At 36.3% G+C, this 110978-nt stretch overlaps 4 protein-coding genes across 4 annotated transcripts in view; 1 reads left to right on the top strand and 3 right to left on the bottom strand.

Annotated features, from left to right (window-relative positions):
- Positions 1–10817, bottom strand: part of LOC100376676 (N(6)-adenosine-methyltransferase non-catalytic subunit METTL14-like) — a 21697-nt gene extending 10880 nt beyond the window's left edge. The window contains exons 1-8 of the mRNA XM_002736345.4: positions 10587–10817; positions 8025–8125; positions 6593–6689; positions 5700–5762; positions 5308–5395; positions 4497–4587; positions 1306–1447; positions 79–171 (exon numbers count right to left, since the gene is read on the bottom strand). Coding sequence (XP_002736391.1) covers positions 79–171; positions 1306–1447; positions 4497–4587; positions 5308–5395; positions 5700–5762; positions 6593–6689; positions 8025–8125; positions 10587–10649 — 738 coding nt within the window. The 5' untranslated portion in view covers positions 10650–10817. The remainder of the gene's footprint in view (positions 1–78; positions 172–1305; positions 1448–4496; positions 4588–5307; positions 5396–5699; positions 5763–6592; positions 6690–8024; positions 8126–10586) is intronic.
- A 9217-nt stretch (positions 10818–20034) lies between these two features.
- On the bottom strand, positions 20035–53421 carry LOC100376976 (WD repeat and HMG-box DNA-binding protein 1-like). The gene is made up of 23 exons (XM_006818495.3): positions 53322–53421; positions 51771–51963; positions 43515–43666; positions 42815–42974; positions 41270–41316; positions 40940–40988; positions 40137–40336; positions 37737–37875; positions 37316–37562; positions 36771–36922; positions 35255–35442; positions 34485–34566; positions 33836–34001; positions 32775–32892; positions 32060–32165; positions 31033–31209; positions 29196–29327; positions 26630–26835; positions 25313–25476; positions 24955–25113; positions 24077–24224; positions 23350–23488; positions 20035–20465 (listed from the first exon to the last, which is right to left on the bottom strand). The coding sequence occupies exons 2-23, from the start codon at positions 51951–51953 to the stop codon at positions 20253–20255; spliced, it is 3327 nt and encodes a 1108-aa protein (XP_006818558.1). The 5' UTR covers positions 51954–51963; positions 53322–53421; the 3' UTR covers positions 20035–20252.
- Positions 53422–53648: 227 nt separating this feature from the next.
- On the top strand, positions 53649–58457 carry LOC100376826 (suppressor of cytokine signaling 5-like). The gene has a single exon (XM_006818494.3). It carries the CDS (start codon positions 54062–54064, stop codon positions 55511–55513), a length of 1452 nt encoding a protein of 483 aa, XP_006818557.1. The 5' UTR covers positions 53649–54061; the 3' UTR covers positions 55514–58457.
- A 23352-nt stretch (positions 58458–81809) lies between these two features.
- Positions 81810–109287, bottom strand: LOC100368627 (WD repeat-containing protein 43-like). Its single transcript, XM_006816242.3, has 16 exons — positions 109052–109287; positions 108367–108519; positions 106440–106561; positions 105956–106076; positions 104524–104681; positions 101521–101623; positions 100938–101002; positions 100622–100793; positions 100042–100131; positions 99241–99366; positions 93247–93381; positions 92681–92799; positions 91880–92057; positions 86704–86770; positions 84859–84917; positions 81810–84076 (listed from the first exon to the last, which is right to left on the bottom strand). The coding sequence occupies exons 1-16, from the start codon at positions 109229–109231 to the stop codon at positions 83987–83989; spliced, it is 1938 nt and encodes a 645-aa protein (XP_006816305.2). The 5' UTR covers positions 109232–109287; the 3' UTR covers positions 81810–83986.
- Positions 109288–110978: the final 1691 nt, after the last annotated feature.

Raw genomic sequence — 110978 nt, 5'->3', positions numbered from 1 at the left:
CTTTATTGAGTAGGGGTTCCCAACTGTTAAATTTTGGATAAACAATACAAAGTTCTTTATTTATGGGTGTCAGCTTACCCTTCTGCCTTCATCTAAACCATCGGATGATCCACACCATAAAAATATAAATGATCTATGTGCTGCTACAGAGGGAATATCTAACTTGGAAATCTGAAATTTAAAAAAAAAAAAACATTGTTGAAACATTGAGGAACATAATCTGACAAATCGTGTGGAGTGACATCTGTAATCATGAGGAGTGACATCTGTAATCATGTGGAGTGATGTCTGTAATCATGTGGAGAGACATCTGTAATCATGTGGAGTGACATCTGTTCTGTGATCATGTGGAGTGACATCCGTAATTATGTGGAGTGACATCTGTTACCATGTGGAGTGACATCTGAAATCGTGTGGAGTGATGTCTGTAATTATGTGAAGTTACATCTGTTACCATGTGGAGTGACATCCATTATCATAAATGTGACTTCTGTAATCATGAATGTGACATCTGTTACCAAGTGGAGTGACACCTGTAATCATGAATGTGACATCTGCAATCATGTGGAGTGACATGTGTAATCATGTGGAGTGACAGCTCTAGTCATGAATGTGACATGTGTAATCATGTGGAGTGACATCTGTTATGTGGAGTGACATCTGTTATCATGAATGTGACATCTGTAATCATGTAGAGTGACATCCGTAATTATGTGGAGTGACATTTTTAATCATGTGGAGTGACATCTGTAATCATGAATGTGACATCCATAATTATGTAGAGTGACATCTGTTATCATGAATGTGACATCTGTAATCATGTGGAGTGACATCCATAATTATGTGGACTGACATCTGTAATATGACTTTTTTGTAAATATCCGGTGGAGCACACATACCTGCTAACATTAACCATGTTTCTAACCCAGTCTCATCTTGCAACTAAAGGAAATTACACCAGATACAATGTAGTTTGTGTGTTCAGTTTGTCAAATACACTAAAATTAAACCCAGGGATTATTTTTCTTTTACAGTAATTAAGTTGGCTGCATTAGACCCCTCAGTTTTGAGTGCCAATCTTTGATTTGATGACACCCTAAGATTCTGAAAATTTGCTCACAGCCAAATCTAAATGCTCAACGACCTAGATAACTCACCCCAATCATTACATTTGGCGGCTTAATTTAGGTCTAATTTGATATTCCTCTAATGGTGTCTCCACTTACCTCCTCCCAATTCCAGAACTTCTGATTGGCTATGACACCAGGTCTAATTTGATATTTCTCTAATGTCGGCACAACTTACCTCTTCCCAATTCCAGAACTTCTGATTGGACATGACGCCTGGTCTAATTTGATATTCCTCCAATGGCGGCTCAACAAGCACAACATCAAATTTGCATTCCAAATCTCTCAAATCGAATGTTTCTAGATCACATGCCAGGTACCTGAAAATAAGTAATAATGGTACAGCTACATTATCTGACAAAATAAAAATAGGCCAATGGCCTGTTGCTCAATGGCTATTGTACAAAAGATTAGTGCTGTATATGACAAATACCCCAAAAGGCAGTGAGTGAGACAACAAAACATAATGCTAAAAGTGGAATTTTTTACAAAAATAACAGAAATATTCAATAAAATTAGAATCAAAGAGAGCTTAAAAAGAACTCTAGCGTGTTGAGAGAATAACATAACAAGATATTTGCAATTATCTGAATTCGTAATACATGTATAGACCAAGTTTTGTTGAAATATGTTGAATGGTTTTTGAAATAGCACCCAAATAGCTTGAAGTTCACTAGCTATAAATTTCCACCAAAAACTAAATATATCTGGAAACTGCCCCAACACATCTATGCACCAAGTTTTATTAAAACATATTAAATGGTTCTCAAGATATCACAAAAATAGCCTATTGGTATGTAAATTAGGCAATTTGCATAATTTTCCACCCAAATCAATCATGTCTATACACATTTAAATATGTTGAGTGGTTATGTTTTCATTACAATCACAATAGACCAATCAAAGAAAATTTAGAACTCCCACGTGCTATGTGAGAATGAGAAACAGTTGACAGAACAAATGGGAAACATTACATCACTCCCTGTGAGCATATAATTTCAATATGGCATCATTGTATAATCTTCCCAAGTTTTGTTCATTTTCCGACAACTGTAGTGCATTAAGAAGAAGGTAATAATCAAAGAAAGCTTAGAAAGAACTCCCGTGTGCTGAGAGTATTGAAGACACATTAAAAATTAATTCAAAATTACTTGTACATGAGATATTGATGGAAAAGCTGAAAACTAATTATGTAAATCAGGTAACTAATATGAACAGAACAGAACAGAACACAAAAATTATGAATTATTATGCTAATTAGAGAATTAATATTAATCAAAATTAATCAGGCCTGTCTATTGTCCTAGAGCATTTATGTACCAAATTTTATTCAAATGTGATGATCAGTAATTGAGATATCAGTGTTAATTAATTATGTTAATTAGGTGATTAATAAGCATAAATATTTACCAAAAACTAATTGGGTTGTCGCAGTTGCAGTGTCCTATGACATCTATGTATAAAGTGTCATTGAAATGTGATGATTACTGCTTGAAATATCAAAAGCTGAAAATAATTAATTATGCAAATTAGCTAATTAATATATACTGATATTACCCTAAAAACTATCAGGTCTGTGCAGTGTCCTATGACATCTATGTACCAAATTTCATTGAAATGTGATTACTACTTGAAATATCAAAAGCTGAAAATTAATTAATTATGCAAATTAGGCAATTAATATGTACTCATATTACCCTAAAAACTATGAGGTCTTTGCAGTGTCCTATGACATCTATGTACCAAATTTCATTGAAATGTGATGATTACTACTTGAAATATCAAAAGCTGAAAATTAATTAATTATGCTAATTAGGTAATTAATATGTACTCATATTACCCTAAAAACTATCAGGTCTGTGCAGTGTCCTATGACATCTATGTACCAAGTGTCATTGAAATGTGATGATTACTACTTGAAATATCAAAAGCTGAAAATTAATTAATTAGGCAAATTAGCTAATTAATATATACTGATATTACCCTAAAAACTATCAGGTTTGTGCAGTGTCCTATGACATCTATGTACCAAGTTTTATTGAAATGTGATGATTAGTACTTGAGATATCAGTGGAAAAGCCGAAAATTGATTAATCATTATGCAAATTAGGTAATTAATATTACACAGCTTTTTACCCAAAACTAATCAAATCTGCGCATTAGTTTGGAGCATCTGTGTGCCAAGTTTCATCAAAATCCAATGAGTGGTTCTTTACATATCAGTGGAACAGTCATGGAACAGCTAAAAATCAGCTAATTATTATGCAAATTAGGTAATTAATATGCATGAATTTTTACCAAAACCTAATCAAATCTGTGCATTAGCCCAAAGCATCTATGCACCAAGTTTCATCAAAAACTGATGTATGGTTCTTGAAATATCAGTGGAACAGACGGACACACATACACACACACACACACACACACACACACACACATACACACACATACAGACACATTAACTGCAAAGACTCCCTTCTTGTGCTTCGCACACGGGAGTCAAAAAAAATCATGAATTTTTGATAAATTTGGCTACTTTTAGTGACTGGGTGAAGTGTCATCCAAGCTACATGTGTACCAAGTATCAAAGAATTTGGACTACTGGTTTTGAAGAACAAGTCAAAAGTACTATTTTTGATGAAAAATATTTGCTAAAAATAGAGAATTGAAGATGTCAACACAAAATGAACAAATCTGATAGAGGTCTACCCAAGGTATATACCACACAAGTTTGAGTGCAATCGGACCATCAGTTTTAGAGAAGAAGTCGAAAATAGCATTTTTGACCTAAAATTACAATTTTAAAATATTCGCCAAAATTAGGAAATTGAAAATTTCCTTACCAAATTAACAAAACTGATAGAGGACAACCCAAGGCACATGCACTATCAATATCAGCACTGTAGACCACTTAGTGTCATAGTAGCATAGAAGAAATTTTAGAGTTTAGGGGGCTAATTTGCATAATTTTTGGCAGATCAACTTCTCATGAACAAATTACCATCTACACTCATCAAGGCATCCGCACACCAAAAATCGAGTCAAACGGTTTGGTGGTTTTTGAGAAGAAGTCGTGCACAGACATTGGTGTTAAATGTGGCAGCAACAGATAAACTCACAACATTGGTTTTTTATTAATCCACTGAATCAACATCATCTTGGTGATTAACTCCTTAATCAAGATTACACAATCAAGTCATATACTCAATGGGAAAATATAAAAAAAAGTATATAAAAGTATGAAGAATTTTGCACCAAGATTTGGCAGGAAAAAATGTGTGAACTATCAATCACTTACTCCAGCTGATATCACCATGACAACAACTGGAACATTGTATGCAAAGTCCAATGAAAACATTCCATACTTACATTGGAGGAGTGTTAGTCTGTGCAATCAGTTCATCTTTTAGTTTAATCAGTTCTTTTAGTTTAGGATACTCTTCAAATCTATCCGCAAGACCTAATGACAACAAGTTATTGTCAATGACATAGTCCCTGTCTTTATGTGAGACATTAGATTTATATATGACCTAATGTGTGATGTATTTGTGAAGTTTAAATTTGATTGGTCCAGGCATGTATGAGATATGGCACTGAGGAATGGCATTCGTTTAAACAAAATGACCACCAGTCAGCCATTTTTGATTTGATGGTTATAAAAACGCATGTGCATTTGCCTGATATAGGTGTGAAATTTGAACTTGATCAGTTCATATATATACATGTATATGCGTTTGGAACCGGGACTAACAATAATACGTGTCACAGAATTGATACAAGTGAGTTGAACACCTTCAAGGTCAGCACATATGACATCATTCAATCCACTTTGATAGAAAGCTCAAAGTGAATCAAGAAAATCAAGCACCCACAGAAGAAATTATGTATGCATTCTTAATATCTAAATTGGGCTATAAACTGGGCTATCGTAATTCTCTTTTATAAAAATATACCACAAGGACAGATTTTAATAATAAGTTCAAATGCTGCAGCCCCCCCCCCCCACAACCTAAAATCACCTGCAATTATATATTTCCAAAAGCTTGCATTGCTTCTGAATTGAGCAATGCATTAGATTCAAGTTATGTAACATTGTTTCTACAATAGCACATGGTAAATGTCCAGATATCTTAAACCCATTGCATTATGTTCTAGAATGTCATTCATATTATATACTCACCAACATCTCGTATAAAATTCTGTGGTCTCTGACCAGTGTCCAGGAAGTGTTGACAATAGTCATTGTGTGGGTTGGCGCTCTGCGTACCCTGCAGACAATATATATTTATATGAATTAATGACAAAAACTGAAAAAGATCTTTCAGAAAGCAAGTGGCATTACATCATCCAAACTGCATGGTTTTACCAAGTGAGGGTTTAATACACGGACAATGCCTGGCATACCACTTACTAAATAGAGTTTTTCCACTGATTTGAATAGTCTCTGATCGTTGTAAGACTACTATGCTACTCAAATGAATCATCAATGATATCTGGTTCACATTTCAGTGAATAAATTCAACACACATACACATATACAAATCATGATATTTTCATGTCAATGTGAGATACCTTTAGGAAAGTACTTGAATCAATGTATTCTTGTTCTGCATGTTCCTCATCAAAATCTTCTTCCTTATGCAATAACAAAAATAACTATTACAATTACAACTGGTTTATGTGAATGGTGGAACAGGTTGACATCGTACAGACAAGAAAGCATCATCTTGTCATTTCACAACACTAATTACCCATCCTACTATGTTCACTGTCAAGGCCTTATTACCAAGTCATGATCAAATGCATAGTCCCTGTTTGTGAGTTCAGTAACTTTATAATTTACATATTATTACAGTATCCTTTGACCGCCATTTTTTTCACACCAAAGATTTGGGTGCAACATTTTATATATATACACCGGTATATATATTTTTTTTACTAAATGAACATAATTTAATTACAACAAGACTTCATCAACATTTTTGAAAAATTAAGAAATAATTGTACAGATTTAATTTGATGAAAAAAAAGTATCAACAAGATTATTATGAAGCGTGCCTTAAAACAGGTTTCAAGACAAATTTGAATACAAAATAAATGAGCATTATTTTGGGGTTGTCCTTAACACACTTTCTAGATTTCCTTTTGAAATTCAACACATTTAATGTTAGGCATCACATGTCAGGTTCGTATCAATTCTTCTCAACACATGTCTAAGAAATTACAATGATGGACAGACAGAACTACAAGAACTTGTCGACCATTTTTAGTAAACTACCAACAGAGTTCAAGCACTCATGATCATCTGATCAGAAACCAGAAAGATGTACACAACAACAAAGATTATGACAATACTGCGTAATAAATATGTCAAATAGATTTCATCTATGTTCAGATATTCACAATGCAATAATAATCCCACATTGCTAATTACAAGTATAGTGTGATAAAAACATTCAACCAACCTTTTTAGTTTTACTACTATCAAGAACGCTACCTTCTCCGGATTCATTAGAGACAGCCCTTCTCTTAGCTGGTGGAGTGTTAGTTGGATCTGGTGAACTGAGCACAATATGATTTACACATTATATAAAACATTATTTGTCATCAAGTGCAATATTCACAATGATATATTTGGTCGATTAAAACGCCTTCTATTTAAAAGTATTAGAATGCTACTCAGGGCTCAATTCGTTACATGAAGTTTTACTTAAAGCTATAAATAAGTTAAACATCACTTCCAAAATATGATATATTAAAAGTATATTCTGTCATCACATTCCCGCTCATTTCCTTTCTTTTGATTAAGTTATTGATTAACATCTTTCTAGGTCACAGGCTTGTATGACTACAACATACATGTATAACAGAGAGAGTACATTAATTTCATGAATTCCAATGCGAGGGCATCCATCCTTATTTGGTTGTATATATATTTTCCAAGGTTTATAAGCACTGTTACAGAGTTTGATGTCATTAAATTTTTTAAATTGTCACGAGTAGGATATGCCAAAAATATTTTGTAATCAATGTGGTTCTTAGCGTGAGATAGGGCACTCGAGAATGAAATGGAATTCACCCTTGACTGCATTTAATGAGCAAATCGCACATGTTCTCTCTTCACTCACTACATCTAAATAACGCCCCTCCTGAATATGTAATCTATGGCATGCACAGCGAATACGAGCAAGTGCATATCAGTGATTAACATTTGTGATTATCAACAAGTATCTTTCTGGCTGTAACATACTTATGAAATTACAATATGTGCGTAGTTTGTCACTAGTGCACATTTCACTGTAGCACTCTTGTTTATAACAATCAATTACCCGCTGTCTGAACTCCGCAATGAATAACTAGACATTTTCCACACCTTGGACGAACCACGAAATGCTGAATCCACACAAAAATTAAATATGTTCCCATTGTACATCGATCTATACACTTGTTTGGCGATTCAGATAAGTGTAACCAATAATACATTTAGCTATAGATTTTACATAAATAGGTGTTCTCCCACACTCCCCCAGCTCTGCTTCATTACATGTTTGCGACCCATAAAACGTGTTTACAATACTTTAATTGTATCTGTACAGCTTGCATGTATTTGTGGAACCCCCCTATGTTTCAGCACCATAGAGTATAATGGGCATGATCATTTCATTTGGAGAGTACTGCAAGCCATGAGACAAATTTACCTACAATGAACTGACTTTCAAGAACAAACAGTGAGTGTCTAAAGTTTACTAACTTAATTTAGGATTAAGTTAATTTCTCATTACCAATCCACAATCTCAATTTGATGGTGAATATATTAGTCAGGAGATGGTACGCCATAGATTTGCAAAGTGCAAATGTAACTTTAAACATATAAACATTACCAGATATAAACATTACCCGATATAGAAGTCCCTGCTTTCATTATCTGATTTATCTTCTTCTTTTTTGTCTTCCTTACCAGGCGTTGATTTCAGACTAGTGGGGTCAATCGCACCAAGCTGTAAATAATATATAAATAATGGTTGTCATTGGATACACAAATAGTGATTCCTATAGTATGGCTTGTTAATGACTACTTCACTTTAAATCTCAAAACTGAAGCATTTACTCAAGAAAACACAAAAGTTCAGGAGGCATTGACGGAAGACATAAATAAGAATTGGCATTCCAAAATGATATATACACCGAAATACACAACTGTATATTCATGTTATACTTATTGGGCATTATTTTGTATTGAGTATATGTGTGTATGAATGTAATTACATCCAGCTGGAGGACAGAAACCCAGTATAAAGTAAAAACTACAAAATGTATTATTATACATCTGTCACTGTAATGCCATAAGTTACAGCGTGTCGTAATTTTGCAGTATTTTACAGGGTATTTTCATCCTACTATATAAAAAAATGTGAATTCCAAATATGGAATGATTATGCACGTAATAATAAATACATGGCTGCCACCAGGGTTTGACCAGACAAAACACAAAGTTCGCTGATTCTTTTTGGATTTCGGCATTGCCATGATGTATCCTTGGTAGGAAAAGATGTATAATAATAAGATTATTACGAGGATACCTCAAAGTATGCACTCAGACAGTACATAGTCGCATCAACCTGCGCTGCGCATAAGTCTTCTTGTAATAACTTCATATTATTATTGGTCATCAAATGCCTCACAGAACACAGAAAACAGTACTATTAAAAGTTTGTACAAAATGTTAAACAATCCTGTGCAATATTCTATATCATTATCAATCATCACCAACCAATCACAAATCACACAAGAGTTCACGATTTATTCCCCCTCATACAAAAACACAGGAGGAAACAGACGAGAGTATGTAGACATTAGTAGACTAGCAATTGTATATGATGAAGAAAATTAAAAAAATAATGATAATAATAAATGATAAACAGAAGCATTAATAAAATTTATCCAGTCAAATTATCGTTTGGCTCACCATATCTTGCGTGAACTCAATAACATGTACTTTTTTAGAACTTAGTTGTTTATTCAAGAATTCGTGCTTTTTCACATAATTTTTTAATCAGGATATCTGCATAAGGTCATATTTTAGCCGGCGAGTAGTTCTTTAATTCATCTATTTTACCAGCAGCGACACATTTTCGCAACAAATTTTCATACCTTTACCCAGATATTTGTCGTTTTTGATTTTGGGGTGATTGAAATGAACTCTATTTTATTTACCATACTTCTCGGCGCGGAACCAATATTTGCCTTCGATTTTGACATTTTATGATCGAAACATATCATTAAAAATTGGTGGGCTGATTTGTTATTTGTCACACCGCATTTTATTAATGTTAAATTGAGCGACTTTTATAGATGCTTTTTAGATCGTAAATGCAAATGGCGACGTTTTGAAATGACAATGTACTTAATTATGTGCTAAAAAAATCATTTATATACAAACATTGAAGCATTGTTATATACTTTTGCGTAGAATAAAGTCATTAGTTGTTGTATAGTTAACTTGAACTGTTATGAACCCCCAAGAATCAGAAATATCACAGGTTTTTCGGTCGACCACGTTAACATGAATGACGCCATTTTAACAAAATTTGTTTATCGATGTCAGCATGTAGGCACGCTAAGTTATTTCCCTATTAAAACTAGAAAATGAACATATTTCCCGATATTAATCTTTACATTGTAGGAACTGGATGTTTATGAGTTGGTAAGCTGGTTTTGATGCGCATCGCTGTTAAAAAAATCCAAATTTCATAGTGATAATTTTGTTTACATGTTTGTTTATGTTGTGGTTGCCCGAATTTGAAATCAAAGTCATACAATGAGGTATCGCGTTGCATGACGGTAAATTTTTCGATTTTAATGAATATTTTGACGGTATTGTAATCTGACTGACTTCCTGACTCCCTCGGCCTGGGTGTGAACGGTTTGTTTACCCGCACTGCGGTTCGAGACAAAAGAACGCTAGTCATTTCTAGACCGGGGATAGAGGGACTGTGATCACACATACTCTTATTTTTCTTTGAAACTAAATTTAAATCAACTGCCGTAACTGATCAAAAGATGGTTTTTTTAATCACATAAATAAATTGTACACTTTTAATTTTCATTCATCTCAAGTTCAATGGTGTCCCAAACCATAGAAGGTAATCATGCCCAAACCTAGTTGTTAATTATAGATTATAAATGATAAATAGGTGTACATGTACATTAAATTACCAACATTTTTCAGTTGTGTAATTTCTATTATGTTTATGTTCTTTACCATACAAAAACCCTCTAAAGTTTTCATTATTATTTTGAACAAGAATAAGGTCCTGTACCGGGACACCCCGGTCGTTCCATCCCATATGCGTCCATGTATTGACCAACAGCAACCAACAACGAATAGATCGTCAGGCCCCTGTAGCCCAAATCACGGGAAACTTAATTTGTACTGTTGAGATACTGTAATGCCTTTACCTTTGCTAACACCTCTCGTCGTTGCTTGGAACGTTCCCTTATTGCTTTCCATCCGTCTGCCATAGTTTATGCAATAATAATATACTACCGATGTTACGATGGAGTCGTCGTTTTCTTCAAATGCGGTAAAATCCAACCAAATGTGATCGTAAACACAGCTGATCAAAGCATGTTTTTTTTTCTCTCACAAAATGGCGTCGTTTGGCTTGCTTCTGTTTTTACTGCTTGGTGGCGTGCTCCTCTAAACTGTGATGTCAATGCGATCAAAAGCGGGGCGGGTGGGTCGACTTTGTTTTGATAGTTTGGAAAGTTTGTATCTTTGAGGCAACGCGATGAAATTCAGTACTCAAGTATTTGAAGTTACCCCCGGAACTAGATAGGAAGGTGTTGTTTCAAAACAAGTGTTTACATGTAAATATTTTTCAAAAGGGCTAGAAAAATTTTATTTTGCATAATTTGTCATTTTCATCTTTTGCTAAGAAATTATCATACATGTTTTTCGATTTCAATGGATAAATTGTTTTTGTTGTTGAAAAAATCAATTGTTTCAATTTATTATAAATGTTATTCCTACGTGATGTTTATTAATTTGTTGACAAGTTATAAGATTAGTTTGATATTTTTACAAATCAGTTGCTGTTAAGATAGAAGCCTAGTCATAATTTTTGACAAAATTGGTCATAAATCGCATAATAATGTTCATTAGTTTAATATTTACAATTATGAAACTATTATCTCATGATACAATGAAATAGCATTGTTTTGTGTGTTACAGTTTTGCTTTTTGAAAAACGCGTCATAATATTTCTTGAAAATTGACATTTTTAGAACAATTCCATAGAACACAATGTTTAAGAAAAATTGCATTTCTTACACTTTTTAAAACCCAGATATTTTAAATAATTCAGAACAACAAAAGGTACTATATCATTAACAATATATGTCACCAGGCTAGATTTTGAGATATTGCATAATATTTCTGCCATAGGAACTTACGGTGAAAGTGTTGTGATAGTGTCAAAATGGCGACTTTCCACTAAAATAAAATCATCAATTTCTGGAAAAAAAGGCTGGTGACCCCCAACTTGTTTTAAGTCAATATCCTTATATTGGCTTGAAGTACAATTTATTGCAAAATGAATAAATTCTGGGTTTTTTAATTTATGAGTAGGCTTCTACCTTAAGGTGATCATGATTTCAAATTCTCAGAATTTATTCATTTTCCAGTAAATCGTACTTCCGAGCAATATAAGAATATTGACTTAAAAAAGTTAAAAATTACGCTGTCATCTGCATAAAAAGACAGTTAGCGTAAGAGTTTATTTATAATTTGTTATCTGGGTATTACTTTTTCGAATAATGGTCGCTGGTTTAGATCCCAAAAAGTGATTGCCGAGCAGGCGAGTAAAGCAATATTTCCTTTAAAAAAGATACTAGCAAAATACAGTGATATTGATGTACAAATGTATTTAAAGATTTTTGACTGTAAAATTTTACCAATATTGATGTATGGCAGTGAAGTTTGGGGTTTTGACAAAGGGGTAAATATTGAGGAAACACATCGCAAGTTTTGTTAATTTATTTTAAATTTGCTTACAACCACAGCAAATCCTGTAATTTATGGAGAATTAGGCAGACTACCACTAATCCATTTGCGTTACATACGTATTATTAAATTTTGGTTGAACATTTTAAAAATGCAAACACAGCGTTATGTTTACCAATGTTACCTTTTCCAGTATAAAGAAGCGGAAAACAACCGTAAATGTTGGGCTTTCCAAGTCAAAGAACTACTATTTTCGCACGGTTTTGGTTTTGTTTGGTTAAACTTTGGTTAAACCAAGGCGTGGAAGATAACTGTTCCTTTTTGTCTGTATTCACCCAAAGAGTTCATGATATGTACAAACAAACTTGGTTTACAGATCTCAACAATTATCCTAAACTCGATAAATACAGAGATTTTAAGATCGATTTTGGATGTGAAAAATATTTGCATTTAATTAAAGACAACAAGTTACGTTCTGCGCTATGTCAGCTTAAAACATCATCCCACAACCTTCGGGTTGAATCTGATCGTAAACTAAACATACCGAGGAATATGAGAATCTGTAAATTATGTAATTTAGGGTTAGTTGAGGATGAATACCATTTTTGCCTTGTATGTCCACGTTATGTAAATCTTAGAAAAAAATATTTACCTATATTTTATCTGTCAAATCAGACTTACGAAAAATTTCTTAGTTTAATGCAGTTTGACAACTTATCTGTACTTCAAATTTCAAAATTTGTATTCTACGCTTCTAAACACAGAGTCAATCTACTTAACCAGTTGTGACTAGTAGATTCAACAATTATTTAAAGGAATCCCTCTGTATGTATTTTTCTATTTTTTTGATTTATTGTACCATAGGCCTGAGGCCATTGTGCTGAATAAAATTCATATTCATTTATAATGGAGGATCAGATTTTTTTGAGTTTAAAATATCTGGGAGGTCGTTAACATAAAGGTTTAAGAGACTGGGTTTTAAAGTTTTTAATCATTTTATACATGTTAGCAGACACCTTAATTCAAGCAATTTAAAATATAGAACATCGTGACATTTACTGCCAATAAAGCAAGCATGTATTTTATTCGCTTGTGTTTTCTTTTATGAATTATTGTGATAAAGATATCTAATATCATTGTTTTAACAGTGAACAAGTTATTGGATGTTTGACTGTTTGTTTTAAAACCAAACTGTTCAGATAGATTATTATATTCTTCAAGGACAGCTATAATTGGAGGAACTTGTTTTGGACCCAGATATATGTAATGACTGTGTTCATTGACTAATTATTGGTATCGCTAAAACATTGGTTATTGACATCATTGACCCTATCATGCAGTATGCCAATAAAATCACCAAGCAAAATTACCACACCGTTTAGAATAAAATTTAGTAATGTCATTTTGCAGTTGTTGAAAATATCATAATTACCAGTTTCCAGTCCAGACATAGATAAACCCGATGTAAATATCACACTATCAGTAACACCATCTCAGACGGTTTGATTTTAAAATTGTTCGTTGAATTATGAAAGCTGTTATTATATAATTCGTCGATGTTTCAAGTACCATTTTCATCAATGGTGACACAACCATTGTATCTAAAAAAAGTTTAACAAGTAGAAGACTAACTAACTCACCTACTGCTTAACTGACTGAGATACAATACCGAACTCACAATCTGCTCAACTACAAAGAATAACATTTAAACACTGACTCACAAATTGTCTTCATAAATTGAAGTTAAAAGAGTAGACCCAAAACAACATAATGCTCCAGACGAAGAAGCATCACTATATGAGTATTTACAATTTTTTTTATATCATATTTCATTCTCTATTATTCAACTTTTTATCAGTATTATTTAGTCCACCATCTTGATTCACTTGCAAAGAATTGTGGGTAAAACATTACATCATAGCCACTGTCTATAACTGAAGAAATACTGATACGAATTAGTTTCAATTTTCAGTTTTTTTTTTTTTTTTTTAAATTATTTTTTGTGCCAGGCGACAGTTCCGGACATTGAGTGTCACTGTTGTCTCTCCTGACTTTTTTTTTGTATGTGCAAATTGCAAGTGCTAGTGACGACACATAGTGCATTTTGCCACAGAAGTCATATTCATGTTTGGGACTACATGACAGGGCTGTGTGGCCATCTCTCTGTCAAATGGCAATTTGTAATGCGCTATCCTGGCGTCAACCAGGCCCGGTCGAACACAAGCACCTGCGGACCTTAACCAAGGTTCCCCCAAAGTCGCATTCGTTAGTGAATGAATCTCGGCCAGTGGAATTGGCCTTCCCATTGAGTCTGTGGCACACTCACCCAGGGTAGGGGTCGACCTTTTTGACGTTCAGCCTATGGCAGGATTTGAACTTGGGTCTACCGATCATGAGTCTGATGCAATAACCACTATGCTACCAGTGACCGATAATTATCAAGCATACTTTGTTTTCAATGATCTATGAAGACGAATGTTTCTATATTTGCTGTCTGGTGACGTCATTCTTGAAACTCGCTTGTACAATTCTAAATCTATCTCAAACAATTAATTACCCAACAAATAGTTTTGCTCATTTTAATTCTGTCAGTTTAGACAATATCAACCTGAATTGTCCACTCTTTGAAGGTACATTGATCAGATTCAATGATAAGACAACTTGTGTACGAAGTATTTTTACGAAGTATTCTTAGAGGAACATTTAACTCACAAAATCATACAGCCCCCCTCCCCCCAAATGGTATTCATTTATTGAAATGTACAGTTTTTGAAACGTACGGCTTTGATATATTTGGGAAATCTTTGCATTTAAAATTCATCAATTTAACTAACTTGAAATACAATTTCAAATAGAAATTTCATTCAGGAAATATTTGATAATGAATCTAAATTAGTACAGATGCATATCAAATTGTGTAAACGAAGTTTTCATAGACAAGAAAGCAACACAGATTCCATGGCAGACCTTGGCAGTTATGTCATTATTCATGTAGGTATAGAAATGTTGAAACCTATCTCAAAATACTTCTACATTATATTCATAAACAAGAAACAGCAGTTTTCATTGCCCTCAGACTTTCTTTCAATGACGAAGGACATAAATATTACAACTATATTTTTCGAATAATGAGAAATCTAATCTAATCGGTAATCACAAAAATAACTGACATCCACATGTGTATTGCTGAAGTAACAATGAAAATCAACTAAAGCGAGGCATGTGTACGTTGAGAAGAATGATATTTAATGCGTTGTCTCCACAAATCGGGATAATAACCAAAGTTACTACTATAGTAAAAACAATAATTTTAAGGTAGAAGCCAACTCATGATTTTTAAAAAATACACAGAATTTATTTGGGTTTATAAAAAGTGGCAAAAAGGCTATTTTTCTTTAACATTGTGCTCTATGGAATTGTTCTAAAAATAACGATTTCTGAAAAATATTAGAAAAAAATTCTCAAAATATGTCACTGTAACTAACATACAAAAGATTGCTATTTCATAGTAACCATGTCACACAGTAAACCAATAAACATTGTCATGCGATTTATAAACAACTTTCTCAAACATTATGGGTAGGATTCTATCATAATGCACATTTTACACAGAAATGATCGTTTCCCCCACAAAACACTCTAGGCATATCATACTGAATGATTTGAAGTTTTAAAAATTAAAACAAGTTTCGTTGTTAGTAGTCTCAATGGCGGGAATATTTGGATAATTTAATGACTATGTCCCAAAATGAAAATTACTATTTACAATTACAAATTGGGCTTACCTAGATCGTGACCAAAATGTGCAAGAATCAAGCCAGCACTACACGTCAAGCAGTTATGACGAATACGTCAAAACGGCCATGTTTGTTTTGAAGTCACAGAAGTACTACATTTGGTACATTGCGTACAATGTAACGAATGGTATATGTAATATTTGCATTAGCCTTCAAATGTTTGTCTCTAAAAGTTGTGGAAACATGTGATGAAATATATATACTAGCACGAAATCCATGATTCCAATTTATCATTCATATCATTTTAAAATCATTTATCATCCATATCATTTTAAAATCATTTAAAAAAAAAACCAAATAACCAAGAATAACACACGGTAACAGATCTACATAACATGTTGTTTTTGTAGCAGTCGCGTTCAATCCGGAATAATGGCTTGTAATTATTCGATCTCACATTAGACGTATGTTAACTGTGGTTTGTTCATGGGATAGGTTCAAACCCGCCGATTGCAAACATATTTAATGGCAACTTTATAAGTGCTTTTAAGTCTGAGTAAAGCCATGAACGGTCACACACAGGTGAGGTATTGCTAAACAAACGTGCCATATGACGGCCTTCGAGTAACGTACGTTTGTGAAGTAATAAAGTCGGCCCACGCATGTTAACCACTGAAAGTTGATGTAACGCGAAAACCATGCACAAACCGACCACCACCCCAACTATAACGGAGACGAATGCTGCAAAACGTGTCTTTTTAGCTAGCATGTTATTTTTTAGCCAATCTGTAATCTCTAATTGAAAATGTAGCTAATTTAACAGAAAGTATACATCACAATCAATCTGATTAAAATCTGATGTAGTGTACGGGCTTTACTTATTTTGGCTATAAACTTATTTTAATTTTATTTTTTATTACTTTTGTTATTAATGCCTTTTTATTTTATTATTTTACTTTGATTTTGATTTTGTGTTTCTTTTTTAAAAATCAAAGTAAAATAATAAAATAAAAAGGCAGTAATAACAAAAGTAATAAAATTAAAAATAAGTTTATAGCCAAAATAATTAAAGCCCGTACACTACATCAGATTTTAATCAGATTGACATCACAATGAGATACTTGACCCTCTAGCTAAATTAAGATTATATAATTTGTGCATTGAGTCTAATTTACTAAATTGCATGAAGCTATTTCAACGTGTTGACAATATCTATGAAGAGTGTTGTTAACAATATCACCTGACATAACATCGGATACTCATAAAAACTCTCAGCAAATGTCCCCAGTACGTACCAGCCTTTGGAGCAATGTCAATATACATATACTTATTCAAGTAATATGCGATACCCGAATATAGTTTGATATTTTAGAGTTGTTGCGATTTTTCGTGCAAATTTAAATGATTCCAAAGAACGACTATTTGCCTAATTTTGTATTTCCGTGGATCATAGTACTTTAGTGGAAGCTGCTTCAGTGCACTACCAGTTGATTTACTGAGGCCATTCACCCAAATTCAGATCACGTGATTGTTGATCATATCCATGATGGCGACCACACCTGACTGGCACGGAGATAAACAAGATTCTCAATGGGAGAACGAAAAATATATGCTTGACCCTTTTAACGCACTTATATACGAGATATCAGAAGATATTACAGACGATGAACTACGTCAGCTAAAAAGAGCGTACGAGGCATTGCCCTCAAAATTGCGGCCCAGTAGGAGATCACTGCAGAAGATTGAACACCCGTATGATTTGATTAAAGGACTACAAAATAGAGGCATCATCGACGAAGGCAACACAGACGTACTGCAAGATTTATTGAGAGTTGTTGGTCTCAGTACACAAGTAAACAGAATCGAACAATATCATCAGGAAATAGTTCTTAGGCGTCTTGGTTTTCGCAATCGTGGTAAGAGTTCTTTGATAAGTTCTTTGCGAGAAAGTCTTCGCCACACGTATATCAACAATATGCACCACCTTGCATTAACCGGTAAATCGACCAGTGTCAGGGAAGATGCTCGAATCTTAGATTGTGGTAACCGACAATCGAACTATATTAACAAGCTACGAACGAAGTTGATGAAGAGGAGACAAGCAGGGCTGACAATCAAAGGCACAAAGTTAGCATATGACTGGGCTACAGGGAAACATGAGAAGTACACATTAGCATTTCACGTGCATGCTAAACTACTAAGTGATGATTGTGATCTAATAGATGCAGTGTATGATCAACTCTTACCGGAGAATATTGGTGTATCAAAAGATGAACTTTTACAGCATATTGCAGACACAGGGAAACCTATACTATACATTATTGATGGAATAGATAATGATGGATGTAAATTAAAAACAGGAAGTACAATCTGTAATGCTATACCAAGTACAATATTACCGTTGTGTGAAGTGCGTGCAACTGAACATAAATTTAACGAAGTTACTATATTTAAGAAGTTTAATGAGGTAAATATAAGGACAGATGTTTTCCCAAACTACCCGTCACAGATAGATGAGATGATAAATGTGCTCAAAGACATATACCTGAAGTTCAAGAAGACCTTCATTGGTAGTGTGTATGCCCAACAATGGGCATATGGCGCTTCCAGTGAATACTTCCTTGTATTCCACATTGACACATATCAGATGGAAGTGTATGATGACTTGATGGATGCTGTATTCCATCAACTCCTTCCCACTTACACAAATATGAAGGATGAACTGTTATGGGGAATACGCCATCAAGACAAACCTGTCTTGTTTATCCTTGATGGATTCGGTGAGGAACTGTCTGCAATTCAGGACGAGTCAAATGTTGTTGGAGTCGCACCGTGTGAAATACTAGAAAAATGCAAATTCCTTGGTGTCACATCTTTTAAGTAATCTCAGAATGTTGAGTAATCATTCTCACCTCTAATAGTATTTTTCTATCTCAACCAAAAAACCACAGATATGCTACAGAAATTTGTTGTCAATAGTTGAACAAACAGTGGTACAGCATATGTACCACCATATTCATATCTTCACCTTAATATTACCATATCTCCTATATTAGTAGCGTATTTGGTTATGGAAATTGCAGTCAAGAAAAGTAATATTTTAACAAATAATTTTTTTTCCAGATCTGCTCCAAATATGTTAATTGTAGATTACTGTGTTGCTTATATTTATTCTTGTAACATTAAATTGTTACCATTTGGTTATTACTGTGTTGTGTGACCTCATTTGACCCTGCCAAGTGTCAAATAATTTGTGATTGGGTTGGGTTGGAGAGCATATATATAAGGGAACATTTATTATGAAAATAAAGCCTCATATCTCAAACTGTTGTATTTGGTTACTTACAGTAAAAAAATGTACATGTAGTTATAAAATTAAGGCTTATGGATATTTTTGAAAATTTTCCCAAAAATGTTCATTTTTAGCAACGCTGTCAACTGGAGCTTATAGTATTACCGATTGTCCAGTCTTCACATTTTCTGTATAGCTGTGAAACTTTCTAGGACGGTACCTTGGGTGGTTCTTTCTCAGATTTGTTCATTTCGTGTGGATAATATCAATTGTCTTATTTATAGCAAATATTTTTGTCAGTTTTGGTCAAAAATGCTATTTTTGACTTCTTGAAAACCGCTAGCCCAAATATGCTTGGTATGTAGGTAGGTACCTTGGTTGAACCTCAGATTTGTCCATTTCGTGATATCTTCATTTCTCTGATTTTGATGAATATTTTTGTCATTTTTGGTAAAAAGTGATATTTTCGACTTCTTGTTAAAAACTGCAAGTCAGATTGCTTTGATATTACATATCTAGCCTAGGTACTACATGTGGACCTCTCTCAGATTTGTTCATTTCGTGATGATATCTTCAATTCTCTAATTTTGATGAATATTTTTGACTTCTTGTTGAAAACAGCAAGTCCCATTGCATTGATACTATGCATATTGTTCATTTTCTAATGATATCTTCAGTTCTTTAATTGAAATGTGCATTGCTAACAGCGGAGCTATCTCAGCCGACTGGCTGCTTGTTTCATATTTAGTATAAATCTAAAGTTGATGACATGTGTCTAAATAATTTCGGAAGTAAAAAATTCTGTAAATACCTTACTTTAAAACACAGATGAGTTAAGACATTGGTCTACTTCACAATTAATGATACAAGAAATAAACGTTTATATAATATTTATTTTAAGTAATAAAAGTTTCATAGATATTTGCAGTGCATAAAAACAATAATATTTATGAAATCTAGATCTGTAGAATACACAAAACCTTCACAGGGTATAAGTTACAAAATGGAGTCTGTGATTAAGCAAAGACATTTGTCAGTTTCTTCTTTCCCTAAGCTTATCACCATCACCATCACAACGATACAGACGTTTTTCAATCTTTGTTGTAAGCAAAACCAGCTAGTTTAGCATTAGTAGAAGTTGACAGAGGTTTTTTGGTTTTACAGTCTAACTCTTTTGGAAAAGTTTTCTTTTTGCTTGGAATTGTTTCTGTTAATTCTTCATTGTTTTCTTCTCGTTTGCGCTTCTTGTCAGACTGCTCAGCAGTTTGAGATCCAGGTTCCTTTTTGGCTTTCTCTCCCCATTCCTGAGAAAATGAAAAGAATGTTATTCTAATAATTTTCAAGTCATTCAAATGACAGTCCCAGGCTTGTATATTAGCAAAACAAATGAAACCATTTAAATCATAGTTTCATTCAATCTGGTTCTGAAATGACGGTTTTAAAATGTATGCCATAAGGGCCATTTTGAATTTTATCACATACGCATGTGTGTGACGTGATGTTGTAAATTTGTTATAGGATTGGTCAAAAAAATTTCTCTGGAACAACATTTGTTGAAAAAAAAATGACCATTTCAAATTCTATTTAAAAAAACAAAATGATGTATGTATCAAGTTCGGAAGAGACAGAAATGTTTGATTTTAGCATTAATTTCTTTAGCTTTGAAATAAATCAATGTATATAACAAATGAACAAAATCCATCCTTCACGACCAAAATCTGTTTCTGGCAACAAATTGTAATTAATCATAGCACTAAACAGTCTATTCAGCCATCTTGAAATGTGCATATCTGTGCCTATACGCATGATGTATGTGTGAAGTTTGAACTTGAGGCATGTGTAAGGTACAAACAGGTGACAGAATGTACAGATGCGAGGTCCCTGTTTGGACAAATATAGTGAAATCTTATTTATACCACTTTTTGAAAAAAACATGTCTATTTAATCAGAGTAAAGTTTGTGGCAACTGTCCCGAATGTATGTCTATTGTGAGCAGTCTTGACTCAACAAGATATGCTATGACAAAAAGCAGATATCAAATCCCTTTGTTTATAACATTTTTTAATTTTCATATCAAAACAATTTGTAATTGTTTAATTCATAAATTGTGTTTGTCACAGTAACATGAATGTCTGTCTAAAAGTGTACAAAGTGTTTGTAAATAAACAATACATTTGACCCACATGCTACCGTGCATAGTATGAAACCCACATTAGTAAATGTTGCCATGCATAGTATGAAACCCACATTGCTAAATGTTGCCATGCATAGTATGGGACCCACATTACTAAATGCTGCCATGCATAGTATGAAACCCACATTGCTAAATGCTGCCATGCATAGTATGGAAACCCACATTACTAAATGCTGCCATGCATAGTATGAAACCCACATTACTAAATGCTGCCATGCATAGTATGAAACCCACATTAGTAAATGATGCCATGCATAGTATGAAACCCACATTGCTAAATGCTGCCATGCATAGTATGGAACCCACATTGCTAAATGCTGCCATGCATAGTATGGGACCCACATTGCTAAATGTTGCCATGCATAGTATGGGACCCACATTACTAAATGTTGCCATGCATAGTATGGGACCCACATTGCTAAATGCTGCCATGCATAGTATGAAACCCACATTGCTAAATGCTGCCATGCATAGTATGAAACCCACATTGCTAAATGCTGCCATGCATAGTATGGGACCCACATTGCTAAATGTTGCTATGCATAGTATGGGACCCACATTACTAAATGCTGCCATGCATAGTATGAAACCCACATTGCTAAATGCTGCCATGCATAGTATGAAACCCACATTACTAAATGCTGCCATGCATAGTATGAAACCCACATTACTAAATGTTGCTATGCATAGTATGGGACCCACATTACTAAATGCTGCCATGCATAGTATGAAACCCACATTGCTAAATGCTGCCATGCATAGTATAAAACCCACATTGCTAAATGTTGCCATGCATAGTATGAAACCCACATTACTAAATGCTGCCATGCATAGTATGAAACCCACATTACTAAATGCTGCCATGCATAGTATGGGACCCACATTACTAAATGTTGCCGTGCATAGTATGAAACCCACATTACTAAATGTTGCCATGCATAGTATGGGACCCACATTGCTAAATGCTGCCATGCATAGTATGGGACCAACATTAGTAAATGCTGCCATGCATAGTATGAAACCCACATTACTAAATGCTGCCATGCATAGTATGGGACCCACATTACTAAATGTTGCCGTGCATAGTATGAAAGCCACATTACTAAATGTTGCCATGCATAGTATGGGACCCACATTGCTAAATGCTGCCATGCATAGTATGGGACCAACATTAGTAAATGCTGCCATGCATAGTATGGGACCAACATTAGTAAATGTTGCCATGCATAGTATGGGACCCACATTACTAAATGTTGCCATGTATAGTATGGGACTCACATTACTAAATGTTGCCAGGCATATGGGACCAACATTAGTAAATGTTGCCACGCATAGTATGGGACCAACATTAGTAAATGTTGCCACGCATAGTATGGGACCCACATTACTAAATGCTACCATGCACAGTATGGGACCCACATTACTAAATGTTGCTATGCATAGTATGGGACCCACATTAGTATATGTTGCTATGCATAGTATGGGACCCACATTACTAAATGTTGCCATGTATAGTATGGGACCAACATTAGTAAATGTTGCCATGCATAGTATGGGACCCACATTAGTAAATGTTGCCATGCATAGTATGGGACCAACATTAGTAAATGCTGCCATGCATAGTATGGAACCAACATTAGTAAATGCTGCCAAGCATAGTATGGAACCAACATTACTAAATACAAATGTACTGCAATGCATAGCATAGAACCCAAATTACTAAATGTTGCCATGCATAGTATGGAACCCACATTAGTACATGTTGCAATGCATAGTGTGGGACCCACATTTGTACATGTTGCTATGCATAGTGTGGGACCCACATTAGTACATGTTGCTATGCATAGTGTGGGACCCACATTAGTACATGTTGCTATGCATAGTGTGGGACCCACATTAGTACATGTTGCTATGCATAGTGTGGGACCCATATCAAACACCACAATTCCAACAACCAGTGCCCTTTAACCAATGTGTTTTATTTGAATAATCACCTTTTTCTCCTCAGTGGTTAGTTTTCTATATGACTGTGTTGCTACTTTCATGATCTCATCTTCATCTAACTCTGGATGATCATCTTGCAATGAAGACTTGTTATGTTTAAACCACATCTGAAATGCTGACATAGTTGGTCTGAAAAACAAAATATTTTATGATGTCAACTTATGGCATTTTGTTGTTACCATACATGAACTGGTTTTAACATATGACCAAAGTGCTTTTGACTGAAGTTAACATTTGACACCATTCTCACCAATTCAGATGGTAGACAAATTGTTCATCACTTTAAAAGATACTCGTACAGTATCTACATAAATGAATGAAACAAATCAATTTGTTTTTTCATGCTTGGTTTACCCCAGAAAGGTACAAAAACAAGATCCCTCAAAAGTTATTAAAATACAAATTATGGTACTTATTTTGCACTGGATGAGTGAAGAAAGCACTAAATGTCATGTACACATCAATTATTGAAGGTAACAGGTTACCATAAATAATACACTGTTTACACATTGCTTCATTGCCTGTGAGTACTGAGAATTGAATATATCATAAACTATGAATCCTCACTAGATGCTAATCTACAAACATTTGTGGAGATTACCAAAGACCAGTTGTTGATCACAAGTAGATAATTACTGCTACAAAATTTGCCCAATTTGTAAAATTTGTGACAATTGTTTTAGAAAATTACAGTGGTACACAGTAGACGCAACTGACTTTTTAGAGACAGGTCTGTCGTCACTGTTAGTGTCCATTCCGTCTCCATTTGTAAGAGTTTCCTTTTGTTTATTTTTCTTCTGAAATAATGTAGCCTGCATTTTTCTTGGCTGTCTTGTCACAGTAGGCTTCAATTCAAAACCTTTTGCTGCAAACAAAAACACAGAAAACCAGACATATTTATTCAACAAGTCATTGTCAAAGTTCCCATTTGTATTTTGCCAAAATTAAATTTCACAAATTTGTGTAGACAAGGTCTAGGAAAAAGTTAAGGACACATACAAATAAAACCAACAAGGCCACCAGTTGGCCATTTTGAATCAAATCAAATAGAAAAACATGTGCTGTTCATGCAAATTGTGATTACATTTGGTCTAGGCATACCTGAGAAATGGTTGATGACATGCTCAAATTTTGTTGGATAGCAATGGCTACCAGTCAGTTAAATTTTATAAAAACCCGATCAGCTGAAGAGAATATACTCGCACATTAGGTCTTACTTTTGTACCAAATTTAAACAAAGTCAGTTCAAGTGTACCTGAGAAACGGTTATGGTACACAAGAAACAGACAGTCAATAGTTGGCTATTGTGAATCAAATCACCAAAATAAATTAGGTAACTTCATAATATGGCTAGCATTTGACCAAAGGTAAATGAAACAAAAACAAATCAATATGCTTATGTATACCATTATGACTTATCTTTTAGCTTCCTTGAACTAAAGTGTTCTAGGTACATGTACAAAATCTATTAAAGCTTAACTACCGACAGTGTGAGAAATGATAGTACACATCTCCAGTCACCGAGGACCAAAACCAACAGTTTATAAATATAAATATGACAGTAGTTACTTGTTAAACAAACTAAAATGACTTACGACTTTTCTGTGATTGTTTGGTAGATGTAGTCGTTTTCTTCATACTGTCGAAGACTGATGAACCCCGTGTGATGATAGTTGTACCTGTCTCATCATTATCAGTCACTTTGAATGGATTCTTTCTACCTTGTGATGCGGCAACCAACTTGGGAGCTGAAACTACAAGCGTAGTTGTAATATGAGAAGTATGAGAATCAGTTGTGATATCATTTGTTTTTTGGTTATATAATTGTTTAATCATCTAATGTGATATTGTCATATTTTGAAAACATTAATCAAAGCATTGGGAATGTTTTGTCAAGATGTAAAATATCGAAAACTGACTTTATTATAGAATGGTGTTAGTTATATTCTGTACCTTTCTTTGGTTTCAGTATAACCATTTTCTCAGTGGTGTCTTCACTCTTGTTGCTATGGTTACTCTCCTCATCCATATACATCTCTTCATCATCTTTTCTGGTACCATTATGTGATTTGTAAGAACTATTTTGTGTGTATTGCTGTGTGTCTGCTTGACTGTACCTACAACAAATCAGATATTTACTTCATTTTCTATAGCCTAGTGCTACATTGTATTAAGCTATGAATGTTGATTTATTATGTTTTTACAATTTTTTCATTTAAAATAATTAACTGCTAATTATGTTGATGCATCAAATAAATTCATCCAATGATAGCCCAGCTTATAGCCATTTTTGTTTGGAAATGCTAATTATGTTGATACATCAAATAAATTCATCCAATGATAGCCCAGCTTATAGCCATTTTTGTTTGGAACTGCTAATTATGTTGATGCATCAAATAAATTCATCCAATGATAGCCCAGCTTATAGCTATTTTTGTTTGGAACTGCTAATTATGTTGATGCATCAAATAAATTCATCCAATGATAGCCCAGCTTATAGCCATTTTTGTTTGGAACTGCTAATTATGTTGATGCATCAAATAAATTCATCCAATGATAGCCCAGCTTATAGCCATTTTTGTTTGGAACTGCTAATTATGTTGATGCATCAAATAAATTCATCCAATGATAGCCCAGCTTATAGCCATTTTTGTTTGGAACTGCTAATTATGTTGATGCATCAAATAAATTCATCCAATGATAGCCCAGCTTATAGCTATTTTTGTTTGGAACTGCTAATTATGTTGATGCATCAAATAAATTCATCCAATAATAGCCCAGCTTATAGCTATTTTTGTTTGGAACTGCTAATTATGTTGATGCATCAAATAAATTCATCCAATGATAGCCCAGCTTATAGCCATTTTTGTTTGGAACTGCTAATTATGTTGATGCATCAAATAAATTCATCCAATGATAGCCCAGCTTATAGCCATTTTTGTTTGGAACTGCTAATTATGTTGATGCATCAAATAAATTCATCCAATGATAGCCCAGCTTATAGCTATTTTTGTTTGGGTTAACTATTAAAACGATAAAAATATACTTGTGTTTGGGTTTAACGATTGTATAAATTTGAAAACTTGTCTCTGCTGTGATTACTGGTTGTGGCTGATAATTCTGGAAGAGATTCGCAAATAACATTCAGCGAACATGATTTGTAAATAGTTTGTTTGATTCATTCTTTTTTAGATCCTACCATACCTGATAACAAAATGGTTACGTGATAATTCCGGCGTAGAGAAAATTTTGTGGAATTCAAAAACTTACATCGAGTCTGCATTGTATCCGTCAAACTCATCTTCAGGCTCCCTATCTTCTTCAGATTTCTGTTGTGCCAGTTGACTAAGGTACTGAGCTAAAGACATTTTTTTCAGTCTGCTTGCATATTTTATAGCCAGGCTAATGGTGAACTCATCAGACATCAACTCAGCAATCTCAGCACCTCGAAAATCACGGTCTGTTTTACATGCAAGCTGAATACAGAAATTATGTAAATTTATTCACTGAGCAGAGCATAGATTTTATGACTCGCAACAAAAGATTATAATTTGATACACAGAATAAGACAATTCCTGAATATCATACCGAACTGATACTGTGTATCAAATAAGATACCATCTTCTTAGCCTAAAATGGCACAAGTCAACAGTGTTCTCCATCTTGCCATTATTAATTTATCTTGTACTTAATAATTAAAATATGCTGTAAACATCTCACAAAACTTAAAAATTTGATCAAATTTTTGTCCAATAAAAGTGAATGTACAATGTCTGTCAGTTTCAAAGTAGAGCACATCAGGATTAAACTTGCTGACACTATTTTCCCTATTGATTTTGGCTATAAATAGAGGCTTTTAGCAGTCCATGTGTTAAAAAGTCTAAATTATGTCCCACATAAAGGTCTAAATTGTACGTATATACAAGCAAAAATTGAAACAATATTTACTATTTGTAACACCTGAGCAAAGCTTGGCGTAGTTAGCAATGACGATTACAGAGTGTCAATTATATATAATTTATAATGAACATTTTCAATGGGGTTGTAGTTATGCTGTGACGATATCATGTACGATATATGGCAATGATAGGTCAATGATTTTAAACTAATGTACATGTGCTTGTGCTCAGTTGACCATAAATTAATGTTTTAACTACGTGATTATTCTACATGTACTATGCAACAAATATGTGTTTTTTGTAAATTTGTTTCAGGGGTGTTTTTTAGGAATTTGGTCTCCCAGACAGTGATTTTCACCAAAAGTGGTGCCTCGCATATCCATATATAATTAACACAATAATAACAAGCCATGCATGGCACAGTCCCCGTTAGTTATCAAATTTAAGATGTATAGTTTTGTTTATAGTAATTTAGCTGGAATATAACCATGTCAGGAATATGATTTTTTTAACATTAAAATGATTGACATTTGTATCTGATCGTCAAAAAAGTACTGGAACAGCATTCAAAATCAGCCATTTTGAATACATGTATATATATAACATGATGTATAACGAATATATAAAATTTGAATATAATCAGTCAAAGCATTTAAGAGATATGGCTCTAGAAGCCCAATCATTAAAACAAAATGGCCGCCAGACAGCCATTTTGAATCCGATCTGAAAAATAAATGATGTGCATCAGGAACCTGTAATGTCTAACATATGTACCAAGTTTGAACAAAATCTATTCATAAATGCTTGATATTTGATGATTTTTTAGCACAAAAATGGCCACCATTTGGCAATTTTGAATAGGATCGTCAAACCAATATATCTGTCTATCTATGACATGATGTATAATGAATATTTAACATTGAAACATAATCAGTGAAAGCAAGTCAGAGATATGGCATGAGAACCACATTCATTAAAACAAAAAGGCCGCCAGTTGGCCATTTTGAATCTTATCTGAAAAACAAAATTATTTGCATCAAGGTCCCATAATGTCTAATATATATACCAAATTTGAACAAAATCCATCTGTAAACAGCCAGCCGTGAAATGCTTGATTTCGATGATTTTATAGCACAAAAATGGCCGCTATTCGGCCATCTTGAATCAGATCGTAAAACAAAATGATTTGCATCAAGGTCCTATAATGTCTAATGTATATACCAAGTTTGAACAAAATCCATCTGTTAACAGCTGAGAAATGCTTGTTTTTGATGATTTTTAGCACAAAAATGGTCGTCATTCGGCCATCTTGAATCAGATCGTGAAACAAATTGACGTGCATATGTATGATATCATGTATGATATATATGTGAAGTTTGATTGTGATTGGTCCAGGCATTTTTAAGATACAGGTCCGGACGCACGCACACACGTTTTCGGACTGCGTTCAAACGGGGACTAATTAATGTAATTCACTAGGAGGAAACCAATGTCTGCACTGACAACTTTGCCAGAAAGATATTCTCTTCCAAGCTGATTCACCTGCATTTCTATATTGGGTTTTGATTTGCACTTAATTGATTTGCATTTAATAATTATTATTATGTCAGCTGCAGGTAATGTGGGTGCCATTGAGTTCAAACACTAGATAGTCATATAAACAATGATTATTGCACTGATATAAACATTGCATACATAGTTCTTATCGATAATATCACACTCACTACAACCATCATTGGTGCATGTATATTTTGTTTTTCACAACAAAAACTCATTTTCTAATGGTTGTAATTGGTTTTTCGTTGGTCTTAAAGTATTTAAATGACATATTGGTTCTTCTTATTGCTGCAGTAACAAAATAAAAATTTACAGTTCAATCGTTGCAATTCCAACAAAACAAGGCAACACAAACGTAGATAATCATATTTTGAACTTACAGCAAACAATTTCATTAATGTATTGTCAAGTTTCTTATGTGACTCTTTCTCTGCAATTTCATCAGTCTCGTATCCCAGCGATTTATTATACTTGTAGTGACTGCTGAAGTATCTTGAACGCCAGTATTCCTCCTGCCGAAAAGTTTTGACAATATGGGTATAGTAACAAGAAATATTGACAGTATGGGTACAGTAACAAGAAATAATGACAGTACAGTTACAGTAACAAGAAATATTGACAGTATGGGTACAGTAACAAGAAATATTGACAGTATGGGAACAGTAACAAGAAATATTGACAGTATGGTTACAGTAACAAGAAATATTGACAGTATGGGTACAGTAAGAAGAAATATTGACAGTACGGGTACAGGATCAAGAAATATTGACAGTACGGGTACAGTAAGAAGAAATATTGACAGTACCGTTACAGTAACAAGAAATATTGACAGTACGGGTACAGTAACAAGAAATATTGACAGTACGGGTACAGTAACAAGAAATATTGACAGTACGGGTACAGTAACAAGAAATATTGGCAGTACGGGTACAGTAACAAGAAATATTGACAGTACGGGTACAGTAACAAGAAATATTGACAGTACGGGTACAGTAACAAGAAATATTGACAGTACGGGTACAGTAACAAGAAATATTGACAGTACGGGTACAGTAACAAGAAATATTGACAGTACGGGTACAGTAACAAGAAATATTGACAGTACGGGTACAGTAACAAGAAATATTGACAGTACAGGTACAGTAACAAGAACTATTGACAGTACGGTTACAGTAACAAGAAATATTGACAGTACGGGTACAGCAACAAGAAATATTGACAGTACGGGTACAGTAACAAGAAATATTGACAGTACGGGTACAGTAACAAGAAATATTGACAGTACGGGTACAGTAACAAGAAATATTGACAGCACCGGTACAGTAACAAGAAATATTGACAGTACGGGTACAGTAACAAGAAATATTGACAGTACCGGTACAGCAACAAGAAATATTGACAGTATGGTTACAGTAACAAGAAATATTGACAGTACGGGTACAGTAACAAGAAATATTGACAGTACGGGTACAGTAACAAGAAATATTGACAGTACGGGTACAGTAACAAGAAATATTGACAGTACGGGTACAGTAACAAGAAATATTGACAGTACGGGTACAGTAACAAGAAATATTGACAGTACGGGTACAGTAACAAGAAATATTGACAGTACGGGTACAGTAACAAGAAATATTGACAGTACGGGTACAGTAACAAGAAATATTGACAGTATGGTTACAGTAACAAGAAATATTGACAGTACCGATACAGTAACAAGAAATATTGACAGTACGGGTACAGTAACAAGAAATATTGACAGTACGGGTACAGTAACAAGAAATATTGACAGTACAGGTACAGTAACAAGAAATATTGACAGCACCGGTACAGTAACAAGAAATATTGACAGTACGGGTACAGTAACAAGAAATATTGACAGTACGGGTACAGTAACAAGAAATATTGACAGTATGGTTACAGTAACAAGAAATATTGACAGTACGGGTACAGTAACAAGAAATATTGACAGTACGGGTACAGTAACAAGAAATATTGACAGTACGGGTACAGCAACAAGAAATATTGACAGTACGGGTACAGTAACAAGAAATATTGACAGTACGGGTACAGTAACAAGAAATATTGACAGTACGGGTACAGTAACAAGAAATATTGACAGTACGGGTACAGTAACAAGAAATATTGACAGTACGGGTAGTGCATAATTACGGTATATACAGTTATTAGTAAATAGATAACGTTACTACAACTTACCTCATGTTTGCCTTTGTCAGTGGTCATCTCACATAATGGTATTTGAAACTGTAATATAGATACTGTTGGCCTTGGAAGTGTAGCTGGGAACCGAGATCCTTTGCATAATATACACCTCAATTGTAATGGGTTTTCATGAACACCAATTACCCAATAATTGTCTGATCTACTTTTACACTGTTAAAAAAAAGAGAGAGATCAGTGGACTTGAAGGATGAAGTAAACCTCTGTATTCATCAAAGTAAGATGATTATATAGGAAATGTTATGTATTACATATAAGCAACACACTTAACTTCGCCAATTGTTTGGTGAATTTTGCAAATCAGAGAAAATAAACAAATTTTGTAGCAGTGAAAATTTCAGAAGATACAAAGTATCGTTAATAGGGACATCCACAAAATTGTGGCTGTATTGGCCACAGTAATTCCTGAAGATTTTCTGGTAACGCAATGCGGAAGTGAATTATCAATATGATCTGTTGGAATTGATTTCGGTGAATAAACTGTTTTTGTTTTTTTTAAATGGTAACTAGCAATTTTTTACAGGTAAACTGAATACGGCACGAAATATTTACCGCATTTTACGTTTATTAGCAGGTCATTGTTGAAGCGTAGTTTATGCACGGATACCGTGGTCTACGCATTCACAACATACTCACGGCAGTTGATATCCATGCTGTATCATGGATATAAAAACGATTACCAGTATTCGTTAAGCAATGATCAAAGGCCAAGTTTTAAATTAGTGGCATTTTGAAGGGGTGGGCGATTTGCCGAATGTGACCCTGAATATAAAAATTGCACAAAAGTGGGGGGTGGGTGCTTGACCGGGCATAGGCGCTAAAAAGGTCGAGTACGGTATTATTACATTATTGACAGAGACAGTGCTATGGCTGTATTGACCACAGTATTGAACTGTCTGCACATATCTTACAATAAAGCTGGATAAATATGGAAGTACAATTGGCATATGAATAAATACAATATGATGTTGCTATATATTACTGGGCATATATATTTACCTACCTGTGTTTTGGTGTTGGCAACAGGAGTCCAGGAAAGCAATGATCTGTTTAACATTCTAACTACACCACTTGAATCAACACTGACTGGACTTCCTTCTGCGGAGAACCTTTCATCAAATTAACAAGATTTAATGATTGAATTAAGGCAGTTTTAGCAATATTCAATTATATATAGTACTAGTATATTATACTGGAAATTCACTAAAATTAATAGAAATTATTTGCAATGCTTTAACAATTTTAAGAATTGTATCAATAATAATCATCAAATGTCAATGATCAAACAAAATTTTGAGATATGAAGAAATAATTTAACCATGGAAACCAGTGAAAAAAACATTTAGAACTCTTTTCATCTTACAAAATTGTCCAAAGACCACAATTTTTGTCTTTTCATTTCTGGCGTCGTAATGCTATTAAACCCATAATAATGAAAGAAAAACATTACAAACAGTGTCCAAAGCAATTAGGGAATCCGTTGTTATTTGGAAAAGTTATTTATTTGGTAAATCAATAACTCGCTGCAAAATAATTTTTACCAAAGTCTTGGTCTAATTTTTGAAACAGAAACAAAAATTCCAACAATTTGGCAATATTTGCTATTTCCAGGATGTTTTTTCCTGCAAAATTAATGCCTATATTTTGTACTCTTATAAATAACATAATAAGTGACTTTTTATTGTGGAAGCTTAGAAAAAACAAATATTTGTACTCACCCCAACCATGTCAATGTAGACTTAGGACTAATTGGTAATGAATCACCAGATAAAATAAGTCTTTTTTTACCCGTCACATGCATCAACTTTAAGCCAAGGCACTGATCACCAGGAATCCCTGGAATGCAAGTACACTTCTATAATACATACCGTACTTTCCGATCATAAGTCCCTCTCTGAGTATAAGCCCACCCTTCTGTTTTTAGACATTTAACGAGTTGAGGGCATCACCGAGTATAGGCCCAGGGTGTTTTTATCGGGCGTCGATGACATTTATGAAATATGCATGTAAAAAGTGTATTTTATTGCATAAAAATCGTGATTGCTCCGGTAGTTTGGTTCCTGCTTTTACAAGAAAACTCGCATTAATTTCAGAGTGCATGGTGGCAAACGTACAGAACATGGTTCACACCTTTTCTATTCTGTTATTTCCTCGGGATGAACTCCAATGTTGCAATACTGGAGCAACCCATTATTCCATATCGTTTTTGAAACACCAAAAAGGTGATCGTCAAGTCGTGAAACCTGGTCATAGAACATTGTTTTAGTTTTCTGCATAATCGTGTCCATTAAGACTATCGTGAATGGGGTGTGAACAAGTAAACTATTCTTTGACATGACTTATTGGCGGCTGTGAAAAATACTCCCTCCATCCTCAGTTTACCTTTAGAAAATTGCAAATCAACAGCTTTGGGGGGGGGGGGGAATCACAGCATTTTAACATCGCAGTAATTTACTCCCGCATTTTGTTGAAAAAATTACTTGGTCAATAATCGGAAAACTTCATCTGTACAACACAGCATTTTGACTGGTTTACGAAACACCTGACCTGTTAGGTCAAATCATGATGAAAAACATCATAGCGAGAATTGCTTTGTATTGAGAGCTTGCGTATAATCGAAAACATTCCACAACAAAGATAATAATAAAGATCTTGATTAGATGTGAACAGGCAGGCGGATGATAGTGGTGTAATCTAAGACAGACAGGCCAGCTGGTTGAACAGACACAAAAACTGATGGAGACTGAGAAAGAAAGAGATGGACCAAGATTATACATACCTGTAGCCATATGATAGACTACTAGCAGTTGAGATCCATGCCCTGCCATTGTAACAATAGGACCAGCAATACTGAACACTTCATATTGAAAACCACCCACAGAAAATAGACGTATAAAATTCTTATCTGTGGCTACAGCTACCCAACCATATCCTAAAGTGAGGGCCTGTAAATAAAAGTATTCAAACAAATTAGCTTACACAGCAGTATAATTATGAAATGTGGTATAAATTTTTAATTCCATAATTTTAATTTATGCTGTAATTGTAATTTTGTTATTGTTGATATTTCACTCATCTAAACACACATTTTTTATGAATTACTGTTTTGGATAGGTGAATATTGATCAAACAACTCAGTGGAGGATGATTTTGTGGTCTGAAAATACAACGTTCTCGCGTCTTCATCATCAGAGTGTAAAACTATTAGCTGTCAATCACAACAAATAACTAACAATTTTGACATTAATCCAATGTTCAAACATACACAAGAATTGTCAGTATATTTGCTGGCTGGTTGCTGTCAAACCTAAAACTATTGTTTCTTCAAATTAGGCGAATAACAAGATTGGTTATCAATTTTCTGCCACAAAAGTACTTCTCAGAATTTCTGTAAATGTTGTGAAACATTGTGAATGATAAACACCTACTGTTATCTCTTCATCTTTAGGCAGAGAGGTATTCCATTCTTTCTGATTGTCCCAGGATGAAAAGTGCAGGCACATCAACTGACTACAATTATAGAAAACGAATATGAAAGCACACTAGTTTGTCGATAAAATGTGAACAACATTTCTCACAAAATAGATAACTTAACTACATATCAGGTATTCTCTCAAAGTGCGAGTTGTATGTATGTCAAATTTAAAGAAAAATTGTATTCAAAGATCACATACATTAACCCCCAAATTTTTGTTCCCCACAAAAATAACAAGCAGCCTGTCGGCTGGGATAGCTCCTCACATTTCAATTAAAGGACAGAAGATATCATTAGAAAATGAACAATATGTATAGTATCAAAGCAATCGGACTTGCCGTTTTCAACAAGAATTCAAAAATATCACTTTTCAACAAAAATATTCATCAGAATTAGATAATTAAAGATATCACCACGAAATGAACAAATCTGAAAGAGGTCCACATGGACTTGTGGTTTTCAACAACATTTTTACCAAAAATGACAAAAATATTCACCAAAATTGAAGATATCATCATGAATTAAACAAATCTAAGAGAGGTCTACCCAAGGTACATATACACCAAGTATCAAAGCATTCAGGCTTGTAGTTTTCAAGAAGAAGTCGAAAAAGTAAAACATTGACACAGACAACGACGGACAATCACTCATATGATAAGCTCCGCTCAACAAAGTGGACAGCAGAACACTTTTTCATTACACAATATAAATTGTGATACATACCTTGGTGTATTATCATCTTGACTCGGTGCTGCAAATAGAACGGCTTCACTTGATAACGATGCCATAGTATACCCTGCGTTATTATCGACATGCATCGCGTGGTGTAATGAAGTATCATGGAATTCTATTTCAATGGAATTTTCATCATCACTACTGTATGCTTTTATTATACCAACAGAATTCCACACCTGCAGAACAAACGCAAATACATTGCAGCTACTTGGTCCATATCATTGACTTTATATTATGCGTAAGAATATTTACTTTCGTAATGGTGTTATATGTGTATTGATAAGTAAAAAGTAGTACCACTAGTGTAGCTCCAAAAAAAAAAGTCAGTCATGAATGGTTTCGTTGATGAGTCAACATATAACAAACATACAGATGTTGAATTTAACGATGATGATGACACCCCCTGAAGATTTCACTTTTTAATTAATGTGTAAAGAAGTGGAAATCACAATACCACAATGTCCTTTCCACAGCAAATGTTACCACCAAGATAACCCTGTGGCAGACATAAATTACACTGTGTGCAATTCAACAAAGGAGAAATGATGTCATGCTTTATTAAATCTATAACATGATCATTTGATGTGTATGAAAATGTACAACAACTGAGTTTGTCCGACACCATCACTGTGGTACATTTGCACCATTCTATTGTATTCTATACGTAATACAATTTTATATTAAAACTGTGATTAAATATGCCAACAGCACCCAAGGACAGTTTCACCTAAAACGTCCCATACTGTAGACTATGAAATGTGGGGTTGGAATTGTTGAGTCAATAATTGTCTGAGCAAGATGTCTTTTTTACATTTTTTTAATTTACTGTCCAAGTAGCATGGCTGAAATGAAATTATTTTGTTTTTAATAATAAAACAGGGCAAATGTATTCAAAATTGCAACGCAGACAATATCAATTCCGAGCGTCAGCCTGCAATAGAGCTAACTTGTGAAGGTGACACTTGAATAAAATTAAAATGTTCTTTTGTCTGGTGTCCGTTGGCTCTCGGACTAAATCGAGAAATAATTCCTAGAACCAATGTAATTGGAACTAACTTTTCTTGCTCAGTCCTGAAGTCAAAGAACATTTTAATTATATTCATGCAACTTGACCTCAAAGAGCGGTCATAGCCCTGTGTGGTGTCGCTAAGCAACAACCCACTAAGACCTAAAGTGCGGTCCATACTTTGCATCCACCATTTGAGTTTCTCACACATCTTACATACCTTATAGATATCAATGTTTATAAAGTCTACACAAATTAAAGTTTTTGTTATACTGGACAGCCAGCATCAGTTACTCAGGGTTTTCTGTGACAATTGATCAAGAAACTCAATCAGGTAAAGGGGTGTTAAAATTGCATTTGTAGTGCTTGTATAGTAAGCAGCTAGTGAGACATTAAGGACAATAGTAGGTGGTTAAATAGCTTGCAGCAGTCTTCTATGGATACTACCATACATAAGAGTACATACACATCAAACATATTTGTGGACTTGGTACATACCATAAATCGACTTGATAAATGTATAGGTGTAGAAGCAGGCTGAAAAGATTTCTGAAGTGGAGTTTGTGGTGGTGCATCATACTTGATTGGTTTACTGGAAACTGATGGTTCCACATCACTCTCATTAGCAGCATCAGACAAAACCCTGCTATCTATAACAGAAACAAAATTGTATTACCGGTACACAAGATTTGAAATAGTGCCCTCAGTGTTGAGTTTGAGTGATTAAACAGCATGCTACCAAGTACATATTTTTAAATATGTACTTAAGCAGATTTATTTACTATATTTTAATCATATTTAAATAATTGTGTAAGAATAGTTTTTCTACAATATTATGGTGTAACCACAGGGATGCTAGTTTTCCTTTTATGAAAACTACAAGAATAGAACAATGTACTTGAATAACACTGTTTTCACCAAGCTATTTTAACATCACTGAAGTGAATCATTGCTTGGGCACAATTTGTTACAAGAAAGTTGTACTGGCAATCAGTAAATCATTACAGTCAAGAGATCACAAGATAATCTGATTTTTACATTACCCATGGAATTGTCATCTTCTATAATTGCTTGTAAATTTCTATGTTTTGGTTTCTGAGAGATCAGATCATCAATATCAATATCATCGTTGTCGTCATCTCCAAGAGCAGCTGCTGCAGCAGCAGTTTGCGTGCTATGAAGTTGCTCTGCAGCATCAGCTGCAGCAAGATATGCTGCATTGTCACAATCATCACCGTCATCATCATCATCAAACAGACCAGCGAACGAATTTACATTCACCTCTGGTTTCTAAAACGAGAACAATGTTAGAAAAACACTTTACATAGTACACATTTTATTTTTCAGTGTGTATGCATTTTTGACAAGTTGCATTTGTTTAAAATCAAAACACAAGTGTTGTGTGTTTGGGATATGAGCAATATGAAATATGTACACCATGCCACATATTGTGTTGTAGCTTACCTTTGTGACTGTCCCAGGTTCAGGTAAGATATTGTTTATCAACCCTAACTGTCCATCTAAGTCTGTATACACTAGTTCATTTTTACCCATAGGATGAAAAGCAATACCACAGATAGTCAATTTTTTATCATGTTGTACGCTGCAAAGAAACAACAATTTTTGAAATAAATAAATAAATAAACCAAATATTAATGACAGAAAAAGTATGTTGTCTAATATGTCAGCCTTAATTAGGAATCCATACTAAGTTATATCAGTTGTATATTAAGAACAAGTTAATGATGACCTATGTGTTCTCTCATGAACTTATCACCCTAAAAGTATTAATTTAATTTCATGTTTTTTCTATTCCATTTACAGTTTCTATTACACACTTTCCCATAGAATATGATAAAAATCTTCAGTTAAACTCACAACTGCACACATCTACTCTTAGACCCATACATAAATCCCATTTACAGTTCCTTTAACACACTTTACTGCAGAATACTATATATATATATATATATATATATATATATACTCTGTAAAATCTGTATTAGAAGCCGTGGCTTCTATTAAAATGGTACAATGGTACTATTAGAGCATCTACACTTATGAGAAACAATGAATTTTTGGTTTTCAAATGTTTAACAAGTCATTGTCAATGACACGTCCCCGTTCCGTTCATATTTGAGTGACATATACATTCAAAGCAGATCATGACCGAAATGCACCTGCATATGTACAACACATTGTGCTAAATCTGAACAAAATCCATCCATGCATGACTGAGATCCGGTTCTGGAATTGTGAAAATATGTGATTTTGATGCATTTTCGGCCTTAAAATGGCCATCATTCCGCTATTGTTAAGCAGATCATGAAACAAATGCACATATCTATTTGTGACATGATGTACCATGTGTGTGTGAAGTTTGAACTTGATCAATCCAGACATGTCTTGGATACGGATCCAGAACTGAATTCTTTAACAAAATGGCCGCCAGTCGGCCATTTCGAATTTGATCCGGAAAAAAAAAAAGACGTGCATCAAGGTCCTATTATGTTTAATGTATGTACCAAATTTGAACAAAATCCATCCATGCATAACTGAGATACGGGTCCGGAATGGTGAAAATGTGCGATTTCAATGCATTTTCGGCCTTAAAGCGGCCCCCATTTGGCTATCGTTAATGAGATCATGAAACAAATGCACATACATATTTGTGACATGATGTACCTTGTGTGTGTGAAGTTTGAACTTGATCAATCCAGATATGTCTCGGATACGGATCCAGAACTGAATTCTTTAAAACAAAATGGCCGCCAGTCGGCTATTTCGAACTTGATCCGAAAAAAAAATGACGTGCATCAAGGTCCTATTATGTTTAATGTATGTACCAAATTTGAATGAAATCCGTCCATGCATAACTGAGATCCGGGTCCGGAATGGTGAAAATGTGCGATTTCAATGCATTTTCGGCCTTAAAGCGACCGCCATTTGGCTATCGTTAATGAGATCATGAAACAAATGCACATACATATTTGTGACATGATGTACCTTGTGTGTGTGAAGTTTGAACTCGATCAATCCAAGCATGTCTCAGATACGGATCCAGAACTGAATTCTTTAAAACAAAATGGCTGCCAGTCCGCCATTTCGAACCCGATCCAAAAAAAAAAATGACGTGCATCAAGGTCCTATTATGTTTAATGTATGTACCAAATTTGAACAAAATCCGTCCATGCATAACTGAGATCCGGGTCCGGAATGGTGAAAATGTGCAATTTTGATGCATTTTCGGCCTTAAAATGGCCGCTATTCGGCTATCGTTAATGAGATCATGAAACAAATGCACATACATATTTGTGACATGATGTACCTTGTGTGTGTGAAGTTTGAACTTGATCAATCCAGACATGTCTCGGATACGGATCCAGAACTGAATTCTTTAAAACAAAATGGCCGCCAGTCGGCCATTTCGAACCCGATCCAAAAAAAAAAATGACGTGCATCAAGGTCCTATTATGTTTAATGTATGTACCAAATTTGAACAAAATCCGTCCATGCATAACTGAGATCCGGGTCCGGAATGGTGAAAATGTGCGATTTTGATGCATTTTCGGCCTTAAAATGGCCGCTATTCGGCTATCGTTAATCGGATCATGAAAAAAATGCATGTGCATATGTCCCATATAAGGTGTGATGTATGAGTGAAGTTTGAACTTAATCGGTCCATGCATGTTCAAGATACAGGTGATCACGGACGCACGGACACACGGACGCACGGACGCACACAGGGCAAAACATAAGTCCCCGTTTTCGGACTGCGTCCGAACGGGGACTAAAAAGAATAGGTGCGACTTCTATTAGGGATGCGGCTTCTAATACAGATTTTACGGTACGTCCTACACTTACTGCTGTATACACTGTTTACTCTTCCAGTCCCATACATATATGCCACCATTTAAGGTAGTTCCAATAACATAGTTACCATCCACGGACCATAGCGATATGGATATATCATAATCAATTCTTGAGTCTTCCAACACACATTTTTTGTCCCAAGTATCACGTTCGTATATTTGTATTTGTTGTTCAACAGGTATTGCCAAGTACTGCAAGAAAATAACAAATCACTATAAAGGCATGTGGATCACCAACATTATGATACACTGGTTCATTGACTTTATATTATCAATTCAATTAACAAGGCATGTGGATCACCAACATTATGATACACTGGTTCATTGACTTTATATTATCAATTCAATTAACAAGGCATGTGGATTTCCAACATTTCTATACACTGGTTCATTGTCTCACAAATAACAATATGACCATTTTCCTAAGACTATATCATAATGGCAATTCTATCTTTTTCCTGCGTCAACCAGGCACTGTACTACACAAGACCATGTTCCTAACACAATGTCATCATGGCAATTCAATGCACTACCCCTGCGTTAACACGGGCACCTATGAACGAAAATCACCAAAAATCTCATCCACATCACTAAGTGTTTATTAGTATTACCAGAGATCATAAGTTTGACTGGCGTAGCATTGACTAGGCTTCTGTTGATGGCTGGCGTAGTATTGACTAGGCTACTGTTGATGGCTGGCGTAGCATTGACTAGGCTTCTGTTGATGGCTGGCGTAGCATTGACTAGGCTACTGTTGATGGATGCTGCTACAGAAGTATAATGCATAGAACTCACCTTTCCGGAAATTGATTGCCACGATATTCTACAAAGCGTTTTTGAAATACTGAAATATTAAAAAAAAAAGTTGAGTTGTATAGATATGATATATTGCGTATGGGATTTTACAATGTAAAGGTGAATGCATCAATTAATGAATTGATAATTAAAAAATTATATAAAGAGCGTTGATTATAAATTTTCTTACAACTCTGCACTTGTACATATGTCAAACTGATAATTTAACTCCAAAACTAATTGAATTGAAAGAAAGATGCTTGTATATGTTTACTTAGAGTCTATACAAGTACATACTTAACTACTGTTGCTAGGTAACAGACAACATACCTGATGTCACTACACTTGGGCAGTAAAGACAGGGATTTTTCACAGTTCTGAAAATGGAAAAAAATGTGTCAATTGTTTTAATAGTACCATCTCTTTTTCCCCTTATTTTTTTGATACTTTACAAGCAAAACCCAAAGTCCAATTATTAGCAAAAATAGAAAACTGGTTGTTTTGACTGCATAGATAATTGATTAAACATGTCTGTATAGAAGTTTTGCATATTTTTATCATAGTTGCCTAGATATTGCTAATTGGTTCCTTTTAAACAATTTTCCATCTGTTGTGTTTGCATGCATGCACAGAGACTTGATGGCACACCTGAAGAAAAAAATAATGATGTGCAGTACGTACTGGTATTACTAAATGTACGTGTCCTTAGTAACAACGTTGTCACAGCAAATTGCAACCGGTGAGTGACATTTGTTATAAGATTCAGCATGTAGAACACCATATGGTAAAGGGCTTGTATTGTCATTCATGATTCCCCATAGACAATACACCTCTGTATAAACAATTTAGGAATAAACTGTTGTAACCATTAGTGTCATACACGCTAATATTGACGTAATCACTGGTAGATAACACCGATATATAATCACTGGTCAATAATACTCAAGTAATCACTGATCAATAACACTGACATAATCAATGGTCAATAATACTGACGTAATCAATGGTCGATAATACTGACGTAATCACTGGTCAATAACACTGGTGTAATCACTGATCAATAACACTGACATAAACTATGGTCGATAATACTGGCGTAATCACTGGTCAATAACACTGACATAATCAATGGTCAATAATACTGACGTAATCAATGGTCGATAATACTGACGTAATCACTGGTCAATAACACTGGTGTAATCACTGATCAATAACACTGACATAAACTATGGTCGATAATACTGGCGTAATCACTGGTCAATAACACTGACGTAATCACTAGTCGATAATACTGACATAATCACTAGTCGATAATACTGACATAATCACTGGTCGATAATACTGACTGGCCGATAACACCAACATAATCACTGGTCGATAATACTGACGTAATCACTGGTCGATAATACTGACGTAATCACTGGTCGATAATACTGACTGGCTGATAACACCAACATAATCACTGGTCGATAATACTGACGTAATCACTGGTCGATAATACTGACGTAATCACTGGTCGATAATACTGACATAATCATAATACTGACTGGCCGATAACACCAACATAATCACTGGTCGATAATACTGACGTAATCACTGGTCGATAATACTGACGTAATCACTGGTCGATAATACTGACGTAATCACTGGTCGATAATACTGACTGGCTGATAACACCAACATAATCACTGGTCGATAATACTGACGTAATCACTGATCAATAACACTGACATAATCAATGGTCAATAATATTTGCGTAATAATCACTGGTCGATAATAGTGACATAATCACTGGTCGATAATACTGACAAAGATGAATAGAATCATGAATTTTACAGAAAGATACACTATACATTTGTATGTATAGAGAGTTACCTGGTCTTTTATTTTCCATACTTTCACGGTGCCATCACAACTAGATGACGCTACATACTCTTCTTTTGGGTCTAAACTAACACTGAGTATTGGTGCTTCGTGGCCAATAAACACTTTTTGACTGCTATCTTCAATAGTTACTAACTTTACACCAAAATCACTGAAAAACAAATTTAGATAAAATGCAGAATAAAATTAAAAATAAGTAAATTAAATTTTTTAAAAATCACAAAATCAAAATCAAAGTAAAATAATAAAATATAAAGACATTAATAACAAAAGTAATAAAAAATTAAATTAAAATAAGTTTATAGCCAAAATAATTAAAGCCTGTGCACTACACCAGATTTTAATCAGATTGGTAATTAATATGCATAGATTTGAGTGTAAAACTAATCAGGTCTGTGCATTGTCCTAGAGCATCTATGTACCAAGTTTCATTGAAATGGAATAATTAGTACTTGAAATATCAAAACCTGAAAATTAACTAATTATACAAATTAGGTGATTAATATTCACAAATATTTACCCAAAAATAAACAGGTCTCTGCAAAGTCCTATGTACCAAATTGAAATGTAAATCTGCGCATTAGCCCGAGCATCAAAAACCAACATGTGGTTCTTGAGATATTAGTGGAACGAACAGACACACACACATACAGACAGACAGACAGACTAACTGAAAACGGAAACTACGTACTCTGCTCCCGCCAAGAGGACAGTAGCATCTTTATTGAGATTCATATGATTCACAGGTGCAGTAAACCTGGTCACAATACCATCTGCAGATCCATCTGGGAATGTATGGGCTTGCACTGTGTTTGTATCACTACTCGTGTATAATCTACCATTCTGAAAACAAAGTGAACATTTACAAAGATTAGTCATGTTTATTATTTTTATAGTTTGTTTTGCTCACAGTGACACAGGGCAATTAACTGGCTGAAATTCTAAATATAAACTTGCTATTTAATAATAATAATAACTTATCTTTAAACACAAGACAGCTTTCCGCACCGAGAAAATACACTGTACACCTACAATAACTACAGACAGTCTTAACAGCAGCATCAAAATATTAATACAGCAAGTCTCACAAGTATTTGGGCATGCAATTTGCAAACTTGCTAGCGAATTGGCTAACTGCTCGGGTTTTGACTAAATTAGGCGAGGGTTCTCTGAACCCGCCTATTCACATACGCACCACAGACTGCGGTCAGTCAAAATGACCATTTTGAACTGTAGGCATTAATCAGCGATTCTGCCGGTGACAGAGATAAAATCTAGGTCAGGGGAAGCCCCAGGACCTCAAGATTCTCTTTCCCTTACGTCACGAACCACGTGACCGAGGCCATATGGCAGCGCCATAGACGGCTGTACAAATCACTCTGGTTCCTTTCTCTCCGCATCAAGGACTTAGACCAACGCTACGGAAAGAGTGGGGTGGTTGGGGGGTTGGGGACCACGAGTCTATGGGTGGGTATGAACTATGTGAATAGGCGGGTTCAGAAAACCCTCGCCTAAATTCACTATGTTCAATTACCCACCATAGACTCCGGTCAGTCAAAAAGACTATTTTGAACTGTAGGCAGAGTCAGACGCCGATAGGTGGTGGGTTTTCCCAGTCAGGGATGAAACACTACAAAAATCACTCAACACCCTAGTTAAGACCCAAAAAAGGTGGTGTCTTACATTGCCTGTGCTGTCCCCGGAGCAAGAATCCAAAATGCTGCTACGGTGACAGGGTTCGGTGTGCCAGAGAAAGCTAGACCCCAATCCAATTCTGGGGGGTAGTAAGCTTTCGAAGTAAGACCGAAACAGTTCTGCATGAAGGCATATGCCGCAAAGCAGGACCTGGGAGCTTCCAGGGGAGTGCTGATGGTAGAGAAATCTGTCCGCATAAAATGCCGAGACCGACTTATTGCCTATGCGCAGAGACCCTAGCGGTCGTTCGGGCTGGGTCAGCAAACCAAGACTGACCCGCTATACGACGGGACGCAACCTAGAGAAACCCTTTTCAATAGATTGGTGTCTCTTAGGTGGTAGTTGATAAAGACGTTCTGCGTTCTCCAGAAGCCTGCCCTCCACGTGTGCTTGAGGGGGGCGCCTGACGCTAGCACTAGCAAGTTAGCAATTGCACAGACCTCATGCAGTCGTACTTGGTGTCTTTGCAAGATCTGTGTCGAGGAAGTTAAAGGATTATAGACCTCTAATACAGTCGCAGTAAACCACCTGGTTATGGAAGTTGGGGAGGCCGGCCTATCCTGCCTGCCTGCCTGGGCCATAACACAAAGATATGTGCCTGGCACTCCGTTCCAAATCCTTAGTACGGTTAGGTGGCAACTCCGTGCTCAAACTGGGTAGAGAAGCAATTCCTCCTGACCCTCCGGGCAGACAAAATTTGACAGCCGGGGGATGACGATCAGGTAAGGATCATGTCCAGGGATTCGGTTCTAGGTGAGAAACCCGCTTCGTGTCTTTAGCACAACTTGATTGTCCATAACGGCGGTACAATGCCCCCAGCTCTGGCCAACGCCTACCTGAGGCGAGGGCCAGTAGGAAGACTATTTTCCACGTCAAAAATTTGAGTGGTGCTGATCGGAGAGGCTCAAAGGGCAGTCTGCTTAGAGCAGACAACAAAGCCGACAAGTCCCAGTTGGGCGGCTCTCTTGTATGGGGTCTTGGCGTCTGGAAAGCAGTAAATAGTCTCCTAATAATAGGACAATCGGCTAGTCTTGTTCCAGTACGTTTTGAATGGTGGGGGACAAGGTTGACGATCGCTGCGTAGGACAAACCCACTTCGTCAAACAGGTGGACGAAGGAGCCTGCAACCTGGCCAATAGAGGGATGGTATGGATCAATCTCCCTTCTACTACACCAATCAGTGTATGCTCGCAGCCTAGAAATGTAGGCCGCGTTGGTGGAATCCCTGTTCGCCATGGCTAGGACGTTGGCAGCCTGCTCAGATAAGGTTTTCGTATGTGCGGGTTTACTGAGAGCCTATATGCGTGTAAGTGATACCTGCTGGGCTCGTTGGTAGTGCGCCGTCTGGTTGGGACGGCAGGTCCGGTAAGTCCGGAATCACTGCTGGTGTTTCGACTAGCATTTCCAACAGAAGTGGAAACTAGGCCTTGCTTGGCCAATTGGGTGCGACCAATGATAATATGCAGGTGTGCACCTGTCGAAGTTTTCTCTGGTGCCCGGTGAACTAGCGGGAAGGGAGGAAAGGCATACACATCTAAGTGGATCCAGGGGGTTAGCAAAGCGACCCTGGCCCAGGTTCCTGGAGTCAGCAGGAGTGTTACGAACGTCGAGAGCTTGGCGTTCCGGGATGCGGCAAACCAAAACAGCCGAAACAGCCTGGAGGCTACCCACTGGGGTATCAGTCACTCAGTGTTCAGGAGACGGAGCCATCCTGAAAGGGCATTGCCAGACTGTTCCTTACCCCTGGAAGGTGGTGTGTGGTTAGCTCCACATTGTATTCCAGGCACCAAAGGAGGATTTGCTCCGCTAGGACTGACAATGATGGGGAATGCGTCCCCCTTCCTTCTTGAAGGAGACCACCGCTGCGTTGCCTGTGCGGAGCAGGACTTTGTGGTCTCGAACTACGGGTAGAAAGCGTGGTAGTGCTAAGTACATTGCTCTCAGTTCGAGCCGATTGATATGGTAGTCCCGAAACTAATGCAGGGGCCATATCCTTGGGCTTGTTGGTCTAATAGGGCTTCCTTCACTTGGTCAGAGATCAAAACCCGCCTATCTAGTTCCCATAGGAGAGCTCGGCATTATAACAAGCGCAGTGTTCTCCCCACATAGAACAAAGCATGGCGGCACCGCCATGCTTGGCGACCCGGCCGCCACGCTTGGGCTCGGACCGCCATGCTTACAACTTCACCGCCATGCTAATAGGATGCATCGTTTACATCCATTTGACCCACTCGCAACGTAGCACTGCATAAATTAACACCGTCAACACCACGGCGGTTTGAACTTGCCGGGACAAATTAAACAGTCCCATTGTTAAACACGTGTGAAGTACAGACGCTGTCAATGGGGAACAAATTGTCACTCAAGTTGCAAACACCAAGATGCTATATGACAAAACATGTAAAGGAAAAAAAGGTGATGCCGCCCGGCTAAAACGTACAATCACCGCTAGCACAGCACAGAAACGGAAGCGTGTAGAAACACAGAAACGGCGTGAAGCTGGTTTTGATGAGTCGTGGAAAAAGACATTTCCCTGGTTAAGGTCAATTGTTCAGGTAATATTTCGTAATTTTAGAAATAAAATGCCAGTGTGTGTATGTTTTGCCGATCGTAAGAACACCGAACATGGTAGGCCTACACCGATTTCAATCAACATCTTAGACACGAGGCTGGTATAGACACGACATGAAAAAAAAACATCACTCGTTACTGTCAACTTTTTTTAGATTATTTATGGATATCTTCATAGATTAATGGGTACGCGTATGTTATAATTTGTCCAAGCAAAAAAAAAATCAAATTTTGTAATCTTCCGGTCACATGTTGACCTGTGTAGGTATTTCCAAGATGGCGGCCTGTCAACGTCTTGCGAACGACAGCTGCTATCATCACGCGCTATGATCGATGGAATCACGATTTGTATACATAATTCTATTGTTACGTTTTAATTTTAATTGAATAGTGACCTCATGTTTTTTTTCCCTCGAAATTCTCGAGTCTCCTTGTCGTTGACCTGACAAAACCAACATGTAAACAACATGTTTTGCAGACGAAATGCTATCCATACGGCACTGGGTTCCCGATCGTGGCACAATTCAATCGTTATGTTTACATTTGCAAAGAGTGGATCTTCTTTATGGAACAAAGTCCCGTGCAAGTCTATGACGATCGAGTTTAACTACAGTAAGGCAGCCAATGTTTGGAGCACAACAAAGTCAGAAGGATTAGTTTAGACTAAGTTTTATGGAACAGTTCACATTAAATGACGATCTTGTCAAATTATGGTATATTATGTAAAGTATTATGTAATTTAAATAAAGTCTCTCATACATTTTAATACTGTCTTGTATGTTTGTTTTTGTGAGAGTGAATCCTGAAAAATATGCAAATTAGTATGCAAATTAGCATGCAAATTAGACCGCCATCCTTGCCTCTGAGCCTGGGGAGAACACTGCAAGCGTTATACCGGGCGGCTGCGTAGTGCAGCCTGGGGAACGACCATTTGAACTGAGGTCATCATTCCGATGATCGGCATTAGTTCTTGGAGGGACACTGAGGGAATGCTGACTAGGCATTCGGATAGACTAGGTGGCACCCAAAATTCAAATACTTGGCCCAGCTGGGCAATTCGAAGGATATGGCAACTCGCCGGGTGCATCAGTATGTGCAGGTAGGCCACGCTCAAGTCTAGTGGGGCTAGCCAGTCGAAACAGTGGATGGAGAGAAGAACCCTGAATGGTGTCTCCATGTGGAACAAATCGAGGAGCACGTACTGATTCAGTCTGCCTAGGTCCAGAACTGGACGTCCGCCACTTGTAGATTTGGGTAGAAGCCTGGACTTAGTTTCAGCTGATGTACCCTGTGTATGACGCCTTCTCCCAGCAAACTGCTACTTCCTGTCTGATTGAGTCCCCTAGCAGTGCCCACTGACAGGGGGAAATGGAGATTTCAGCGGTATCCCGTAACAGGATGTCACCACCTGGAAAAGTCCAGGGATCGGTCACCCGCTGTCTCCAAACCGGACTACACCGGCGCAATCTGTGTACGACAGGAATATGTGGCCATGGGTTCGGCAGTTGCGAGGGGGGGGGGTGCTCCTTTCCCCCATGAGGTGAGTTCCCCAAGGCATGAAGTAGACACTAAGTTGTGACCTGGCCACTCCCCGAACACATGCCTGTCCCTCCGGTTGCAGAGGTGAGCTTTCCCCGCTGCTGGGTAGACGTCCGCCCAGGGAGGGTGAGGAGCCACCACCTGGCTCTTTCCTCCCTGGGGGTGAGCCACTACTCTTCCCTCCCATGGAAGGGTAAGATAGCTTGCCTCCTGGCTGACTCTGGCTAGCGGACGATGCCCTAGGACGATGTGTTTTCTGTGCTTGGGGTGCCCTCCGCTTGCCCTTGGCAGGGCCAACTGGCTAGCGGATTCGATCTGAACCCTCTGGTTCATTGCACTCCAAAGCTCCGAGACTGTACCCACCATTCCCTGAACAAAGAGTGTGGAGGATGTCCAGTCTGCGTCACTGAGATGGGGACGTACCCCGACTCAGCTTGTCGGACGAAAAACATGTGCGTCTAAGGCCGCGTCTCGTAGCACAGTAGTGGCCCCGGCCAAGTGAGCCAGGTGACACGTAGATGTGCGGTGGCTCACCAGTAAAAAAGTCGCCTGGTCTAGGAGGCTGGTGCGTTCTGCCTCCGAGGTTTCCAGAGTCTTGGGCGCGCACAATAATGCGCTCAAGCAACTCGGTCCTCAGGGCTGGATGGGTCGTCTTCGATTGCCAAAAACGCCACGGAACGTGGCTGTCCCCCTTTGTCCGGTTTGCCAAATTCGTGGTACCGTGGTCTGGGGAAGGAATCTTGGGATCCGGTTGGGGGCGTTTTGGTCTCATCCCACGCTATGGGGTCTGATCCTCAAACCACACCGACCGTGTAGCGTTTGGTCCAGCGGGAAGTGTTGCCTAATGTTATCCCCACCCGGGGGCCTTAAGCATTACATCCTCCGTGGCTGACCAACACCGCCCATCAACACCAATTGCGTGCTCTGCGCCCCACTCCGCACTCAAACAGACAGAGAGAGACGTGCCGACAGGGTTGCTTTGGATCCCGACGCCCATGATTCCATAAGCGTTGAAGCAACCTTAGGTGGTCGCCTTAGGATCAAGGGTGAGGGTATTTACATCGTATCACTGGGATCGATGATACTCCGCATCACCCCAAAATGCGTGGCTCACCGAGTCATACGGATGGAAGACTCTGAGGGACCGCCCGGAGTACCGGCTGTATCCGACACAAGTGAACTGAGTTTCCTTTAACTTTAAATATGTGAGAGGGAGCGTGTTCAACTGTGCGTCTCATGACAGGGTCAGTTCCCTCTGGGGACGCCCGTGGGTCGGTAAGAAACCCATAGCGGAGACCGGCCACAAGAATAAATTCGTTACCGTTGACGAACCCTAGCTGGCTGAAAGTAGGGGGGGTCAACGTCTGCCCTGCCCTGAAAGCCCTGCCCTGAGATCGGAGGCTTGGCTGCCAGCACCCTGTTGGCATTCAGTGCCCAAGGCTCCAGAGGAGGAGAGCCGCGGCTGGGGATTCCCTGGAAGAGACGTGTTTGAATGCAAACATGCTTTCGTGTTTCTTCCTGCTTGCCCACCGAGAGGCCGCAGTGGAGACAGCTCGTTTCGACTGCGTCTGATCTACCCGGCCTGCCAGGGACACAATTGCCCCGACAGTCCCACGACCAAAGCCCTCAACTCTGAGGCAAACCCGGCGCCGTGCGAGGAAGGGTCCACAAAGGGACCCGCAACGGGACCCACGGGAGGAAAGCCTCCAGGGGCACAGCCTCGCTGCAGCCGGTAAAATCGGGTAAACCACCGCCTGAAAAAACAGACTGTGAAGATGCCCTCTGATCAGCGGGGGGAAGCCGAGAAAATATCAGTACCTCCATCAACGGGCCTCCTACTCGACGTCCCGGTACAACCGGTAGCCGAGTGTGAGGACTTTCCACTCATGCCAAACACGCAACTCACTTTAACCGATTTGTTTACTGGACGCGCGACCTTGCTGTGGCGCGGTCAGTCTCAGCGATTTTGATGGGTCTGAAAGAAAATCTCAGGCCTTAGAACTCCAGTGAAAAACACACACCTTCACGCAAAAACCCCGAACCCCGGTAAAATGACAAGGAAAACTTATCCTACCAGCTACAATGTCGGATGCCATGCAGCGGCAACAACCCGAGCTAGAAACCCGGACAGGAAAAAAAGCAGACGATCCAGCAGAGCCGCTAAAACTTCATCCCTGGTGATGCGGAGAAAAAGAAAGAGTGATTGTACAGTCGTCTATGGCGCTGCCATATGGCCTCGGTCACGTGGTTAGTGACACAAGGGAAAGAGAATTTTGGGGTCATGGGGCTTCCCCTGACCTAGATTCTATGCCTACAGTTCAAAATAGTCATTTTGACTGACCGGAGTCTATGGTAGGTAATTGAACGTAGTGAATCGGTTGGCTTTCCAATCTCGCTGGCGCCGGCTTGTGATCGCGTCCACTCTTGGCGAGTCTATATTGCATTAGGGGACATAAAATGTTTTTACGCAGCCTGGTACATGTCTGGATTCTCCTGAATGATTTGAACCCGAAACTGGCCACAATCAGCTGGCATACAAGTGATGATATGATAAATACGATTAATCCACCAATATTTATTATATGAGAGTAACCATCTTGAACACTGCTTGAAACTGAATAGACAAGTCGAGAAACAGTTTCCTACAAATCAGGGAGAAAATAAACTTTCACACTCAAACGACCCGTTGGGGTAACATTAAGCCAACCGCTGGAAAAAGCTACCTCATTCGTCGTTTTTGTGGGGACACGAAGGGCATAGAACACTTTCCCTGGTATATTTGAAAGCGAAATCTCCATCCAACTGTGAGACAGTCACTGACTAGATCCTAAAGTATGAGGATCGTCCCCTACTGTTACATAGATTCGCCTTAAGTGGGTGTGACCGCAAGACGGCGCCAGCAAGATTCGAAAGCCAACAGTTAAGTCAAAACCAAAGCAGTTAGCCAATTCGCTAGCGAGTTTGCAAATTGGCTGCCCCAATACTTCTGAGACTTGCTGTAACCAAAGCATTCTTTGGTAATCAAAGTCAATTTTAGTCATCTTTTACAAAATAAACCTGTATAAATGTCTGCATATTATTTTATCTCCAAAAAATCCAGACCTGTTGCTGATTTGAAAGAATTAAGTATAAAATAAAATACCTTTACTGCAAGTGCATTGACTTTTTCAGCAATGCTAATAGTTTGTGGATCATCATCTTCAATACCTTGCCAAATCCTGACATCACCATCAGTACCACAAGTTAATATATACTGACCAGTCTCATTGTAAGACACATCAGTGTGACCTTCACTGTGACCATATCGCATAGGTTTTTTCTCCATACTGGATATTCTGAAATCATATAAATATGGATGTGTTTGCTCTATTACATGTACCAGGTAGTAGTGCATTTATTTAAGTGATCTAGCATACAGTAAATGTAATTTTTGGTTCATGCACACTTCTATTTAATTACAGATGTATTACTAATATACCATCTATGGTATTGCAATAATTAATAACAAATCAAATAAGAGATCTCTTGATAGCAGAGCATTGAAACGATCAATTTATTGTTCCCTGCATATTCTGATTTTTACAACCGAAAAAGACCATATATTTTGATACTTCATATAAATTTAGAAGCTCAACACAATTCTTTAGACAGAAGGTCTTTCTATAGTAGGATATTGACATTATTATTCGTGAATATCGCACTTCAATTTGAGGTACTCTGTCAAGGAACTTGGAACACTTCTAACAACCTTGACCAGTTGGCCCCTTTTGTTCCTCATGTGTTTTAGAAAAATTTACGTTTTTTCATTTATTGGATAGCTTAAACCTAGTTGTAGTTGGTGGATCAGTTTATTGTGCTTGTTTTATTATATTATATACAGTATGCATATCATATTTAGGCATCACTTTTTCCATTCAAATTAAAGATTGCCCCTCGCGATTCATTGCCATACAAATTTTCATGTCATTATTTTTGTTTTCAAGCATATATTTGGAATGTAGTTTACAATGCTGGTGACATCATGTCTCTAAGAATAACATGCTACTATATTAATTCTTTATCACTGCCAGGAATTGAGTAGAGAGACTTTTTTTGTCTCGATGAGAATTGTGCAGGACCCACATATTTTAATGACTGGATGTTGTTTGCTCATATTTTATTGACAGCCAACTGATTCGTCAGGGTGCAACTCAACAGATGAAAAAATAGGATTAGCGATTGCTGCAGTATAAGATAAAACAAATTTGCACAGATAGACAAAAAATATCTGGTGTCACATTGATGAAAATAAAAATTGCTATCAATTTCCATCAGCCTCTCAAAATTTTCCAATGGGTATCAAGTGTGTTTGTAGCAAACATTTCACAATATGCAATGCGATATGTAACATGTATAGACAACTTACGAGTAATGGTGATTCAGAACCATCATCATAATTATCATTTAAATAATATTAAAAAAATAACAATTGAATAACAACTGAACAATGGTAATACTAGTAACCTCATTTAACAACAACACTGTTACTGTGATGACGTGCAGTGCAGTCTATCTAATCCCCTCTCCCTCCCAATATTCAATATTGTTTATATTTTGAACAATGCGAGATTTTACTTCACTTGAAGTTGTAATTGAGAATACGATTTTCCTTCTCGCTCTCCAAGTAAATATATGAAACGTGTCTAGTTAATACCTTCTTGGTGTCCACGGCACACAGCAATGCAATAAATGGGATTGTTGTGTTCACTAACTGGCAAAACAGGACAGCTGGATTCGAAATAGGAAGTAATATTTGAAGACTCGCGCCAAAAAAAGAACACGTGACAATGTCCAGATAATTTTAGACATATTTTTGCTGAATTTGGTGCACTCAGCTTGTTATTTTTGGAGTATGCATTCGGAATAGTGTATATTAATCGCAGCACTCAAAATCGTCTTTATTTCGAGGCAAAAAATGCCAAAAAAAACACTAAATGTTGATCTCGTGATCTGCAAGAAATCGCGATATTACGAGACTTGGGATTTCCCGTGACGTCACTGTGCGCCATGTTTCTTTTCCTGTCAAAGACATAGTGGTATTTGAGTCATTCGTGTTGGAGTGTTGAGTCGGCGGACGTTTTCACCAAATATGGGATGTTACTGACGAGGATTATATTATGTAACCCGTTCGCTCACTACGTTACGCTGAAGCTTAAACGTTTTTGTGACTCGTCGTATAATTTCTGTGTGTCAAAGTGACGAATATCTCCTTGTATTTGTCTTGCTCGGTGTTATTGCTATCGTCAGCCGTATGTGTATAGTAAATAGAACAGGGAGTGCCAGGGAGGGCAACTGACGTAAGCCTCTAAGCGTAAACTAACCCCTATTTCCGGACTGTGCACCTCGCCGTCGACACTGTCCTAATCTCGCTTCATAAACTGTTCGGCGTTCGAAATGGCCGAACGGAAAAAACACATATCGTCTTTAGAAGAGGACCCAGATGAAATCACTGTACTTGAAAGTGAGGACATCGACTGTGAGTCAGAAACAGAAAATTGTACATCGGATATTCGCGTGGAAAAGAAATCACAGTCTCTACGCAAGAAGCTTGGACTAAAATTGAACCTATCTTCGTCAAGTCCGAAAAAAGAAAAAAGGGATAAGAATCGACACGAGGAGTCTACGAAATACAATAAGAACGGCACAATAAAACCCCAAAAGCGATCGAGATTTTGGATTTTCAGATCGAAATCAAAGGACGACGCTGGCAGTCGTCGTCCTTGTCGTCATACAAATTGTTCTTCTCCGTGCTGTTCGCGGTCACGGTCATTTCGGGAGCGTCTGAGGCGAAGGACATCTAGAGAAAACTCGCTCGACCACGGAGACTACGGCCACCTCACTTGTCCTACTTGTAGGCTGAACCATCAACATCACCACAATCTAGACAACCACACAAGTGGGACTAGTGAGGTTTTCACAGCAAAGAAAAAACGCATGATTCATGCTATTGATTTAGAAAATTTTAACCCAGATGACTACCCTACAACAGACATTGATGAAAAAATGCGACGAGTGAGAGCTAAAGAAATGGAGGAAGGTGTGCCAGTTGACCTTCCCAGCAGGCCCACCCTTGACACTCCTGTACCACCACCCGCGAGAAAATCAACCCCTGATGCTATGAATGCACAGCTTGACCAGTTGGAATGTTCCTTTTCTAATGGATGTGTCATACGAGAAAGTGTACAAAAAGTAGATTGCCAAGAACCAATAGAGAGTGGGAGCGTTATTTCAGATTCCAGTGTACATATGGTTGGACAGTATGGATGTTTGACACCCAATGGATCATATGCCCCACGGACAGTTCACACACAGATAGACTATATACACTGTCTGGTTCCTGACTTACAAACTATTTCAAGCAGTAGTTTCTATTGGGGGCGAATGGACAGATATGAGGCAGAGAGACAGTTAGAAGGCAAACCAGAAGGAACTTTTTTGCTGAGAGATAGTGCCCAAGAAGAATTCCTGTTTTCGGTTAGCTTCCGTCGATATGGTAGATCTCTGCATGCAAGGATTGAACAATGGAATCATAAATTTAGCTTTGATGCCCACGACCCAGGCGTGTTCTCAGCTATCACTGTATGTGGACTTTTAGAGCACTATAAAGACCCTAATTTTTGCATGTTCTTTGAACCAATGTTAACCATTCCACTACCAAGACGAAACCCTCTTATGCTACAGCATTTATGCAGGGCAGTTATATACACATATATGAGATATGATGATATAAAACTGCTCTGTTTACCATCATCATTGCGAGAATATCTGAGGGAATATCATTATAAACAGAAAGTGAGAGTGCGTAGATTTGAGATCGATGGACCTACAGAGAAAGAAATCTACTAGATATTTATATGAATTTATTAGAAAATATGAATACAGTACTTTTCATTCCACATGACCAAACTGGTGTCGTACAAATGATTGCATCAACTCTATATTTAGCATGTATGCCTTTGATACTATTGTTGGTATTTCAATGAGTAAACAGGCTCTGGAATTCAAGCTGCTTGTCAATTAAGGACACAGCAACTACCCTCCTCCCCTTCAGCTTCAAAACAATTTGATACTGTAATGTTACCATGTTGAGTCGTATATTTTGACCCCACCCACATACCATTATACACTTATAAAATGAAAGGCGGTTGTATAGGTGTATGTGCTGGTATTTATTTTTTAATTCTGTGTGGGCGAGGATGTTGTAAAAAAAAAATTCTTGTTTTTGCCTGTTTCCTTTTTTCACCACAAAGATCTTATTCAGCTTTTACGACAAGAATGAAATGCCATGTATTGCTTCACTTAGTGGTTTTATTTAAATTATCTCTTAATTTGAATGCCAAACAATATGATTTATTGTTTCAAAGATTCATTAATTATTTATATTTTTTTTTAATTTAATTTGTTTTCATTGCTGATGATATCAGTTCAATAACTGATGTTTGATAATTTCTAAATTTATTTTAAACTTTGTTCTATATTTTCAATTTTGTTCTCCATTTTTTTTACATTTTATTTAGACAATCACTTTTTCAATGTAGGAATGATATTGACAAAGGTCAATCAATACACATTGTTTGTCACAGCAAGATTATATTAATTAATTTATTTAATTGTTTGAAATACCCTGGTCGCAACTATGAATGAAGTTGGAAATATCAATGGTATTATCACTGTGAGCTTAACTGCAGGAACTCTACACATGTCCGTCCAGCTGTGGCCATCTTGGCTCACTAAATTAGTGAAATTCCATTTTCCTGAAAGACACTCATGTTTTGTTTTTTTCTACTTCTTATAAGTCTGGATATAATTATATCCTATAATTACAAATTAGCTGAGTTTAAGCTGTAATTCAATTTTAACTGGACCTGATAGTATTGCGTTAATGGTTTCCAGATCTTCCAACACATATGCAAGTTAGCTAATCATATTTTCACAGCTCATCCATAGGCCTCCAGTTAAAAATTCAAATCACATTTTGGCTTAACAGTAATAACCAAGGTTTACAAACAATGTCAGCAATTTATTGAACTGGTATTGACACTTCAGTCATATGGTAATGCCTACCACCATGTCTTGAAAGGTCATGTCAGGAGGCAATTGCTTAAGGTTGTGAAAATCTGATGTTTTGGCAGTATCAATGTGCTAATTTAATCAACATTAATTTGTTAATTAAAGTATAATCTTTCATTAGTATTGCCTGAGCTTTCAACATTTGCTGTTTTGAAATTTTCAATAGCCAATGTAAATTATTTTGTTATTCAAAGTGTGCTTTTCTGGGGGGCAAAACAAAACTGTAAATTTTTCACCAACCATGCAAAGCAAGTGAAACTTAAGCCACGGCACCCAGTTCATTTATTATAATTTATTTATTATATTCAGTGAAGACAAATCATGATTGTAATATTTATTGTAATATGCTTATCGCTTTCTTGTTTTTATACTCTGTATCATGGCAATTCACTTTTCCCCTGGAGCTCATAGCTCCGAGTGGTTAATTATCGATATCCAATTATTGCTCTGGGAGTTGGAGTAACTTGCATGAAACTACCAATATCATAAGACTGAAAATGTCTGTCAGGTGATTCCTTGAAAAAGTGTTGTTGCTACTGCCACTATAAAAACTTACCCCTCACTTTGGTGCACTTGTCTTCATCACTAAGACTGTGTAGCCTATGCTTATGATACTGGTAGTGTTCCATGTTCAAATTAAATGTCACACCATACATGTTGTCTATAATGATGAAATCATTCTTTTTGTACAATTCCTAAAATAATGCTGCATGTTTTCACAATCATCTGTTTTATTTATAGAGTTTGAATAGAGATCATGTTCAACACAATCTCCTATATAGTTCTAAAAATATATTGTTTAAACATGATTATTAAAGAAATAGTATTTCTAAGATAATTGTTTATAGCATCTTTCTTTTTTAAAACAAACACTGCAATATGCTTTTAGCGATTACAATACATTTATCGTTTTTCTGATGTGATCCATAATCATGAGAGAAAGTATTGTGTGCAGGCTTTTCCCTATGGGTCAATGTGTGCTTTTATATTTCCAAGGTAATGTATTTAAATGTCATGAACACTTGGAAATTGTTATGAACTTCTAAGCAAAACTTGAAGATTGATAAGTTGCCCTTGCTAATCCCCAAACATTTGTGAACCAATTATAATCTTGAAAGTGATTGTGGGTTTGCAATATTTGGTTCGGCTGTGGTTTAGTAATGTTTTTAGGTCGATGGAGATATTTTTTAACACAGAGTAAAAAGTAAATTTAACTTCATTTCAATTAATAGTTGGATTGTGGGTTTCACAATGTTTGGGTTGATTGCGAGTTTGTTAATATTTAGGTGGTTTTTCAATGTTTGGGTGGTCATGGGTTTGGACGGATTGTTTATTAATATTTGGTGGATTGTGGGTTTTGGCAAAGACAATAATCTTTCTAATGTCTTTGGTTTTGGTGGATTGTGAGTTTAGGTGAATTGTGGGTTTGTAATGTTTGGTCCAATCATAGACCTATGGTCCAATCATTGGTTTTACAATGTTGGATTGTGGGTTTGGTCATTTCTGGTAATATTGGTGGTTTTGGGTAGATTGTGGGTTTTGCAAAATGTAGGTAATTTTGGGCTGCCATTGTTTGGGTGGATTATGATTTTGGTAGTGTTTGGGGGGTTGTGGGTTGATTAATATTTGGGAGAATTGTGGATTTTGTTATGTTTGATGGATCATGGCTTTAGGTGGATTATAGGTTGGCAATGTATTGTGTGGATCATGGGTTAAGTAATATTGTATTGGATGTTATTTCAGAACAATTATGTTGTCACAGCTGTTCCATGAGTACACCAGAAAAACGAGCTTTAATGCTGACATTGGAACCATCTGCCACATGGCCTACTACTACATGTAATAAATATTGCATTGTACTGTGGCTCTGTTGAGAGCCCCCCCCCCCCTCCTCTCTTAGAATTACATATAAAGTCAACTGTTGCATCAATAATTTGATAATTGTTACAACTGCAAATCTACCCACAAAACGGTATCACACAAACTAAATTAATTCTGTTAAACTGAATTACCAGACTTTCCACATAAATTCCACAATGAAGCGGTTTTATATTATTCCTTGCATACGGTATCCTGGGTCCGTGTAATTGAAGATGGTTTCACGCTGTGTTCTCCAGTTGCTCATCATATGTTCAAAATGAAAAATGTACAAATTTATTTTGAACTGCACCGATTGCCTCGCTCAGCAGGTGTTTAAAGGAGGCAGAATGGATGGGGAAAAACACTTCAAAATGGAGTAACGGTCGGTTCCATAAAGGCATGAATGTTGTTTTTAATGAAAATTCATTTACCCAGAATACCACCGCGCTTCATTAAAATTCAATCAGATTAGCCGATTTACTGCAGCGCATCCAAAAATATGTTGTTTTCAAGCGTCATTTGAAATTCATGAAATATTTATAAATACGTTATATGAAACAAATTCATGCCCTCATGAAATTACCACTATTCATCTGCTATGAGGCTGTGATTGGTCAAGTTGTTTTCTTTCAACCGTCTTTGGAAATTAGTGTACACAATACACTGAATTTTAGAACAAATCTTGCATTAGTTACAGCAGCAGAATACCACAGAAATATCAGACGAAACATGAAAACACTATATATTGTATTTCGCCGTGAACCCTCTCTATTGCAATTCCAGAAATTACCCCCATATGTGCAACCATTTTCCACCTTGGTATCTACCCCTGAAATCAAACTCTTACATGTAATACCACACTGAAGCGTTTGGTAAACCCATTCATGAAGCGGAATGTACACAATGAATATTATGTTTTATATTTTTCTATCAACACATTCATGAACGGTTACCTGCTTTTAGTAACCATGATTATGAAATTCACCGTATAGTGAACGAAAGAAACCGAGGACAAAATAAATCGTTAGATTTGAAATTTACCAATCCAGAAATAAAATTGTCACATCATCAGTTCTAATTAATATTAATGATTAGTTAAACTGTCTAATCAGTAAGCACTTCATTTTGAACGAGTCAGTGGTCATAGTTGCTCTGTCATGTGCGAGGCATGTGCGCGCATTTTAGTTGTAGACAATGTTGAGCACTTGAGCTAATCACTATCAAATATTTGAATTTGAATGAAAGCTGATGATCGGTATTTACAATATTTTATAAATAAAGATGTCTATTTCACTATACATGAAATCACATGTAATTATAAAACATAATCAAACAGTTTTATAAAAAAAGGTTAAAAATTTGAATTTGCTAGAAAGAACGAGTAATGGCCTTTTAAAATATCAATGTAATAGCGTTGCACTATTCAATGGCTACGTGGAAATTACGCCATAAATCAATGATACGTCACAGCGTCATATCATCTCAATATGAAACCTGAGGCAATTTCCTGTCCCAATTACAACGTACATTGTGATGTAAGACATATTTATAGTTACTCTGTCCTCGAACCCAAACACACACCCACTCCCTACCCACACATAATCACTGACAATGTAAACAATATCAACATTCATTGCATTCGTGTGGCCTTGCTTTTGGTCCGTTGGAGAATACACATTGCATGTAATTTGGGTTACTTTCATTTCATTCAACGATATGAGTCACCGTAGCATTCATCAGTGTGGCCATGTGCAAACAGTAAACACGTACTGGACATTTTTGTCTGGAGTGGACTGGGTTACTGTGATAACGTTTACTGACTGTTTACTACTAGAATAATTTATTAAATACTCTCTTAAATAATCTCCAAACTATGAGCATAATAATTTGTATAGCAATACATTACCTAAAGCACAGTCGTGATAGAGGGACTGTGCCTAAAGTTAATTTACCTACATGTTGCTCTAAACCATGCTCAGACTGAAACCCAGACATTACTACTGTTGTGTCGTACGTCATTCTTACTCACAATTTTTATGTATTGTTGTACACTGTACATGTAAGTAACACATCGTTTCAATTTAATATTTCGAATAATTTATATTTTGTAAATTGAAAATGCTGGATATATTGTTTCCATATATTGTTTGAGTATCAACGGTATTCCATCATAGAACTGTTTTTTCAGTGCATGGAATATTTGTTTGATATTTAAAACGACAATATTAAAACCTCACCATGTCAAATATATACCATAGTATGTAACAATGAAATGTTGCAAAAATAGGTACAGATCGTCTATCATCGTTCCTGGAACTGGAATTGCCAACAACGACAGGAAGTAATAAATAACTGTGTCGATTTTGTTGACTTAAATAAGTCTCATCTTTAATTAATTTGCCACCATGTGATATGACGTAATATCTCCACAATATAATCTTATTTGGAAAATAAATAATAAAATAAAATAATATTCTTCAAATCTACAGAGTTTAGAAAAATAGCAATGCGTCCACAATGTTTTTAATTGACTCATTTAATTGATAATCGAAAAGTTGTGAGTATTTTAGTTATAGTGTGCTTTTATTTAATAAAATATGTCCAATTGTACCATTATAAATGAACTCATTCATGCATACTTCCTGTGTCAGGTATCAGTTGTACTGTTGAGCGGAGTGATCACTCGTACGATTTGGTTTAGCGGAGTGAGACAGGGAGTGATCAGTTGTACTGTTGAGCGGAGTTTTTATGAATGTTTCATTATCATGGTCAACGGCAAGAATATGACGTTTTACATAGCCATTTCTAAAAATGTATATAATTTTACGGTCACTTTTTTCAATCTAATTAAATAATATGATAAGGGTTAGGTCATTTTAGTTATATATCAATCTAAAAACCGAGTCTCCGTTCCGAAAAATAATGAGCCTAATACGCTGCCCTGGAACACCGTAGTTAAAAAAAGACCATGATTGATACTTTAATGATAAACTTTAATTGTATTTCACCTAAGAAGATAAAATGGGCAAAAATGATAACATATGACACATACAGTAATAAAGAAACAAATATAAGTAAAACACAAAAAAATATACACGGTAAATATGAACACATGCTGGCTTTTGTTTTAGAAAAAGACTAAGAAAGTATATCTTTCAGTCATAACTCACTACATAAACTGATTACAGTTACTTGCATTATAATTTATTCAAGAATCGCTCTCGATTCCAAGATCACTGAAACTTTAACCAACTTAAAAAACACAGTTATGGACTTACCATTTAAACCCCAGTAAAACAAGTACATTATCCATATACATTTAGAAATCAAAAATAGATTATTTAGACCACGGACTGAACTCCCCACAAGCCAGTCTGTACTTCGTAGAACATGTTCTATTTCATGTTTTGAGAACAGGAATTATTTTTTGTTAATGTCAGGCAACCAAACAAGCATGAGGCGTTCAACGACAAATCACTCAACAAATGCCAAGAGTCTATAAGTAATTTCATTGACTACACTCCATGAATACCTACAATCTACACTGTGCTCCATTCAATACAAGTCTCTCTACAAATGTCTACAATCTATACTGTGTTCCATTCACTACAAGTCTCTCTACAAATGTCTACAATCTACATTGTGCTCCATTCATTACAAGTCTCTCTACAAATGTCAACAATCTACACAGTGTTCCATTCATTACAAGTCTCTCTACAAATGTCTACAATCTACACTGTGTTCCATTCACCAAAAATCTCTCTACAAATGCCTACAATCTACACCGTGTTCCATTCACTACAAGTCTCTCTACAAATGTCTACAATCTATACTGTGTTCCATTCACTACGAGTCTCTCTACAAATGTCAACAATCTACACAGTGTTCCATTTACTACAAGTCTCTCTACAAATGTCTACAATCTATACTGTGTTCCATTCACTACAAGTCTCTCTACAAATGTCTACAATCTATACTGTGTTCCATTCACTACAAGTCTCTCTACAAATGTCTACAATCTATACTGTGTTCCATTCACTATAAGTCTCTCTACAAATGTCTACAATCTATACTGTGCTCCATTCACTACAAGTCTCTCTACAAATGTCTACAATCTACACTGTGTTCCATTCACTACAAGTCTCTCTACAAATGTCTACAATCTACACAGTGTTCCATTCACTACAAGTCTCTCTACAAATGTCAACAATCTATACTGTGTTCCATTCACTACAAGTCTCTCTACAAATGTCTACAATCTATACTGTGCTCCATTCACTACAAGTCTCTCTACAAATGTCTACAATCTATACGGTATTCCATTCATTACAAGTCTCTCTACAAATGTCTACAATCTACACTGTGTTCCATTCACTACAAGTCTCTCTACAAATGTCTACAATCTATACGGTGTTCCATTCATTACAAGTCTCTCTACAAATGTCTACAATCTATACGGTGTTCCATTCATTACAAGTCTCTCTACAAATGTCTACAATCTATACGGTGTTCCATTCACTACAAGTCTCTCTACAAATGTCTACAATCTACACAGTGTTCCATTCACTACAAGTCTCTCTACAAATGTCAACAATCTATACTGTGTTCCATTCACTACAAGTCTCTCTACAAATGTCTACAATCTATACTGTGTTCCATTCACTACAAGTCTCTCTACAAATGTCTACAATCTATACGGTGTTCCATTCATTACAAGTCTCTCTACAAATGTCTACAATCTACACTGTGTTCCATTCACTACAAGTCTCTCTACAAATGTCTACAATCTATACGGTGTTCCATTCATTACAAGTCTCTCTACAAATGTCAACAATCTATACTGTGTTCCATTCACTACAAGTCTCTCTACAAATGTCTACAATCTATACTGTGTTCCATTCACTACAAGTCTCTCTACAAATGTCTACAATCTACACTGTGTTCCATTCACCAAAAATCTCTCTACAAATGTCTACAATCTATACGGTGTTCCATTCATTACAAGTCTCTCTACAAATGTCTACAATCTACACTGTGTTCCATTCACTACAAGTCTCTCTACAAATGTCTACAATCTACACGGTGTTCCATTCACTACAAGTCTCTCTACAAATGTCTACAATCTATACTGTGTTCCATTCACTACAAGTCTCTCTACAAATGTCTACAATCTATACTGTGTTCCATTCACTACAAGTCTCTCTACAAATGTCTACAATCTACACTGTGTTCCATTCACCAAAAATCTCTCTACAAATGTCTACAATCTATACGGTGTTCCATTCATTACAAGTCTCTCTACAAATGTCTACAATCTACACTGTGTTCCATTCACTACAAATCTCTCTACAAATGTCTACAATCTACACGGTGTTCCAATCACTACAAGTCTCTCTACAAATGTCTACAATCTATACTGTGTTCCATTCACTACAAGTCTCTCTACAAACGTCTACAATCTACACGGTGTTCTATTCACTACAAGTCTCTCTACAAATGTCTACAATCTATACTGTGTTCCATTCACTACAAATCTCTCTACAAATGTCTGCAATCTATACTGTGTTCCATTCACTACAAATCTCTCTACAAATGTCTGCAATCTATACGGTGTTCCATTCACTACAATCTACACCATGTTCCATTCACTACGAGTCTCTCTACAAATGTCTACAATCTACACTGTGTTCCATTCACTACAAGTCTCTCTACAAATGTCTACAATCTATACTGTGTTCCATTCACTACAAGTCTCTCTACAAATGTCTACAATCTATACTGTGTTCCATTCACTACAAGTCTCTACAAATGTCTACAATCTATACTGTGTTCCATTCACTACAAGTCTCTCTACAAATGTCTACAATCTATACTGTGTTCCATTCACTACAAGTCTCTACAAATGTCTACAATCTACACCATGTTCCATTCACTACGAGTCTCTCTACAAATGTCTGCAAGCTACACTGTTCCATTCACTACAAGTCTCTACAAATGTCTACAATCTATACTGTGTTCCATTCACTACAAGTCTCTCTACAAATGTCTACAATCTATACTGTGTTCCATTCACTACAAGTCTCTCTACAAATGTCTACAATCTATACTGTGTTCCATTCACTACAAGTCTCTCTACAAATGTCTACAATCTATACTGTGTTCCATTCACTACAAGTCTCTCTACAAATGTCTACAATCTATACTGTGTTCCATTCACTACAAGTCTCTCTACAAATGTCTACAATCTACACTGTGTTCCATTCACCAAAAATCTCTCTACAAATGTCTACAATCTATACGGTGTTCCATTCACTACAAGTCTCTCTACAAATGTCTACAATCTACACGGTGTTCCATTCACTACAAGTCTCTCTACAAATGTCTACAATCTATACTGTGTTCCATTCACTACAAGTCTCTCTACAAATGTCTACAATCTATACTGTGTTCCATTCACTACAAGTCTCTCTACAAATGTCTACAATCTACACTGTGTTCCATTCACCAAAAATCTCTCTACAAATGTCTACAATCTATACGGTGTTCCATTCATTACAAGTCTCTCTACAAATGTCTACAATCTACACTGTGTTCCATTCACTACAAATCTCTCTACAAATGTCTACAATCTACACGGTGTTCCATTCACTACAAGTCTCTCTACAAATGTCTACAATCTATACTGTGTTCCATTCACTACAAGTCTCTCTACAAACGTCTACAATCTACACGGTGTTCTATTCACTACAAGTCTCTCTACAAATGTCTACAATCTATACTGTGTTCCATTCACTACAAATCTCTCTACAAATGTCTGCAATCTATACTGTGTTCCATTCACTACAAATCTCTCTACAAATGTCTGCAATCTATACGGTGTTCCATTCACTACAATCAACACCATGTTCCATTCACTACGAGTCTCTCTACAAATGTCTACAATCTACACTGTGTTCCATTCACTACAAGTCTCTCTACAAATGTCTACAATCTATACTGTGTTCCATTCACTACAAGTCTCTCTACAAATGTCTACAATCTATACTGTGTTCCAGTCACTACAAGTCTCTACAAATGTCTACAATCTATACTGTGTTCCATTCACTACAAGTCTCTCTACAAATGTCTACAATCTATACTGTGTTCCATTCACTACAAGTCTCTACAAATGTCTACAATCTACACCATGTTCCATTCACTACGAGTCTCTCTACAAATGTCTGCAAGCTACACTGTTCCATTCACTACAAGTCTCTACAAATGTCTACAATCTATACTGTGTTCCATTCACTACAAGTCTCTCTACAAATGTCTACAATCTATACTGTGTTCCATTCACTACAAGTCTCTCTACAAATGTCTACAATCTATACTGTGTTCCATTCACTACAAGTCTCTCTACAAATGTCTACAATCTATACTGTGTTCCATTCACTACAAGTCTCTCTACAAATGTCTACAATCTATACTGTGTTCCATTCACTACAAGTCTCTCTACAAATGTCTACAATCTACACTGTGTTCCATTCACCAAAAATCTCTCTACAAATGTCTACAATCTATACGGTGTTCCATTCATTACAAGTCTCTCTACAAATGTCTACAATCTACACTGTGTTCCATTCACTACAAGTCTCTCTACAAATGTCTACAATCTACACGGTGTTCCATTCACTACAAGTCTCTCTACAAATGTCTACAATCTATACTGTGTTCCATTCACTACAAGTCTCTCTACAAACGTCTACAATCTACACGGTGTTCTATTCACTACAAGTCTCTCTACAAATGTCTACAATCTATACTGTGTTCCATTCACTACAAGTCCCTCTACAAATGTCTACAATCTACAGGGTGTTCTATTCACTACAATTCTCTCTACAAATGTCTACAATCTACACTGTGTTCCATTCACCAAAAATCTCTCTACAAATGTCTACAATCTATACGGTGTTCCATTCATTACAAGTCTCTCTACAAATGTCTACAATCTACACTGTGTTCCATTCACTACAAGTCTCTCTACAAATGTCTACAATCTATACTGTGTTCCATTCACTACAAGTCTCTCTACAAATGTCTACGATCTATACTGTGTTTCATTCACTACAAGTCTCTCTACAAATGTCTACAATCTACACTGTGTTCCATTCACTACATGTCTCTCTACAATCTACACTGTGTTCCATTCACTACAAGTCTCTCTACAAATGTCTACAATCTACACTGTGTTCCATTCACCAAAAATCTCTCTACAAATGTCTACAATCTATACGGTGTTCCATTCATTACAAGTCTCTCTACAAATGTCTACAATCTACACTGTGTTCCATTCACTACAAGTCTCTCTACAAATGTCTGCAATCTATACTGTGTTCCATTCACTACAAATCTCTCTACAAATGTCTGCAATCTATACGGTGTTCCATTCACTACGAGTCTCTACAAATGTCTACAATCTACACTGTGTTCCATTCACTACAAGTCTCTCTACAAATGTCTACAATCTACACGGTGTTCTATTCACTACAATTCTCTCTACAAATGTCTACAATCTACACTGTGTTCCATTCACCAAAAATCTCTCTACAAATGTCTACAATCTACACTGTGTTCCATTCACTACAAGTCTCTCTCCAAATGTCTACAATCTATACTGTGTTCCATTCACTACAAGTCTCTCTACAAATGTCTACGATCTATACTGTGTTTCATTCACTACAAGTCTCTCTACAAATGTCTACAATCTACACTGTGTTCCATTCACTACATGTCTCTCTACAATCTACACTGTGTTCTATTCACTACAATCTACACCATGTTCCATTCACTACGAGTCTCTCTACAAATGTCAACAATCTACACTGTGTTCCATTCACTACAAGTCTCTCTACAAATGTCTACAATCTATACTGTGTTCCATTCACTACAAGTCTCTCTACAAATGTCTACAATCTATACTGTGTTCCATTCACTGCAAGTCTCTATAAATGCCTACAATCTATACTGTGTTCCATTCACTACAAGTCTCTCTACAAATGTCTACAATCTATACTGTGTTCCATTCACTACAAGTCTCTCTACAAATGTCTACAATCTATACTGTGTTCCATTCACTGCAAGTCTCTACAAATGTCTACAATCTATACTGTGTTCCATTCACTACAAGTCTCTATAAATGCCTACAATCTAAACTGTGTTCCATTCACTACAAGTCTCTCTACAAATGTCTACAATCTATACTGTGTTCCATTCACTACAAGTCTCTCTACAAATGTCTACAATTTATACTGTGTTCCATTCACTGCAAGTCTCTACAAATGTCTACAATCTATACTGTGTTCCATTCACTACAAGTCTCTATAAATGCCTACAATCTAAACTGTGTTCCATTCACTACAAGTCTCTCTACAAATGTCTACAATCTATACGGTGTTCCATTCATTACAAGTCTCTCTACAAATGTCTACAATCTACACTGTGTTCCATTCACTACAAGTCTCTCTACAAATGTCTACAATCTATACGGTGTTCCATTCATTACAAGTCTCTCTACAAATGTCAACAATCTATACTGTGTTCCATTCACTACAAGTCTCTCTACAAATGTCCACAATCTATACTGTGTTCCATTCACTACAAGTCTCTCTACAAATGTCTACAATCTACACTGTGTTCCATTCACCAAAAATCTCTCTACAAATGTCAACAATCTATACGGTGTTCCATTCATTACAAGTCTCTCTACAAATGTCTACAATCTACACTGTGTTCCATTCACTACAAGTCTCTCTACAAATGTCTACAATCTACACGGTGTTCCATTCACTACAAGTCTCTCTACAAATGTCTACAATCTATACTGTGTTCCATTCACTACAAGTCTCTCTACAAACGTCTACAATCTACACGGTGTTCTATTCACTACAAGTCTCTCTACAAATGTCTACAATCTATACTGTGTTCCATTCACTACAAATCTCTCTACAAATGTCTGCAATCTATACTGTGTTCCATTCACTACAAATCTCTCTACAAATGTCTGCAATCTATACGGTGTTCCATTCACTACAATCTACACCATGTTCCATTCACTACGAGTCTCTCAACAAATGTCTACAATCTACACTGTGTTCCATTCACTACAAGTCTCTCTACAAATGTCTACAATCTATACTGTGTTCCATTCACTACAAGTCTCTCTACAAATGTCTACAATCTATACTGTGTTCCATTCACTACAAGTCTCTACAAATGTCTACAATCTATACTGTGTTCCATTCACTACAAGTCTCTCTACAAATGTCTACAATCTATACTGTGTTCCATTCACTACAAGTCTCTCTACAAATGTCTACAATCTACACCATGTTCCATTCACTACGAGTCTCTCTACAAATGTCTGCAAGCTACACTGTTCCATTCACTACAAGTCTCTACAAATGTCTACAATCTATACTGTGTTCCATTCACTACAAGTCTCTCTACAAATGTCTACAATCTATACTGTGTTCCATTCACTACAAGTCTCTCTACAAATGTCTACAATCTATACTGTGTTCCATTCACTACAAGTCTCTCTACAAATGTCTACAATCTATACTGTGTTCCATTCACTACAAGTCTCTCTACAAATGTCTACAATCTATACTGTGTTCCATTCACTACAAGTCTCTCTACAAATGTCTACAATCTATACTGTGTTCCATTCACTACAAGTCTCTCTACAAATGTCTACAATCTATACTGTGTTCCATTCACTATAAGTCTCTCTACAAATGTCTACAATCTACACTGTGTTCCATTCACTACAAGTCTCTCTACAAATGTCTACAATCTACACAGTGTTCCATTCACTACAAGTCTCTCTACAAATGTCAACAATCTATACTGTGTTCCATTCACTACAAGTCTCTCTACAAATGTCTACAATCTATACTGTGCTCCATTCACTACAAGTCTCTCTACAAATGTCTACAATCTATACGGTATTCCATTCATTACAAGTCTCTCTACAAATGTCTACAATCTACACTGTGTTCCATTCACTACAAGTCTCTCTACAAATGTCTACAATCTATACGGTGTTCCATTCATTACAAGTCTCTCTACAAATGTCTACAATCTATACGGTGTTCCATTCATTACAAGTCTCTCTACAAATGTCTACAATCTATACGGTGTTCCATTCACTACAAGTCTCTCTACAAATGTCTACAATCTACACAGTGTTCCATTCACTACAAGTCTCTCTACAAATGTCAACAATCTATACTGTGTTCCATTCACTACAAGTCTCTCTACAAATGTCTACAATCTATACTGTGTTCCATTCACTACAAGTCTCTCTACAAATGTCTACAATCTATACGGTGTTCCATTCATTACAAGTCTCTCTACAAATGTCTACAATCTACACTGTGTTCCATTCACTACAAGTCTCTCTACAAATGTCTACAATCTATACGGTGTTCCATTCATTACAAGTCTCTCTACAAATGTCAACAATCTATACTGTGTTCCATTCACTACAAGTCTCTCTACAAATGTCTACAATCTATACTGTGTTCCATTCACTACAAGTCTCTCTACAAATGTCTACAATCTACACTGTGTTCCATTCACCAAAAATCTCTCTACAAATGTCTACAATCTATACGGTGTTCCATTCATTACAAGTCTCACTACAAATGTCTACAATCTACACTGTGTTCGATTCACTACAAGTCTCTCTACAAATGTCTACAATCTACACGGTGTTCCATTCACTACAAGTCTCTCTACAAATGTCTACAATCTATACTGTGTTCCATTCACTACAAGTCTCTCTACAAATGTCTACAATCTATACTGTGTTCCATTCACTACAAGTCTCTCTACAAATGTCTACAATCTACACTGTGTTCCATTCACCAAAAATCTCTCTACAAATGTCTACAATCTATACGGTGTTCCATTCATTACAAGTCTCTCTACAAATGTCTACAATCTACACTGTGTTCCATTCACTACAAATCTCTCTACAAATGTCTACAATCTACACGGTGTTCCAATCACTACAAGTCTCTCTACAAATGTCTACAATCTATACTGTGTTCCATTCACTACAAGTCTCTCTACAAACGTCTACAATCTACACGGTGTTCTATTCACTACAAGTCTCTCTACAAATGTCTACAATCTATACTGTGTTCCATTCACTACAAATCTCTCTACAAATGTCTGCAATCTATACTGTGTTCCATTCACTACAAATCTCTCTACAAATGTCTGCAATCTATACGGTGTTCCATTCACTACAATCTACACCATGTTCCATTCACTACGAGTCTCTCTACAAATGTCTACAATCTACACTGTGTTCCATTCACTACAAGTCTCTCTACAAATGTCTACAATCTATACTGTGTTCCATTCACTACAAGTCTCTCTACAAATGTCTACAATCTATACTGTGTTCCATTCACTACAAGTTTCTACAAATGTCTACAATCTATACTGTGTTCCATTCACTACAAGTCTCTCTACAAATGTCTACAATCTATACTGTGTTCCATTCACTACAAGTCTCTACAAATGTCTACAATCTACACCATGTTCCATTCACTACGAGTCTCTCTACAAATGTCTGCAAGCTACACTGTTCCATTCACTACAAGTCTCTACAAATGTCTACAATCTATACTGTGTTCCATTCACTACAAGTCTCTCTACAAATGTCTACAATCTATACTGTGTTCCATTCACTACAAGTCTCTCTACAAATGTCTACAATCTATACTGTGTTCCATTCACTACAAGTCTCTCTACAAATGTCTACAATCTATACTGTGTTCCATTCACTACAAGTCTCTCTACAAATGTCTACAATCTATACTGTGTTCCATTCACTACAAGTCTCTCTACAAATGTCTACAATCTACACTGTGTTCCATTCACCAAAAATCTCTCTACAAATGTCTACAATCTATACGGTGTTCCATTCACTACAAGTCTCTCTACAAATGTCTACAATCTACACGGTGTTCCATTCACTACAAGTCTCTCTACAAATGTCTACAATCTATACTGTGTTCCATTCACTACAAGTCTCTCTACAAATGTCTACAATCTATACTGTGTTCCATTCACTACAAGTCTCTCTACAAATGTCTACAATCTACACTGTGTTCCATTCACCAAAAATCTGTCTACAAATGTCTACAATCTATACGGTGTTCCATTCATTACAAGTCTCTCTACAAATGTCTACAATCTACACTGTGTTCCATTCACTACAAATCTCTCTACAAATGTCTACAATCTACACGGTGTTCCATTCACTACAAGTCTCTCTACAAATGTCTACAATCTATACTGTGTTCCATTCACTACAAGTCTCTCTACAAACGTCTACAATCTACACGGTGTTCTATTCACTACAAGTCTCTCTACAAATGTCTACAATCTATACTGTGTTCCATTCACTACAAATCTCTCTACAAATGTCTGCAATCTATACTGTGTTCCATTCACTACAAATCTCTCTACAAATGTCTGCAATCTATACGGTGTTCCATTCACTACAATCTACACCATGTTCCATTCACTACGAGTCTCTCTACAAATGTCTACAATCTACACTGTGTTCCATTCACTACAAGTCTCTCTACAAATGTCTACAATCTATACTGTGTTCCATTCACTACAAGTCTCTCTACAAATGTCTACAATCTATACTGTGTTCCATTCACTACAAGTCTCTACAAATGTCTACAATCTATACTGTGTTCCATTCACTACAAGTCTCTCTACAAATGTCTACAATCTATACTGTGTTCCATTCACTACAAGTCTCTACAAATGTCTACAATCTACACCATGTTCCATTCACTACGAGTCTCTCTACAAATGTCTGCAAGCTACACTGTTCCATTCACTACAAGTCTCTACAAATGTCTACAATCTATACTGTGTTCCATTCACTACAAGTCTCTCTACAAATGTCTACAATCTATACTGTGTTCCATTCACTACAAGTCTCTCTACAAATGTCTACAATCTATACTGTGTTCCATTCACTACAAGTCTCTCTACAAATGTCTACAATCTATACTGTGTTCCATTCACTACAAGTCTCTCTACAAATGTCTACAATCTATACTGTGTTCCATTCACTACAAGTCTCTCTACAAATGTCTACAATCTACACTGTGTTCCATTCACCAAAAATCTCTCTACAAATGTCTACAATCTATACGGTGTTCCATTCATTACAAGTCTCTCTACAAATGTCTACAATCTACACTGTGTTCCATTCACTACAAGTCTCTCTACAAATGTCTACAATCTACACGGTGTTCCATTCACTACAAGTCTCTCTACAAATGTCTACAATCTATACTGTGTTCCATTCACTACAAGTCTCTCTACAAACGTCTACAATCTACACGGTGTTCTATTCACTACAAGTCTCTCTACAAATGTCTACAATCTATACTGTGTTCCATTCACTACAAGTCCCTCTACAAATGTCTACAATCTACAGGGTGTTCTATTCACTACAATTCTCTCTACAAATGTCTACAATCTACACTGTGTTCCATTCACCAAAAATCTCTCTACAAATGTCTACAATCTATACGGTGTTCCATTCATTACAAGTCTCTCTACAAATGTCTACAATCTACACTGTGTTCCATTCACTACAAGTCTCTCTACAAATGTCTACAATCTATACTGTGTTCCATTCACTACAAGTCTCTCTACAAATGTCTACGATCTATACTGTGTTTCATTCACTACAAGTCTCTCTACAAATGTCTACAATCTACACTGTGTTCCATTCACTACATGTCTCTCTACAATCTACACTGTGTTCCATTCACTACAAGTCTCTCTACAAATGTCTACAATCTACACTGTGTTCCATTCACCAAAAATCTCTCTACAAATGTCTACAATCTATACGGTGTTCCATTCATTACAAGTCTCTCTACAAATGTCTACAATCTACACTGTGTTCCATTCACTACAAGTCTCTCTACAAATGTCTGCAATCTATACTGTGTTCCATTCACTACAAATCTCTCTACAAATGTCTGCAATCTATACGGTGTTCCATTCACTACGAGTCTCTACAAATGTCTACAATCTACACTGTGTTCCATTCACTACAAGTCTCTCTACAAATGTCTACAATCTACACGGTGTTCTATTCACTACAATTCTCTCTACAAATGTCTACAATCTACACTGTGTTCCATTCACCAAAAATCTCTCTACAAATGTCTACAATCTACACTGTGTTCCATTCACTACAAGTCTCTCTCCAAATGTCTACAATCTATACTGTGTTCCATTCACTACAAGTCTCTCTACAAATGTCTACGATCTATACTGTGTTTCATTCACTACAAGTCTCTCTACAAATGTCTACAATCTACACTGTGTTCCATTCACTACATGTCTCTCTACAATCTACACTGTGTTCTATTCACTACAATCTACACCATGTTCCATTCACTACGAGTCTCTCTACAAATGTCAACAATCTACACTGTGTTCCATTCACTACAAGTCTCTCTACAAATGTCTACAATCTATACTGTGTTCCATTCACTACAAGTCTCTCTACAAATGTCTACAATCTATACTGTGTTCCATTCACTGCAAGTCTCTATAAATGCCTACAATCTATACTGTGTTCCATTCACTACAAGTCTCTCTACAAATGTCTACAATCTATACTGTGTTCCATTCACTACAAGTCTCTCTACAAATGTCTACAATCTATACTGTGTTCCATTCACTGCAAGTCTCTACAAATGTCTACAATCTATACTGTGTTCCATTCACTACAAGTCTCTATAAATGCCTACAATCTAAACTGTGTTCCATTCACTACAAGTCTCTCTACAAATGTCTACAATCTATACTGTGTTCCATTCACTACAAGTCTCTCTACAAATGTCTACAATTTATACTGTGTTCCATTCACTGCAAGTCTCTACAAATGTCTACAATCTATACTGTGTTCCATTCACTACAAGTCTCTATAAATGCCTACAATCTAAACTGTGTTCCATTCACTACAAGTCTCTCTACAAATGTCTACAATCTATACGGTGTTCCATTCATTACAAGTCTCTCTACAAATGTCTACAATCTACACTGTGTTCCATTCACTACAAGTCTCTCTACAAATGTCTACAATCTATACGGTGTTCCATTCATTACAAGTCTCTCTACAAATGTCAACAATCTATACTGTGTTCCATTCACTACAAGTCTCTCTACAAATGTCTACAATCTATACTGTGTTCCATTCACTACAAGTCTCTCTACAAATGTCTACAATCTACACTGTGTTCCATTCACCAAAAATCTCTCTACAAATGTCAACAATCTATACGGTGTTCCATTCATTACAAGTCTCTCTACAAATGTCTACAATCTACACTGTGTTCCATTCACTACAAGTCTCTCTACAAATGTCTACAATCTACACGGTGTTCCATTCACTACAAGTCTCTCTACAAATGTCTACAATCTATACTGTGTTCCATTCACTACAAGTCTCTCTACAAACGTCTACAATCTACACGGTGTTCTATTCACTACAAGTCTCTCTACAAATGTCTACAATCTATACTGTGTTCCATTCACTACAAATCTCTCTACAAATGTCTGCAATCTATACTGTGTTCCATTCACTACAAATCTCTCTACAAATGTCTGCAATCTATACGGTGTTCCATTCACTACAATCTACACCATGTTCCATTCACTACGAGTCTCTCTACAAATGTCTACAATCTACACTGTGTTCCATTCACTACAAGTCTCTCTACAAATGTCTACAATCTATACTGTGTTCCATTCACTACAAGTCTCTCTACAAATGTCTACAATCTATACTGTGTTCCATTCACTACAAGTCTCTACAAATGTCTACAATCTATACTGTGTTCCATTCACTACAAGTCTCTCTACAAATGTCTACAATCTATACTGTGTTCCATTCACTACAAGTCTCTCTACAAATGTCTACAATCTACACCATGTTCCATTCACTACGAGTCTCTCTACAAATGTCTGCAAGCTACACTGTTCCATTCACTACAAGTCTCTACAAATGTCTACAATCTATACTGTGTTCCATTCACTACAAGTCTCTCTACAAATGTCTACAATCTATACTGTGTTCCATTCACTACAAGTCTCTCTACAAATGTCTACAATCTATACTGTGTTCCATTCACTACAAGTCTCTCTACAAATGTCTACAATCTATACTGTGTTCCATTCACTACAAGTCTCTCTACAAATGTCTACAATCTATAGTGTGTTCCATTCACTACAAGTCTCTCTACAAATGTCTACAATCTATACTGTGTTCCATTCACTACAAGTCTCTCTACAAATGTCTACAATCTATACTGTGTTCCATTCACTATAAGTCTCTCTACAAATGTCTACAATCTACACTGTGTTCCATTCACCAAAAATCTCTCTACTAATGTCTACAATCTATACGGCGTTCCATTCATTACAAGTCTCTCTACAAATGTCTACAATCTACACTGTGTTCCATTCACTACAAGTCTCTCTACAAATGTCTACAATCTACACGGTGTTCCATTCACTACAAGTCTCTCTACAAATGTCTACAATCTATACTGTGTTCCATTCACTACAAGTCTCTCTACAAACGTCTACAATCTACACGGTGTTCTATTCACTACAAGTCTCTCTACAAATGTCTACAATCTATACTGTGTTCCATTCACTACAAGTCTCTCTACAAATGTCTACAATCTACAGGGTGTTCTATTCACTACAATTCTCTCTACAAATGTCTACAATCTACACTGTGTTCCATTCACCAAAAATCTCTCTACAAATGTCTACAATCTACACTGTGTTCCATTCACCAAAAATCTCTCTACAAATGTCTACAATCTATACGGTGTTCCATTCATTACAAGTCTCTCTACAAATGTCTACAATCTACACTGTGTTCCATTCACTACAAGTCTCTCTACAAATGTCTACAATCTATACTGTGTTCCATTCACTACAAGTCTCTCTACAAATGTCTACGATCTATACTGTGTTTCATTCACTACAAGTCTCTCTACAAATGTCTACAATCTACACTGTGTTCCATTCACTACATGTCTCTCTACAATCTACACTGTGTTCCATTCACTACAAGTCTCTCTACAAATGTCTACAATCTACACTGTGTTCCATTCACCAAAAATCTCTCTACAAATGTCTACAATCTATACGGTGTTCCATTCATTACAAGTCTCTCTACAAATGTCTACAATCTACACTGTGTTCCATTCACTACAAGTCTCTCTACAAATGTCTGCAATCTATACTGTGTTCCATTCACTACAAATCTCTCTACAAATGTCTGCAATCTATACGGTGTTCCATTCACTACGAGTTTCTACAAATGTCTACAATCTACACTGTGTTCCATTCACTACAAGTCTCTCTACAAATGTCTACAATCTACACGGTGTTCTATTCACTACAATTCTCTCTACAAATGTCTACAATCTACACTGTGTTCCATTCACCAAAAATCTCTCTACAAATGTCTACAATCTACACTGTGTTCCATTCACTACAAGTCTCTCTCCAAATGTCTACAATCTATACTGTGTTCCATTCACTACAAGTCTCTCTACAAATGTCTACGATCTATACTGTGTTTCATTCACTACAAGTCTCTCTACAAATGTCTACAATCTACACTGTGTTCCATTCACTACATGTCTCTCTACAATCTACAGTGTTCCATTCACTACAATCTACACCATGTTCCATTCACTACGAGTCTCTCTACAAATGTCTACAATCTATACTGTGTTCCATTCACTACAAGTCTCTCTACAAATGTCTACAATCTATACTGTGTTCCATTCACTGCAAGTCTCTATAAATGCCTACAATCTATACTGTGTTCCATTCACTACAAGTCTCTCTACAAATGTCTACAATCTATACTGTGTTCCATTCACTACAAGTCTCTCTACAAATGTCTACAATCTATACTGTGTTCCATTCACTGCAAGTCTCTATAAATGCCTACAATCTATACTGTGTTCCATTCACTACGAGTCTCTCTATAAATGTCTACAATCTATACTGTGTTCCATTCACTGCAAGTCTCATAAATGCCTACAATCTATACTGTGTTCCATTCACTACGAGTCTCTCTATAAATGTCTACAATCTATACTGTGTTCCATTCACTGCAAGTCTCTATAAATGCCTACAATCTATACTGTGTTCCATTCACTGCAAGTCTCTATAAATGCCTACAATCTATACTGTGTTCCATTCACTACAAGTCTCTCTACAAATGTCTACAATCTATACTGTGTTCCATTCACTACAAGTCTCTCTACAAATGTCTACAATCTACACTGTGTTCCATTCACTACATGTCTCTCTACAATCTACAGTGTTCCATTCACTACAATCTACACCATGTTCCATTCACTACGAGTCTCTCTACAAATGTCTACAATCTATACTGTGTTCCATTCACTACAAGTCTCTCTACAAATGTCTACAATCTATACTGTGTTCCATTCACTGCAAGTCTCTATAAATGCCTACAATCTATACTGTGTTCCATTCACTACAAGTCTCTCTACAAATGTCTACAATCTATACTGTGTTCCATTCACTACAAGTCTCTCTACAAATGTCTACAATCTATACTGTGTTCCATTCACTGCAAGTCTCTATAAATGCCTACAATCTATACTGTGTTCCATTCACTACGAGTCTCTCTATAAATGTCTACAATCTATACTGTGTTCCATTCACTGCAAGTCTCATAAATGCCTACAATCTATACTGTGTTCCATTCACTACGAGTCTCTCTACAAATGTCTACAATCTATACTGTGTTCCATTCACTACAAGTCTCTCTACAAATGTCTACAATCTACACTGTGTTCCATTCACTACATGTCTCTCTACAATCTAGTGTTCCATTCACTACAATCTACACCATGTTCCATTCACTACGAGTCTCTCTACAAATGTCTACAATCTATACTGTGTTCCATTCACTACAAGTCTCTCTACAAATGTCTACAATCTATACTGTGTTCCATTCACTGCAAGTCTCTATAAATGCCTACAATCTATACTGTGTTCTATTCACTACAAGTCTCTCTACAAATGTCTACAATCTATACTGTGTTCCATTCACTACAAGTCTCTCTACAAATGTCTACAATCTATACTGTGTTCCATTCACTGCAAGTCTCTATAAATGCCTACAATCTATACTGTGTTCCATTCACTACGAGTCTCTCTATAAATGTCTACAATCTATACTGTGTTCCATTCACTGCAAGTCTCATAAATGCCTACAATCTATACTGTGTTCCATTCACTACGAGTCTCTCTATAAATGTCTACAATCTATACTGTGTTCCATTCACTGCAAGTCTCTATAAATGCCTACAATCTATACTGTGTTCCATTCACTGCAAGTCTCTATAAATGCCTACAATCTATACTGTGTTCCATTCACTACAAGTCTCTCTACAAATGTCTACAATCTATACTGTGTCCCATTCACTACAAGTCTCTCTACAAATGTCTACAATCTATACTGTGTTCCATTCACTGCAAGTCTCTATAAATGCCTACAATCTATACTGTGTTCCATTCACTACGAGTCTCTCTATAAATGTCTACAATCTATACTGTGTTCCATTCACTGCAAGTCTCATAAATGCCTACAATCTATACTGTGTTCCATTCACTACGAGTCTCTCTATAAATGTCTACAATCTATACTGTGTTCCATTCACTGCAAGTCTCTATAAATGCCTACAATCTATACTGTGTTCCATTCACTACGAGTCTCTCTATAAATGTCTACACTCTATACTGTGTTCCATTCACTGCAAGTCTCTACAAATGCCTACAATCTATACTGTGTTCCATTCACTACAAGTCTCTCTACAAATGTCTACAATCTATACTGTGTTCCATTCACTGCAAGTCTCTATAAATGCCTACAATCTATACTGTGTGCCATTCACTACGAGTCTCTCTATAAATGTCTACAATCTATACTGTGTTCCATTCACTGCAAGTCTCATAAATGCCTACAATCTATACTGTGTTCCATTCACTACGAGTCTCTCTATAAATGTCTACAATCTATACTGTGTTCCATTCACTGCAAGTCTCTATAAATGCCTACAATCTATACTGTGTTCCATTCACTGCAAGTCTCTATAAATGCCTACAATCTATACTGTGTTCCATTCACTACAAGTCTCTCTACAAATGTCTACAATCTATACTGTGTTCCATTCACTACAAGTCTCTCTACAAATGTCTACAATCTACACTGTGTTCCATTCACTACATGTCTCTCTACAATCTACAGTTTTCCATTCACTACAATCTACACCATGTTCCATTCACTACGAGTCTCTCTACAAATGTCTACAATCTATACTGTGTTCCATTCACTACAAGTCTCTCTACAAATGTCTACAATCTATACTGTGTTCCATTCACTGCAAGTCTCTATAAATGCCTACAATCTATACTGTGTTCCATTCACTACAAGTCTCTCTACAAATGTCTACAATCTATACTGTGTTCCATTCACTACAAGTCTCTCTACAAATGTCTACAATCTATACTGTGTTCCATTCACTGCAAGTCTCTATAAATGCCTACAATCTATACTGTGTTCCATTCACTACGAGTCTCTCTATAAATGTCTACAATCTATACTGTGTTCCATTCACTGCAAGTCTCATAAATGCCTACAATCTATACTGTGTTCCATTCACTACGAGTCTCTCTACAAATGTCTACAATCTATACTGTGTTCCATTCACTACAAGTCTCTCTACAAATGTCTACAATCTACACTGTGTTCCATTCACTACATGTCTCTCTACAATCAAGTGTTCCATTCACTACAATCTACACCATGTTCCATTCACTACGAGTCTCTCTACAAATGTCTACAATCTATACTGTGTTCCATTCACTACAAGTCTCTCTACAAATGTCTACAATCTATACTGTGTTCCATTCACTGCAAGTCTCTATAAATGCCTACAATCTATACTGTGTTCCATTCACTACAAGTCTCTCTACAAATGTCTACAATCTATACTGTGTTCCATTCACTGCAAGTCTCTATAAATGCCTACAATCTATACTGTGTTCCATTCACTACGAGTCTCTCTATAAATGTCTACAATCTATACTGTGTTCCATTCACTGCAAGTCTCATAAATGCCTACAATCTATACTGTGTTCCATTCACTACGAGTCTCTCTATAAATGCCTACAATCTATACTGTGTTCCATTCACTGCAAGTCTCTATAAATGCCTACAATCTATACTGTGTTCCATTCACTGCAAGTCTCTATAAATGCCTACAATCTATACTGTGTTCCATTCACTACAAGTCTCTCTACAAATGTCTACAATCTATACTGTGTCCCATTCACTACAAGTCTCTCTACAAATGTCTACAATCTATACTGTGTTCCATTCACTGCAAGTCTCTATAAATGCCTACAATCTATACTGTGTTCCATTCACTACGAGTCTCTCTATAAATGTCTACAATCTATACTGTGTTCCATTCACTGCAAGTCTCATAAATGCCTACAATCTATACTGTGTTCCATTCACTACGAGTCTCTCTATAAATGTCTACAATCTATACTGTGTTCCATTCACTGCAAGTCTCTATAAATGCCTACAATCTATACTGTGTTCCATTCACTACGAGTCTCTCTATAAATGTCTACAATCTATACTGTGTTCCATTCACTGCAAGTCTCTACAAATGCCTACAATCTATACTGTGTTCCATTCACAAGTCTCTCTATAAATGCCTACAATCTATACTGTGTTCCATTCACTACGAGTCTCTCTATAAATGTCTACAATCTATACTGTGTTCCATTCACTGCAAGTCTCTACAAATGCCTACAATCTATACTGTGTTCCATTCACAAGTCTCTCTATAAATGTCTACAATCTATTTGCAGTTTCATATACACTGCCATGGCATAAATGGTGCATTCTGAGAGTGGAAGTCAAAAGTGCAAAAGCAGGAGACCATCTTTGAGTTAGCTCATTTTTTCCAAACTTCACTGCTGAATGTACACCACTTGGAAAAGGAACAACAAAAGACCTGGATTACAGGCACCATGAAAATCACTTTTATTTCATTGAAACTTAAATTACAACTCAGTTTCCCCAAAAGTGCCATACTGGGAGTTTGTTTTAAAGTGACAAACAGTAGGAAATAAAACATTTTTTAGTTTTGGCATAAAAATATTACAGCCATGGACATGATTTGTTTAATTTTACTATTAATTTGATATTTGCCAGTCTCAAGTGATTCTTGGATTGAAAAACCATATGCAGTAAATAAAATAGTCATTTTAAAAAATAATTCAAAATTATGAATTATATAAAAGTACAGTTCATCTTTAGATGAGCAGAACAGCTGATGAGGCATCGCAAGGTTGAGATTTTTCAATAATGTTTTTGTAAGCCAAGTAAATAATCCCATGATGCAATGAAAGAACTGCAACATACCTCACCATAGTGCATTGAGGAAGACTAAATATGCTGAATTGTGTTTGAACCAGAAGTGATAGAATGCTATCCCCTACATTTTGTCACAATATTCATTTAAAGACAAAATATGAAAGGCAGAACAGGACATATGGATGGATACAATAGCACTAGTTTCAAGTGAAACTGTCTAAAGCCTTTTTCAAAGTTCAGACATCTTTTTTTTAATGAACTAAATTATCAAATGTGATACAACTGACTTTCATGAACAGACACTGCTGGAAATGCTGGGAACCCATCCCATGCAATTAAACAAGGTACCAAGGTCTGGCTGGCAACGGGCGTGCTTGCTGCCAGAAGCATACCAGTCAACTTATTAGACAAAATTTTTTGTTATGTCAAATGAAAAATCACTATGGCAAGATGGAATTTTGAAAACTATGTAAAAAGATTGTAATAAAACAAATTACAGTTCATTGCCTCGTAGCTATTTGCTCCATTAGTAAGCATATGCATTTAAGACAAAAATGTGCGTCACAATAAAAGTTTTTTTTTTATGTGCACTTCTAATAGCGCAAATACCGAAGTATATTCAAATGAAATGAATTTATTTGTAAACAAACTCTTTAAATCAAAATTACGTCTTTCTGCATAGAAGCATTCCGTTACAGCTCCAACTTTACATTTTAGTACAACTTTTTATGGAAGATTGCTCCTCTTCAATCTAAGGCCATCGGAATCTAGTTGACACGACTCGCACAGTACTTGAAGGTGCTATCGGGTAGAGTAATGATTATCAGCAAACATAGCAACATTTCCCAGCCTCATTGGTGTACCATTCTTAAGTACATAATTTCTTTCTTAATTTTAAAGCAAATTTCCAAATGACTACTGACCATGATCAAAAGAAAAAAGAAATAAATTATGTTGAATTATAAAAGATATTCAAAGTGTTAATGGCAACCATCTTCACTTGTTGTAAATCTTGCCCCAGACAAAAGTTATTCTATCATTACAACTGTTTCAAGTACTGTAAATGGGGTAATTATTCACTGGGTTTTAATTTAGCTTATTTCACTGACTGGAAAAATGCGCTAAATTACAACACAGTGAATATGTAAAATTTAGCATAGAACACATTATCTAAATGACGAAACCGTGAATTTAAAACCCATTGAATATGCCTGAAATGGTAAATCAGTGAAATTTAAACCCAGTGAAAATTAGTCATTTTACAGTATACAATAATAGTTTACTATGAACTTGTGTCTGCCCAATGGAGTAGTGCATTTCCTTTTGACAAAAAATGATTCTTAGCACGTCAACAATTTTTCGCGCTCTTTAACAAGTAAGCATAATACTGAAGAAAAAAAATATTTTGTGGGACCCAATGAATACAGACACGGCCGGTCTAATGATAAACAGGCTATGCACACAAACGTGTAAAGAGCTGGAAGGTGAATGTTTGTGTGAATAACACTTATAACACAGATTGCCTTGTGTTCGTGAAAAACAAAAATAAGCGACCTTTGTAAGCAGAGAGTGGAGTATGCGCATTTCTACACTGCATCAGTAAAACTCAGACTTGTCAATAAATCGACTAGAAAACCCAAAAACATGGCTGCAATCTATAAAGCCAAATTTTCTTTTAAATAGGAAGTAATTTGCATGAAAGCAAGGTGTCATTTATTAGCTAGCATCACAATCACTATTGACTTATGATTCCAAAATACTTGTATTTACAAATTCTATAAATGCCCAAAATGATATTTCATTCATAGAATTCTTGATTTTTAGCCCTCATCACTACTATCATCTTGCTTATCTTCCTCTTCTTCATTTCCATCCTCTGCATCCATGTCTGACAATTCCTCCCATTCTCCCTGTAAAATAAAACGCATTAACACTTATCACCACCACGATTAAAGCATGACAGTTGTCAGAACATGTTTGATATATGGGTCCCATGCAACAGATTGTTTATTGATATGATCACATATTTTCATAGTTCCCACAATATTTGAGACACTGATTATCAGTCCAATGCCATTAACATGCACGGTTTGGAAATGCCACATCAATTTTTACACAATTATTCAACAAAGGCCTTAAAAACTTCCACAAGTTAACAAAGTTTAATCAAAACTTATTGAATTTAATTTAGTTTATGTTACGATAATATTTTTGCCAGATTGCAAACTAACACCTGTAAAATCTTCAATTACAAATATTTTTATAATTGATTTGATAAAATTGTCGCTATTTATTTTGTGTTACAATAAGACGTGGAAGATAACCAATCAGAACACAGTATCTAGGTTATTTAATAAAGATCTAGTAGCTACAGATTGAAATACAACATTAATGCTAATGACCGTCTATAAAGATGAGTCACATTTTATACAATAGCAATTATTGGTTTATGTGTGCTATTCAAGATGCATTACTAATAGAAAATTTAAGACAACTGATTATAGAACAATTCCATGAAGAAGAGGACCTCAGATACAAGTGGGTAAAGTTCGTCTTTTCATTCATAGAAATATGCGTGGTGCATGAACATTATCATCACAGGTCTTAAGTTGGAGGTATGTAATCTTGTCCACAAGCATCAGCCATTTTCCACACACTGGATTACAAGTATTTATGAATAAACTGAACTCACTTCAGATTCTGAATGACTTGGCAATAATTCATCCATTTCATCTGCTTCATCTGAGGAATCTACAAAAAAATGATGTTTGCTAATTTGTGAACATGAATTAAATTGCTACAGTATGTCCATCCAGAACTCTACAGGGCCTTCAATTAACATTAGAGGGCGCAAGACTTGTAATATCAGACACTAGAGGGCGCCCAACATGTAACAGAAGACAAACTGTTTGCCTTAACTTCTGGGAAGTCACTGTGTGAAAATGCTTTCATGCTATCTAATACTGAAAATAACTGTTATTCATGATTTACATATTGTCTTGACTACTGCCTAATAGCGTCTCACTCAGACTTGCATTTATATTATATTATATTTTGAATTATCAACTATTTAAACATGACCTCAGATACAAGTGGGTAAAGTTCGTCTTTTCATTCATAGAAATATGCGTGGTGCATGAACTTTATCATCACAGGTCATTTAAATACAGAAAAACAATTTATACATTGAATTTGTCTGCAAATTTTTTCATGTGGGGCAAACCATCACAGGAAGAGAACAGATGGAGTGATATTGTATTTTTTATGTGGGGCAAACCATCACAGGAAGAGAACAGATGGAGTGATATTGTATTTTTTATGTGGGGCAAACCATCACAGGAAGAGAACAGATGGAGTGATATTGTATTTTTTATGTGGGGCAAACCATCACAGAAAGAGAACAGATGGAGTGATATTGTATTTTTCATATGGTGCAAACCATCACAGGAAGAGAACAGATGGAGTGATATTGTATTTTTTATGTGGGGCAAACCATCACAGGAAGAGAACAGATGGAGTGATATTGTATTTTTTATGTGGGGCAAACCATCACAGGAAGAGAACAGATGGAGTGATATTGTATTTTTTATGCGGGGCAAACCATCACAGGAAGAGAATAGATGGAGTGATATTGTATTTTTCATATGGTGCAAACCATCACAGGAAGAGAACAGATGGAGTGATATTGTATTTTTTATGTGGTGCAAACCATCACAGGAAGAGAACAGATGGAATGATATTGTATTTTTTATGTGGGGCAAACCATCACAGGAAGAGAACAGATGGAGTGATATTGTATTTTTTATGTGGGGCAAACCATCACAGGAAAGAACCGATGGAGTGATATTGTATTTTTTATGTGGGGCAAACCATCACAGGAAAGAACAGATGGAGTGATATTGTATTTTTTATGTGGGGCAAACCATCACAGGAAGAGAACAGATGGAGTGATATTGTATTTTTTATGTGGGGCAAACCATCACAGAAAGAGAACAGATGGAGTGATATTGTATTTTTTATGCGGGGCAAACCATCACAGGAAGAGAATAGATGGAGTGATATTGTATTTTTCATATGGTGCAAACCATCACAGGAAGAGAACAGATGGAGTGATATTGTATTTTTTATGTGGTGCAAACCATCACAGGAAGAGAACAGATGGAATGATATTGTATTTTTTATGTGGGGCAAACCATCACAGGAAGAGAACAGATGGAGTGATATTGTATTTTTTATGTGGGGCAAACCATCACAGGAAAGAACAGATGGAGTGATATTGTATTTTTTATGTGGGGCAAACCATCACAGGAAAGAACAGATGGAGTGATATTGTATTTTTTATGTGGGGCAAAACCATCACAGGAAGATAACAGATGGAGTGATATTGTATTTTTCATGTGGGGCAAACCATCACAGGAAGAGAACAGATGAAGTGATATTGTATTTTTTTTTAAAGTGTTTTATTGAAATAATTTGATTATTTCATTAAGATCAATACTGACTCCTGCTAAACAATTCAACCACAATAGAAACGTACCTAAATACAACATTGCAGGTCTACTGTCCAGTTCTTCCTTGGAGACACCCGATGTCTGTGATGAAATCTGTAAAACATAGCGAAATAATGAATTTGACCAATACAGCTATAAATGCAAGTTGATTTTCACAACCTTGTGAGAAAGATGCAATTGGCTGAGAACCGAGTATCGGCATGGTTAAAATGCATTCATGAATGTATCTATTGACTACATCTACACATGAAATCAACTAACATGATAAAATTTAGTAAACTACACAGAAACAGTGCTTGAACCTGACCTCAGATACAAGTGGGTAAAGTTCGTCTTTTCATTCATAGAAATATGCGTGGTGCATGAACTTTATCATCACAGGTCATTTACGTTAATAACTTGTCAGAATTGTGAAAATCACTCAATGACCAAACCATGCATGGCGTATTTAACAATATTGATGAATATGCTATGTCAAAGATCAGATGACCGGTAATTCTATCCTGAACTTGAGAAGCTAATGAAAGGAAAAGTAAAGGCTAATGTGATTCTCCCAGATGAAATGTAAATTTAAGATAATGCAATTTACAAGTTTTTTTATATCAAGATTTTAACTTTTCATCATTTTATGTAATCCACCTTTTTGATTCTTCATCAAAGGATTGTGGGTAAAGTATGACAGTGTTGAAAAATTGAGAAAATGATCTCATTTATAAATTGAGCTTCAAATTGATTGAAAGTTTAGAACATACATCAAGCATACATGTACCGGTGCCAAACAAGCATGATGCATAACATGCTGACCACAAAAAACACAATCAAAGAAACCTTAGAAAGAACTCCCGTGTGCTGAGGGAATAGGGACCATGATATAATATTCGGGAATATTTGAAAATGATAAACAAATTATGAATAATCTATTAAATAAGGAGCCACCAGTAGTCATCTACACACATAGACATCGTATACCTACAATAAGCCTACTTAAAAATATGCATAAAAAGTCTACACAAAATTGAAACATTGAAAAGAAAACTGAAATAATTCATAAAACAATGGGGAAAATGAAATGCAACAAAAATAGTAAACAAATAAATGCCCAAAATAAACTTATAGGGCATTTAAAAACATTTTAGAAATTTAGTTAACACGGAAAACGTTTAGTAGCAAGAACAACTATGTAAATTTCTGACAAACAATCGCAATCTAAATATCTAAAATTCAAACCACTCTTAATATCAATATGTGTGTCAATAAATATTATATTTATTTATTTTCAGTTATGTATATTAATAAGGAAGGCATCACAATCTTTTTGATTGGTTTGTATATCCCGAAAATCGACATGGTAAAATTACAACCATCGTACAGCTCAGTACCATTACAAATATTAATAATTTACGGCAGACGTACTTCTCGGTACATAAAATTCAAAGTAATCCCAACGCGTCTCATTTGTTACTGCGTATAAATTGACACCATCTGGGGCACGTCGCACGCGATGAGTACCGGCACAAAAATACACACAGGACATTTAAGTGGCTCGAAACAAAACCTATTCGCTAATTTTCGTTTCGAAAACATCTACGACGACTTAAAACCCTGCACCCCGTCCCGAATGTTTTTTTAACCAGGCAGGAGATGCCGGTCAGCGTGGCGTTGCCCCAGTGGTTTCCAATGTGCATCCAGTAGTTAATGCCGACATCACGGTCTGTACATTCCACATGAAGCATGGTATTCAGCTTAACCATATTTTCTTTTTTGCTCCATGGCTTAACTTAATAGGAACAGTAACAAGAGCAATAAATGCGCCTTCCGATTTGAGTGATATCGTGCGGTGTAATATTCAATGACAAAAATAGTGAAACACGAGGCTCACGCTGTGGGGGCCCACATAAGGTGTTGCAATAGTGTAAATATAACAAAGCCAGACACCGATTGTTTCCTTTGCTAGGTAAAATCAATGTACAGAATAATCAAATGAAACAACTAAAGTAAACTAGGATATATTAGAACCAATGAATTTGTAATTTCCGACGAAAAGGGCCGGGGAAAAAATACCCCTCATAACAAATCACCGTCATAACAAAACACTGTGTTGAGGGGCGGTGAACAAATGAGACACGGATTGTCAAATTGGTAATCATCGCATGTCGATTCATATCATTAGTACGAGGTACTCTGACACAAAAATAAGGTAAACCACCTTACTTAGTGCTAATGATTTTGTGATTTCCCACACGAAGAACGTTCTCAGAAATAATCCGACATGCTGATCAGCCCACCAACAATCGGCACCAAAATTGATCATTCCTGTCACGGTAAATTCAGTATGTTTTACGAGTTTTTTTTTCTCCAAATCCCAACATATATTTACACATGCAGGCGAATTTTGTCAGCTCTGTGTAAATAGATATTTTTACTGGGAATGTGCCCCCATTTTACGTACGAGAAGCCTTTACAACGCAGTAGTCATCAACACACATAGACATCTTGTACCTACTAATCGACTTGATAGCTTCGTAATTTGGGGAAGGTGGGGGTGAAAGTGCACCATGCAAGTTTCCAAATGTGTAAAGGAAAATAAAGGAAAGAAGTACAATACAATGTTGGTAAGCGATACAAAGGAAATATCTCCTTACGGCAGCGACTTGATACAACTACATTGATGCTGGAGGTCACCATATTTGTTCTCGCGTTCAATAATACGGTGATAAATCAGGATTCACAAGTACAACGAATTTACACAACATTTTACCATGAAATCGAACCTACCAACCATTTTCATATCTTCAACACTGCCATGGTTTTGGCGAGGATGAATCTCACATTCATTATTTTCTTGACTGGGCTCACACAGGGTTCAATGTTCCGTGGCTTGAATGTAATTGTACACCACACGTGAATGTAAACTAGCTTGCACAGTAATTCGTTTCACAGTCATTGAGGTTATACATTTGTTCAATTACTTATTTATTTATTTACTTGTACGATAATAAAAAACCATACATGTAATTTCTTAGACCTTTTCATAATGTAAACTGATACATTTCATCTCCCGAGCGCTTGCTTCGTTTTTGTACAACACACTGGAAATAACAAAATGGCTGACACCATCATAAATTGCTGGTCATAAAAAATAGAATACGCATGCGCATCATTATGCAAATTAGTCCACTCACCGATTCCTATTAGTTGTATTCATGCAATTGGGCATAAACAAATTTTAAAAAAATAATAAAAAAATGCATAAAAAATGCTAAATTTTAATTAAAATGTAAAATACAACAATGAATTGCAGCAGCCAATCATTAGTAACATTCTTACCAAGTTACATAAAAATTGTTTTAATGCTTGAGATATAACTGAAATAGCTGAAAATTCACACATTATTATGCAGATGAGCTCATTAATATGCATGGATGTCAACCAAAACCTGTCGCTCGGCTTAAACTCAAAACAAATTTGCCTGTTGTGTATGGCATTTTCGTTTCTAAATAACAAGATCGGCAGAAAACTGAAATAAAAAAACCAACAAAACATGATCAGAAAAAAAGACGTCAAAGAAACCATACAAGTGTTTATATTTCAGCCAAGTGAAAGTTTTAATGAGGAGCCATGATACCACGTACATTTTGTTGGAAATAAACAAAATATGCGATAAGATAACTGAAATGACCCGCCCATGCTCTACAAAATGCATGTAAGCAGACCAAATATGCAACAACAGGCTGTTCCAATGAAATTAAGAACGGTTAAAAAGGGTTCGAAAAATTGATGTGGCGAAGAGACTGCTAGAAAGTTGTACCGACAGTTCAATGTATTCAAAAATTGTAGCGTTGACTAAAACCACATTTAACGGCACACTGAATATTGCAACATGAAAAATTTTCCAAAAAAACTGAAACAAGGACAGACAAGAACAATTAAACAGGCATTTTATGAAACTGGCGGAAAATGTTGAATACATTTTCAACAATTTCTATGGCATCTACAAAAAAAGTGTTACGACTTTGAACAAAATGGCTGATACAGTGACGCGAAAGCAAAACGACAAAAATTACTCTAATAAGCCCCCAAATCGCACACAACCTTCATAAGTACGCACAGTAGTATACTAAAAATTCATTTGGTAGTATTTTTTATAATATAATGTATTTTAAAATAGTGACTTAGGGGTTAGAATTTTTGTCACTTTTCCACCGGGACCCAAGCTTACTCTCATGACAACAGTGAAAACGATAAATGACGATTCTCGATTCTGAATGTTTTCACAGTCACAAAGAGTACTCATCCGAAATGTACGTGTAGTTCTTCGTAGAGCTTGTTCACTAAACATGGATATTCTATCGAAAACGAGCTTAAAATTTCAAATTCGCGGAACATCAAGTGATCGACACAAAAATGAAACAAAATGGTGGACCTTGAAATCTCAAGCAATAGAGGGCGCCTGGGCATACACAGCGCGACACGCATCCTTGAGGGATTAGGCAGATTCACACCTTTTAACAATGGCGTTTCCTAACCGTCTTTTTTAGTAACCGTGCCCCAGACAAGCTATATACCAAGTTACATTGAAATCCGAACATTGGTTCTTGAGATATCGATGGAACAGACACACACACAGACAGACAGACAGACAGACAGACACACAGACAGACAGACAGACAGACACAGACACACAGACAGACAGACAGACAGACACACGAACTGCAAAGATTCCCTTTTTTGTGCTTCGCACACGGGAGTCAAAAAAGTGTAATTCTATTTTTAATGACCAAAATAATTTCCTTTATTTTACGTTTTTGCAAATATCTTTATTTTTTGTGTATTTGAAACATTTATATTTCAATTACTATAATTATATACACGAGTAATATGCACAACAAAAATTTGAACTAATTCGCATCAGTATTTCTCACGTTATAAATAAAAGCATTTCCTCAAAAGTGTCACACTTTACCCACGTCACATTTTACCAAGATGGCATCATGATAAGTTGAATGACTTCGACTAAAATAAAAATATAAATAGGTGAAAGATTCTTGGATTTCACTAATGCTGATATTATAACAGAATATGTATTCTTTTAGAAGAGATTTCACAACAATTAAGATATTGATGTGTTTTATATAATGCCAAGAAAGCCATAAAACAACCAGTGCAACTCCATCACAAATATGTAAGTTAGTAATCCTTTACCTGTGACATCATCAATGATAGTCTGCCCCGTAACCTGGATAATTTAGTGTAAGTTAATACTCTGGTATCCATCATTTGATACAATGTACTGAGTTTCTTGATGACTTCAGGAAACGTACTAAGGTATGATGCATGGAGCGTTAACAGCGCTTTCACCCACTTCAGCAGTATTGTGCCCCTAGTTCAGGAAAAGACAAAGATTATCATACAAATTCTACGAAGTCCAATTGAGTGACTGAAATGGTATTCTGAACGTGTTCTTAAGAAATATGCATGCTTTACTATATGCTGCACATTGAACACATGGCGATACACAGTTGATTTGTTGAAATCCCATTCCAGAGTCAAAACAATATATTTAGATTTTTATTGGAACAATTTCAAACAGTGGAAATTTTTTTAGATGAGTTGATGCCATGGATACTAAATTGATTTGTTTTTATTAGTTGAAGTTTTGACCCTGAAATCATACAATACCAAATATGAATAAACCATGATCATGACCTCAGATACAAGTGGGTAAAGTTCGTCTTTTCATTCATAGAAATATGCGTGGTGCATGAACTTTATCATCACAGGTCATTTTTTTCATAAACAATTTTATTAATTTTGGAAGGCAGAAAAACAAGTTCATAAACACGATCATGAGCAAGCTAAAATCTTGAGTTGTTAACTGGACCCTACAAATATAGAATTTTTTTTTTGTAATTCTCCAGCCATATCAATTAAAGCAGTTGACCTTTGACCCCAATAATACTGCATTTGTAAGTTTCAACATGTAACAATCATGACATTTGTTACCTTTCTGGTTCACTGTTTATCCTAAGAGCCAGCTCCTCCGCAAAAAGCACAACTAATTGCACTGGTAATCGTTTGACTGTATTTGTAATAAGTGATTCACTTCCATACTTCAATACCCTCTGTGAAATTAACACACAAGTACATCAACAAATTAATGTGGAACAAAAACGTAAATTTCGGTATTATAAATTTATGATGAAATGCTACATTAAGCATACCATTAATATTGATTTTAAAGATTTACTTATTCAACTATTTATTCTATCGTAATCATGGCATGCCGTTCAATAAGGTAAATTTGTATTTAAAGATATTTTGACCCTAATTGGTAAAGTCTTGAAGTGACCGATTGTGAATCCCAAGAAAGTTTCCTTAAGCACAAGATCTGCCACTGTTATAATTACTGTGTGTGTTTTTGGTTAAGCATTTGCATTTTGAAATTTTATAATTCATGAATATTCATTAATTATTATTATTAATGAAAATTATTCAATGCTATGCCAGAAGTCTGATCATTACAACTTCCTGACTGCAAACTGATCACATAAATATGGATTACAACTTACCGATAGTATTTGTTTATCTTGACTTTGAAGACCTTGCGTTAGTAACAATACTAACGAATCTGACTGGGGTATACTTGACATCTGTAGATTCTGACTAGCTAAACTTATTGCATTTAATCTATCTTCCATTGCAACCTGCAAAATGATACGAGCATTAGCGTCAATTCTTGATTGTATGACCTATATACAAAATGTTTGTGAAAAGCAGTCCCGCACTCCCTTGGCTATGAACATCGATTTTTCGTCACGGGTGTGATTCACACACTAAATTTTGGTTACCCAGGTTTCCAACCACTTAACTGAATTAATGATATCAAATGAAAGAAAGCTTAGAAAGAACTCCTGTGAGAGAGTATTGGAGACATTAAAAATTAATCAGCCTTCTAAACAAGAACCTTGCATATTAGCCCAGAGCATCTGTGCATCAAGTTTCATCATAAACCAACTTATGGTTCTTGAGATATCAGTGTGACATGCTAACGCACAAATGTACACGTCTTGCCCTTATTGTAATGACACACATTGGATCAAGTTTTAATATAGTTGTGTTATGTTTGGATTAAAATGTGTCTATATAGGGTTTCCTTTAATTCAAGTTAATAAAATAAGTCATTGTCAATGACACGTCCCCGTTGCATTCATATTTGAGTGACATATACATTCAAAGCAGATCATGACCGAAATGCACAACACATTGTACTAAATCTGAACAAAATACATCCATGCAAGACTGAGATCTGGTTCTGGAATTGTGAAAATACGTGATTTTGATGCATGTTCGGCCTTACAATCGTTTTCCCTAAACATTGGACGATCAGATTGTGGTAAATGTTGATACATCAGAGCAAGTACTTAATGAAATTGCCACTGATTTTATCACTACTAATCAAAACATAACTGTAGCCGAAACATTTTTGATGCAAAGTATAACCGTCCGAGTCTCCAAGGCGCCATTCTCTCTTTTATTGTTTGCGCAAGAAGTTTCATTTTCGTGAACAGTGTGAATCCTGACCAGCATTGCTGATTTATTACAACGCTCTTTGGACAATGGCTGAATATCTTTTCAAGCTACATTTTACTTATTACACGGAGGACAGAATTGTTCCCATCTATGTTAAAGAAGACAAGTTTATGTGCATGTCGTATCAACATTTTGTTGACTATCTATGCGAATAGATTGCTTTTTTTAAGGCGAATGCAGGCTATTCGTCTGCAAATCATATAAAAGGAAATACAAGTGAATATATATTGTCTTAATGCTGGTACAAGTTGATTTTCATTTCAGTTCATATTGACCAGTTTTTGGCGGAAAGCAAATCACACGTAACCACTTTTTCTAGCAAAAATGTGACCAATAGCGTATGCTATAGCAAACTCAGTAAATCTATAGAAAAATTCCTGGTTTCCCCGCAAATACGATTTTATAGACCGAAAACATTGTTCACAGATATTATACTGGGGACTGTATGGTGGTTGAAAAATTAGGTGCACTCCTTGCTGTTGTAATAAATGTTCCAAATGAGGTTTGACAATCCTGGCGTGATGAAAACCACAATTATCCATGATTACACAATCTCTCGGTACCAAACAACGATTTCAAACGTGGTCTACTACATTGACTCCCGGTACTTCAAAGAAAAAGATCATCATTTCCAAAGCATTGGAAGGTCCAACATCGATATCAGATTATTTGACACCAAATATACTTGTAAGCAGGTTTATTGTGTAATTAACATTAGACGCAAACCGCTGTATTTCTGTCGCCGGTTTACCAATTTCTGCATGCCCGTAACGACGGTTCCCAGTTTACGAATGACAGACGCCTCGTCAAACTAGTGCAGCTGTTCTGGTCTAAAATCAGAAATGGTGTCGATAAAATCAAGCATTCGTTGTTCATTAATGTCAATCATTGACTCTGCAGCAATTACAAGGTGTAGGAAGCAAAAAAAAGTTGGTTCGGCCACCCATCGAGGGCCGTAGGTCCGAGGCGTCTGATGACGTGAGCCCAAGGACCACGTCTGCTGAAGGGGGGGGGGGGTGCAGAAGTGGTCCGGCCATAGCAGGTATAGGTTTTAACTTTTTCCTCGTCATGTTTAGGTGGTGAACAAGTCCCCGGTAAACCGTGGATGAACTGGGGACATCGTGGCACACATTATCTTGGCGTAACTTTGACTGCATTTCACGCAGATAAATACTAGACTGTCGCCGTTTATAAAATTCAATATGCTGTAAAATATTGCCAGTCATGCATGTTCTGTTACCACGTTTTCGTCCGTGCTTCCCAGCTGAAACATCACCGCTAGTAATAAGTTTAGTGCATACATTATTCACAGTACTTTTTGACACGCCAGTTTGTTGTGCAATTTGACTATACGACAGCCAATTTAAGTAAAGTTCAGCAATTTTCTGTCATACACTAAATTGTGTGTCGTTTATGAGACTGCATTTCGTCACACAATTTCATGTACTCCCGACTTTCCTCGCGTTATATGCTCTGGGTGTGACACACTACCGGGACACACACACAGAGGTAACATTATATGTAAATGAATCGAGTACAGACAGTTATACATTGTATCAAAAATGTTTAGGCTACAGTTATGTTTTGATTAGTAGTGATAAAATCAGTGGCAATTTCATTAGGTATTTGCTCTGATGTATGAACATTTACCACAATCTGATCGTCCAATGTTTAGTGAAAATGATTGTAAAATGGCCAACATTCAGCTATTGTTAAGCAGATCATGAAACAAATGCATATTTGTGACATGATGTACCATGTGTGTGTGAAGTTTGAACTTGATCAATCCAGACATGTCTCGGATACGGATCCAGAACTGAATTATTTAAAACAAAATGGCCGCCAGTCGGCCATTTCGAACTTGATCGGGGGGAAAAAAATGACTTGCATCAAGGTCCTATTATGTTTAATGTATGTACCAAATTTGAACAAAATCCGTCCATGCATAACTGAGATCCGGGTCCAGAATGGTGAAAATGTGCAATATCAATGCATTTTCGGCCTTAAAATGGCCGCTATTCGGCTATCGTTAATCGGATCATGAAAAAAATGCATGTGCATATGTCCCATATAATGTGTGATGTACAGTCAAACCTGTCTATAAAGGACAGTCAGTGGACTGAGCCAAACTGTCCTTTATAGACAGGTGGTCTTTATATGGAGGTGGCCTAATTTATTCATTTAATCATGAATATTAATTAGGGTGGGAATTTTAAGGGAGATCATAAGCAAAACAAACCTACAATGAATTGGTCTTTTTAATAAGTCACTCATTTTCATCTGGATAATTACACAGCTTTACTTTTTTACTACAAATTATATCATGTAAATTCACTGAAACCAAGTGATTCTGCCCATGGATTCATTGGTGTATTTAATGCATAAGAACGATTGTCAACGATCGGCCGCATTGGTGTTTCAGCTCGGACTTTCACACTCGCCATGCAGTCTTATTCCCCAGCCCATCACAGGCGGTAATCAGTCCCATCGTTAGTATTGTCGATTGTACACTGTGACAAAATGCACAGGCAAAGTTGCCGTGTTTGAAAAAACAAATAAACAAGCATTAAAAATGAAGAAGCATTGGTAATAAACAAAATTTACCAAACTCGTAACGATTGCTCCAACTCTCGGCGTTAAATCAGAAAGTCAAACGAACCGGAAATGAAACACGATGATCGTACACGCAATTTTACAGTTATTTGTTGCAAGCATCGACGCATCAAAACTGCCCAAACGAAATGAATTTCTCGAATTATTGATATTACCGTTTATAAAAAAAGAGGATCAAAATAGAAATCATTTTTCGTTGAGAATAACCCCGAGATGACCCCTCAGTTTTGCCCATGCGCTAGCTCATTAGCATAATTCAACAACAAACAACATGGCGGCCAAAATAGGTCGGATTTTGCAATCTCGCGATGAGAATGAAATAAACGAATGTTTTATTATTTTGTTCGGGTATTTCATGTCGACAGGGTAAATAAAACATCTCTCATTTAATTAAACTGGTTCATTTTTCTTGTTTTCGGGACGGGAGGAATGTGCTCTTCATGTGCGAGACAGTCCACAGAAGTGCCGCTGGCCGGCTGGGGATCGATAGTATACCGGGGTAGTACCGATCGGAAACAAGCTAGTTTTTCATTTCCAACTTTGAATGAAACTGTTTTAATTTGTTGTTAAAATCTTTCCAGTCTCCAGACGTTACATTCAGATGATATTCAACTGTTTTTTGTTTTTTTTTTACTTTTTCGCAACTTCACAATCCAAGTTGCGATTGTCACCCCTGTCTACAGATTGCGTACTCGGTAATCTGAACGTAACATATGGCCACTTTCCTGTTAGCGATTCGCAAGTAGCTATTGTCTTTTTGCTGAGACCGTCTGATGGACATGTTGGTGGTCGTTATACAAAGGTTAAAGTGTGAATAGGTCTACAATAGGGTGGTCGCTGGTCGCGTTGGACAGGTGGTCGCTATATCCAGTGTCTTTAACGTGTAAATTGCGAAGGGACTGTACTGAGGTGGTCGCTATGAGCAGGTGGCCGCTCTGCACAGGTGGTCGTTAACACAGGTTTGACTGTATGAGTGAAGTTTGAACTTAATCGGTCCATGCATGTTCGAGATACAGGTGATCACGGACGCACAGACGCACACAGGGCAAACCATAAGTCCCCGTTTTCGGACTACGTCGAACGGGTACTAAAAATTTTTGTTGGGCCAGACTTTTCATTTGTTACGAGTTTGTTGCATGTTGTTGGTGAATAAACAACATGTTCAGTTCCAATAAAGAATTTTTTTTTTCAATTCCATATTGGAACGTCCTTGACTCTCCAAAATTGGTACTAGCCAAGAACGGACAGTTCACGCCACTGTACATAAATATGCACACTCAGGAACTCAAACATTTGCTCGAGTGTTTTTCTCTCAATGATAGAAGCAAATAGATTGCTAATCTGGACAGCAACAGATTTCTGCCAGATTTGTATGGCCCTCTTGTCTTAGCTTTCTAGTTTTACTTATTTAACATTTTTTTGGTAAACAGGATGGAACAACACGAGACTCGAGATTCACAAGTATGCCCTGAAGATAGTTACCATACAGCATTAATTAACAAAATTCCAATTACACCGGATAAGGAATACTGCAAAGTAGAAATAACATACCTATTAAACCCTTCCTGATTTGTTTGTACAAAAGTCATAAAGGGAAATTTGCAATCCCAAAAACACAAAAACAACTGACAACAATCGACGAAACAATCCACAAAAACAAACTACACATCATAGTTGAATGAGTAAAAGATGTATGGTATACATGAAAATGTAAAATACTATATAAATGTCAGAATACTATATAAATGTCAGAATACTATATAAATGTCAGAATACAATATTTGCACACAAAAAATCTTGTAGCAGTCAATATTGCAAAATCAGCCAGTTGAGAAATTTAAACTTTTTTTTGTTCAGGTTATGTAATAAATTTTCTCACTAATATTGTATTTTTGTGTACTTGAATGTACTAAAATATATACACCAATTAAAATCATTAAAACTTCAAATGCAAAGTAAGGAAAATTATCAAGAGTGATATTGGATTTGTTAAAACTGAACCAAAATGTGTGACAATATCTAATTGGTGTGAGAATTAAATTGCTAAGTCAGTGACGTATGAATGGTCTATAGAGTTGAGAACATATTTTGATTAATATCACTGACCATGAACGACTCTCCCATTGCAAAGTGTTGTGTTTTATTTAAGTAATGCATACATTTCATCAGCATATTTAACCAGGTGTACAATTAACTTGTTTGATCCAAAAGTGATGTAATAACACAGAGAGCAAAACATATAAAGATAGAATTGCTAGATAAAGTGTTCAAGTTCGTGTAGGGTTTAGTTTAGATCAGTTTCACTGTACTGAAATTTAACATAACATTGTACTAAAGTCATAAAGGGAAATTTGCATTACCTCATTCTTTTGTGTTTTTCTTTTCGTAACCGCTCCCCTCGACGTGGAAGCATCCTGTGGTCCCATTGGTACAAAATGTTGTGTTGTGACTATTTTGACTTCTTCCGAGGTCAGCGGGGTTTTCACCTAGAAAGTAAAAATTTATAACATGGTACATCGTGTTGTCATGATAGTATTTCACAGAAAGTGAAAAAAATAATATTTTGTTCCCTAGCACCACATTCCTAATTTTACAGTAAATATCAAAGTTTGTTTGTGTAGTGCCATATAGTTTTAAGAATTAAGAATTTAAGGATTAAATAGGGATTAAACCTGCGTCACCTACGCATAGGTCAGTTGACCATAGCATGTCGTAGCGTCTACCCATGGGATTAAAACCTGCGTCACCTACGCATAGGTCAGTTGACCATAGAAATGTCATAGCGTCTACCCATGGGATTAAACCTGCAGCACCTACGCATAGGTCAGGTGACCATAGCATGTCATAGCGTCTACCCATGGGATTAAACCTGCGTCAGCTGCGCATAGGTCAGTTGACCATAGCATGTCATAGCGTCTACCCATGAACCTTTGCGTTTTTAGCACGTGTTATTGCCTGGGACTCTATTCCCATGTACATGCAGGTGACGACCCTCTCGCTTTAAAGCACAGATTAACTTTTGCATAATGCACTAAGGCACATTTTGTAGAATTTAGCATTGAAAATGAATATCCCATGACTATTATTGACAATTTGTTTTTTTTAAAAATGAATGAAATACGCACCCACACATACTGATAAATGAATTCATATCTACATACCTTATTAAGCACTGTATCTTGGTGTTGAAAATGAACTAGCGTTGGATCCTCTCTAATCAGACATATATCTGTGTCACCGTTCGTAATACACTAATAGAAAAAAAAGTAAAAGAAATATGTAAAAATGTACACATCAAAGATTTCCATTACATTATTATTATTATATGATTGTGACCTCAGATACAAGTGGGTAAAGTTCGTCTTTTCACTCATAGAAATATGCGTGGTGCATGAACTTTATCATCACAGGTCATTCACCGATAATTAACAATTCATCTTGTAAATTTCATAACTAAAAAATTATCTAGGGATGTCATTGACAGTATCTGAGTAGCCGTAAGATACACCCAGTATCCTTCTGAGGAACAACAATATTTTGAGATTCTGGATTGGAACATTTACAAAACGCTAGTCTTTGTCAAATTCTATGTTACTCTACTATCTGCAGTTTACAATGGAATTAATTTACCATGGCAACAATGTAGCCAAAGCATCAATATAAATTATGTCATTGTCTTAGACATATGCAAAATCACCCAAGAAGACTTACTATAACTGTTTTAAAATGAAACATACATACCACTTTTTCAAATACAGGTTTAAGGAATGTGCCGTAGCCAATAAGCATAGTATTGTCTGTACCCTTACAGAACTGAACACATACAATTGGCAATGGTTTGGCTGCTGTCTCTATGCTCCCCTGAGTGGCCACTTGAACTGTACACCTTGGTTTGATGGGTTTTTTAGATTTTCTGGAATAAATGCAATTTGGAATTCATTCAATAGAATACTAGTATAAATAAATGTATATATGCCAGTTATAAAGAAATGAAATCAGTTTTTTTAATTTAACCTCTGTCACTGACTCGCACTACCTCACATTGGAGGAAACTTACCCATTTAATGTGGGATCGAACACTTGTACCTGACCAGTTCTTGTTAACACAGCTATAAATATAGACTAGAAACATTGCAATTGTTATTGAGTGTTTCAGAAACTTCACTATATATGCAGTCAAGCTTGAATGTCAGCTGCCAGGTAACGAGTGGCAACAATTATATTAATACAACAGATTTATTTTGTTTGGCCTTGGGTAAGGTTGAAATAGTGCTAATGAAACTTTATTTTTCTTGGAAAACAAAGATGATACGAAAGTTAAAAATAATTTTCAAATTCATGAAGCAAGAATAATAATTTAATTGTAATGCACTTATAATTCAAGCCTGATTAAATGTTCAAGACAGCAAAATAATAAAAAATATAAATATATATAACGCAGAACATATAAAAAAAATATTGACAGTAATTCAAGAACAATAAAATTATTTACTTGTGTAATATCGATATATTTACCTGATTTTTGTTAGCATTTTTAAATCAGGTTTGAAATTTGTGCTTGGCGTGTTGGCAAATATACAATATTAGGAACAGCAAATGTCTAGAGGTATAAATCAGATTGAATTGTGGGTATTGTTTACCTGATCTGATTGCAGACACTGTGCTACATCAAATGAGATTGGTTCCTCAATCAAACTGAAAGCTGCTACTGCATTCTTATCTTTGGAATTAGACTTGATATGCCTTTAAAAAATAAATTATTACATTTCATATAGATCACTGTAAAATACTTTATTTTCGATTGGAATTAATTTTCGCTGAAGGAATAATTTCGTGAGAATAAATCCAGCGAATCTATTTTTTTTCTATATTTTACATTCAACAAATCAGTGAAAATAAATTCCACACAAAACACCCAAAAAGTCTTCAGCTAAAATAAAGTATTTTACAGTATGACAACATTCACTAGGTGAAAATAGTGCATCATTATTGGTACATTACTATGGCAACCACAAACCAAGACTTTTACACTTTACTAACTTACTAAATTGTTCTTTTGACCTCCATGAAGTCATTACAGTGACCTCTGTGCAGTAATACTACCACAGTCTCCAAATTCAACAGTTATATACATGTACAACAATGTTGTCAATTTTAGCTGTAGTCAATTTCCTGTGAACTCTTCCTCCTTCTGCAGTGAATTATGTTATACCAGTATCACACAAAACATGATTTACTTACCATGCATTAAGTACCCTGTCTTGGACAGCAGTTGATAACAAAACATGATTTACTTACCATGCATTAAGTACCCTGTCATGGACAGCAGTTGATAACAAAACATGATTTACTTACCATGCATTAAGTACCCTGTCTTGGACAGCAGTCGATAACAAAACATGATTTACTTACCATGCATTAAGTACCCTGTCTTGGACAGCAGTTGATAACAAAACATGATTCACTTACCATGCATTAAGGGGTGATCTCATATTCAAACATGCAGGTCAAACCTACGAAAACCCAAACCGCCCTAAACCGCCCGAACAAAACCCAGTTTTGCGGTTTGGAAGTTTAAACAATAGACAGTGCGGTTCAGGACGACCGCACGAATTTGCATAAAAACTGCGGTTCGAACCGATCTCATTCACACCTCATTCAAGCTGTTGTTTATTTTTAGGATTGACAGTTTACATTGCTTTTTGAAGACTAGATAGTTGTCTGAAAAATGTGTCGATTTATCGGTGTACAGTAGTCGTTTTATCGTGTGTCTTGCCTAAAAAAAACACTATCATATATCGGTGAACAGCGTGCTGAATAAATTGTTTTGTTTTGATAAACTGTTATGCTAGTGTCGCAAATTGAGCAGAGGACGTGAATCAGACTTTTCATTGAGCTGGACTCTCTGACAGCTAATAAGTATCAGAAGACGAACATTTGTTGATACAAAGTTGCACTTGAGACTTACGCTACAGTGTTCAAGCCTTTACTACTGTTGCACGTTCAATTTTCATACAGTTCTTTCAGGAGTGCGTCATCGCAAAATCCGGAAAAACAAATGCAGCGTACGCCATGAAAATTTATTTCGATTTGCTGCACATCGGTTATTTGCAGTTTTTCTTATTCAATTGCCAGTGACACGAAGTATCAAAACAGAAAATTAAATTAAATGGACTCGCGCTGATTATTTAAGGCTATTCATCTGCAGACGAGACTGCTTATAAAATACGAACCCTGACCTCTGAAAATACCTTATTCATAGAGTGCCTTGTACCTAAGAATGTCGCCCAAGGCGACACAGTGCATGTTGCGATATCGCAATTGATGCATGCTGGGTGACAAGGAGAAATTCTGATTGAGGTAACCAAGATGGCTGCGTTGAGTGCATGATTTTCTGCGGTGAATTTAAAAACAACACCTCGCTGCCTACTTCGCCCACAGTCCCTCAAAGCACTGTACTTCGATGTATTTTCTAAAATAATCGTTTATTTTTAATTAACCGGGGGTTAGAAATGTGTGCATTTTGTCACCGAAAAGTAAGATTTCGGCAGCGGTAAATACCCGTAATTTCCCCGCAATGCCGTCAGCTGACAATGTTATGGTGGTCGTAGCGCCGGAGTCGTAGCGTTTGCCCCGACTTTAGTTTTCACACAGTGATAAAGGAAATGTGGTTTTCGGATGCCTTCGTAAAAAACAATGTTGCCATTATCGATTTTATATCATATCATCATATTTTGATAACTCGCAGTCTCACAGACTTTACAAACTTAACCAAAAAATGTGTTCTATGAATTTATGAACTGACATGGGCACAAAACTGACCGTACTTGTTGCGGACAAAATGTACCAGCTCGCTTAATGGATAAACACATTTTACTGACTATGCCAAATATATATAACGTAAGTAATTTATCCTAAGAAGCTGTTCATTAAAATTCTAGTGCATTTTTTTCCCTCTTCTGTTTCAAACATTAATTCACCATATATATCACAATAGAGAGGGTTCTATGGTATCACTTGATTCACATTCAATGACAAAATATAACAAACCATCACGTCTGTAATTAATTCCAGATAAATTGAATAACAATTGTATTTGGTACAAACCGAAATGTGAGTTGTGGGAAACTGATTATTATTATTATTACCAATCACAGAAATAAATAAACTTTTCATCACACTTATAAATGACATGATGTAAATAGATTTGTGAAACACATGCAAGTTTGTTTTTTATTAGCATTTACATGTACAAGACTTGCAAAGAAAAAAAATCGCTGCTGTAATTCTTAACACTTCAAAATATAACGCTCAGTATGAACATGGAGCTCCATAGTATACATCTTATTTTTTTTCCTACTGAAACCTGGCTGAAACAGTATTGTAAGAAAAACCTAGGTTTCCCTAGGTCTGTCTTCTTTGTTCTCTGTTGTTTGTTTTCAGTGGGGGCGTTAATGGGCAGTTAATCCAGAGGTTAGGTTCGAACCTATTACTAATTTGCATATTGTAGGTCTAGTAGGTCTGATTAGGGCTAGCAAGGGAAGACCGGGTTAACCCAGGTTTGACCCAGGTGTTTGAATATGAGATCACCCCTAAGTACCCTGTCTTGGACAGCAGTTGATAACAAAACATGATTTACTTACCATGCATTAAGTACCCTGTCATGGACAGCAGTTGATAAAAAATACAATCCATTCACATCATGCAAGGCATCATCTTCATCATTACTGATACTAATTGTTCTTGTTGCCATAGGAACACAATTTATTTGTGAAACTGGACTGGCATGACCTGTATACCTCTGAAATTTGAAAAGTTTGAAAAACGATTCACAATCTGCACAAGGTAGATTTGGCAATGATCCATGAGGTCTTGTATATGTATATACAGTATATTATTAATATTTTTCTATTAGCCTTTTAGGTATTTAAATTTGACAATATCTAAAGACTCAAGTGAATGTGCTAAAATATTTAAATAGTATGCAAATTAAGAAAACAAAATTTCTTGTGAAACATTTTTGCCCAATTTTTGCTCATATTCTGTTGGATTCATTGAATATATATTAAAATACAATAATAAGAAATCTTGTACATATTCTCATTTATTTATCGTATTTCACCGATAATAAGCTCAGGGGCCTGAACATGTAAAATCATTGATTTCTACAACACTTCTTACAATGAAAAAACAAACTTGCTCATAACAATACACACTTTATTACAATGCGGTTTACATACAGTCTGAATTTACGATGCAAAAATGGGTAGGGTCTGTGGGAAGATCTTTATCATTATCTTTGTTGTGGAATGTTTCTGATCACGCGCAAACCTTTGATACAAAGCTATTTCCGCCATTATGTTTTTTATCATGATTTGACATGAAACAACTTCCTTTGACCTAACAGGTCGTCTTTCGTTAACCAAACAAAATGCTGTGTCATACAGAATAAGTTTCCCGATTATTGACGAAGTAATTTTTTCAACACAGTGCAGAAGTGACTTACCGCAATGTTAAAATGTGATCTGACAGTGATTTCCCCCCTAAAAGCTGTTGATTCGCAATTTTCAAAAGGTAAACTGAGGGTTGAGGACGTATTTAAACCTTTGAAGGTTGCCAACAAGTCATGTCTAAGAATAGTTTGCTCGTTCACACTCCATGATATTCTCAATGGGCATGATTATTCGGAAAAGTAAAACTCGAAAGAAACATGGATTACTTCAGTATGGCAGCATTGGGGGGTCATCCTGAGTAAATAACAGAAAAGAAAAGGTGCAAACCATGTTCCATACGTTTGCCCACCATGCACTTAGGAACCAAACTACCGTACCAATCACGATTTTTATGCAAAGAAATGCACTTTATACATGCATATTTTAATAAATGTCATCGACACCTGGTAAAAACACCCTTGGCCTATAATCGGGGATGCCCTCAACTCGTTAAAAGTCTAAAAACAGGGGTGGGCTTATACTCTGGGAGGGGCTTATGATCCATGTATGGTATGTGCTTTTAATTTTGTATATTCGTAGTCTAGAAACAGTATTATGCTTACAGCATGCCAAGTTTACATACCTTGAGTAATTCTTTATTTTTCAAATTCCACACTTTGATAGTTCTCGCTGCTGATAACATAACTGTACCACCAGGGCATATACTTATACAGTGAATGGCACTTTTATCTCCTTTCCATTTGCTGATGAGAAAATACAAGATGAATGCTGGAAACTGACACATTGGCTGCTTGTTTATGGTTAAGAAAATTATATACTGACCAAAATACTAAGTTTTACTAAGTTTGGGTAAATATTTGTTTAAGAGTTTTCATTACAGAGAAACTGAAATGGAAGTATGATTTGAAGTATATGTGTGTAATTTAAGTTTTGAAATGTAATAGTACTTTAGGCCGGTGGCCATATAGTGCGGAATAAAGAAAATAATAATACTACTGACCAAAATTCAGTGGAATGGTACGAGTTAGCTTGTTACATCAGAAAAGACTACAAATTTATACCAAAGACAAGTTCAAGCAATAAAAGGAAGTCTCAAGTTTGCTTACCATTTCACTTTTCCTGTTGATACACTCCATTCCGTTATATGGTGATCATCAGAACAACTGTAGAGAGAATCTTCTTCCAAATGCCAACATAAACAGTTTACTGTATCAGCATGACCACCATCCTACAATACATTATTACAATTACAGTTTTCACTCATTAAAACCAAATGTCATAATTTACTGTGTTATCTGACTAATGACAATGAGAAAGTACTCTGTACTAATATTTACAAGCAATGTCCATTTCCATTTTCTGACAAATAGAGATAGACATTGCTGGTGAATATTTTGGTTTGAAACAATACCATAATTTTTTTATTAGTAGTGTATGCAATTATGTGACAATTTGGGCATACAGTAGAACGTCGATTATCCAAACACCGATTACCCGAAATATTCAGTTATTCGAACCTACTGTGTCCCCCAAAGTTTGTATGCATGTTTGCCTGTGTTCCGTATAATACAAAAGTCAACTGTGAACAATAAATACTACAGTCGTCTTGTGTGATTTCCTGGTGCAACACTTTCAATAAAGCTATTATCAACATGTAATCAGACGTCTTTCACGTGTACGTTCATTGTTTACAGTGTCTGGCAAACAATGACACGATTTACAGTATCCAATAATTTCCTAAATTCAGACAAGCCTACTATGCCACACCAGCGCTCCACTGTAAATAAAAAGTGTCCTACAAACACAAACTTCATCAAGTGTCTTCTCCACTGTTTACAGTCAGATCCTTAACTTTACCAAGTTGTAAGTCAACGCAGTTCGGATACGTTTCCTGGGAAAACTGTACGGGGTTCCACTGCCGTCAAAAAAATGTGGCTATGAGCCGATCCCATGTTTTTCCCCCGATTTTTAATTATCAAAAGTCACATCCATTTCGGAATAAAAAAAGAAAGAAAATAACTTCTGGGATGTCTTGTCACAGAAGCGACGCCAGTTTAACAGTGCAGTGAAAAAGAAGAGTGACGAAACGCAGTGTGCTTGATTTGGACACGAAGCTTTCAATTATAAATCAACTAAAACTTGGCAAAACCGGAAGCAATCTATCTACCGAGTATGGTGTTGGTAAATCGACGATATCCGATATCAAGGCAAAACAGAAGCTGCTGGATTTTTCCAGTAAAATGGATTCAAGTGCAGGACTGAAACGAAAGATAATGAAAACAGCCAATGACGCCGTCGCCACTTGGTTTTCCATAGAAAAAGCAAAGGAACTTTATTATTGCTACATTTTACGGAAATTTTGAAACAATTTTTTAACATTCCAGCGTGCAACATTTTTATTACAATGTATTACTTTTTAAAATTGCAACTGATTAAATAAAAATGTTTTTAATAACGTACTCTACATGTGCTATTGTTTGATTTCATTACAGTCTTGTGCATTAGAATTTGTGTGTACGCGAGCCTGTAAATTGGACCCCGGCCACATAAGATCGCATGTCCCCCTAACTGTATGGATAATCGACGTTCTACTGTACATTGTATTTTAATGATTCAACGTCATTGAGGGAATCTTGATGACTTCGTCCCCACTGTATATCCTCATCTACTATTCACATTTCATCCTTCATCACATGCACAACTTGCGCATCACCAGTGTGACAAAAGATAAGCAGATCAAAAAACCCATATCCCCAATAGTGTTATCTCACATATTGCCAAACAGTATTTGCTGCCTGAAGGTTTTCCAGAGGTTCCAGGGATTTGCAAGGTCCAAAAACTTCATGGCATTTTTGAAATTAAAATTCAGCTCTTCGGTTGAAACAATTTTGATTACCACCAGAGTTGCCATCAATCCTCACCTGCAGCTTGGATCGATACAAAACTCTGGCAGTAAACACTCAGCGTCCACCTAAGAGAAAATATCGAGGGATTATATATAAACACAACATAATCAATGCAAACCTTACATACCATTTTACTCTGCAAATCTCCTTTTACAGCACTATATAATAAAATGCTCCCAACAGATGTCCCAAGCGCAAGTAAATCAACATTTTCTGTTATTGATGAAGCAACTCCCTTTCTAATTCCTTCAGATTTCCTTTTCTTCCTCCTTGGAGCTCCCTGGAAGAAAAAAAAATATGTATCTTTGAATCACTATCAAATGCTCTCCTCATGGGGTATATATGGTTATTGTATACGAGGAATTGATATTACAGGATTGTTTAGCAACAAATTAAATGCGTCTGTCTGAAAACTATCAAAATGAAAAATTGCAGTTGCTATTCTGAAGTCTTTTTTAAAGATTTTACCTATCGAATGAAATGTTTTACCTCTCTAAAATGTGGAGTGCCTGTCATTTTACAGGCGGCTGGCTAAAGGCCTTGTACTATACAATTTAAAAAACTTCCAGTTAGTAACTGAGTTACACAACACCATGCACAGGACCACTTATCTTCAAGAGATTGTTACATTCTCCAAGCAAGCAACGTATTTCAACGTTATGAACCATAACTAACTTTATAATTCTAGCGTAGTCAAAGAAATGTGGTCACATGAAGACAAAGATGGACTAGCCGAAATGCTAACTAATTGCCTGAACACTTCACATGGTCCACATATCCATTTTTTGAACCATCTGATGAACTTCACTCACCCTGCTCTCCCGAAGCGTGCTCCACGCAACACAGGTGCATGTTGCTGAGAGATGTGAACTCGGTGTGTATTGCTGATTCAATGTCCCAGTAGTCGTGTCCCACAGTTTCAACCGTCCATCTGGACTAGAAACCGCCAACAACTCGGAGTTTGGCGAGAGAACACACAGGTTCGACGCCATCTTGATTAAAAGACACGTGTTGTTCACTGCGCATGTGCTCAGGCCATTGACATTTGTTTCCTAATTCCGTCGTTGCTGGCGCACTGGTGATCAGACTTATCTCCAATCATGGACCCTGACCTATCTTTAAATCACTGTTCACTGATATATATTATACTAGTAACGAGCATTTGTCACGTATACATTTTTGGGTCCCGTGTGCAGACCTCAAAGGGAAACTTATGTCATACCGTTGTCCGTCTAAATGGATATGTAGATGTGGCAAATCTTGTTCCATTATCTCAAAAACCACTGGATGGATTGGAATGCAAAATTGTACACGAATGCTTTGTGGTGAATTGAGGCATTGAGTATGATTTTGGTACAAACCTGTGCATATTAAGTAGCAAATTTGCATAATGCTACAAACTGTTTTCAGAATGCTTTCATGTTTTGTTGATATCCCAGCAAGTGTATGAGTATGGATTCATGCATGTATTTCTGGATGTCTGAGAATTGTTTGGCATAAATTTGTTCACTTTAATTAGCTAATTTGTGTGTCTTTACAGCAGTTTGGACAAATTAGAAAAGAAAAACATTGATGCATCTATTTGTGCAGTTTCCTGCTGTTGACTTCGTCTAGAGTGTAAACGGTGGGGAAACACATTGATTTGAAATGACTATTATAGTAAATGCAGACGAAATTCTGCTAGGTGACCGTTCAACGTCAAAATTATTGAATTGTTTGGCATCGACTGTAAAAAGGTTTATTTACATACTAGATACCAGAAATAAGCGCCAAATTTTGTTAATTTAAAACCCTATATACACAATTATTTGTAATGTATTTCAGTGACTTCCAGGGGTTATTTTAAATTCCAAACAAGTCATGAACAGACAGGTAAATTATTTACAATGAAATGCAGACTTCAATAAAAAGGTTGTTTGTGTATATCAGTTTGTGCCGTGCCATTTTATTAATTTTCAGTTTGTTTATTCTGTATCATAATAGTAGTTTTAAACTTGTATACTGTACATACTAATCACTATTTGTATATCGTATTCTAACAGTTTGATCAAATGGATTAATCACGCTGTACGATATCCCTTATTATTGCCGAGCAAAGATTGCGGGTTTCTATTACTTTCTATTTCTACTCTATTGCAAATATTTTTAAAACGTAAATTAAAAAACAAATCAAAACACTTAATTTCTCGAATTTAGTACAGATTTCCTGGAATTACTTTTTTGTAGTTTAGTATACTATTATTTTCATGACGATAGACTCTTCTATAAAATCTCCTATACTATCACGGGGTAAATCTCTTCCTCGGGGTTCTCCACACTTGTCAGGGGGGAAACTCGTCTCGTCTCTCTATCTCGTCCCCTTGAGGTACGGGATCGGGAAAGTCACTTTAACTTTACAGTCAAATAAGGCACACACAACGAAATACGTTTCAACTCTCGTCTTAGTCGATCTTTTGGAGCACTCTATAAGACACAGCGCCCTGGGGAAAAGTCCCCAAGAGTCTCACAAGGCTGAACCAAGACTCGCCCAAGACTGGACTGCGTCAAGGCTCGCCCCAAGACTCTCTAGGACTGGACTCGACTCTCCAGGACTGCACTCTCTCTACTGCGTCTATCGTGCTGTATTCGCCAAGACCAACTCAAACTCTCTTTATTCATTTTCAAAACTCTAACCAATTACAAAACAGTAAAAAGACTCTAGGGCGTAACCTTCAATCATAAAGCCAATCACACTAAGTA

This window comes from Saccoglossus kowalevskii, chromosome 2, assembly GCF_978046115.1.
Source record: "Saccoglossus kowalevskii chromosome 2, keSacKowa6.1, whole genome shotgun sequence".
Lineage (NCBI taxonomy): Eukaryota > Metazoa > Hemichordata > Enteropneusta > Harrimaniidae > Saccoglossus > Saccoglossus kowalevskii.
Note: the sequence above shows the minus strand (reverse complement) of the source record. Positions and strands in the feature narration are given on the sequence as shown.

Coding starts and splice junctions, on each gene's coding strand:
- LOC100376826 (XM_006818494.3), top strand. CDS start 54,062: ATGGCCGAACGGAAAAAACACATATCGTCTTTAGAAGAGGACCCAGAT.
- LOC100368627 (XM_006816242.3), bottom strand. CDS start 109,231: ATGGCGTCGAACCTGTGTGTTCTCTCGCCAAACTCCGAGTTGTTGGCG. Junction 101,003..101,520: donor AGTGTCTGCAATCAGATCAG/GTAAACAATACC, acceptor CAATGTTTCTAG/TCTATATTTATAGCTGTGTT. Junction 92,058..92,680: donor ATAAACAGTGAACCAGAAAG/GTAACAAATGTC, acceptor TTCCTGAACTAG/GGGCACAATACTGCTGAAGT.
- LOC100376976 (XM_006818495.3), bottom strand. CDS start 51,953: ATGGAGAAAAAACCTATGCGATATGGTCACAGTGAAGGTCACACTGAT. Junction 37,563..37,736: donor AACCTGGGACAGTCACAAAG/GTAAGCTACAAC, acceptor TTCTCGTTTTAG/AAACCAGAGGTGAATGTAAA. Junction 24,225..24,954: donor CAAACAATCACAGAAAAGTC/GTAAGTCATTTT, acceptor TTTTGTTTGCAG/CAAAAGGTTTTGAATTGAAG.